Here is a 144,179-nt window from a genome sequence, read left to right as displayed (position 1 = left end):
TATATAGTTTCAGAAACTTCATGCTTAGGATCTACTTCAACATCCTCCACGTCCAGACTTTTATTACCAGTTTCAGGATCTGCTTCGTTGATTTCCTCGGTAGCAGCTACCACGTCACTAGTCTGAATGTCTTTGGAATCTTCTTGCTTTTTGTTGATGACACCAATGTCTTCCTTCTCCACGTGATGGACCGTATTATCTCTTGAATCCATGATCCAGTCTCTTTTGAAATTGAAGGAAGCCAGGGCATCTACTACTCGAGCCTCAGCTATGAAACACCTTCCCCAGTCCTCTTCTTCTTCAGCAACTTTCTCAACTTGAGCCATATTGCTCTCTTTTGTTCGGCAATATATTTTTATGTGTCCTATTTGACCACATCGGTAACATTTGTTAGACTTCTTACCATAATTAGAAGACTCCTCCTTCTGTCTTGGAGAGCTTGAACCCTCTTGGAATTGAGAATACGCCATCTCTCTTGAGTCACTTTGCTTTTGCCTTACTTTAAGATTCCTTCGGTTAGCTGCAAGAGCATTTCTTTCCCCTTCTTTGATCGATACACCAGCCATCTGTTTGGCTAGTAGTTCCTGTGATGACAACAAATTCTCAAACTCCTTCAAGGATGGTTGTTGAGCCCATCCTTGAATTGATGTAACAAAAGGAATATATTCTGACTTCAAACCACGAATGATAGTTCTTCTCATTCGTGCTTCGGAGATAGCCTCGTCGGGGTTTAATAAAGAGATCTCTGAACATAAATTCTTAATCTTCAAAAAGTACTCAGCAATAGATAGATTACCTTAAGTGGTGTTCGCCAATTCATTCTCCAATATCTGTAGTCGGACTTCGTCCTTCTTATTGAACAGCCGATCGAGGGTCCTCCATATCTCATGAGCTGATTTGCACCTAATAATATGATCAAACAAGTTGTGAGGAATGAACCTCTTTAGGATGAACTCTGCTTTTGCATTAATCTGCTTCCACTTCTTGTATGCGTTGCTATTTTCCGGTCCTTCAGAAGGAGGATTTGTGTAACTTCCATTGACAACATCCCACAAATCCTCACCCACAAGGTATGACTCCATACATGTCTTCCATACCTTGTAATTGGACTGGTTCAACATTTCCATCCCCAGTCCATTAACACGACCGCTCAAATCCATTTAGAAACCAGTTGAATCTACCACTAACCCGATCTTGAAATAAAACCCAGAAGTCAATCTACGGCTATGGCTCCGATACCATGTAGAGAAATATAGCAGAAGAAAAGTAAATCGGGGAAACCTTCTACTAGCCCAAGATCGTTAAATAAGATCAGAAGATTCAACTAAAGAAGATGAAGCTTTGGAAAGGAGAACTTTGTAATGGAAGAAGACTCTCTTGAATTGGCTTGAATGACTTACAATTGAGTTGGCTTGGCTTGATTACAAATGTTCAAGGTCACCCCTATTTACACTTGCCTAGGGATGATTCTAGATATTATTCTAGATACATCCATAAGAGAAATCTAGTTCCTCTTATCTCCTACCACTATTCTAGACTATCATGATATTATTCTAGATACAAAAGGATCTAGATAATTCTACCCTCAACTATAAATATCCAAGTGTCTAGAATTTCTAGACATTTCCGAAGTATATATATCAAAGATATTACAATATAACTTTCTAGAAACTCTTCTAAATATCTATGATATTTATTCTTCCAAAAAATTAACTTTAATTTTTCACATTTCCAACTTTGGCAAATTTACAATAAATTTTTCTTTGTAGGCAGCCTTCTAACTTGCTCTAAAATATGGATTTTGAGTGTCTAAGAGAAAGATCATATATGTAAAGTAAATACCAAACCTGCACCGCCATTGATTTATTGTTGATACCAAAAACTAAAATGAAGCAAACAAAAAGAAAACAATGCGTCTTAAAGAAAATGCACCGCCCAATACCCACTTCCATTGGTTTATTGTTGATCATTTTGCTTGGCGAACAAAAGAAAAAAGAAAAAAAAAAAAAAAACTGCTATTGATTTATTGATTAAAGAATAGACCTACGGGCTGAAATTAGTACTCTCTTATTGACTGCATACTAGTAGTCGTAGTATTACTCTTGCATGTCCTTATATTTCGATAGTATTTTGCTATGCCTTTCTACACTGCTTTGGATTGCTTGTTATTACCTCTAGCACTATCTGATTGTTTCTTTTACTACGCCGTCCTATTATATTTCTGCTATTTCGGCTTATTACCACCATCTATTATTACTACTACTTTTTATATCTCGCTTTGAGCCGGGGGTCTGTCGGAAACAACCTGCCTGCCCGTTAAAAAGTAGGGGTAAGGTCTGTACACTCTACCCTCCCCAGATCCACATGATAGGATTATACTGGGTATGTTGTTGTTATTGTTATCGACTTCTTCGTTATAATCATAATATTAATATGAAAAGTCACGGATTTCTATTTCATGGGTTTTAATACCGCAAGCTTGTCTAGGCCCTTAAGAAAGAAAAAAAGGGCAAAAATTTTCACAAAAAATTAGAAATTTAAACTTGCCGCACCTTTTACTTTCAGAAGAAAAAAAAAAGGGAAAATTTTGAAGGGAGTACTAATTGATCTTCATTCTTCTTATTGAAAAGTTGCATATGACTTTTACAATCTTTTTCTCTTCGTGTATTTCACGATCAACCTACTTGGTCAAGTTTGGAATTCCATCCGTGTAGAATTAGACTAGATTGAATTGATGTACTAATTGTTTCCACTTTGAAGTGCATGGAAAATTCACTAAAGTGCTTAGTGCCCGGCTGCTAAGAACTTTCAGTCAACCTTTTACCAAAAGAAAAAAAGTTATGTTGGAATGAAAGTGATAGTACAATATTTCAAAAGAAAGAATCTCTACTGTCTGGTTCGTTAAAAATAATATTTTCCCGTGATGTACAAAGAGTTATTTTTAAGTATTATAGAGTTAATAAAAGAGTTAGGTTCAAGCGCACGGGAATTGAGCCAGAAAAAATATATGGTAGATTTTCCTGCTACTTCTTTTACTAGATTTCATCTCATCAATTTTTTAACGAATAATTATACTAGATGAGATTGGTGAATTACTCTTTAAAAAGAGTGTTCACTTAGCTATTTACATATTCTTTTAAAAAATTCTAACACCTAGATAAAAATAGGTAATTTGATTAAATTGTCTCTAACACAGGCAAATTTGGAAAGATAAGTTTAATTTTTTTTTAATTTAGTAAATGAACACTCTTTTTGAATAAAAAAAATAAAGATTAAGTGCACACTCTTTTGAATCGGTGGGAGAATAACGAATATGTCTTTCACTGTGGCAAAATATCTTTCAAAATAATATTATTAAAATGCCTCGAGCGTGAATGACTACTGTAATTTTCCAACAAATTACACGAGGAGTATTAAAATCTATGAGGAAACTCCAGGGTATCTTCCTTCTTATAATGGTCAACTCAAAGCCTTTATTTTATCTTTTTGGTCATTGAAAGAGGCTAATTTGTGGCACAACCAACCAGAAACTGACAACAACGCCAAAAAAAAAAAACAGTCCAGCCTGCCCCACCATATTTCCAACAAGAGGCAAATGACTCTTCCCATCAAATTAGGAATTGAAGAAAGTTCCCGTGACACTTCCATTGGGTGGAAGACCTAATCTTGATAATTTGAGTCACATTTTCCCACGAACTCCTCAATATGCACCGACTAAGCACCTTCCTCCTCTTAAACCTTCAAACTAATTCAACACCTTAGTTAATTTCCTCTTTGTACACTATATATATTTCCCTTCCCTAGTCCCTTCCACAATTCTCATCAACACCAAAACAACGAACTCTCTTTTCCTCAACCTTTCTGCATGCAAGAATATCAACCGCCTTTTACTACTACAACAACAAAGAGACATTTCTCTTCTTCTCCATCTCAATCAAGAATATTAATTATTTTTAACTTCCAATTATAAACATGGCAGCTCCTAGTTATTTGAATCGCTTTCCATTCAAGAAGTTCCCTGTAACTACTATTCCAGTGCCTCTGCTAATTCATGGCGCGGTGGGGTTCTTCTTTCTGTATATAATATTTGATTTTGCACGAAGACTTTTTAGTTTTTTGTCCTTTGATAAATCCGACGTGTGTTCTCAAGGTGAAAAGGAAAAAACTTACCAAAAGCTGACATCTTTTAGTGAAAAATTAATTGATGGAAGCTTATGCAAGGAAGAGGTAGAAATGGTTATGGCTAATTTGGGTATTTCTGCCAATTCTGAAGGTGTGAAAATTCAGGAGAGGTTGGATTCTAATGACATTTTTGAACTTTTTGGAGAGGAATTAGAAGCTAAAGAGCAAGATGTAAAAGAAGCTTTTGATATATTTGATGAGAACAAAGATGGATTTATTGATGAATTGGATTTGCAGAGAGTTCTTTTTGCTCTGGGATTGAAGCAAGTTGCAGAATTGGATAATTGCAAGAAGATGATCATGGCTTTTGATGAAAATGAAGATGGGAAAATTGATTTCCAAGAATTTGTCAAATTGTTTTAAGATTTTTGGTTGACTATCATTGTAAAAAAAGGAAAAAATTGGATGAACAAAGACATGTAATATTTTTTAATTTGTTGGATTCACCCTTGCTTTTGATGAGCATCAATTTTGCTCAAATTGTTTGCTTTTGTGTAATTTTTTGGATTATAGTTGTGTCATTATTTTCACTGTTTAGAATATATAGGATTGTCTTAGGGACTCTTGTGAACGGGGGCGCATTTAGACGGTGGTAACACCCTCAATAAAAAATTACATTATATATATAGGTTAGATTTTTTTTATTTATGTACATATATTAACTTTTGTATACTCTGAATAAATCTAAAAAGTTAGATGTGTTCAAAATTGCCTCTAGTATCCTAGGTTTGATTCCCAAGGACAATATTATTTTTTATATTTAGGTTGTGTTCGGTATGGAGGAAATGTGTTCTTGGAAAATAAGTGAATTTTTACTTATTTTCTCATGTTCATTTGGGTAGTGAAAAATAAGTGAATTTCTTACTTATTTTCTCATGTTCGTTTGGTTGGTAGAAAACATTTTTCGGAAAATACCCACCCAAGCCCCACCAACTCCACACCAACCCCCACACCCATCCCCCCCCCCCTCCCCTCGGGAATATTTTTTTTGGAAGTTTTTAATTTTTTCTCTGAATTTTCTATACCACCACATATCCCCCCCCCCCCCCCCCCCCCCCCGCGGACCCATACCACCCCCAACCAAAAAAAAAATCTAAAAAAAAAAGTTTTGAAAGTTACCATTTTTGAATTTTTACACCCCCTCTAAAAAATTTAATTTTTTAACCACAAACTTTTAATTTTTATAACTTTTTTATACAGATAAAATTAAATATGAAGTAGAAAATTAAATATGAAGTAGAAAATTTGAGAGGGGGTGGATGTAGAGAATCAAAAAAGAAAACATTTCAAAACTTTTTTAAAAAAATAATTTTTTTGGAGGGGGTGGTGGGGTGTCGGGAGGGGGCGGTCGTTGGGGTGGTGGGGTGAAAAAAAAATAAAAAAATAAACTTTTAAAACTTTTTTTAAGAAAAAATAAAAAAGTATTTTGGGGAGGGAGTAGAAAACTCAGAAGACAAATAAAAAAAAATTAGGGGGGGGGGGGGGATGGGGCGGTGCGGGGAGGGATGTGCTGGTGTAGAAAACCCAAAAGAAAAATTAATTTTTTTTAGGGGGTAGGTTTGGGGGTAGGGGTGGGTGGTGCATGGTGCATGGGTTGTGGGAGTGGTTGGGGTTTGGGGTGGTGCATGGGTTGCGAGTGTCACGATCCAACCCCGTGGGCCACGACTAGCACCCTACTTGGGCACCCAGACAGACTTACATATCCAATTATCAAATCCAAACTCAACTCAAATTTCATATTAGCCATTTAAACATAATTTAAATCAAAACTTGTCTTAAGCGGTCACACATATCAAAATATCATATCAGAACAGGAAGAAGCGGCGGAATACACATCGCCGTACAAATGCACATATACAAATATACAGGCCATTTGGCCGTATCCAAATCTGATAGGTTGGCGGAATATACGTCGCCAATCGTATGTACAGATACAACATAAGGGCCATTTTGGCCACCATAACTGACGGACCGCACTAAGACACAAATCGTGACTAAAGCAAACACACATAGGACCCTCGACCCACATATATGACTACAGGCCTCTACAAATGCAGAACGAAAACATATGACGGGACAGGGCCCCGCCGTACCCCAAAATAGTCAAATATACATATGCATATACATCACAAGGGATATGTACCGACATATGGGCTCCGGATCAAAGGAGCACTCTGTAGTAGCAGAACGTGTGGCCTACACTGGCAGATCACTGATCTTTGTACCTGCGGGCATGAAACGCAGCCCCCGAAGAAAGGGGGTCAGTACGAAAGATGTACTGAGTATGTAAAGCATAGAGTACAGAAATGTAAATCACAACTGAAAAACAAACCGGATACAAAAGGGGAATACTGACCAGTATATCAAAATCTGTACCAAAACATATATATACATAATGCAGATAAAATCATGCGAAGCTCAGGAACGTGGTCACCACTCCGACGCTGGCGCCACACACAGCATAACACCAGAAGGTTCAAATCTCCGTACATCCCCGAACACACATATCATCATAGCATATCGCCAGCCATATCACAGCATAACTCCAAACGGAACCCGGCCCTATGGCGAGGTCTCAGGAACCGTAACACAGCATACGGCCGAATTAATCATAGGGCGCACGAATCATAACCGGCCCGGGAACCGGTGAACGAAGTCATAAATAGGCACGAGCGGAGTCGTGAGCAAACAATGCAATTTATATATCAAAACACCTTTTGAAACTTGATAAAATCATATGCTAACTCATTAGTCAAGTAGTTCGAACAATTAGTCAATACGGGGTTCGTTTTACAAAAGTATTTCCAAAGTAGTATTTATGGTTCAAAATATAATTTAGAATATCGTGGCAGTCAAAACATTATTTTATGATAGCCGAATTCATAAACAACAGTGCTTTGCCAACATTATACAAAAATGAGACTCATAGAGCAAACAAGGGAGTCTCGATGTTAGCGGGCCCACCTCGGGTCAAGTCGAGGTGGCGGACATGAATCATGGACATTTGGGGTCTATGGGATCATACATGGAGGTTTCGAAGCGATTCGATTACATTTGCAAAAGTTCTGGACATTTGATCACTTTTCAACAAAATATGAGTTTTATAGTTTAATTCAATTGAATGAATAGTACTCGATTTCCAATTCGGATTTCCAGGAACAGAATTTGCCTCCGGGACTCAAAAATCGACCTAGAATACTTAGGACATGCCAAAAGAAGGAATGGGGTAGCCTTACATACCTTATATGCGTCTTACGCTCGTCAAAACTCAAATCCCGTTTCGCTCAGAATCTACAAATGGTCAAAGTTACCAATTAGAAATTGCAAGACTTTAAGAATTCACTTAACTTCATATTTGTCTACCGAAATTTCGGCAGCACTTCCCCTATACATATAACATCCCCGAGGCTTAGCTCGGCTCAATATATCATCAACAACAACCCACAATACCAAGGACATCACAAATCACAACAAAATAGGTCTAACGTCAATATTCTTCTTTTCTACATAAAGCGATGACTTTCATTCGAACTTCACAACATCAAACTAACATCAACATTATCGTATTCATTTTCTCATTCAAGGTTATTCAAACACATTCCAATAATGTTCCAAGCAATATACATGAGTTTAAATGATTCGTCACTTTCCATATTCCATCCGAAACGTCAACGACTACGACGAACATACTAACTCGCATTATTTCCTTCCAAATTCATTAACAACAACATAAATTTTCATTCTAGAATCTTACTTTCACCATTATATAAAAATCATATAAAAATCACATAATTTCCTATATCAACATACAACCAACTTCAATGCCAACTCACTTCGTTAAACCTTTATTTACGTCATAAATGCCACAACGACACAACTAACAAGCTAAATAAAATTGCATTTCACCTTCCTTTTCCTACCCTATAGCACACGGCCATACACCCACTTTCACACACACACAACCATGCACATACACAACACAATCCCATAATTCTCATTCAATTCTAATCATTATAACATGTATACTTCTTCCATAACATAAAAGAATAAAATTCTTACCTTTTTCTTCAATTTTCCACTTTCCGCAAACGGAGTTTTCTTGGCAAACTAATTATACCACGTTGTAGAGGGCCTTAAACTTATCAAGAATTCAAGAAGGAAGAGATTTTTGGATCAAAGTTGAAGAACTTGAAAATTTTTCTCCTTTTTTTTGCTTTGGCCGAAAGGCCTCTTGGTCTTGGCTCTCACCTTTCTTTCTTGAAACTTCTTACTTATGAATGAAAAATAAGCCCCTTTTTAAGTCTATTTATCACATGATTTTAATGACATGGGCTTGGGCCTTTTCATCTTGCCATGGCCGGCCACCTTCCTTAATTGGGCCTCTATTTTGTAATTTTTTTTTTAGCCCAATTCATTGTGTATCTTATTTGTAATTCCCGGAACTAATTTTCAAAATTTCAATTTTTGCCCTTGGCCTTCCTCCGCACTTCCGCATCAATATTTTTCATGAATATCACACATATGTTAGATAAAATAAAATCATAGCCTTATTTCCTAGAAGGCAAGATTATTCCAATTTTTTCCAAATGCACAAAAACGCGAGATGTAACAGCGAGAGTGGTTGGGGTTTTGGTTGGGTGGGTGGTGCATGGGTTGCGAAAGTCGTTGGAGTTTGGTAGCTGGGGTTGGGTGGTTGGTGAAATGTCACTTGTGGGCTTGTTTTCCTTACTTTGATTAGGGAAGTCACTTTTCATATTTTTTAGGAACTTGTTTTCCTAAAGAAAATGTTTTTCAAATTTTTTTACCAAACGAACATGAAAAAATTGAAAAACTTCGTACCGAACATACCCTTAGCTTTTGTTATTTTTTCTGAACAACTGAGTTAAAATCCTGAATCTGTTGCTACTTGTGAAGACTTTACTGATAAAGTATAAAAGCTGGCTATTATAACATGGAAGAGGCAACCTTAATCTGCTACTTTAAATCTTTCCTAAATTAATTGGCTTATTTTGCATATCGCGAGACGAGAGTCGTCGATTAAGGTTATTTAATACTTAGACAAATTTATACACAATAACAAAATGTCGGTATTAATCTTAGACAAATTTATCTCGACATTCTAATCTAGAAAACTAAGGGATCGTTTGGTAGGAGGGATAAGTTATCTCATATAGATGAGATTGGGTGGGATTAGATGGGATAACTAATCCCACCTTCTATAAGGGATTACTAATCCTACCTTTTATTCCATATAGATGGGATTGGGTGGGATAATAAAAGAGTTATCCCACCAACCAAACATGGAATAATTTCAATCCCATGGGACTAATAATCCAATCCCATCCTATCCCTCCTACCAAACGACCCCTAACATTGTAACTTAGGTGGCCTTATTTATGCAATTTTCCTAATTTCCTACAAGAGTTATTAAGAATGAATAGTCTACTTAAAAGAAATTATCTTGAAATGATTTCAGTTAGATATCGTTAATTCTATATAATTTAACTCTCATAAAATAATTCTTAGTTCTCATAAACACGTAGTTTCTAAAAAATGATCCAACATTTGCTAAAACGCGAATGTCATATTAAATCTAAAGAGATTATGTTAAAACAAATGTCACATCATTCATCGGAAATTTTATATTGAGATTACTATCAAAATGGGGTGACCCCAAATAAACCCTTAGGAAGACGAGGAAAAAAGATTAAATTGAAGGTGGTACAAACATTCTCACCTTGAAAAGGCAGTTGCTGCTGGACTCATTGAATCACTCATGTAATGCCTATAAATACAAGGGCATGTTTGGCACTCAACGATTCATTATCCTAGAAAATGTGGCCCGCTATGTTTTCTCTAAAAAAATTCTGACAATTCATCATCGATTCCAAACTTATACTAGTATTTTAAAAAGCGTTTTCGGGGCGAGCCTTGGGGTTAGACAATTCATCATCGATCCCAAACTTATACTAATGGGGAGAACACCAGTAATCAGTATCGCATTCCCTGTGAAATTGAAAACCTTGATGGAGGATACATTCCTCGAAAGTCATTGAGCTCTTATTTATATTCGGGTCAATATATAGCTCTCTGGATGAAAGAATACCATGTCAGGGCCATTAATTTGAAAAAGTTGTTTGATTCCAACTTTTCAATTAATATATTTTACATAATTAAAAGTAGATTATTTCAGCATTCCAAGTATATTGGAATTTTCGGAATAGGTCTGATTCGGTTAATTTTGGTTGTAATTAAATGTCAATGATACTAATAAGTTATCTTTTTAATATAAAATGGATGATTATATTAGAGTACATTTTTACAGAAATTACGAACTTTCTAAAACTACATTCTCTAGACGCTCACACTTATCCCTATGTGAACACAATAGTTTCTCCACATCAGTTATTATATATACCGCACCGGTAAGTAGTTGTGACACTACGGTGATGGGAAGGTGCTATAAGAGAACAAAGTAGACCTAATCTCTCATGAAGATGTCTCAAAATACCTGCACCCTCTAAAAATCACAGCCGACTAAGCTTAGTAAAGAAACAAAATCCAAAAAACCATAGAGGTGATACAATTAATTGGAATTAAGGCTTAGTTGTTATGACACTAGCATTAAGTCTAGTGTTTGACACAAGTCCTTTTAAAGTTAAAAGGAAAAGGATTTTAAAATAAAAATTCAAACGAAATTTGGTGCAACCTGAAAACTAGCAATAGAGAACCAAAAATATTAACAGGTCATGGTTCTCAATTTGATATGTCCCCTTACTCTTAGTACGATCCAAAATACTAGCTAGAATCTAATGCTAAAGAAGTATTGCAGTTGAAATTACAAGGACCGGTTATCTTGTAGAAAATCTTGCAGTTAAAGAAGCGTTCCTTTGAACAACACTAAAACTAAGGCAATCATTAGCGTAAACTTAGTGAATTGACTATAATGTCAACTTGGTTATTTTATTGTTAGAATTAAACTATACTCAGTTTGAACTTTACAAATGCTAAGAGAATGTTACGAAACAGGTTGCTTGACATTGGCTAAGATCATATGCAGAGTACTATATCAATTTTGCGTTCTTCATTTTAAAATAGAGGAAACAATTGCGTATAGTAAAAATGAGTGGCGTGTAAGTTCCCACTGTATATTTGAAAGTAATTTTCTGGACAACAATTTCTCATAGTCAAAATAGTAAAAATAAAACAGCTAATGCGAAATAGAAGAAATAGAACTTTGTAGCGGTCGAGACATAAAATGAGCAATGAAATACCATAACCAACAATTTGAGACGCAACTCTACAAGATCAGAAATGTCCACAATCAGTTGAGTGAGCGCTATCAGAATTTGAGAGAAGTCGTACGGTTATATTTCTATCTTATATAAGAAAGCTAAAGATCACGATGAGATATGGAAGAATATGATGCAAAGTTCGAAACTAGGTTTTCTATTTCTGCTAATGGATTGGTATTTATTTGTGTTCATGTGATTGAGAAAGGGGTTATATATCATGGGACGTAGGCTAGAAGAAGATTTCTTTAAACTTAAGTAGCGTGTTTTAAACTTGGATGAGATATTACACTACTGAAAATTCTTGAGATAAAAAGTTGTAATTTGGTCACAACAGATTATTCATTCACTGTTGGTCAAACTGTCTTGCATATAGGGAATCCCAATACCTACATGCATGTGATAATTCTTGACCGGTAAAATTAGATTTTTCTGTATAATTTATAGTGTGCCTTTACTTGAAAGCAATCTTAGTTGCAAAGAGTATGCTCCATCTCCCTTAATGGTCACATAAAAATATCCATCATACTAATAAGTTATCTTTTTTAATATAAAATAATATCATATTTGTCAAAATAATAAATTTTATAAAGTTCTCACTATTAAAATAAGAAAACTGTGATAGTAGACAAAGCTAGGAAAACCATACTATTCGAGCTCCTTTTGGTAAACTTCTTGGAGGTGTGATGTACATTGTTATGCCATCACTAGATACGTTATTTAGAATGTTTTATACATCAATATATTAGATAATTATGATAAAATATATAATATTAGATATATAAATATTAAAATTAGATGCATTATTAAATTAAGAATTAAAAAGTATTAAATATCAGTGTTTTAAAAGGCGGGGCGTTTTACATATGCATCAGCGAGGCATAAGCCCCGAAGCATGGGGCGTAAGCCTCATGGGCATTTAATTTTTAGTATTTCATAAAATAATATAATTATAATAAATACTTTTAAATAGGTATGTGTGTGTGTGTGTGTGTGTGTGTATTGTTTATACTTGTAAAATTATGTTATATATAATTACAAGTTGTAAGTGGCGTATAATGGGTTGCTTTGATTAGTTTTTTTCTGAGGATCAAGCATTATATATATATTGCTATCATACTATTCACTTTATCTCAGTATTATAATTAAAACGTAACTCCTTCATAAATAAATATAAAATTGCTTTGAAATAGCGAAATAATAAAATATGATAATTTTGATACATAGGACAAAAGATCAATGACAAGTAAAAATGTACAATTTGGTTAGGTATTTTTAAAAGAAATATAAAGTGATATTCACCCTTATGATTTTCTCAAATGTATGCAATACTACGACTTGTTATTTGAGTTACACTCAATCTTCCTATTTCTATAGATGAAAAACTATTAAGTATCATTCATTTGTTAAAGAATTATAAGGGTCAACAATTCTGATTAAGGAATTTAACACATAATTTGTGTAAAAATTGTTAGGCGAGCCCCGAGCGTTGGGCGTTAGCCGTGTTTAGGGCGTACAGTCGGGCGCTTGAGGCGTAAGCCCCACAAAAACTAATCCCCGCACATGAGCCCTGGGGCGTTTTGCCAGTGCCCCGTCCCGGGGCGAGCCCTGAAACTGCCTTTTAAAACACTGTTAAATATGTGAAAAGATCTTATACATATTAATTAACTTTATTCATTATTCTTCATTTAGAAAAAGAAGTAAATTGAAATTTTAATATGAAGTAATTTATAACCATAACTAAATTATGATTGTTTTACTTATTACATGTTGTGAATGTTCTATCTTTTTTAGGTTCCTTAACTTCGTCTAAAAGATGTGAAACACTCATTAACATGAATAGAAGAATCAAGAATCAAATTATCAAGCGAAGGTAAGTTCCATGGACTCGATTAGATTGCAACCTTATAAGACATATGATTGGGGCTCTAAATGCATTGACATTGACTCTTCCAAGTTTTTTTTTTTTTTTTTTTTTGTGTATGTATGTGAATTTCTACGTTGAACAATATAATATTGCTGCTCTCACAAAAATATTTTCTTATCTTGTGAATTTATGAATCCAGCTACATCTTTGAACGGTGAATGACTTCAATGAATTAATCCAACTTCCCCTTGTACTAATGTGTATATTCCATTTTAGAAATAAGGTAAAAGAAAGTTCATGGTAGGTGAACTTTTGTTTCATTATTATGACAGGGTAAGAACAATGTTAGGTGTTTTCTTCCATTTCAAATTCCTCCACTTTTCTCACCCTCATCTTCGCTCAAAAAGAAAAAGAAAAAAAAAAGAAAGGGACAGTGAGAATCAATATATGTGGCTTCAGTTTGCTTGAGATTGAGACATAATAAATATTACTATTATTATTAGAACTTGGAGTTTCCTTTTATTATAGTAACATTTCCTTACAAACAAATAGCTAGAGATAATTGGTACATAGTAATTAGTGCTTAGCTCTTTTACAGTAAATTAAAAAGTAGATATTTTTCTTCTATGCACACAATAGTGTAATGCTATTATACTATAAGTTGGGCAGTAAAAGCTCACAACTACCTCTCTCTAAACGTCAATAACCACCCCCAAAAAAAGTAGGCCGAATCAATTCTTTTTTCTTCCACAATTGAATGGCCAATTTTACAATGGACAAAAAGTGCCAAATTGCGCTTTTCCAAGATATTTAATTCTTTCTTAAATTATGGTGAGTAAAGCCCTCAAATTACGGCCAAACTCTTAGAATAATATTTAAATTAAATATTTTAGATTCTGATATTTTTGCAAAATATTTTGGTTTCTAACGGAATTGTCCTCCAGTAAAAGTCTGGCCAAAGGACCAAGAACTAGGAGCTGCATTGTAAGAAACAACAGTGCGACCATCGCCTGTGGTAACCTTAAATGATAAGCTTTGGCCATTAAGGTAAGCGTTGTTTTGCCAATTTTGCCCCCAATTTCTTGACATTGGTTGCCATTGAGTTCTTGAACCCTTGATGTACACTGAGTGTACATCTCCTGCACCACCAACATTTGTGACTAGAACCAAGTTGAAGTAAGAGTGGCCGTTGATTGTAAATCTAATTCCTCCTCTTCTTCTGCAAGGTACCCTGTAAAAAGAGGTACATATTCGACCAAATTAAGTTTAGTTATACTAATTGTTAGTACCACCTATACAATAGACGATCACACTTTTTTAGTCTAAGAGAAAATGGTAAAAGATACTCCATTCATTTTAATTTCAATTTCAATTGATGTGTTTTAGTTTGACTCGGTACGGAGTTTTAAAAAAGTAAAAGAGACTTTTGAATTCTGTAATCTTAACTAAATGTATGTGTGATGTACCAAAATATCCTTTAAATCACGTGTTCTTAAATATGTCGGGTAGGATATTGAGTGTAAAGTGTTAGTATTAAATATAAAAAGTAAAATTCTTATTTAAACAAAGGAAAAAGGAAGTAAGCCACATAAATAAAAAAAGATTACTCTTAAGTATTCGCTTTATGAAATATCTTAATTTTCTCCTTCAATATATTTTGAGGTCATTCATACCCTTGCAATTAGTTAATCGGTAGATACTTGCTCTTGACCTTAAGTATAACAACGAGCAATTTTATTTTACCACAGTAAAAAAAGATGGATAATTTTGGACTTCTTTTAAGGATTGTATTTTGACACGTGAATTATGTTAACAGGCAAATATGAGACAATTTGTCAAAGTATAAAGAAAAGTATAATTTTTTTTATTATTATTATTTGTATAGTCAGAGACGTATCCAACGTATTAGCTATGTTTCATTTGAACCCTTAGATTTTGCCTTAGGATATGGATGTGTTAAAAGAATCACTAGATATGTACAAAAAATAGATTCTCAATCACTAAATTTGGTGAAAGTGGTAGTATTACTAATTTGAACTCATAAAATTCAAATCTTAAATATGCCTTTGTGTACGGTAGAAGGGTAAATTTGGAAATTTGACGCATTCAACAATGATATGTTTGACTGTTTCAGTAGACACTGTTGAATTTACGTACCTTCGGTAGACAACAGGAACGATGCCAGATCTATATTGAGCAATGCGCAAGTAGACAGGTTGAGACAGATCAAAATGGTGGTTTGGAGGGTCACACCAACCCCCTGGTGGGCAGAAATTTGTGGCTGTCACTGTAATACTGCCCCTCAGGCAGTACTGTCGAGCATTCACACACATTATCTGAAAACACTGTCCACAGCTCAACCCATTGTTGAACAGAGCAGTGCTCAACGCAGCCGTGTTCGTCCCATATCCACTGCTGTATAAATTTCCATATCCACAAGCCCCACCTGTGAAAATATAGAGAATATCAGCATAGACACATAATTTTTGACACTCCCTGCCTTTAATTTCCTCTCAAATTACTAGTATTATTTAGTGTTTTAGTGGTTACTACAGTCAAACCTCTCCATAACAGTCATTCTAACCATGTTTCTGTGCAATCATCTTTCACGTTATGTTCTATTATATGTTCTATGTAACGGCATTTCGCTATAGGGGCCAAAAAATATCGGAACAAACTTATGTTGTTATAGTGAGATTTGACTGTTGTACATGACTAAGGATTAAAACAGAAGCTAGGCTCAAGTGAAAAATTATCGTACGTACCCATAGTTCCAGAAGCATCTCCTCCACCATAAAACGTGGCATGGGCATTGATCCAACCACCATAGCCATGGACAGATTGAAACATGAGGGAAATTCCCATTAACAGAAGTCCTAAAAGAGCCATTTTTCTAACCTGCAGGGAGAGAATGGCAGTTTAGTGCTAATGTAATTAGTATTTTACTAACATAATAGAAAAATTGAAGAGAATTAAATAAGAATATGGAAAAAGTACTCTCAAAGAAGTTTCTTACGTTTGCTTGAGTGACAGGGGTAGTTAGGAAGTGAAGGGAAGATATCTGCACTCGTGGAGAATAAATAGAGGGACTAATAGAGTGGGTTAGGGAGTTAAAATCAATGGTACAATATTAAATTAAGCTGACCAACTCACAAAGTTTGTTACTGTTGCTTGGGACCATAAATATTAAAGATGTAAAATTGAGGCTGAGTATCTGGTTAGAGGGTTAGTGGGTTGACGCGCGGATTTTTTTATGTACTATACCGGGAGTATTAGTACCTTTTTACGTTTGTTTATTCTTAGATCTATAGTATAATTGTTTCTTTCACTTCATTTATCTTATTATCTTGTTGTTGTTATTGCCTACTGTTGCTACTTTCTTTTCATTTCTTCTTGAGCCGACGGTCTATCGGAAACAGCCTACCCACCTTCACAATAATGTAGGGGTAAAATCTACATACATTCTACACTCCTCACACCATCACCCGATGAGATTATGTTGGGTATGTTGTTGTTGTTGTTGCGGTAAATTGACCAGTGCTATTCTACTCTCTTTGTTTCAAAATATTTGTTTTACTTTCCTTTTTGGTCCGTTTAAAAAAGAATGTCTCTTTCCTTTTTTGGCAACACTTTAAGTCTAACTTTTCACATGGTATGTCTAAGACCGACAAGACTACAGGACATTTTGATACATTCAATCTTTAGTTTTAGACCACAAAATCTTTTTTATTTTCTTAAATTTCGTGCCAAATTAAAATCAGACAAACATTTTAAAACGAGAGAGTTTGTGGCAGTAAAATTGAAGGAAGATTATAAGCAGAGGTTTTGTTTTCTCTGGGAAGAAGACGCGTGGTACTGAAGTAGTCCATTCAGGAATCCAGTATGTTACGGTCGACAGTAAACTAGTACAATTGTGATTGATGAAATTATGGCTAATTGCTCTCTCTAAAGAGTAGGATTAACTTTTAAAGAATATGGAAAACAACTGGGAATCATACTCATCAGATTTGTTAATAATCTTGCCTCAACAATTACATACAGTATTCTTCCTGTCCAGTTCAGTGTTGTCACATTCTTGCACTCAACGGTGTGGCTTGACGATCAATAAACTTGGTAAAATAACAAGAGATTAAGGTTTAAATTTTAATAGGATACGGAAAGCTACGTAATATCTTTTCATTGGCTTATATTTTTGGTGGGTTGAGTTATTCGATAATTGTGTTCGTAGGAGCTAGTAGATAGTATTCAATAAAACAATTGAAGTAGGCAAAAGTTGATTCAGACACTACTGTTATTTGAAAATAGAAACATGTTACGTACTAGGTTGTTAGATGAGTTGTCGATTTCATAGTAAAAAGCTTACTATGATTCCACTTTCAAGGAAGAAAGAGGAGGAGCTCAAAAAACTACGTCTTGAATTTGTGGATAACAAGATTATTCCCATTTACTTTGATTGAATTTCACATGCGATATAATCGTTTAATATAATTAATATGAAGATACACACGTAACTGAAATCCTCCCACTAATGCAGGAACTGAATACTATCGTTATCTCCAGAATGTTGAGGGCAATTAAAAATATAAGATTGTACCTTACAAAATAATGTATCACATAAATCATAATTCTAAGTGGAAAATTCAACGTAATCAAGTCCGTAAGTTATTGGAGTTCAATCTTTCTGTGAGGTAGTTGGGTTAAGTGAATATTGTTGAGCAAGAAAATATATTTCGTAAAAAAAAAAAAAAAAAAAAAAAAAACAGACATGAGAACCCAGCATATCTAACTCGGAGATTTTGAGGTCTTATCCATCATTTTCCCAAAAATCTTCCACTCATTACGGATTTTCCAGGAAACGAAATTAAAGATAGTCAATCAAATATCTCGTTGTTTTCCAAGACCAATGAGAAACCTAAGACAAGATAGGCTTCATCTGTGTATATTTTTATTTTTTTTCAATAGCGGAGACTTTGATGTAATAATATACTATAAAGTGACTCCACATCGTATCAAAGTCTATAACAGCCGGAAAAGAACTTTGACATTGAGGTGAGGTTTCTACTTTCCATTTACACATTGGCAACCAGCTCAGACCATGTTTTGATTTTATCTAGTCATCTAGTCTTTGCAAATTATGCCACATTAGCCGCAAGAAAATTGCAGCAAGACCAGTCCACAATGTTAGCCTATGTATACTTCCCTGCTGGAAAGCAGAGACGGATTTGAAATTGGATTTCGTGGGTTCAACTGCACAAGCTATAAATACATATGTGAAAAGCTTAAATTTAAATAATATAATTAGGGCACATTTAAACCTATCAACCAGGCCGGTTGAACCGGTCAAAATCGGTAACCAGACTCGGGTTAACCGGTTCCGTAACCGGACTCGGTGGACCAGTTTACAGGTCGCCGGCCTACCGGTGTTCTTTACCAGGCCGGTTTTCAGAATATTGCACCGTTTAACCTGACCCAGCCGGTTAAACCCGGTTAACCAGTTTTTTTTTTAAAAAAAAAATAATAATAAAATGGGCCTTCTCTCATTTTGCAAAAATGGCAATTGATAACGGCTAAAAACGGTCATTTTGGCCTCCCTTTGTTCCCCAAACCCTCCAAAAAAAATTTATACACTTTAACCCATCCCCCACCCATATATAAACCCCTCTCCATTTTATTTTCATCCACACCAATTCACTGTTTTCTTTCTCTCAATTTCTCTAAATTATAGCTACTTTGCAACAATTAGTCACTTTAAATTTCTCTCAATTAAATACTATAAAGTTTTATTCCAGTTTCAATTTTATATTTTGCAATTATAAAAAAAAAATTGTTGGTGGAGTTGGTGATTTTGCAACAATCCGAAGTAGCTCCAAAGCTTTGGTGGATTTGCAATTCTAGCAGCCTTCATTTTGGTGGAAATTAGTCCGGCAATTTGGTACCTTCGTTCCAACTCTATCTTTATTTTCCGCTATTTAATTTATGCAATTTAATTTGTTGCAATTTATTTTCTTATGATTTATTTGCGTGTGATTTAAATTATTGTTATTTAATAATGTCGAAGAGAGTGAGACGTGGTTGCGGTAGTAGTGGCAGGGATGGGTTTATGGAGGAAACATTTGTGAACGAAACACCTAATTTAGGTATTAATATTGGTGGAAATAATCCACTTTTAGATCATGATGTAATGGAACACCATACCGGCACTTTTAATGAAATTGATGATGATGCTGAAACACAAGCCCCCGAAAATCCCATAGGAGATACACATCCTTCACAATCACATACACAAGACAAACCGCCAAAGTCCCGTAAGTCAACCTCTAGAATTTGGAAATTTATGATTAAAGATAAGGAAAGACAATTAGCTATATGTAATATATGTGGAAAAGAATTTACTTTCAAGCAACAAACTAGTGAGGATGGTGGAACGGGTTCACTAACGAATCATATGAGAATTAAACATAAGGATTTTTGGGGAGAGCAAACGGGTTCAAAAATGGGGGTATTTCAACAAACAATAGACCCACGAACCGGTAAAAGTTTTAGTTATGACAAGAAAAAAGATCGTATAGAAATAGCTAAAATGGTTGCTTTTGATGTTCTACCATTTTTCTTTCCTTCGGGTTTGAGTTTTGTTACTTGTATTCAACGTTGTTATAATCTGTTGTTTGAGGGTATTCCTAGAAGAACTTGTAGATCGGATATTATTGATTTATATAAAAAAAATATAGATTTTATTTGCCCTATGTATTTAATTCTTTAAATTGTAGTGTTTCTCTTACCGTCGATATTGGTCTTAGTCTTAACAGGTTAGAATTTTTTGCTATTACATGTCATTGGGTTGATGATAATTGGGTGATGCAGAAAAGAATTATAGCTTATTTATATTATGAAGGGAAAGTTCGTCATGACGGAAAAATTTTAGCGGATTCAATGTCAACTATTATGAAATTTTTTAACATTTATAGAAAAACACTTTGTATTGCTTTAGATAATGCTTCTAATAATACAAAGGCGGTTGGTCTTTTAAAAAGGGAATTAACCCTCCGCTAGAAAATATTTTTCATCTGAGATGTAGTTGTCACATTTTAAACTTGATTGTTAAAGATGGTCTTGACTATTTTGAAGATTCTATTCAAAGGGTTAGAAATGCGGTTGCTTTTCTTTTTTGTAATGCTAATAAGGAAAAAATGAGAGAATTTAAGAATTCTAGTTTGCAAAATAACCTTAGACCTAGAAAAATTCAAGTAGAAGTTGACACTAGGTGGAACTACACTTACATTATGTTACAATAAGCATATGATTATAGGATTGCCATACAACAAGTTCACAACTTTCACAATACGGAAAGTGATGAGTGGATAAATTATAACGATTGGGATAGATGCTAAGGAATGTATTGAACTTTTACAAAAAAATTATAATGCAACTCTTGCTTTTTCTAGACAATTCTATCCACGGTAACAGGAATTTTAGCCTACTTAACGGAAATAGCTAGAGTTTTATATGAGTATAAAGATAAATCCGGTTATCAAGCGGCTATTTTTTCTATGAAAATAAAATTTAAGAAGTATTTTCTTCTCATCCCAACTTTATTTATATTGGGTTCTCTTTAAATCCTTATTTTAAAATGTCTTATACTATAGGATTGGTTAGGCAAATTTATAAATTTTTTGAAATTTCCGAGGGAGTTAAACCATCTTTAATTGACGCCGAGCTCACGGTTGATGCCGGATTTAGAAAAGCTTTTACTCATTATTCTACTTTGGAAGAAAGTGCTACACCCGTTGCTCCATGCCCTAGTACTTCTCAAAGTAGCAAAAAGGGATTGTCGGGTTTGTCGAATTTAAAAGTTTTACATTTACATCCAACTCCTTCTCATAATGCAAACTTTGATGAATTTCACCTTATTTGATGCAGCCAAATGTGGATATCTCCCAAATAGATGATTTGGACGTCTTAGCATGGTGGAAGAAACACAAGGCGAGTCATCTGATACTTTCAAGAATGGCTCGAGATATCCTTACGGTTCACATGTCAACTGTGGCTTCGGAAAGTGCATTTAGCCAAGGAAGACAACAAATTGGAGACCATAGACACTCATTATTCGGATTTAGCTTACAAGTACTAGTTTGCACTCACGATTGGATTAGATCAGAGCGACGCAACCAAAACTTAGGAGCGGTGGAAGGCGAAGAGGAAGAGATTGATGATTTGATAGCAAGTGGAGGAGACCAAATGGAAGACTTTGAAGATATCTCAATGACCGAATTTAATATTGTGGAGATTAGTGAAATGATTCAAACTTTTTGATTTTATTCTTGTACTACTTTTTTGCAACTCATGTATTATTTACAAGTTAAAAAAACTATAACCTGCAAATAAATGTTATCCATTAATGAATAAAATATATGGCTCTTCTATTTACTTGTGTTCATATTCTTACTTGTATTAAGTTAGGAATATACCTAAAATATACTAAGAATATACTTATAATATACATCTACTTAAATTAAAAAATAGAAAGTTATATACTTGGAAAAATAACTTAAGTTATAATATATATATATATATATATATATATATATATATATATATATATATATATATATATATATATATATATATATATATATATATTAAGTAGCTAATCATATAGGTTAAGTTTCTTCTAAGTATAAATTTCTATTTTATAACTTAAGTATATTTATATTATAAGTATATTCTTAGTATATTTTAGGTATATCTAGTATAAATATACTTAAGTTATAAATAGAAAGTTATAAACTTAGGAGAAAAAACTTAGAAAAAACTTAACTTATATGCTTAGCTACTTATAATATACATATACTTGAGTTATAAAATAGAAATTTATAAACTTAGAAAAAAATCCTTAAGTTATATAGTAACTTAACTTATAAACTTAGAAATAACTTAAACATAGTGTATATATATAAGTATATTTATATATAAATAATATACATAACATATATAAATATACTTAAGTATACTTACAATATGCTTAGCTACTTATGTTATATAATATACATATAATTGACCTTGAGTTATAAAATAGAAAGTTATAACTTTAGAAAAAAAAAATCTAGAATTTTATAATAATCATAAGTTTTTAGTTAGTAAATATATAAACTTAATTTATGATACATATAACTTAAGCATATAACTTAACATATATATATATATATATATATATATGTTGTTAGTTAGTAAATATATAAACTTTAGTTATAAACTTATATAACATATTTAAATATACCTACAATTGTTGTGATATTATAAAAAAGATAGTATTTGAAGTTAAGTTTAAAAAAAAAAAAAAAAACGGATTTGAGCATGCATTTCACTTGAAAAAAATGTTTAGTTTTTCAAACTTGTTTTTTTTTTTTTTTTTTTTTTTTTTTTTGCAAGTTGGAGTAAAAAGTTGACTATAATGTTTGTCCAAACAATTACTTGAACCAAAAAAACTTGAAAAATGCAAAAAAATTAATGTCCAAACGGATCCTATTATAGTGAAAGGAAGTAATAATACTATACTTAACTGGAACAACTGTTGCAATTCTCACCTGATTGAACTAGACAAACGCACCCTGTCACACATTTTATTGTTTTGTTTGGTGTTTTCTTTTTACTTGTTCTTTTCAGGAACTCTTCGATGTTAACTGATCTATGAAGATGTTACTATTTACTACTACTAGGAAACACCAGTTTGAGACTCACAGTCTTACCAAATTCAAAAACTGGCATTTCCTAAAAAGTTATAACCATTTTGTTTTTTCTTACTAGAGAGCCCAATTAAAATAAAGCCTGGATAAGGGATTCCCCATTTATTTATTTGTTGATGATTAAAGATACCGGTTTTACCGTAAACAGGTATGTTAATCAAAATAAGTAGCAGTAGAACAAAAGATAATGCATCATTCCTAATCATAAGAATATTATAAGTGGATTAGTTCAAGCAAAAGTAATGGCACATGATTGTGCCCTTTTCATGTGCATGTTCACTGGGGTTTTCCAAAGAAAGTGACATAAAGTCATTCATCACATGATCATTCACCACTAATCCTTAATTTCCATAATAACAATAATAATGACAAAACAGTCGATAATTGTAGGGGATAATTTTATCCCTCACAACTGTCTTTGTTCACTAAAATTAAAAATAAACGTGATTTCAGGGAGTTAAGAGTGTCATATCACGCTTCTTCTTAACTACAAGTAGCGACTAATTCACTATCGTACTTGAGAACTTTCCTGTACATATTTGACATTAGTTTTTAGGCTCCACAACTCAGAGTTGTAGTCCATTATATTACTCTGTATTAATGGTTCCATTTAATATCACGCTGAATTCCAACCCCTATTTACCATTTATGTCAATTCTCTAAAGCTATGCTTAAACCATGTTGAGATATAGTAATACACTTACACAATAAAAATTATGCTCTCTAAACAATATAGAGAGCATATTGATTTTTGTTATAGCAGCCAAAAAATATCTGAACAAACGACTTTGTTATAAAAAGGTTTGACGGTAATAGTCTACTAGCAAGCACGTGTCATGCATCTATTGGTTTAGTGTAAATATTGGTGTGGATACATTTTTACCCTCTGATCGATAAGCTTCTAGATGAGATAATCACATAAGTTAACATTAAAAAGGAAGCCTCACAACAAATAAGAGGTTGTGAATGCAGGTGCGCCCCTAAACATATTCATGTGTTTGACCCATTAAAATGAATTAGACCCGGATATAAGAAGATGCAACGAGACGATCACACAATTCCAATTAAAACACAACAATTCCAACATTACATCACGAACATTTGCAACCTCAGAAAGCATATCTCTCTCACATCTTTCCAGGATCATGTTTTTTATTACCAAGAAAAAAGGTGGAGAATTAATTAGAACAGAGAGCAAAACCATATAAATGAGAAAAAAGTTAAATTAGTTCAAGATATATATGTGAAGATCAAACCAAAAGGGATAATTGTCGGCTGATAAATTGAGAAGAAGTAATTGTGTAACCAGCTATGAGCCTTTGAAACACGGAGAGCAGAGGGACCATAATAGTGAATATGGTCAAGGCACCAACCAGCACGTAGAGACAATAGATGAACCAACGACATGTATAAGTAGTTGCACATTTATATCACAACTTGTACTGCCAAAACAAAATTTAATTTAATTTTTTTAAAAAAAAAGAGCAGTCCTTTCTGGGGAGTGGGTGACAAAGGGGGTGGTCCATTTCACTATTAAAATTGACAGACAGCTGCCTAAAGCGACACCACCACATAGTTACATAAGCACATGAGGATTTATGAGTCTTATGACAGGTGAATGGCTCAAAATCTAAATGTCGATTCACTTGTCCAACAGAAATTAAGAAACTAAAGATGTTAGCATATACTACGCGGGTAATATCGCAACACATATCGCAATGGCACGTACACCTATGATACAGGAACTTGCCCTGTGTTTGATGTTAGTTTATGTAAGCCAATTTGGTACACATATACGCAGTTTCTACTGTATATAGTTTATGTAAGCCGATTTATTAATTGTAAACTCAAAAGAGAAAGGGAGAAACGTAACGTAATGAGCTGGAAAAAGTTTTGATCTGTCTCTTTTGTGAGTCATATCCTAGGTGATTATGGCTAGATTTTCCAACTGAAGATGTAAAATTGAGTAATAAAATAAGACGTGAAAATATGGAATTTGTTCGTTTTTGGGTAGCACGCGTCCAGCTCTTATGCCACTCAGGAAGGTGTCCACTTCAAGAGCCCCGCACTTTTGTAACCCAAAAAAAAAAAATTGGAACCAAACTAGGTTTCATGCACAGAAATCTATGCGTGAAAGGGGTATTTTTTTTTCTTTTTTTAAGCTATCAAAAATCACTTTTTTTTTTCATACTTTGGGTAAAAATTAGTTATGTTTCAAAATCCCGAAATATCAATATTTTATATAGAACTTATATATTTTTTTGCATACAATAACGTCAGCTCATTACATCAAGTATACCTAAACGTTTAGATCGTCGTTTTAGGGGTTGTAGAGTGCCCCGAACTAAGTTTTGTTTGCTTGGGAACTTTGTTCTTTAGATCTAAGTGCCATATTTTATAGGATTTTGATTAAGTGTTTTGAAATAAAAATATTATATTCAAAAATCATTCATCCAATCCAAAGAGGTTCAACCAAGGTATAATATATCTCATTCAATGCTTCCACCAAAGTTTGATCCCATGTTGTTGGCATAAAAAAGAAGTGAGTAAAAAAGAGAGGCTAAACCACCAAGCCAAATTGGTGAATGTTACAAAGTAGACACTTTTCATTTTTTATATTGTTCACCCATGCTATCTAACTCGTTTTCATAAATTGAATTTCGAACCTCGAAATTAACATTCAAAGCGTCATTACCACAGGATTAGCATCTTGAAATAGATTTTTTATCAGTGGATCTTTACTAGAGAAGAATGAAATTCTTGCACAAATTTGGGACAAAATTCAAATTGAATGGGATAACGGGCGTTTTTGAAAAATCGGCTTGGCCAAACCGCCTTATGGCTGTTTGTCCGCGTAGATCTCGAAAAAATACCCTGAATAAAAAAAACAATCGCGTAAATCGGACATCCGAGCGCACAGTTATACCATTTAAAGTTTCAACAATTTACAACTAGTTTTCCACCTATGCTCCGATCCTTATTTTTTATTTACGTGAGTGAAGAGGCATATGTATACTTGATGTAATGAGCCGATATTATTGTATGCTAAAAAAAATATTAAGTTCGATATAAAATATTTATATTCCAACGTTTTGAAACGTGACTAATCTTCAGTCAAAGTATGAAAAAAAAACTTAAAGATAACAAGTTTCCAAACTTACCTCGAGACACTTTACAACCCCTAAAACGACGATTCAAACATATACGTATACTTGATGTAATGAGCCGACATTATTTTACGCTAAAAAAATATGAAGTTCTATATAAAATATTTATATTCCGGTGTTTTGAAACGTGACTAACCTTCGGTCAAAGTATTGAAAAAAGCTTAATTTTGAGTTTGATTTCCAAAGAACAAAGTTTCCAAGCAAACAAAACTTACTTCGGGGCACTCTACAACCCCTAAAACGACGATCCAAACGTTTAGGTATACTTGATGTAATGAGCCGACGTTATTGTACGCAAAAAAATATATTAAGTTCTATATAAAATAGTGATATTTCGGGGTTTTGAAACATAACTAATCTTTGCTCAAAGTATGAAAAAAAAGTGATTTTTGATAGCTTAAAAAAAAAAAAAAAATACCTCTTTCACGCACAGATTCTGTGCGTGAAGCCTAGTTTGGTTTTTTTTTTTTTTAATGGGTTAGTTTGATTTCAAATTTTTTTTTTTTTTAATTACAAAAGTGCGGGGCTCCCACTTTAAAGGTAATATGTCCCGTTTGACATGATGGTAGGGGCTGATGTATCCTGCTCAAGCAGTATTGCAATATACCATTTCGTTAAAAAATTTAAATAGGTAGATATATCCAGATAATAAATAAATAAATAAAATATTTGGCATGAATATAAAGATTGATAGTGTTTATCATTATAATATTTTTCACTTATTTAATTTTTCGAGTCTTCACTCGCTTACGAAAGTTCACGACTCACTCTCCATTTTCTCTTTGAGTTGACATCTTCAACTTTAAGAGTTTCATTGATTCCATACTTTGATTTTCAATGTAAAACTTTGTATAACTAAATCCGAATAATTAATGCGACATTTTGGTTTCATGTATTAAGCTCAACATAATTTGCACATCTTAATACTGAAAACCAAAACATGCACGTATTACCCGAACATGTTTCCCACAAAGGTATCCATTTTGGCCTTTATACCCAGATACGTGAAATAAAAAGTAAACCTCTCGCATCATTCTGAATCAATGCACTTCCATTCTTTCAGACTCTAATTACGACATATGAGCTATTGAATCACTTGAATAAATACTTCAGTGATTCATTACTATTCAATTTCGGAAAAGGGTCAAATTTGCCCTTGTACTCTCACAAATAAGTTATATTTGTCTATCGTTATACTTTTTTGATATATTTATCTTTGTCCTCCAATTTTATGGTCATATTTGCTCTTGTACTCTATTTTCGAGCTATATTTACCCTCTGTCCGTTAAATCCCCTTATCCCCACCTCATATTTTCTTACGTGGAATTTTTTTTTCTCCCAATTTAAATTTGACCACAATTATTTCTCCCCTTTTTTTCAGTCCTAATTCTCATTGTACGAGCTCCAACACTGCCCAACTCAAAACGACCTAGTGAAACGATTCAGGTTCAGTTTACGTATAAAGCATAATCACCATATTTCTCTTCTTCATTATCCATCCATGGCTACCTTAACTGATGCAACTTCCAGAATTGGAATTCTGTGGAACTTCGAAACCCTATAGCACCACTTCTTCAACAGTTCTCACTTTCGATTCCCTCTAGTTCAAGCCCTAATCTCACTCTTCACAAGCTTTCATCACATACAATAGCGGCCAATTCGTTCCGCGCCAACGCTTCCTCTGCTATCGCTATTCTCGCTATCATCGACACAATCACACGCTCTTATCTGCGAAATGTGTGGACTATGCTTTAGATTTATAATTTGGCTTATCAAATTATGTGATTAATTGCTGTAACCAGTTCGATTGTGATTTTTTTGTTTGGTTACTTCTACTTTCTAACCAGTGTTTTAAAAGGCGGGGGCGTAAGGCGGGGCGTTTTACATACGCCTCGACGAGGCGTAAGCCTCGAGACACAGGGCGTAAGCCCCATGGGTATTTAATTTTTAGTATTTCTTAAAATAATATAATTACAATAAATATTTTTAAATAGGTAAAATTACATAAAAAAATAAAAGAAAACTATAAATGAATGAAATATATATATATATGTGTGTGTGTGTGAGCGCGCGCGCGCACTTGAACCTCACAAAAAAATGATCAAAGCAATTCATTATACACCGCTTATAACTTGTAATTATATATAACATAATTTTACAAGTATAAACAATACAATGAAATAAAAGCTATTATGAAATGCAAAACAATTCTAACATTTTAACTTTCAAACATGGAAAAAAACACAGTTTCTTAAAACATTATTACTATCATACTATTCATTTTATCTCCCTATAAGCAAATAATCAATAAAATTTATCAATATTACAATTAAAACATAACTTCTTCATGAACAAAAAATAAAATTATATACAATTCTGATACATAGGACTTATGACCAATGACAAGTGAAAATGTACAATTCCGCTATGTGTTTTTTTAAAAAAAAAATTAAGTGATATTCACCCTCACGACGTTCTCAAATAGTAAATATCCAATACTACGACTTGTTATATGAGTTACACCCAATCTTCTATTTCTATAGATAAAAAACTATTAAGTATTATTATTTTGTTAAACAATTATGAGGGTGAATGATTTTAATTAAGGAATTTAAAATATAATTTGTGTAAGAACTGTTAGGCGAGCCCTGGGCGTTGGGCGTGTTTAGGGCGTACGGTTAGGCGCTTAGGTCGTAAGCCTCATAGGAACTAAGCCCCGCACGTTAGCCCCAGGGCGTTTTGCCACTGCCCTGCCCCGAGGCCCCGAGTCCTGACACTGCCTTTTAAAGCAATGTTTCTAACTTCAAAGTTATTAGTAGAATTTTAGATACATATATGTGCTGGCAGAGACAATCGCCGAAGTCCTGTATCATGCATAGATTGTTGGTTAATTATGCTGAAGTTTTCCGAAACAGCTTATTAAATGGGTGATTCTACTTTCAAATTAGGATTTCCGAGCCTCAACCCGGGTGTGGGGGTGGGGGGCAATTGCGTTTATATTTATTAAATTGGGAGAAAAAAATTCCACGTAGGAAAGCATACAAGGACAAATATATCAAAAAAGTATAACGAAGGGCAAATATAGCTTATTTGTGAGAGTACAAGGGCAAATCTGACGCTTTTCCGATTCAATTTATAAAGACGACAAAATGCTTACAATAGGAAGCATAATAAGAATAAGAATATTAATGCCAATAAGAAAAACCATCATTACTAGACAGCTGATTATACAGATAATTCTTTTCCACTTTCATATCAAACATTTAGTCCAATTCATCAAGAAAGCCAAAAACTTAAATTTAGGAGTAAATTTCGAGAAAAAGAGAATGCGAAGGTATACAGCTGATCACATGCCTACTCCCACAGTGAACAAGAACCTAAGCCAAAGTAAATTAATCACAGCTCCGATGTTCCCAAGAAAGCCTATTAACCATGATATGGAGCATGACCAGGAGGTGGAACACCTCCAGGTGGCATGGTTGATGGATGAAAAGGCTGACTTACACTAAAAGGTCGACCACCAGTAGCAATGTGATTGGTCTGCTGTGACGATCCAGGAGGATTTACTGCAGTTGCATAACCAGGAACTGGTGGAGCATATGATTGACCAGGATATCTGGTAGGAGCCGATGGAAAGGTTGATCCGCCACCCTGCATATTTGGATTCCAAGAGGAAGATTGGGATGTAGGTGCTTGGCCAGGAACACCCGCAGCGGCATAACCAGCTGATGACTGTGCTGGACCAGACTGAGGGTTATGCCAAACAGCTGGTGCGGCATGGACCGCAGATGCTTGTTGCATCGCAAGCAAACTTGATTCTGGAACTGTGTAATCTCTACTTTTGTCACTGTATGCCTGTTTTGATACAATCAAAAAATTAATTCGAACTAAGAAATCTAATGAAAAAAGATGCAGAAAGGAACTAGTGTCAAGAAGCATACTTTCAGTAATCGAATCTTAGAATATGGTGTCCAATCTTTATTTATTTAGTCATCAATTTTTCCCTTTGAAACCAACTCAAAAGCACATATCTATACCTGTACATTCAGATCAGTATGGCGAGAGTATGATAGATGAAGCTTACAATAGCCACCATCATATATGCAGTGTCCCTCTAAAGCGTCCTTTGCAGCAGCGGCAGTTGTTACATCTGCAGTAAAAGTGATCCATCAACTCCTTATGTTCCAATATGTTCAACTTCATTGAAAAGGACGACATGGGAAAAAAAGGAAAACAGATAGCGGAATGTGCACTTGGAGGCTATAAACAGGATGACATGCTTACAAACCCTCTGCTAATGCCTGGTGTAAGAGGCATTCAATTTCTCTTGGGGATTGCACTACACTTTTACATATATATATCTATACTCTCTGACAAAAATTATGGGTTTTGTCCACCATGAATTTCCTTGAAAGATACTTGAAAAAATTTATAGAGACCATTTATTGGCAGTTGTGGCTAATTTTTTAGGCTTTAGAGTATCCTGATGTCCAAAATCATATTCAGTAGAAGTTGTCTGTAGTGCATTCTGCAGGAAACCTGATATACTTCAGCATGAGGTGATTGAAAATAAGTGTGGCATTCACATAAGTGATTGTGATGCAAGATAGATCATGTAGTTAGTCTCACTTATTCCAGAGTTCGCAAAATTTGATCTGCCAAACCTTCTGCATCCTTCATGGATGTACATGTTCGTATATGGGAATGCTAATAAAATCTGTTCCTGAAGCTAGTCAGTTATTCAAGTGTAACCCCTTAGTTCCTCACACACACACTTCTCAAGAGCAAAGCAATAGCCACAACCGCCAAAGAGGGGTGGGAAAGAGGAAAAGAAGAGATGAAGAAAATAAAGAAGTCACCATAAACCTTCAAAGGCTAGACCAAGTAAGCAAAGGTATTTGATTAAACTACTAAAGAACGGCACCCATAATCCATACCTACCAGGATACTGAATTAATGCCTGGGTTTGACCATTCTTCTCAAATATAGCAATCTTTTGAACTGTGCCAAACGCAGAGAATACCTGTTTCGGAGAAAAATAGTAACAGCAGAATATAAATGAATGACAACACAATTACCATAATGGACAAAAATGAAATAACAAGGGAGAAGAATACCGTGTGAAGGACATCAACAGTAACAGCATACTGCATATTTTCTAAAGAGGCAAAAAGCACATTACTCTCAGGTTCCTTTTTCTTTCCATCTGGACCTACAACAGGCTGAACACAGACCATGTAAGGACTTCTCCAATACAAGGGACGATAACAAGTAAGATGATTAAAGGAACATACCTGAAGAAGCCCCTCCATGGCAGTAGGATTTACTGGAAGATAAGGGTTTGTGTAGTCCCTATATGATGAAACCAGGAACTAAATGTGAATCAAACTGATGTAAGCTTCCATGAATATCAGATCAACTAAATTATACATCTCTGAAACAAAACAAACTCTGAAATACATATTTCCAGACACATTAGATATCACGAAAGTTTTGATAAGTGCAAAAGCACTGCTATTAACCAAAGACCACCATTAAGGAATTACCACAACAACAATCTACCACGAAATAACTACAAAAACAAGAACCTCCCCCTAAAGCTCGGTTCATAACCTAACTGTTGACTACTGAGATGAAAAACTCAAAATTGATCAATCAATCAACTATGCATCGATCCCAAACTAGTTGGTGAATCATCTATATTCATTGAGCTCTGTTGACCGGTTTCATTACAATACTAAATAATACTCCCTCCATGCCTTCCTGCACTGTAATAATATCTCGACTAATAGTTACTCTTTTTCTACTTAACAGTTCATTTTCCCAATGAATACATCTTTCTATATCTTGTTATTTATACTATTAATATAAAAGCACGAAACTTCAAAGATATATACACACACACACACACACTCACTTTTGTTGGAACTTCTGATATGTGACGGAAAACTTGAGGGGACATTAATAGTAAGAGAAGAAAAACGCTATAAAAAGATAAATTTGGACAGAAATTTGAATATGGAGATATGAGATATCATCTAGCCTTTTGTGAATGACAATACCAGTTCATTAATCACAATTAATAAAAGGGTGCGTCTGAAAAGCTCAGTATAATTGCTAGGCGAGGTAAATAATTAAGATTATCTTATGTTAGTTGTATTCAAATTAGATTTTAGCTTGTAGTGAACTTTGAATTCAACTAGAGTCATGTCCAATTAAAGTTTTGGTAGATCATTGATAGACTATATCTGTTGGTATTCAAATTGATTATGTCATTCTTGGAGACGCGAAGGAAGAAGCTACGGGTTGAACAGAATCAGGGTTAAATGCATAAGTTATTTGAATTTATGTTATTAATCGATATTTTATTTAAGAATATTGTCCTATCAGTGTATGACAGGATTTCTTCCATTGCAGATCTTGCTAAGTATGATCAACACTAATTAGTTTCAAGAACTTACATTTTACTTTAATTCTTATCTTATAACTTAAACGCATCATTTTGTAATATTTATTATATATTTTAAATTGTATATTTATTAACATAGGTACACGCAAAGCACGTACTCTAAACCTAGTATATAATATTAGTAATAGTGAACAGAGGCGAATTTATGTATAAAATTTGGGTCACGTGAACACATGGTCGCTCGACTAAACTCAATGTATCATGTGTATAATTCTGAAAATATATCTAATATTAACTGAAGGAACACATGGTCAAAACAGGCCGAGTGGAGCACTGGTAAGGAGCTGTGTTTATTTCCTCAATGTCTTAGAATCAGACCTGAGCTCCTGCACGTTTTTATGTTTTTATTTTCTAAAGCAACCTTTTAGCTTTTCTTTTTATATTATTTTAAATCCTTTTTCTTCTACAATTCTAATTACCCAAAAGTAAAAAAACTCGTTTCTTTTTTATATTACATCTAATGACTTTTTTTCGTTTATTTCTAATTACCCAAGTCCCAAAAGGCAAAAGAAATCAAAAAAACCCATAGGCGCTAAGCTGCAACGAACCAAAGGCAACAGAAATTAAAAAAGAAACATAGCTGATGGTGAGCCTATCCTCTTGAAATCCTGGATTCGTCTCTGTAGTGAACTAAACTACTAAAGTAGTGGTTAAAAAGTTAGAGTGATAGACATAATATCACATCAAAGTTTAAAATTTGAATAGTTTATGATTCTTGAAAGTTGTGAGAGTTGCATAGAAAGGAATAGCATCAAACGTTTAAGCCATCAAAGAATGGAATAAATGCCATATAAAATGGACGAATATAGTACATTTTACAGAAATTAGGAGTTTTCTAAAAATATATTCTCTAAACTCTACACTTATTCCTATATCAACATAATAGTTTCTCCACATCAGTTTTCATATATACCTTCAGATGCACTGGTCAGTAGATGTGATGCTACGGTGATTGAAGGTGCTATAAGGGACCAAAGTAGACCTAAAATAACATGGAGATGTCTCAAAGTAGCTACAGCTTCTCAGAAACATAATGAAATCTAAAAGTCCATATATGCGATACACTTAGTTGGAATTAAGGCTTAGTTGTTACTACATTGGCATTAAGTCCAGTGTTTAACACGAGTTTTCTAACATTAAAAGGAAAGGATTAAAAGATAAAAATTCATATGAAATTTGATGCAACCTGAATAGCAACAGAGAACGAAAAATACTAACAGGTTGAAAAGTCACGCTAGGAGCTGTTTGGACATGGTTTGAAACCATGAGATGCAACCATGATTTGAAACCATGTTTGGACATGCAATTTGGATTTCTTAAGTTGTATTTTTTCTTATAGACATAAAAAACCCACAAGTTGTGAAAACTATCAGAATATTCTCAATTCTTATACAATCTTACCAAATGAGCAAGTCATAGTCAAATTTTAGTTCAATAAAAAAGAAAATTTACCATGGCTAGTAATGTAACTACTCTTTAATATAATCCTCCCACAAGGTAGACATAAATAAAGGTTGGTAAATGATTGGTGGGAGTAATTGTTAAAAATATCTACCAATTTATGGGTCTTTTTTTTTTTTACAAAATATAAACTTATGGGTCAAAGTTTTATTTTTAAAAAATTTCAAACCATGAGATGAAATGCATGACAACTCAGCAACAATGTCTAGCTATAAAAAGAAGTAGCAATTAGCAGTAGTTAAAATGAATACACAATTAGTGATCCCTACAACAATAGACAAGCATTCTCCAAACCATGAACTCAGCATAGAAAGAAGGAATTTCGCATGGTCACCTAAAATGAGAAATGAGAAGAATGCAGTTAACCACTATTCTGAGATAAAGAAAATTACTACGAGGCCATGACAAACACATCTGTGTTTTAGCTGCCGAGCTTCACTAAACCCTAGATGACAAGAAGCATAAAAAATTAGAAAACACCTCAACTGAAAATCAAAAGCAGATAATGATAAAATTAGCAAAGAGTAACGCAAGCAAAAATAGCAATACAATAAGAATATAAAGCAACAAAGTCATCCATAAAAAATAAAAAAATAAAAAAGGCTGTCTAGGTGAATCTGTACTACCTGCTCCGATGAGATTGAAACTTGATATTAAGGTCCGTGTGTGCTGAATATGAGATGCGCAAGTGGCAATGATTAACATGTTCTGGAAGCAGGTACCTGTGATAAAATGTGAAGTAAGGATTATACCCCAAAAATTCTTCAGACATAAAGTGAGAGGCAGGTTGAATAAATCCAAGGTATGTTCAGCAATGGACTAGGCATACTTTGGTATACTTCTCCCATCCAATGCCTCTCTAGCAGCAGATGCTGTCCCAACATCACTAAATTGAATCAATGCCTGTCAAGATGTAACAGAAACCCATTAGCACGCTGCCATAATGTCCACCCAAAATTAAGAAAAAAGCCAAAACTCATTGGTCCACAGACATACTGACCTGAAAACCTGCAGCCTTTTCAAAAGTAGCAATCTTTTGCACAAAACCAAAGGCTGAAAATACCTGACATTGGTTGCCCATTGAAAGCAAATCAGTCGGAGAAAGTAATAAAGGAATATCAACAAGTACTATGTTTCCCAAAACACACTGAAGAAGAAACACAAAGGAACTAGATTCTGAGTGCAGAGTAACACCTGTATATGCAAGCCATAGAAAGGTTTATGACCGACATGATTACATATCCACAATGTCTCCAACAAAAGATCTTAAATAATGACCATCTGTGATTCAATCAACTTTAGTTAACACTACCATCATCTAATGTTGTTATATGCGATGAAAGCTAAATAGTAAGTAATATTGAGCTCTTCTACAATCTGAACCACAGTCAAAGTTTCGGGCTAGAGAAAACAGTAAAGGTTTCTAGAAACTGAAAGAATGTGCCAGAACAATCTATGATACTAGAGAAAATATGTTCTACAACTTGAAAAGAAAAGAAATATCATAAATTGCATAACCTAAAGCAACACAAAACAACGTAACAATAATCTTCATAGTAGTCCATAGTTGTGGTTTTTTTGGACTATGTGAAAATGCAATTCTTGGGGGATCATGCCATGTTCAAAATTTTATTAATGACTATTGGATGAATACTTAACTCTTCATAAAGCCCGACTTCTGAACAGTCCATAAAGCCTGACTTAGCTTACTTGGAAATATTTCCTCTATAAGGATGAAAGAAAGCAAAAAGACTCTTACCAAATGAATAACATCGATACTGACATCACCAGCTTCAACACCTTCGATAGTTACCAGCAAAACATTTCCTGGAACATCTCCAGGACTCTTATTATTGACAATCTCATTTCTGTTAGAGTACTGAATGTACACTGTCTTGCCACGAACTTGAGCAGGCTCTGAAGATGAAGCATAATATGAAACCATATTGATTGCCTGATTAAGGTCTGCCTGTAGTTGACAAATATACACATTAGATGCTAATAATAAATGTCATGCAGTGCTACTAAAAGCTAAAGCACAAAAAAGCTTTAAGGTCCGCTGGGGCTTTAAGCGTAAAGCGCAAATAAAGCGCGGACTTTTATGAAAAAAGGCCAAATGGAGAAAAAAATACAAATATATATGTTTAGTCAAAAATTATTATTATTATTAATAATAATAATAATAATAAGCATGAATAACATATATATAGACAGAGAAATTGGAAAAAGAATTACGATAAAATGAAATATCAATTGTTTCTTATCGCCTCTTCAATAGAGGCTAAATGGTAAGGAAAAGTATGTCTTAGAGCCTTGTCCTTGGTGACGACACTGAAGCGCACATTAAGCGAGGTGAAGCGCTCGACATGTTTTGCGCCTTGCTTCAGGGCTTAAGCTCGCCTTTGACAACACTGACGTCACGTTAACACACTCGTAAGGGAAAGCGTATAGACAAAAGAATTGGTTTAGAAAAGAAACCCAGGAGCGTAACTAGCCTATTTTAGCAGCTACTTATTCTACAGTTACAATTTACAAATTCATTAGGGAAGCTCCTAATAATTCTAATATTTACAAATTCATTATGACAGCTCCAAACCATTCCAAAGCCATTATGTGCCAATTGTCCCTCATTTGTTAAAAAGAGAAATGCTAATGGGTTTATAGGCTAAATGGGCTCTCCCCACTATCAGACTAGTCTTTTGGGTTGGGCTCTCCTATTTGGTGTATAGTAGTTTGAGCACACCTCACCTAATCCGCTGGCCAGCCGGCGGTCCTAAAAGCACAAATTCTGGGGAACCTGCCCAACTATAGGCGATCGCTCACACCCAATGTTTGCCGTTTGAATTGATATATCCTAATCTCAACAAACTCAGGCATCTCCTAAATCATTCTTAATGAGTTCAATAGCATGGAACATAGCCTGCCATGAACAGCCAATGGAAACTGACAAAGAGCTTGAACCGTATATGTGTTTAATAATTGAACTCTAAGGGGTCGTTTGGTTGGAGAATAAAATATCCCGAGATTGTTATCCCACATAACACTACAATCATGAGATAACTAATCCTGGATTAGTTACATCGTGATTTTCTCCCAACCAAAAGTGGGATAAACTCATATCAAATTTAATTCCATGATTAATTATCCCTCGTACCAAAACGAGCCCTAATTACTTCACATTTAGCCGCAACTACAAAATCTAAAACGGTTGGGCCAATTTTCCTAACAAAGGAACAGGATAAGACAATCAATCGTGATAATCGAAATCGAAAAAAAAACAACTTACGAATTCAACGAACGCTTGGTTACGATTGGCCCCAACGTTACACTTGGTGTTGACGATTTTACCAAAGGGCTTACAAAGCTCAACTAGCTCTTCATCGCTACAATCCCATGGCAGATTACGGAGGTGAAGAACTTTTGACGGCGTTTGCGTGTAACGGAATTGCTGTTGCCCGGATGTTGACATCACTCAATTAGGGTTACGATTTCCACTGTCAGGGTTTTTTCTTTTAACGGGCTTTGAGAAACTGTGCTTCTTTTCTTTAGGACTCGCAGAAAAATAACCTGGGCTCGACTGCTCTCTATCTCTCTCTCTGTATGATTTTTACGAATGCCTTATCTATAGGGTAAACAGAGAAATTTCGTCGATTAACCCCAATCTTTTATTAAAAGACTCACTTTCACAGTTTCTTTATTTCTTTTCCCAAAAGAAATTGTAACGAATACTCAAACAAAAAGAAATTTCTAATATTGTCCGTATTTGTTGACAAATTTGATAAAAAATTAACTCGAGTAGACGATGCTAAAACAATAAGGTATTGATTAGATATAGATATGAATTAACAGAATCTTACTGTCTTTCTGTCCAGGTGCAAAGTAGTTTGCATTTTCACAGACATGTTTATTTCACCGAGTCTCTCTCTGAGACAGTGTCCAGATTGTTACGTCTTTCATGAACAAAAAAAAATTTAAGAATTTCATTTTACTATCGACCATCAAGAATGACACAATGTAGTGGAAGAATTGAATTTTTTCTACATTTCAAATTAAATATTTGTGCATCAGGTTAAATTGTGTAATTTAATTCTAACATTTTCTTAAAAGAAAACTTAGACATATTATAAATGCTTTAAAAAATAATGAATTAATAGTTCAAAATGAAAATCGGTTATAACTTATCAAATAATCTTATCATTTGAACTAGAAATTCATACTATGCGGACTGAGCAAGAAGTGCAATCTTGATCAAAACAAGCCGCCCTATTTTATTACAAGGCATAATTGGGAGAAGCTTATTAAAAACTAGAGCTAAAAACGCTCTATCTCGTTTCATTTTTTTTTTTTCATTTCCTTATTCTCAAATCCAAAAGATCTTCTCATACTTAGAATTTTTTTGCGGTGTGCTCCTTTTTTGGTACTTTCTTCTTTTTACCACTTAAACACATCACAAATGCTTAAAAAATGAATTAATACTCCTCAATGAAAAACGGTTACAACTCATCAAATAATATTATCAGTTTGAAAGTATGAAAGTTTATTTTTCCCTTATATTATTTAAATACTTATTAGGGATCCTTTTTTTAATATTTTTACAAAAAAAATGCAATGACCTAACCCATTTTTGACTATTGATCAAAGATTTAGGGAGTTTAATATCCAATTCCAAAAGCTTATGGAGGTTGAATGGAATTACCTAAACTTCAAATTATTTATTTTTGGAAAGAAACGAGTACTGCTACAGTTTCTGAACACAGGGGGAAAATAACCGCGACTTCCACACACACACTTGCACGACGTAGTCGGTTAAAAGCCTGGGCTATTAATCAACACACAAGTGCAGCTTACTCTGTGCTGTATTTGACGGATCCGAATCAACTTGTGCAATTACGTAAGCATTTTCCCACAGGTAAGTGAATCTACATTATTCATGATTTGAGTTTAACATATGCTCAGAACACGTATTGAAATTAATGAATCATACATATGTAGGCTATTACGGGAATCTTTAGCATTTATAGTGAATCTCAGATCTGTGCTTCTCCGCGGATCCGATATTATTCCTTCGCGTTGTTAAGATAGTTTACTGGATTAACTTATGAATTTTGCTTTCTTATGCTTCAAGTTTATAGTTCCTTCAATAGACAATATATTATATTGAATCAATAGTGTCCTTGTTGGCTTAAATTTCAGTTTCGGGTCTGTCGCGAGTAGCAGAGGCGGATTCAGGATTTAAATTTTGTGGGTTCAATCTTAAGATTTTTAGCATTGAACCCATTATATTTTTAAAGTTAGGGGTTCATATGTACTATTTATTGCAATTTTAATAATTTTTTACACATAAATTTAAGCTTCGCATCGAACGTTCGGGGTTCAATTGAACCCCTACCTTGTAGGCTAGATACGCCTCTGGTGATTCGAGACCATGTTCTGAGACGATATGTCATCCGTGCATTCATGTTTTCTGTTTGATCATGCAATTGTAGTGATTCATTTGTCGTCAGGATTCTAACAATAAATGTTTCTAATCTAGAATTGATAGATCGAGGTTGCTATTGTTAGCAGCTACATGCTAAGCATGCCACTGATATCGATGTAATCGTAAGATAGTCGAATATATATGTCTTCAGATTCGATGTTGCAATCCAATGTTGCTATCCAATGTTGTATAGTATGACGAAACGACGAGACAAGGAAATAGTTGGGGAAATTATTACTTTTAACTTTGCGCGTGTTCGTAAAGTATACGAAAAGATGATTCTTCCAATTTGTACTTTTTTAGATTTTGGGATATTGCTTTTAAATAAAGTTATTTTAAATTTTATTTAATCATTATTTATTAGAAATATTCACGCGGTAAGTTAAAAAAATTTTTTTTTTTAAATTTCAGTTGATTTATATATTTCCCATATTCTATTTCAAGTAACACCTTTTTCTTATTTAGTTTGTTTAAAAAATATAATAATACTTTTATGTGTTTGAAAAAAAAATTAATTAGATACTCAATTTTACGATAATGATATTTAAATGATCGAGAAATCCTTCTAAAGTTATTCTTTCGGATCGATTGCAAAATTTCGAGACTTCAATTTAATGGGTTCACCCATCTCTCTTTATCCACTTAAACATTAGGATTTAGTTTACTTGGCGTAGGACTCGAACTTGTGACCTAGAAAATATAAGTCCCTCAACCTTTGTCAATTAAGCTACCCTCTTGGAGCTAATGACATCCCATAACTTTCATTCTTAATTTTTGTGGCCTGCCCAATACGACATATTAATTGAAACAGAGAGTAAATTAACTTAAAAATTTAAATTATATACTAATATCAACACTTTTTAAACGCAGCATATTAAGTGATTTCTTCTCATTCGTTCAAGTTTGGATAGACAATGAACTCAATATATGTGAGAATGAAAGGTAGCAGATACTCATGAAATTAGATGTGCATGCATGTCCCGAAGACCACCATTGTAGAAAAAAAAAAGACATCGAATATTATTTTCCTTTTGTATCTAGAACTTTATACTCATGGTTTACTTTTCTCTCGGCTCAAGATTGAATTATTAGCCAGAAAAAGATATTTAATGCGACAAAGACATTCTTAAAGACAACATTAGGACGCCTGGGAGGTATTTAAAAGCTGTGCGGGAGAAAAACACTAGCCATTGATGGCTTCAAAATGGCCACTATTTCACCAATGCTAGAACATGGTCAAGTATTCATAAGTTTCAATACATCTTTGATAGCACTCATCCCAAAGGACATTCAAAACCAGAGACTTTATATTTAGGTCAAGTGGGAAACAACAATAAGATATTTGTTGAGGTGCTTTTGCCAGACTAACAAGGTCGTTGAGGCTAGGTACTAGATGTAATGGATCAACATCTCAAAATGCTTTTACGGAAAGGAGACAAATATTCGATGCATGCTCATCATATTAATACCAGAAGCACTGACTACCGTGATGGACAACAAAGTAGTGAGAGTTGTCTTAAGTGATGCAGATATAGATGTTAACGCAAGGTGGTGTAAAAGTGAACCACCTACAGTTTTTTGATGATCTGCTAGTGCTATGTTTGCCAGGGCGAGTAATTTGAAAGATGTATATTGATTATTAAATGAAGAAAAAATGGCTCAATGTTCAAACTAGATCGGAATGCACTAGCAGTTTGGTCAATATCTCTATGCTAAGTAAGGAGGACAATCATTAATGACATTGCAACCATCAAGGAACCGTCTTTTTCGGGCTCCCCCCACCCAATTGAAAAATGAAAATAAAGGACACGAAAGAACCTAGAGAATCAACTTTACAAGGGTTAGATGTTTGTTAGAGGATGTATGGATACAATACTCACTAGCAGATTGTTAGGATTTAAAAACATAATCTGAAGCAGGGATACAAAATAGGCAAGAATTAATCAATACAGATTGAGCTCTTCTTTTTTCTTTACTACATAGGAAGTCCAGACACGCATCTTTAAAAGCAGCAAAATGAAGAATCATGAATCATATGAAAGTAGAAGAGAAATGACTTAAACCTTTGGATTTGAGACAACAACTCCAAAAGCACTAAAAGTGTCGTATAGAAGCTTCTCATCTACATCCTGCATAGAAAACAGAAATGGTTTTATAAGTCAACAAAACTGCTAGCATGAGCAAGGTGATAATATGCAGATGATGTTATGCACCTAAATAAAAGTTGTTATCCACTGTCTACGTCCAGACGCATTTGAATGAGAATAGCACAAGAGTTTGTAAAATACTGTCAAAGATATCTACTGCTTACAGGATCAAGGTTCCCAACAAACAAGTTGGCACCAACATCAACACTCTTTTTATCTTGAGATGCCTGTACCAGAATAAAGTATTAGATTAAAGAGAATATGAAATATGTGGAAAAATTCATTATAGCAAGGGGAGATGCATCAATTCACAGCATTACCTTATTCACTCGTATTGGTTTCCCATAAAGTTTAATCATATTCAGTACCTTAATTGTTATATCCCGTATTTTTGAACGTCGGATTATTTGTAAGCTGAGGTGGGGCCCACACGTCAAGATTTTTTTTGGAACATGTGACAGGTCATATGAATCACATATGTGAAGTTAAACACAACTCAAGAAGGACCCTTGGGCCAAATCAAAGTGGAAGTCCTCCAAACGAATATTTTTAAGAAAACGTTTTCGGGTGACCTGACTTTGGGGGGAAAAAACGGTATTATAAGTTTGGAATTTGGAAAACTATCAAGAAATAGAAGTTGTAGATAATTGAATTAGATTTCCAACCATAGGTCGCGGGTTCTCAGGTGACGTCGGTGCAAGGAGATATGAACGTTTTAAGGTCGAAAGGTCAGTGGGCTAGGCCCAACTCGGGACCAACCGGGTTAGGCTCAAAAAAAAAGAAGAGAAAATTTAGGCCCAAAAGGAGGGGTGGCCGGCCATGTATGGCCAAGCCCACCAAAATTTTAATTAAATTTCCATGTGCTTAAATTAATATAAGGATCATTATCCTTAGAAACTTCAAGAAAGTAAGACAAGGAGAAAAACAAAAGAAAGAGAGCAAGAGTTGAAGGCCATATACGGCCATGGTGGAGCAAAATTGCCCCCTTAAAATCTTGTCCCAAAAATTATTTTCTTGTGGTATTCCTACTAATTCAAGGGTCCTTTACAACTTGATGTAATTATTTTGGAAGAAAGAACACTTGTTTCTTCAAGTTGACAACTTGGTCAAGTGAAGATGATTGTAGAAAAAGGTAAGAATTAATTCCTTTTTATTATGTTATGAAGGTTGGTTTATGTTGTAGTATGTAGAAATGAGTAGAATTTATGGAAATATTGAAGTTTACAAAGTGGGTTTGCATGTGTGCATGTGTATGTGATGTTGTATAAATAAGATAGAGTTGAATTTTATGTTGTATTCTAGTTGTAGTTGTGGTGGACCTTATATTGGAAATGGAAGAAAATGGTTCAAGTTGGCATGGAAAATTATTGGAAATAGTTATAGGAAATTATGTGATTTTAATGAAGTTTTTATGTAATTATGGAAGTGGAGTTCTAAATGTGAATTATTATGTTAGTTGGTGAATTTGGAAGGATAATAGTCCATATTGGCATGAAAGATTGGTTGTTAAGTGGTTATGAGAAGTTTTGTGATTTTATGGTAGATTTATGTAATTATGAAAATGAAATTGTTAAGGTGCAAATTATGATTATGGTTGATGAAATTGGAAGATGGAAATATGTTATGAATATGTAGAATGAAGATTAGAAGTTTTGGATGGATTGTGGTTTTGGTGGAAAGTTTGTATATTTTGTATATCTTGTGAATATTTTGTAGAAATGTTATGAAATGCTTCCGAATTATATTGTAATGGTCTTGATTAGTAATGAATGTAAAAACATTGAGATTGGTTTGGAATTGTGCAGTTAGAATGGAAGTTGTCGTCTTATGTAGAAAGGAAGACTATTTACGTTATAGTGTGTTTTGTGACGATTATTGATGTTGTTGGTATTGTTGTGTTGTTGTTGTTGATATTCTGAGCCGAGTTAAATTCTCGGGGCGTTGTATTTACAGGGGAGGTGCTGCCGAAATTCCGGTAGACAAGTACTAATTCAAAATTGAATACCAAAAGCCTTATAGTTAACATTTGGGTAAATATGACCATTTGTAGATTTTGGGTGAAATGGGAATTGAATCTGGACGAGCGTAAGGCGCAACTAAGGTATGTAAAGTCTTGCCCTTCATTCTTTGGCATGTTCTAAACATAATAGGCTCGGCCGCGAGCCTCAGATACGACCCTGTTCCTAGAAATCCGAGATTGAAATTGGCTCCATTTCATTCAATGAGATTGAATTGGTTTCTTAACATTTCGTCGGCAAAATGACCTATATGTATACAACTTTCACAAATGAAGTCGGAATGCCCTAAAACTCTCACGGATGACTCCATAAGACCTATGATCCATAATTTACGTACGCCACCTCGGTTCGGCCCAAGGTGGGCCCACAAATCCTGGTACCTTCTGTATGGCTTTAGCTAACTCATTTCTGTCCGGAATGCACGGGTAGCTTTTGGTTATTATTCTGTTTACTATGCGATAAGTGTTATGACTACCTCTATGAGTCCTATAAATTATTTTTGACATCTGGAACGTTTTTGGAAATCTTATTCGGATATTCTGAATAAGCTACTTACCTTCTGTATTTTTCTGATATACGATTTTGGCATACATGAATCTTGTGTGATGCATGATCCTGGCATGTGTGAATTATGTTTGGAAAGTAATAAATTTGGCATTCTGTAATTACCTCTTTTGCCAAGTCCCAGGCCTGTTATATTATTGTGCGCACTATGTGATATTGACCGCTGGACCCCTGACCGCGGTATGTTCGACATTGACCGCTGGACCCCTGACCGCGATATCTGCGACATTGACCGCTGGACCCCTGACCGCGGTATGTCGCGTTTGGGATGTTAACCGTTGGATACTTGACCGCGGTATGTGTGCTAGTGACCGCTGGACTTTTGGCCGCGGCAATTGTGTGTTTGATTTTATATGTGTATGAGATGGAAAGGTTTTTCGAAAGAAAGCAAAGCAGTTTGGCATTCTGATTGCCGTATTTGTCTTCTGGGATCTGATATATATGCTATATGTATCTGTATATGCTTATGACTCTGCATGCATGATGCTGTCTGTTACGCTTCTGTATATCTGATATGGATTATGACTCCGTATGTTACACTCCCGAAAATCTGATTCAGACTATGATTCAGTCTGTTACACTTCTGTACCTCTGACCCTGATTACGATTATGTCAGCCATATTCTGTGCCCTGATCCGTATGGTGATTCTGTCCGCTATATCTTTGTACTTCTGGTTCAGACTATGACTATATTTGTTATATTTCCGCTTTACATACTCAGTACATTCTCCGTACTGACCCCCTCTTCTTCGGGGGATGCGTTTCATGCCGCGCAGGTACTCCCAAGTGAGTTGAAGACAGTATAGAAGATGTTCCAGTGCAGATGGCAAGCTCCCTTTGTTCCCGGAGTGCTGCCGAGTCAGAGTTTGTATATTATGCTTTCTGGATTACATTAGAGACTTTGCAGACAGCGTCGTGGGTATTGGTTATCAGTCTGTAAGCGGTTCCGTCAGTCGATATGTCGGTCTGTCTTATGTACTAAATCTTTTATGATCATAGATTTGTTCGGCTTGGAAGCTACGAGAAAGAATAGTTCTGAAAAATAAATTATGGTGTATTTTATCTTATTTGATCTAAAAGTTTGACGTGATTTTATGTGCAACAAAAGTCAGAGGGTTCGCTCGGCCCTAAGTAAGGGTCGGGTGCCCATCACACCCTAGGGATATTGGGGTGTGACATTAATTGTCTGCAATAATCAAATCCATGCTGAAGCAAGTAAAAATAGTGTAACAAGAAATGAATACCAAAAATCAAATCCATGCTGAAGCAAGTAAAAATAGTGTAACAAGAAATATAACCAACACTTACATAGTCAGCATCTTCTTCACTTCGGAATTCCACAAAACTGTATCCTTGATGAGCATTAGTAACTCTGTCCTTGGGGACATAAACATTGACTGCAACACATATTGATTTGTATAGAGAATAAATGAGATTTAAAAGAATCTAAGTTTCTCAAAAAATCTAATGAGTCCTCAGAGGATGCTGATGAAAAATTTAAAAACAAAGAGGATGTTAAAGGGGCTAGCTGTCCAGTTAAATATTTAGACATACCTACTGGACCTGCTTGAACAAACAACTCCCATAACAACTCTTCAGTAATCTACAAATCAACCAAAAAAAGAAACTTCAGTAATCTGAATCCAGAAAAAAATTCTCAATTTTGTGAGTTACTTCAACCTTGAAAGCAACAAAAGATATAGAAAAAGAAAAAGAGAAAATGAGGGAGGAGCTACTGGAAGGGGACACCAACATCAAATATGGAGTGTTAACTGCCAAAAAAAATAAATTGCAAACTGCAGAGATGTAATGATAGATGATGAGACAAAATTTCTAAAGCTGCTAATATCCAAAATCTTCAAAAATGCGCTGAGACACATGCACATAGACACTTAGGAGTCAAGACATTAACCCTCACCAAACAGCAGAGCAGACACGTAGTTGCATATATAGTAGCGGACATACTAGGAATAACATACATGTGAAACCAATACTTGAACAAGGAATTCCCAAACACTCAGCAGAACAGGCCACATAAAGTCATACTAAGATTACATTTCAATGTCACGGGGACATAGTGTTAGGTATAGACTTCACTAAGAAACATAGTTTTTATCTACAATCATCTGGAGAGTAAGCATTTATAGTGCATATAGATAGGTAAGGATGTATCAGGCCATTCTAGCTTAAGAATAAAAGCATTGTGGTTCCATGAAAATTCATAGCAACTTCGAAAAGACTTCAATAGGAATGTTAAAATTGTTGAAATTGCAACTTTAGAACGGCTTAATAAAGAAAATGGTAAAGGAGGTTGCACGTTGTCTATGAGGAGCTAGTCAAGAGACTTACTAACCAACTTTTATCCAATTACCCTCACTCTTTTCGGTACATTGACACCATTAATTTGGCAGTAACTATTACACAAATGTTTGATTTATAGAAGGAAGCTAGTCACAACCAGACTGATACTGATTATATTGGAACAGGAAATTACCTAATCTATCAGCATAAAAGGAAAGAGAAGCAGGCAACTAACCACAAAAGATGTTTAGGAGTAGTGGTAGCAAATGGACATATTGGGTCAAATTTGGGAACGGGTTTTAAAATGAGTCAAAACCCAAGCAGCTGATATTTCATGTAATCAAATTTGGACAGTTGAAAACGAAATGACCATACTGAGGAACATTCCATTTGACTATGCTCTCTCGTCTAAAGGTCATACCTTACAAACTTGCGAGCAATTAAGAAGCTTTTGTCAATTTAACGGTGCAAAGGGAAAAACTTTTGTCAATTTAGGGAACGATGAGAACAGGTTTGAAACGGAACAAAACCCAAGCTCATATTTCATGTAGTTGAATTTGGGTGAGTTGAAAATGAATTGACCCATAATTTGACTCTGCTCTCTCGTAGGTTCACTGCGAGCAAGACTTTTGAGAAGCTTTTGTCAATTAAAGGGTGCAGATGGAAAAGCCTTTTACATGTTTTCCTAGTAGCGATGAGTCTTTGCGTTGTGTTCAAATTAGTTGCTTTATTCTGTTAGTAAACTGCTTTATTCTTTGCGTCGACAAATTTATAAAAAGGAAAATCGACTAAGAGGAGAAAACCCTAAGAATTTTTGGAATATGGAGATACCTGAACGTCAAGGTTGCCGACATAGGCGGTGGCGTCTTGGTTGCGCTCCGCTGAGTGTTGCCCCAGAAGATTTGCTCCCACACCTGGAGCTATACGGGTCGTCATTCTCGCTTCTTCACTGATTCGCTTAGCACCTCGTTGCTTCTATGTAGAGCTAGCAGGACCGAAAGGAAACAATAGGAATGAGCAGGACACAGTTTTGGTTAAAATCAAAACCAAATGAATAAAAAAATTGACATTTGATTTAATTTATTTTGATTTGGTTTTAAATTTAAAAATCGATAATATTTAGTTTGGTAATATTTTAGCACACTTAGTATATGATTAATTAAAATGGGTCATTTATTTGAAATTAGAAACCCAAATTGGTTCTTTCATCAGCCAAATTATTAGTTCAAATACGAACCCAATTCACTCCCAATATTTTCGGATTAACCCAAAACAATTTTCATAGCCCACTACTCATTTTAATTCACCCCAGCCGACATTTAAAATTGACCCAGTCCATTAAATTATTTGACCCGACCCAATTCTATTTGAACAAAAGGAACCCTTGTTCCTTTCATTTTTTTTCTCCATTGACGGAGGCTGGAGGGCAAGAATACCCTTACAAAAAACGAGTTCTTGAATCGCCTCAATTTCCCCAGAAAATAGCCGTCTTAATCTATTTTTAAATATTTCTTAAGATTCAGTCGAAATACCAAAATCATTTTTTATTTTTTTATTTTTGGCCTTTACTATCGTTTCGGATCTGAGTGAATTCAAGCTCAGATTTTCGTAGCAGTCGAGTGTAGATCGGAGATTCGAAGCCTCACTTTGCTGCACCCGAAGCAGGTAATTCTCCATTCCCTTTTATTTATTTGTTTTTCATTCTTTGGTTGCCCTGCGGTATTTTTGGTTTATTATTCCGTGATTCAAGTATGTTAGTTTAGTTAGGTTATTTTAGTTTGGATAGACAAGTCTGTTTTCTGTGATAATCTGTTTGGGTGTTTTAAGCATGTTTAAGTGGAATGATTTGGTTTGGTCTATTTAAGTATGTGAACAATTCTTCTTTATTTAGCCGATTTCAGTTTTAGCGGTTAAGATGTGTTCTTGTGTTTATATGCTAAGTTCGATTCATGTTTAGTTAGATATGTTTTCTGTGTTAGCATGTTTATGTGGTTAAGCATATAATCATAACCAAACTAAATATTATCGATTTTTAAATTTAAAACCAAATCAAATGTCAATTTTTTTATTCGATTTGGTTTTGATTTTAAGCAAAACCTCAACAGTCCTATTAATGTTTCCTTTCGGTCCTGATCATTCGTATTGTTTCCTTTCGGTCCTGCTAGCTCTACATAGAAGCAACGAGGTGCTAAGCGAATCAGTGAAGAAGCGAGAATGACGACCCGTATAGCTCCAGGTGTGGGAGCAAATCTTCTGGGGCAACACTCAGCGGAGCGCAACCAAGACGCCACTGCCTATGTCGGCAACCTTGACCCTCAGGTATCTCCAGATTCCAAAAATCCTTAGGGTTTTCTCCTCTTAGTCGATTTTCCTTTTTATAAATTTGTCGACGCTTCTGTCCAGTTTACTAACAGAATAAAGCAGCTAATTCGAACACAAGGCAAAGACTCATCGCTACTAGGAAAACATGTAAAAGGCTTTTCCATCTGCACCCTTTAATTGACAAAAGCTTCTCAAAAGTCTTGCTCGCAGTGAACCTACGAGAGAGCAGAGTCAAATTATGGGTCAATTCATTTTCAACTCACCCAAATTCAACTACATGAAATATGAGCTTGGGTTTTGTTCCGTTTCAAACCTGTTCTCATCGTTCCCTAAATTGACAAAAGCTTTTCCCTTTGCACCGTTAAATTGACAAAAGCTTCTTAATTGCTCGCAAGTTTGTAAGGTATGACCTTTAGACGAGAGAGCATAGTCAAATGGAATGTTCCTCAGTATGGTCATTTCGTTTTCAACTGTCCAAATTTGATTACATGAAATATCAGCTGCTTGGGTTTTGACTCATTTTAAAACCCGTTCCCAAATTTGACCCAACATGTCCATTTGCTACCACTACTCCTAAACATCTTTTGTGGTTAGTTGCCTGCTTCTCTTTCCTTTTATGCTGATAGATTAGGTTATTTCCTGTTCCAATATAATCAGTATCAGTCTGGTTGTGACTAACTTCCTTCTATAAATCAAACATTTGTGTAATAGTTACTGCCAAATTAATGGTGTCAATGTACCGAAAAGAGTGAGGGTAATTGGATAAAAGTTGGTTAGTAAGTCTCTTGACTAGCTCCTCATAGACAACATGCAACCTCCTTTACCATTTTCTTTATTAAGCCTTTCTAAAGTTGCAATTTCAACAATTTTAACATTCCTATTGAAGTCTTTTCGAAGTTGCTATGAATTTTCATGGAACCACAATGCTTTTATTCTCAAGCTAGAATGGCCTGATACATCCTTACCTATCTATATGCACTATAAATGCTTACTCTCCAGATGACTGTAGATAAAAACTATGTTTCTTGGTGAAGTCTATACCTAACACTATGTCCCCATGACATTGAAATGTAATCTTAGTATGACTTTATGTGGCCTGTTCTGCTGAGTGTTTGGGAATTCCTTGTTCAAGTATTGGTTTCACATGTATGTTATTCCTAGTATGTCCGCTACTATATATGCAACTACGTGTCTGCTCTGCTGTTTGGTGAGGGTTAATGTCTTGACTCCTAAGTGTCTATGTGCATGTGTCTCAGCGCATTTTTGAAGATTTTGGATATTAGCAGCTTTAGAAATTTTGTCTCATCATCTATCATTACATCTCTGCAGTTTGCAATTTATTTTTTTTGGCAGTTAACACTCCATATTTGATGTTGGTGTCCCCTTCCAGTAGCTCCTCCCTCATTTTCTCCTTTTCTTTTTCTATATCTTTTGTTGCTTTTAAGGTTGAAGTAACTCACAAAATTGAGAATTTTTTTCTGGATTCAGATTACTGAAGTTTCTCTTTTTGGTTGATTTGTAGATTACTGAAGAGTTGTTATGGGAGTTGTTTGTTCAAGCAGGTCCAGTAGGTATGTCTAAATATTTAACTGGACAGCTAGCCCCTTTAACATCCTCTTTGTTTTTAAAATTTTCATCAGCATCCTCTGAGGACTCATTAGATTTTTTGAGAAACTTAGATTCTTTTAAATCTCATTTATTCTCTATACAAATCAATATGTGTTGCAGTCAATGTTTATGTCCCCAAGGACAGAGTTACTAATGCTCATCAAGGATACGGTTTTGTGGAATTCCGAAGTGAAGAAGATGCTGACTATGTAAGTGTTGGTTATATTTCTTGTTACATTATTTTTACTTGCTTCAGCATGGATTTGATTTTTGGTATTCATTTCTTGTTACACTATTTTTACTTGCTTCAGCATGGATTTGATTATTGCAGGCAATTAAGGTACTGAATATGATTAAACTTTATGGGAAACCAATACGAGTGAATAAGGTAATGCTGTGCATTGATGCATCTCCCCTTGCTATAATGAATTTTTCCACATATTTCGTATTCTCTTTAATCTAATACTTTATTCTGGTACAGGCATCTCAAGATAAAAAGAGTGTTGATGTTGGTGCCAACTTGTTTGTTGGGAACCTTGATCCTGTAAGCAGTAGATATCTTTGACAGTATTTTACAAACTCTTGTGCTATTCTCATTCAAATGCGTCTGGACGTAGACAGTGGATAACAGCTTTTATTTAGGTGCATAACATCATCTGCATATTATCACCTTGCTCATGCTAGCAGTTTTGTTGACTTATAAAACCATTTCTGTTTTCTATGCAGGATGTAGATGAGAAGCTTCTATACGACACTTTTAGTGCTTTTGGAGTTGTTGTCTCAAATCCAAAGGTTTAAGTCATTTCTCTTCTACTTTCATATGATTCATGATTCTTCATTTTGCTGCTTTTAAAGATGCGTGTCTGGACTTCCTATGTAGTAAAGAAAAAAGAAGAGTTCAATCTGTATTGATTAATTCTTGCCTATTTTGTATCCCTGCTTCAGATTATGTTTTTAAATCCTAACAATCTGCTAGTGAGTATTGTATCCATACATCCTCTAACAAACATCTAACCCTTGTAAAGTTGATTCTCTAGGTTCTTTCTTGTCCTTTATTTTCATTTTTCAATTGGGTGGGGGGAGCCCAAAAAAGACGGTTCCTTGATGGTTGCAATGTCATTAATGATTGTCCTCCTGACTTAGCATAGAGATATTGACCAAACTGCTAGTGCATTCCGATTTAGTTTGAACATTGAGCCATTTTTTCTTCATTTAATAATCAATATACATCTTTCAAATTACTCGCCCTGGCAAACATAGCACTAGCAGATCATCAAAAAACTGTAGGTGGTTCACTTTTACACCACCTTGCGTTAACATCTATATCTGCATCACTAAAGACAACTCTCACTACTTTGTTGTCCATCACGGTAGTCAGTGCTTCTGGTATTAAGATGATGAGCATGCATCGAATACTTGTCTCCTTTCCGTAAAAGCATTTTGTGATGTTGATCCATTACATCTAGTACCTAGCCTCAACGACCTTGTTAGTCTGGCAAAAGCACCTCAACAAATATCTTATTGCTGTTTCCCACTTGACATAAATATAAAGTCTCTGGTTTTGAATGTCCTTTGGGATGAGTGCTATCAAAGATGTATTGAAACTTCTGAATACTTGACCATGTTCTAGCATTGGTGAAATAGTGGCCATTTTGAAGCCATCAATGGCTAGTGTTTTTCTCCCGCACAGCTTTTAAATACCTCCCAGACGTGCTAATTAACCCGGTCTCTAGTTCATTGCCAGTACTTCTTCTTTCCCTTTTCTTCTTGCTCCTCAAACTTTCCCGAATGCTTGGTGAAATCAGGAAGAACTTCATCCTCCTTCTGAATGGCTGGCAGCTCATTTTATCCTACCCCACCATCACAACTCTTATCTTTTTTGTATGAGAATTCATTTAGCCAACCCCAACAATTAGGACTGAGGTGTAGTTGATTTGTCCATTGCTTGTGTCTTCTTCCCCACGACGACGACAGATCTGACCAGCCGTCAGACTAAGCAACTCTGCACTTGTTGAATTTTCGACAGGATTAAATGAATCTCTATGAATACTGGAAATGTACGTTAGGGGAAAGGGGACGAGTGGTACATAGCCAGTGATTCATGTTAACATGCTAGAACAGCTTGAATGACAAACTGTGCATGTATAGGTTTTCTTATAACTAACGATGCACACATTTTACTAGGACCACATAGTTTAATTGTCATTTATAGGTGGTCTTTGTTGTCATATTTTGATGTATCATGTTTTCTTCCAGATAATGAGAGACCCTGAGACAGGGAATTCCCGTGGTTTTGGTTTCATTAGTTACGATTCATTTGACGCCTCTGATGCAGCAATTGAGGTAACTGCCCTTTTACCTTTTTGCTTACCAACCATAACTTGTACAAGTACATGAAATGTTGAGACTTACAAGTCCAAAAAGTTCAAATCTATGTGTTAGCTACTCCCTCTGTCCCAATTTATGTGATCCACTTTCCTTTTTAGTCTCGCCCCAAATAGAATGGTACATTTCCTTATTTGACAACAATTTAACTTTAAACTTTACCTTTTACGCTTAACGAGATGATTTATAACCACACATATATCTTTTGCTTGTTTTAGGCTTCAACAAAAAAAAAAAATCTTTTGCTTGTTTTAGGCCACAAGATTCAGAAATCTTCCTTTATTTCTTAAACTCTGTGCCCAGCCAAACTATATTACATAAATTGGATGGAGGGAGTATTGTTTTACTTGGAGCCCGTGCTGTGTGTGGAGTTCAGATTTTGCATCTTCATCTGATATTACTTGTTTTATACATGTCTGGAGAACTCTCCAGATTTTGATGTGCTTACTTGTTTTATACATTTCTGGAGAACTCTCCGGATTTTAATGTGCTGTTGCTTTTGAGGTTTCAAATCCTGCCCATAGCAGATTCTTTCTAGCTGATGAATCTGCATTTTGACTTCCAACTTGGCGTTTCTGCAGGCAATGAATGGTCAATATCTTTGCAACCGTCAAATTACTGTGTCATATGCCTACAAGAAAGATACAAAGGGGGAACGTCATGGCACTCCTGCTGGTAAGAATTTGTGTTTCAGAAAAATGAAGTCAATGTGGTTGTCTCCGATCAAGACTGTTGAACTGTGTTTTGCTTGTGCGATCACAATTTGGATATGTCAATTGAACTTAAAGTGGTGATTTGGAACCATAAGTTTGTAGAAGACTGAGCTAGTATTTTGGAATTCTTCAAAGTGGGTAATAAGGGGAATGGGTGAGGTGGTTTATTAAAATAAACAAGTTGCTCTTCTGCATCTTCTCTGCATTTTGAATTTCAGAAACTTCATTATCTTTTTTAATTATGTAGCCATTACTTTTCCAACACACTTTGGGGCAATTCTGATTTGTTGTGGATGATGATATGCAGAGAGGGTTTTAGCTGCTAGTAATCCGGGTACCCAGAAAAACAGGCCTCACACAATGTTTGCAAGTGGACCCCCAACACTTCCCGGTGTTCCACAAGCTAATGGTGCGGTTGCTACTCCCGTTCCCCCACGGCCTTTTGCAAATGGTCCTATGCCTCCAGCTCCTGTTCCAGCAATCCGGCCACCACCTATGCAGCCTAATATGTACCCACCAATGCAAATGCCTCCACCACAAGCTTGGCAGGGACAGCCTATGCAACCAGGTTCAGCTGGCATGCCTCAGCAGCAAATGCAATTCAGAGGAATGCCACCTCCACCGCCCCCACAGGTACCTCCACCCTTAAATAGGCCCCCTCCACCACCAGCTGCAATGGGTGGTAATGTTTGGCGACCACCACCACCACCTCAGCACTTTAATGGTGGTCACCATCCAATGCAACATGTGTCGATGCCGCCACCCCCTCCACCTGCACAAGGTTGAAAACTTGAGATGCCAAATTTTGTAGTAGCTTGAATGTATCTTTACTTTCTGGGATACATATTGTTAAACTAGTGCATACGCTGTAAAAAAGTGGACGGTATTTCAACCTTTTAGTCGAGGATTGTTCCATGTGGAAGTAACTTTTGCTTTTGACCTCTATGGGAGGTAGAGCAAGATGATTGTTGATTTAGTGGAAACGCCATATGCAATCTCTGAGACGTCTGATTGTAACAATCTACACGTCACAAAATTAGATAGTTATGACTTATGTGATTGCTAGTTGTCTGTTCCTCCAACCGTACAAGGATCTGCTAAACATTCTTTGTGTTGGAAGAAGTTTAACATTTCAAAATTTACATGAGGACAGTTAAAAGTTTGTTGTGGCCCTTTATTCAGCAGCTCCTTCATGCTTCTGTTCACTACTTAAAGGTCAATATTTCAGTTTCAGGGTATTCAAAGATTGCATGGCAATGGTGATGATTTTTTTTTTTTTTTTTTTTTTTTTTTGTCTTTTTTCAATGCCGCACTCTTGTTGATGTTAACATTGCGGTGAGAGGCAAAAGTATGTTTGATTTCCAAGTACTTTGAATCGATAATTGAATGAATAATAACTAAACGCAAAATGACTAATAAGTTCTATCATCTATGCACTTGCGTGTAGAAGTATTACAATATGGGTTGGTAAGCATGTAACTATTATGCCTCTTTGTGGCTACCAACGAAAAAGGAGTTACAAGGCATTATTGCCATTAACCGATGTGATTTAAAGGGAAACTTAAGGCCACAAGCTGCCTTATGAACGTGGGAGAAGAATTGGATAATCTGGCACTTTAAAGGTTGCACTTTAACATATTGACTTGTTATATTAAAATGCTCAAAATATTTACAATTTATATAACTGACTCTAACTCGCTTGTATTTAAAGCTAAATTGCTGCCGTAAATAATTTTTATACTAAAAATGCACTATAATCGGTTATAACAAGTTGATTCTTTTTTCCATATGACTAGTCATTTTGTTAACTAGTTAACTAACCCGCGCAAACGTCGTCATACATCTTTTTCTAAATTTAGTAGATATAAAAGAAATAATAAATTTATAATATAGAAAATAAAAATATATATGTAACGTAAAATGTGCATATGAAAAAATAAAATTTAAAATATGACGAAAATGTATATATAAGAAATCAAACAAAAACGGAAAATTAACAAAATAAAGAATTGACTACTTTCTTACTTCATGATTATAGATTTCTCAAAAACACTTCCATCAATTTTAAAGGTGAAGTTAAACACTCAAATTTATGAAGAAAACTTTATCATATAGTAAGGATCAATATTTTTTTTTTTTTCACACAATGATATATAGAGTTGTTAACAGTTCTACTTATTAATATTATTGAAAGTTGATATAGGTTGTTTAGTTGATTGTAGTTAAACTCTTCTGTTAAATCAAGAGGCAGCGTGTAGTTCGTTGAATGCCAAGTGCAACAACTATTTAGGCAACAAATTTGATAAAATTGATTCAAACAATATACTTCTAAAAAATATAGTGATTATATATAATATTTTCGATCTTTCTGAAACTTTACTTTAGATTTTGGACACTAACTATTGAAATATTATAAGCGAAAACAAATATACCAAATACCATAATGGTTATGCCTACTAAAAGACATCAAGACCCTTGTCAAACGGGACAAATACAATGCCCCTTTGAAGAAAAAAAATGACTTCTCAAAATCAATATTTCTCTTGTTAATTCATGGCATTTAAAAAATACAGATAAAATTGCTTATTAACATTCCAAAATACCATTAGAATTGTTCCATGTATGCCTACTAAAAAACATGAACTTCTAGAATTCCTATTAACATATACATTCGCGATTCGTGAAAACAAAAAATTGAAATAAAAAAAAAAAATATCAACTATAAAATCAATTGTTTTCAGGAAAGAGAATTTAAAAGAAGACCATTAGCCCTGCGCCAATACCGAGACATATTTATTTATGAGCCAATGTTACATATGATGCCATTTCAATTGGGGTGTTCCAAATTATTTGACATTATTTTACTAATAACTTTTTTATGTAAGTTCAATTACGTTCAAAAATAAATTTATTTAAATATTTAAAATTTAAAGATTTGATGTAATTTATCTTTATTTATAATTTAATTTTTTCACAATTTACTTTAATATCAGCTTCATTACTACAACTAATAGAATTGATCAGTCAAATTATATTCACACAAAACTTCATATGAATACATAACATGTGTAATTCTAAATCCAACGAAGGAAATGGAAGTTCTATTCGATCGCTACGCATTTCATATGAAGTCATGCGCGAATGTGTGTGTGTGTCTATATATATATAAATAAAATAAACTTCATATGAAATGTATAACAGGTGTAATTCTAAATTCAACGAAGGAAATGAAAATTATATTCGATCCGCATCTACCAAATTAACTTCTTATACAAAAATCAAATTAATTCTTCTTTCGTGAACAAAAAATTGAACAGAGAAGGGACCAACATAACTGAAAATGAATATTCTCCTAACGAAAAGCAATGAATACATGTGTAGATCTGAAATACCAATTTAGTATAGAAGATGACTACATGATGTAATCCCAACGCTGCAGAAATATAAAGGGGTCACGTAGAAAATATTCATATAGCAGCAGCCTTCATCTCTTTTCTTCACAAAGGTTATTAGAGAGAATATTGGAAGCCTTCACAATTCATGAGTCATTTGAACATAAGAAGATTGTCCTTTATATATTTTTAGGGTCACTTACACTTTCTTGACCCTTTGTTTTTTGTAACTAATGTGAAATTTAAGGGACCATTAATAGGGAATACCAACAGAATTAGAAATCAGTACGTGCTTATGAGTTTTGGTTCTCAATAAATTAGAAGATGAAAAGTTGGGATGATAAATGACAATAATTGTGACTTTTATTCTTAATGAATAAGATAAGATAAATGATTAAAAAAATAGGAAAAAAGTCCAAAAAAAGGAGAAAAAAAATAAATGTCAATGAAGGTCATTGAAAGGTGACACATAAGATTGCCTATTCCTAACTTTATATTATATATAGATTACCAAGAAGTTATTACAATTCCATAGCTTAACTTACTCAGCTAGCTGTCTAAAAACTACTAGAAATAACTACAAGCTGATATTACAAGTGGAGTATTTGATATATTTTCTAAATTGATAAATCGAAACTACTATGAATAGTTCTCATTTAATTAATCTTTGATGAGAAGACTTACCTTATTTTTATGTTTAATGCATATGCAGCCTCCTAAATTTATCATTTTTTTTCATCTTGACACCTCAATTAAGTGTTATTCCTATTGAATCTTGAACTCGTTCTCAAGTGTGTCTATCAAACCCTCTAAATCTAATTTTTATTAAAAGCAAAAACTAAATTGTGGTAATGAAGGTGAAGTAATATTTTAGATGTGGGGTAAACTATTCTTTAGGTCATAGATGTGTCGGTTTCTGCTGGTTCTGCTCTTCCACTGCCAACTTAATTATGAGCTTACTCTTTTTTCCCTCTCAATTGTTATTAATCTTAGCTAAAAGATGACATAATTAAAATAGAATATATATTAGCATGTTTCTATATTAAAGATAGCATACTATGTAAGTCAAATTGTGTCTGCTAGACACATTTGAGGACGAGTTCAGGAGTTTAACAGGAACAACACTTAGTTAAGATGCCAAAATAAAATTAAAAAAAGGACAAGTTCGTGGGGCTGCGTATGCATTAAGCCTGATTTTTATACTCTCTCTGTTTCAATTTATATGAACCTATTTTCTTTTTAATCCGTGCCAAAATGAAAGGCCTCTTTCCTAATTTGAAAAAAAAATACACTTTATGAAATGATTTACAGCCATACAAATATTCAAGACTTATTTTGAATCAAAATTTTCAAAACTCTTCACTTTTTTTTAAATGTCGTACCCAGTCAAATAGATTCACATCAATTGTAACGGAGGGAGTATTATAAGTAGTATATCCCCCATAAAAAAGTCGTCTCGTGTTTGTGTTAATATAGATAGTAACTACTCCGTAAAATAGTCAGAAAAGACAGGTAATTGATGTAGACACCACAATCACAAAAAGAAATATTTTGAACAATTAATTTTATTCTACAACAACCTATCGCTGTATATTAAGTTAATTTGACATTTTTAGTAATGTTCACAAAAGTTTAACTCTACAAGGTGAGATGTTGTCACATTCTTAGAACCGAAACTAAAGCGTCGAAGAATAATTGCACCGATCACAACTAACTTTGATATAACGTGAAATAATTACTGCCACCAATTAACCAAAGAGTTCACCACCAGTGATACTAATGATACTAGTGATGATTATGTAGTGCTCACAAAAGTTTAACTCTATAAGGTGAGATGTCAATTTTTTAGAACCGAAACTAAAGCATCGAAGAATAATTGCACCGATCACAACTTTGACATAACTTGAAATAATTACTGCTACCAATTAACCAAAGAGTTCACCACCAGTGATACTAATAATACTAATGATGATGATAATACAATATACTAGTAGTAAGATAGACGTAGCAAGAAATCTAAACCTAGAGAGAAAAGGTGAAGACTAAAATGACGATCATATATGTGATACTGATATAATAATAAGACCGGAAAAAACAAGAGACTAGTGGTGAGGACAGAAAGTGAGCAAGTAGCATGTAGCTGAAGACATATATATTCGACTATCTCGTTTCATTTTTGTTTTTCATTTCCTTATTCTCAAATCCAAAAGATCTTCTCATACTTAGAATTTTTTTGCGATGTGCTCCTTTTTTGGTACTTTCTTCTTTTTACCACTTAAACACATCACAAATGCTTAAAAAATGAATTAATACTCCTCAATGAAAAACGGTTACAACTCATCAAATAATATTATCAGTTTGAAAGTATGAAAGTTTACTTTTCCCTTATGTTATTTAAATACTTATTAGGGATCCTTTTTTTAATATTTTTACAAAAAAATGCAATGACCTAACCCATTTTTGACTATTGATCAAAGATTTAGGGAGTTTAATATCCAATTCCAAAAGCCTATGGAGGTTGAATGGAATTACCTAAACTTCAAATTATTTATTTTTGGAAAGAAACGAGTACTGCTACAGATTCTGAACACGGGGGGAAAATAACCGCGACTTCCACACACACACACACTTGCACGACGTAGTCGGTTAAAACCCTGGGCTATTAATCAACACACAAGTGCAGCTTACTCTGTGCTGTATTTGACGGATCCGAATCAATTTGTGCAATTACGTTTGCATTTTCCCACAGGTAAGTGAATCTACATTATTCATGATTTGAATTTAACATATGCTTAGAACTTGTATTGGAATTAATGAATCATACAGATGTAGGCTATTACGGGAATCTTTAGCATTTATAGTGAATCTCAGATCTGTGCTTCTCCGCGGATCCGATATATTATTCCTTCGCGTTGTTAAGATAGTTTACTGGATTAACTTATGAATTTTGCTTTCTTATGCTTCAAGTTTATAGTTCCTTCAATAGACAATATATCATATTGACTCAATAGTGTCCTTGTTGGCTTAAATTTCAGTTTCGGGTCTGTCGCGAGTAGCAGAGGCGGATTCAGGATTTAAATTTTATGGGTTCAATCTTAAGATTTTTAGCATTGAACCCATTATATTTTTAAAGTTAGGGGTTCATATGTACTATTTATTGCAATTTTAATAATTTTTTACACATAAATTTAAGCTTCGCATCGAACGTTCGGGGTTCAGTTGAACCCCTACCTTGTAGGCTAGATACGCCTCTGGTGATTCGAGACCATGTTCTGAGACGATATGTCATCCGTGCATTCATGTTTTCTGTTTGATCATGCAATTGTAGTGATTCATTTGTCGTCAGGATTCTAACAATAATGCTTCTAATCTAGAATTGATAGATTGAGGTTGCTATTGTTAGCAGCTACATGCTAAGCATGCCACTGATATCGATGTAATCGTAAGATAGTCGAATAGATATGTCTTCAGATTCGTCTCTAGCAATAAATTCTTTGGTTTGTTGAGAAGATCCAATGTTGTATAGTAATTTTTTTGGGACAAAACGATTTTTTTTATCATAGTCTTTTAACTTTGTTGCATAATTTGAATGATAAGCAGAGTATTGTGTGATGGCTGGTCAACGAAATAGCTATGGGAAGCGCTCCCATTCTCGGTCTGATTATGCTGACAATGGGGGAAATAAAAGGAGAAATACTGGCTTTGATAAGGACTCTTTCTCTATTGGTCCTGATGACACAGTTTATCGGTACTTATGCCCTGGGAAGAAAATTGGAAGTATTATTGGCAGGGGAGGTGAGATTATTAAGCAATTAAGGGTGGACACTAAATCTAAAATCAGGATTGGTGAGACGGTGCCTGGCTGTGAGGAACGTGTTGTCACCATCTACAGCTCAAGTGAGGAAACAAACGACTTTGATGGATCTGAAGATTGTGTTTGTCCTTCCCAGGATGCGCTTTTTACAGTCCATGAGAAAATTGTTAGCGAGACAGTTGATGAGGATTCTGAGGATGCTCCCCAGGTTACCATCAGGCTTCTAGTGCCTTCAGATCAGATTGGATGTATTATTGGGAAAGGGGGTCAGATAGTACAGAATATACGTAGTGAAAGTGGTGCCGAGATTCGTATATTGAAAGATAATCATTTGTCTGCATGTGCATTGAGCTCGGATGAACTTCTGCAGGTAATGGAGGATCATATCCTATTTGATCTTCCCTTTCTTTGACTGTATCACACTGTTGTTTTCCGTGTTAGGTACCTTTAACGTTAAATTTCATTAGGTTGTTTCAGTTAATTGTCTTGCTAAAAATTTGATCGAGTCCCTCTGCTCGTTGTTCATTTACGAAGTTGCATGTTTTTCTTCTTTAACAGTAAGTAAAATAAAGTTGCATGCTTTCTTATTTCAGCCTATTTATTTTAGTGTTCTTTTTGGTAGTCCCTTTTCTGATTTGTTATGTGAAGACTTGGACCACTTCACCCGTAATTGTTGTTTGTTCACACTAAGGTTTCAGTTTCAATCTGACTGCATTAGTATTGGGGACTTGATATTTTTTCTCCCGGTTGACTTCAGTACTCGTTGATTCAATTGGGTTTCAGATATCTGGTGAAGCCACTGTAGTTAAGAAGGCTCTTTATGAAATAGCAACTCGTCTTCATAAGAATCCATCCCGTTCTCAACACTTGCTTGCTTCTGCTGCACCAAATATCTACTCTTCGAATTCACATGTTGGTCCTACTGGTGGTGCTCCAATCGTAGGAATAGCCCCATCGATGGGGTCTTATGGGGGCTACAAAGGAGAGAGTACGGACTTGTCAAGGTCTTTTTACTCAGCTCCAAGGAATGAGTCTTCTTCAAAAGAATTTTATATCCGTTTGCTGTGTCCTACTGCAAATATTGGTGGTGTTATTGGTAAAGGTGGTGTCATAATCAATCAAATTAGACAAGAATCTGGCGCAGCAATCAAAGTTGATAGTTCTGCTGCTGAAGGTGATGATTGTGTGATTTCAATTTCTAAACAAGAGGTATTTTCTGTTTCTTTTGATGTTTTGCATTTGAGTGTACAAGTTGAGAGTATTTGTCCAAGGTAAGGATTTATTTTCATGCTTGTTTTTTCTAGTTTTTCGAGGACCCATATTCTCCAACTGTTGAAGCAGCATTGCGCCTGCAACCGAGGTGCAGTGAGAAAGTTGAAAGAGATTCTGGTCTTGTATCATTCACCACAAGATTGCTGGTCCCAAAATCTCAAATAGGCTGTCTTATTGGGAAAGGAGGAGGCATAATCAATGAGATGAGGAAAATTACGAAAGCTAATATTCGTATACTGAAGGAAGGCCTCCCCAAGGTTGCAGCTGAAGATGATGAGATGGTGCAGGTAACTATACTGATAAGACTTTTAAAGCTCATATGCACCAAAAGTATCTCCTACTCTCTCTCTCTGGAAGAAAAAAGAAGTTGCTGGTCTCTCCCTGCACTCATCTTTTGGATTGTGATGGCATAGGAATGAGGGGTCTTTGATTTTGGATGTAGACATCTTGAGGAGCCATATATATCTATTTTCTTTAGGTCAATATTAATTGAACTAAGATATCTTTGATTAAGTTTTTAGGAAGAGTCCACAGGCTGCATCATTCAATTATTCTTTCATAATTATTTTGTGTTTGTATTCTTCTGCTGTACTCTGTTTGCAAAAGAAACTTCCCATGGGAAGGAGAAAAGAAAAGAAAAAGGGAAAGATCAATCACACAATATGAAGAGATGGGGTTGCCAATGCAAAACTCTCTTAGGCTAGTATTTATTTCTCATCGTAGGTCTTATTAGCATTTTCTTATGCTTAGAATTCTTATACTTCTTGGTTTCTTAGTTCTGCAGGAGTATCTTGTTATATTATCTGGTTACTTATAATTATGCTTGTTATTTGCTCAACTGACCTCATCTATATTCTTCCAAACATTTATCAGATCTCAGGAGAACTTGATGTTGTTAAGGATGCACTCATGCAAGTAACTTCACGTTTGAGGGCAAACCTTTTTGAAAGAGAGGGTGCCACATCTGCCTTTTTGCCAGTTCTTCCCTACCTCCCCATGACAACAGATTCAGATACGTTGATACACGAAAGTAGGGACACTAGAAGACATGGACACTCTTACTCAGCTGGGTATGGTGGTATGAGGGATCTTCCACGTGCTGATGGATATAGAAGTTACAGTGGTATCCAGGTAACATAGGGTTTCATTGCTTGAGGAGCAGAATTTATGCAAAATTTGTGTGAATTCTTTAACTTCCTTTGTTATGTATATTTCCTCGATTATATGTGCATCCTTTGTTGTTAATTTCTAATTCCATCAGCAGAGTAGCAGCATAGGATATGGAGCTTATGAAGGATATTCCCTTGGGCGCTCTGGTGGTTCTAGGTAAGTTGTTCTGATTTCCATCTTGTACCACCAGTCTGTTGTCTCGTAGATATACAACTACTATGCCTCAGTCCAAGCAAGTTGGGTAACTATAGGAATCCTCATTGTCCATGTCGCTCCATTTTAATTCATTCCAGTCCAATATTACATAAAACAATATAAAAAAGAAAACGTTCTTTAAAGAAAAACCAGTATGACCTGTTCGAGTAAATTTTTGTTTGCTTTTAATTCCTTTTTAGCTGCTAACTGTTTTGATCACGTGTTTGTTTCTTGGATGTTTATGTCTGACCTTCAAACACTAATTAGCACTTGTGGCTTTGTAACTCTCCATCTGCTGCGGATGGCTTTTGTGTAGCTTATATAATTATAGTTGCTCCAAGTTTAGAAAATGAGAGTTACAGTTTCTTCTTATTATTATTCACTTTTTAAGCTCCTGCTTCCAGGTCATCGGGGCAAGACCCTGCTTCCCGGATAAAAAGTTATGGTTACTAGAGTGCGTAACTGGACCTGCAGGTAGCTCGTGGATCCCCCTCTTTGCATTGCATTGCATTGCATTGCTTCTTTCATTTGATTAGCCAAAATTTCATAGCTAGCTCAGCTCGTACTAAAGTTGACATTTTGGTATGATGACCTTGCCTCTCTCCCTGTTGAAACTAATGCTGTTGTTTTCCCTTTGCTTCCTTCCCTCACAACAAAACAGCTGAGATATATGAAGCCTGAAGCCAGCCTATTGCCTCCTTTGCGCCTAAACCAGAAGACCATAAATGAGGATTTGGGAACTTTGGTCTACCTTGATGCTTTTCTTTAGGAGGACCATAACTGAAGATTTTACCTACTATTCAAATTTGCCATGTCCTGACACCATGCACTTACAAGCTCAAATCATGTGGTCCCAAGAATCTGTGTAGCCAACACACCTTATCCTTCTTCCCTTTGTGTGATTGTAACCCTTTGTGTGGTTGTATTACAGATGAATTAACACTTGAATCTCAGCCATGTCTTGATGTCCCCTTTTTCAGTTATTATTGTCGGATTTTTTAATTTGATGAGGTTAGATGTTAGACCTGTTGGCCTCGTGCAGTTCTGTCTAGTTTTTCTGGTTCTTTAGAATGGACAATTTAATGTATCCTGACATTGGAACATAAGTCATTGTACCATATCTTAAATTTTAAATTTCATTTCATCTTCTCTTATTTGCTTCTGATAGCCCTGAATGTTTGCTCAAGATGTGATCATATTCGATCATAATTTTCTTGCCTGATCAATTCATTGGCAAATCATCTTCCAAACTTTTCGCTGATTGTTTTGAAGAGGATGTCATGGATACCAAACGGACATGCAGCATGAGCTAAAGGTCTGCCTGCAGTTCTCTGTAGACACAGATTTTGAATGTAATTGAATAATGCATAATATACCAGTAAGTAAATTTATCTGATCTGATCTGCAGATTTTGAATGTAATTGAATAATGCATAATATACCAGTAAGTAAATTTATCTGATCTGATCTGCATTGCCAGTCACTGTAGACCTGACAGACTCTGGGGAGGAATAAGTTACCTCAAAGCGGTAAATCTGGCTGTAAGTTCTTAGTAGCTTACAATCATGTACTTATGGTTATGATTTAGTTTGTGTGCAAGCTAAGATAATTTCCTTAATCATCAGGTTTAACAGATCTTGCTCATATATGCACCTTATAGGTATGTCGCGTTCTCTGTCTTTATTTGACAAGAATGTTTTTTTTTTCAACTTCAAAAAGCGTGAGCTTTCATTTTCCTTCCCCCCCACCCCCCCGAACTCCCAACCCTCTTTTTGGGGGGTTGATCGTCAATTTCAAAAAGTGTGCTTTCATTATGGATCTTGAGCTTGCACTTCTTTGTGTTCATCTTGCCTACTATTCTAAAATGCGGTTGGTGATTTTTCTTCTGTTGTCTTCGCTATTGCAACTCTTTTGGGAAATAATGCTCCATTTAAAGAATCATGTGAAGAAACAGTGATCGTTATAAGGTTTGAGAGAATTACAGTTGACAAACACAATCAATGGTGTAGAAGAATCAGAAGCTAAGGCAAGATGTTGCTCTCTTACAAGTACTTGCACCACTTGAGGCTAAGTAGGAGATGATGCTTTCCTACAACTAGCCAACTACGGAACCCAACTAAGAATTGCTTTTTGTGGCCATGTATACCGTGTACTGTGCATATTGTGATTGACTTGAACAACTTTTTCTCTCAGGTCTGGAGGCAGTGGGATCTGTAAATTGTATAGGCAGCTGGTGGGATTTGGTGAAGAGCTGATGTTAAGCTCACTCAGCTCTTATGGTTCTATTGTCAAAAGATATCTTCAATTGCTTTAGATTACATTCTCTAATTTATTAATGCAATCATCTGGCATGGTGGTTCATTGGAACTAAGATGAGGTTCTTGTCGTCCTTGGTGACCAAACAATAGCATGCCGCGTTGTCTGGTAAATTAACATGGATATTGTAGTGTGGTATGTTCACGTCTTTATGCTAAATTAACTTGTTCGCTGGGAGATGAATGTGTATTTTAAACACAGGTGCATTATTTTTAAGCGTTACAAATAAATCTGAAATAACTTCGCCTTTAGTTTGATTATGGCATGGCATAATTAAATAGCTCCCTACACCTGTCTATCCGAATTAAGTAGAACAGAACTTTGAGTAATGCTGTACTAAAGTGAAGTTCTTGATGCATTAGTTACAGCCGTGCTTCTAGAATACTGTATGAAATGCTAGAGTCGTGAACATGTTCATTTTTATGATGTGACGAAAAATTAGAAGGTTCAAGTCGGCACTACTAATTTAATTTCTATGGTGTGATCAAAACTGTAAATAATCTTAAGAGGGTTTGGGTTTAATTTGTGACTGTAATTGTATAGCATAGGTTAAAGTCATCTAAATAATTAGGGAGCCGTTTGGACATGGTTTCACATGGTTTGAAATTATATTTAGACATGCAATTTAGATTTCTTAAGTTGTATTTTTTCTTTTAAACATAAAAACCCCATAAGTTGTGAAAACTATCAAATATTCTCAACTCTTATACAATCTTATCAAATGAGCAAGTCATATTCATAATAAAAGAAGGTCTTTTTAAAAAATACAACATCAATTAATTAGATTTTAGTTTAACAATAAATAAAATTTAACTTAAGTAGTAATGTAACTACTGTTTAATATCCTCCCCCACATGGTAGATATAAATAAAGGTTGGTAAATGATTGGTCGGAGTAATTGTTAAAAATATCTATCAATGTATGAGTCTTTTTTTATAAAATATAAACTTATGTGTTAAATTTTATATTTAAATTTTTTGAAATCATGATTTGAAACTATGAGATAAAATACATGCTCAAACATGGATTTCATCTCATGATTTCAAATTATAATTTCAAATCGTATGTTCAAACAAATTATGGTTTCAAATGGTATGTCCAAACGCCTACTAAGACTATGTTGCAGTTTCATCGCTGGGTCAAACAGACAAAAAAAAACTGCAAAAGCTGAATAAACGAATTTCCATGAGAGAGAGGTAGGCTAATTGATATTCCTCCGACCCAGCTTGGTAGAAGTAAATTCGAGTACCTAACTCCCCGCCGAAAGGTCACCAAAGGACAATTAAAGAGCCTGATTGACAGAGTGTGTTTATTGCCTCTGTTAACACCTTAGACCAAAGTGTTCGTACAACAATTTTTTTTTGGGTAGGTGCTTTTGGATTCACCGTCTTTTTTCCAAGTTCTGCGGTGATAGGGACAGTGGCTAGTCACATCTAAACCCTAATAACCCCTACAAACAAACTTGCTTTTTTCCCTTTTCTCCAATGGGCATTACATAGAAATTGACTGATCCATACCTTTCTTTATGAAAAGAACCTAAGAGAGTCTTCGTAGATTTCCTTTCCTACATAAGAATCCATTTTTTATCTACAACTCCTAGAGGCTGCCTTCTTTGCTTCAACCCTTGTTCGTTTCATGCACTGTCAAAGTTAGTTTTTCTTTCTCTTCCATCCAATGAGCTTCCCCCAACTTGTTTTTCTTAGATGAAATAGGAAACCTCTCTCTCTTTGCAACAGGGAATGTTGGATTTCTCCTTCGGGAAACTTCACTTCCCAAAATTCAATGATTGTTAGTCTATATATTTCCATTTTATTCATCATAAAGTCTTGCATGAGGGAATAAGGTTATTGAATTGCAGCCAAGGATGACTTGCCGGCAAGCTCGATCATTTCTGCTTCTTTGAGTACTTTTGTACAACTAAAAAGTGGAGATTAATGATTCGACTGGCAAGTCATTTTTGGCTACATCTCTGCCTCATTTTCTCATGTCAGATGTTTGATGATAGAGCTATTGTCATTGATGGTGAAATCAGATTCTGGACAACCGAAGATTATGAGACCACAGGTTGAATATTCCTTAATTTCGTTACATTTTGATTTGTTAGGTTCATGGATTCACGTCTGTAATTAAGTATAAATAAGTTAGCGTTAGGTTTCCTAGTGTATGACCGGAGATATGGTGCGTGTTGTTGGAACTTAATATGCAAGGCAGTAAGACTCTCATTTGCAGATTTGTGAAGGTTTTGAAAGCAACGGTAGGGACAGGTGACATGTTTTGGAATCATAAACCAAATATTGAACGTCCTAATGTGAGGGAATATAGGCTAAGAGTTCGTATGACGGGTAAATGTTCTAGCGGATAAGTGCTGTCACGGTCCTACGGCTTGTGACAAATTTGCTCTAGTACCAAATTTGTCAAGCCTTAAAACAGTAAACCATGTGTGGCTGGTATCTGGAAATAGGAAGGTCACGGACCTTGAAACGTTTGGTGATTAAGAAATGTGACGTGAGATGAAACAAATGACATCTGCAACAGTACTATGAAGTAACAAAACTAACCACTTGTATATTGTGAAAATGATGGTGTCGAGAACTGATTTTACATTAGTCAGTAGTGCCCAATAATATTGTGATGTCAACAGCTCCCTAACCTGTATATGCCAAAACAAGCTAGCCTTGGTTTATTTAGGGAGTGTTCAGCAAGTATGGTAATAACGTGTATATTCCATTAATTAGCAATAATTTCATATTGATTCCTTTTTCAAATTGGCACCAGTGTTTTACAGGTTATAAATTGGTATTGAGTTAGAAAAAGGGAAAATACCGGTACGGCTTATAAGATGGTGGACCATTCTTCCCAAGTTCCATTTAGCATTTCACTTTCATTTCCTCGGTGTTGTTCACTTGTTTGGTTGAGCTTCGAAGGCGAAAACTATTTGAAAGTGGAAGTTGTGTTTGGCCATGAAAACACAATTGATCTTTTGTAAGTAAAATTTTTAAAAACTCTTAAAACATGTTTCTTCAAACTTCGAATTCTATATTTCAAGTTTGAAGTTGAAATAAAGAATCATTGATAAATAAGCACTTATTTGTAATAATCTCCGAATATGTATCATTTCAAATCTTTAAGCCAAATTCCACGGCCGAATGGGTTTGAATCATATTTGATAAGTTACAATCTGAATAAAAAAAGATGAATCTACAAAAAAATCTTGTATTCAACTTACTGATGTTATATTTTACCGATCTTCTGTGAAAAGGACCACGTAACTAAAATAACATTTCTACTGAGCTATAAAATAGATCTCCATAAGTTTTTCACAAGTAATTTATCACAACCGGCAACGACGGCAAGCAACAAAATTAGTAATCGATCAACCAAATATAATATTTTATAACAACAACAACAACAATAACAAAAAATAAAGTACAAGCTCAGAATTAGAAAAAGACGATCTCAGAGAATCCCAGTAAGCTAATACAGGAAAATTTAAATAAAGAGATCATATTGTTTATAATAGTGAAGGATTCTAAAGGGAGATGAAACCTTCCTTGACAAGGAGACCAAACATGAGGGTAACAAGACCAGTAGCTATGCTTTGTGTTGGAGTCATCCATGGTTGTGAATATGCACCCAACGTGAACGCTGTTCCCACTATTCCGATCAAGAAAGCACTCATGTTTTGATTCATTTTTTCTTTATCTAATTTACCTCTCTCTGTGTTTCTTCTGCTATTTCTAATTATGAAACGATTAGCGTTGAATAAAAAGGAGACAACTAATAACCACCCAAGTCTCTCAAAGGCCAAAGTCAACTCTCTACCTTGGGGAGATGAATACGCTTTTGTTTATTACTCGATATTGATCACTATCTGCTTTCGTCATTCCACTTGTAGCCCAATTTCTTCTTTTCTTCCTTTTTAGTTTAATTCAATTTGTTAAAACATATAATTTACTTTATTTTTTGAGTTATCTAATCATGTTTGTTATCGGAATTACCTATTATTATTACACGGAGTTCAACTTATATACACTGATAATGTTAAGAATTTACACTATCACATCATTTAAAAGGTAACTATGGGAAACATTACATAATAATAAGGGAAGTTAGAAACTTGTAAAATAAGTATTGCTACCTGCTATAACATGTTAAATATTCTAAAAAATGTAAAAAGAAATTTACAGTAATCATAATATATAAGTTAGGTATTGCAATTAACCTAATCCTTTTGACAACTTAAGCACCTTTTCATTTTTATTTCTAAAATTTTGACTTTTGACTTTATGTTTCAATATTTTGAGGTTACTGGTAAGCAATAAACAAAAGCAACGGCATTTTCTTTCTGATTAACGTAGACGATTATGAAATTAAGGCCCAACAGACTGGCCCGGTGCTCAAACAAAGTTGGACAACTTACATAAATAGCTACCTTTTATTGGCTTCTAACTAGATATAACTATAAAATGCAAAATTACCAAGTGTAGCTACTTTTTTTTAAAAACGCGTGTATTTTTTTTTTTTTTTGAAATATAGAGAAATACAGTGAACAATAAACATGCTCCAGTGAAATCAGGAGCTCTTTATGGAATAGATTTTTTGAAATACAGGGAAATACAAAATCGGGTTGAGTAAAAATTGGCTATATTTTTTGAACAAATTCTTCTTTTTCTTTTTAAATGGCAAGTTCAATTAAATCAATCATATTTCACTCATTCCATAACAGCTCACGAATCTCTCTCAACTTTTATCACAATCAAAACTTTTTGAATTCAAAAACCACTAAAGATCTGAAAACTTCCAAATATAGAAAAATATACGCTGCAATGCAATGAAATATGGTTGATTGTTTAAGAAATATAAACTTGTAGTATGCGTATATATAATGGAATACAATGAAATATATCAAAAACTATTTCATAAATTAGAAATACAAAATGCAGAATTACATTGAGATACAGTAAAATACAAAAATCGTGAAAACAAAGTGGAGCAAAAATAGGTTCTACACAAAAAAAAAGATAAATACAGTGAAAAATATACTGAAATACACTGAAACATTTCATCAAACACTTGGTGGGCGTGAAGCTCTACAACTCTTATCAATGGTGTTTTTACAACTTCCACACTAACCACAGATTCACCAAAAATCCAAGAAGAAGAAAAAGTTAACAACTTTGAGAACAATTCTCCTTTATCATGTCCAAAATTTTCTCTACCCTACAGGTGCCAACTTGAGTTTCGACTCTTTTAGTGTCTTCTCTGTAGATTGCAATAGGTTGGGCTTTTAAAGCAAAATTGACATGGAGCACTTGAGCAATCCGTCTAGTTTAATGGGACTTTGTCATCCGAATTGGCTCCCTCAGCTCCCAATTCCCTTACCCAACCGGTTTTCGAATTTTGTAAACTTTCCTGTTGATCAAGACATCCATTTTCTTCATTTTACCTGTTGTCCTCCTTTATTCGTTACCTACACTGTGTGGGTATCGATTAAGGAAGATGGAATCGTGCTAATAATAATGATAGATAATGGGCGTATAATACGGTTGAAAATATTAAAGATGAGAGAGAAATTAATTTGAAAAGAGAAGAGATTGGGAGTTATTGGGGAACATGAGCCGTAAGTTTAGGGGAAATACAGAGACGCTTGTAGATCAGTTACAACTGGTAATTTTGAAATTAATTTAAGCTACTAAAAATAATAAAATAAAAGGTAGCTATTATTAATAAATAAGTCTTAGGAGTAGTTATGTCTAGTAAATTTTCCAACAAAGTTATCAACGGACATGTAACAAAAAATTAGGCCCCCAAACCAACTTCTTTACGCAGGTATAGCAAAACATCGGGAAAAAATCATAAGAATTGTTTGAATATCGATAAATTACCATTTACGGTTTTCAGAATTACTTTAAATTTCTAGGATATAAGCATAAGGACAATTCCAGGATGTAAACATTAGTAGGAAAAATGCATGTGGATTTGTGACCTGGGCTTCGTCACGGACTCACAGCCCACTAAAGATTTTGTGAGGTAAGCCCATGAATAACGCTATTGGCATGGAGAGGACCAAAACTATGGATAAAGGTGGAAATTCTGTTTCAACTAAATTCATTACTTTCAGCTTGATTACGTTTACATGTATGGGAAAAAAATCAAGACATATACACATGTAATTAAGGGTCACACTTATTCTTAACCTATTATATTCAGAATCCGTTTCTCTCATGACTATGCACCTCTCCTAATTCATTTTTTTGCACGGATTGCCCTTCTTTTGGGGTGGTCTTTAAATTTTGCCCCTCATATTTGTGGTCTTTAAATTTTGCCCTTCGCTTGGATATCTGAGGTTCTGGGTTCGAATCCCCGCTCAGGCATAAAATAAAAAAATAATTTCGCAAGGCAGAGCTGGGGGGAGTGTATGCCGGATCCGGCATAAAGTCGTTAAGGAAAAACTAAAGTTATGCCGGAGGGGCATAACTTTTCCTCAAGGCATAGTTTAGTTATGCCTTATGGGGCAAAAATTTTCCTTAAGGAACTATGCCGTATGGGGCAGATTTTTAATTAAGGCATAACCAAAAGTATGCCCCATAAGGCAGAACTTTTTCTTAAGGTATAGACTTTGTCTTATAAGGAAAACTTTTAGTTATGCGTTAAGGAAATATTTCGCCTTATGTGACATACTATAAAAGTTTGCCCATTAAAAGTATGCCCCCACCGGCATAAACTTGTGAAGAAATTACCAAAGTTATGTCGGACCCGACATACTTATGCCAAGTTTGCCCATAAGGCATAAGTATGCCGGGTCCGGCATAAGTTTGGTAATTCCTTAACAAGTTTATGCCGGTGGGGGCATACTTTTAATGGGCAAACTTTTATGCCGGACCCGACATAAACTTGTGAAGGAATTACCAAAGTTATGCCGGACCCGCCATACTTATGCCAAGTCTGCCCATAAGGCATAAGTATGCCGGGTCCGGCATAACTTTGGTAATTCCTTCACAAGTGTATGCCGATGGGGGCATAGCGAAATTTAAACTCTGCCTTGCGAATTTTTTTTAAAATTTTGACTGTGTGGGAGTTCGAACCTGGAACCCATGGGGTTTAGTCGAAGGGCAAAATTTAAATACCACCCAAAAGAAGGGCAATTCTGCAAATTGCCCCTAATTCAATTGTTAGTTTCACCAGCCCATCCTTTTAAAGGGATAATGTCTCAAAACAAATTGGATTAGTTTTGCGCGTTCCTAATTATGGGAAAAGAACGTCGTGGAGTTGGAAGATCTTAAATTTATATCCATTGATGGTAAAGCAAGTACAAAGCAGGTAAGCATTATTGCATTGAAATCTAGTCTAAAATGGCCAAGCGTGGGGGCACATATAATAGTTTATGTATTTTTCGACACATATAAATTGGCATGTCAGCCCTCTTAACCAATCACCAAGAGCTAATAATTATCTTCTTCTTCCGCTTGATACCTTTATCTTTATCCTACAACATTTGTAAACTATTCAGGAACAAATGAAAATAGGCGCTGTTGAACTTGGTCATTCTTCAGCCAAGGATGCAGCTGGTTCAATTCCACAAAGTGGAATGCATAGAGGAATGTCGATATTGGACTTGTTCATAAGGATAATTGCACTTTGTTTAACCTTAAAACGGAGAACAATTAAATTTATGCGTGATGCCAAAGATATGTGGCTAAATTCAATTCAAGATTAAATAATGAGATATGTCAATAAGTGAACAGAGAAGCAGATCTAACCAACTGTTAAGTACGTCTGGCCTCGGGTATAGAAACCGAGGTCGATACCTTTTGTTACGACTTTCACGAGGTATAATAAAAATGAACTTAAGAACAGATGGGAACGGATATAATAAGATTCTTATGATTGTTGATGTAAACTATTTCTCTCCTTGCTATTGCCAACCCCCTTCATGAATGATAACCTCCTCTTTATATAGTAGAGGAGTTTCAACCCTAGTACAATTCTAAATAAAACAAGTAAATCTGGTGACAACTGTATTGCTGAGATCGACACCGAAATATCCGGTTAAGGGCGGATATTTCGGTCTCCCGCTGATGGCAATCAATCGCCCTTCCTTTATCGCCTCATCCCGGCCCCAACTCGAAACCTCGTTCTTGGGGAGACGATCACATCGTGACCGAGCATAACCATAACAACGGGAAACCGAGCGTGCCTGTATCCTTGGTTTTACCCGTATACAGATAGTCCCCCCATTTCCCGAGGTACAATTATTAATGGCGGGGAATGGACCCAAATAAACTGAGCAACCGCCTCCAATTACCTAGGACGGGACCTTTAAGTCAAATCTCACTCTGCCCGATGCTAGGTCAGTATCACCCAACCGCCAAATCTTTTTGGAGAATTCTCCTTGTATCAGAATCCTTGATACGCTACAAGATCTCTTCAATTTCTTTCTATATAAAGCCCATGTCTTCTTTCTTTTTCATGCATCTGCACTTCTTCAAATCTCACTTTGTTCCACCTCAAAACCTACTGATATTCCTGCATTGAGCCCATAATACTCCTCGGATCTTTAATCTTCTTGTTCCAGGGTGAGAATACCTTGTGTTTAGGAGGACCTTCCACGATCATGGCTTACGTACTGTTATTGACTTAGGGTGAAGATCAGCATTCGTTCGTGCCATCGACTAGAGCCGCTGGCTCTGATACGGAGTTAGAATCTATTGCTGCTGGTATTGTTCCGTCGGGTTTTATTTATATGAACGACTGTAAAGTCCTTCACCATCTTGACCCGGTGAAAGATTTCGAATCTTGTATCGGTGATAGCGCCATTACTACGGTCAGGGAAGATTGCCATCTAAGCGCAGATGTCGACCTTCTCCCCGTTGGGGAGGGTGTGAAAATAAATCATCACGTTGCCGGTTACTCGTTATCATACACTTATCCCTTTGCCATAGGGTTCACCCTCCCTGTTTATAGAATAATCGAGGACTTCTGCCATCGATATCGAATATGTATCGGGCAGATCGCCTTGCAAATTTGGAGGCTCGTGTTCTATATTGAGAAGTTGGCCAATGCGGCCGGAGTCACTTTTATCCTCGATCATTTGCTTCATTTATATATACCTCGGGTGATCCGAGGGGGAATTGTTTAGTTGCTTCCCAGGGGAAGCCGAAGCCTAATCGACCCCGAAGACGATTATGATCGAGGATGGCTTCACCGGTTCGTGATGATACGCACGGTTCAACTTCACCATCCGTCGTCTGTCGATTTTCCCGAAGTATGGAACCCTTCACCGGATCCAGTTGAGCCCACGCTCGAAAATACTATTTTTGAATGGGTGATTGCCTTTCTCCAGGCTTCTCGTAGCTTAGGCCGTTCTTGGAGAAGAATGGCACCTGAAGGGTGGAAAGGCAAAGACCATGGTAACTTCTTAATCTGATCGTTTCAACCCCTATTACCCTGTATTATATCTTAACTCAATACCTTTGGTTTCCAGGACTTCAGACGAGGAGGGATTCCAAAGAACAATCAGTAGCCGAGGACGTAGTTCGGGGAAGAAGAACACCCACTCCATCGAGGCCACCTAGACGCAGAGAGGCTGGAAGTTTTCCCGTTGTGCATTCGGGGGTTGGATCTCGAGTTCAAACTCACCATATTATGGGGACCCATCGGGAAATGCCTTCGAGTGAAGCTACACCAGTGATTGTGCTCGATGAGGAAGATTTACCGGGATTGGATAGCCCCGGGTCGTCCACCTCTGGTGCAAGTCACGGGGACATCTAATCAGTATCACCCGTCATTGCCACATCCCGTGGATAGATTCGGAGGTCTCATCCTCCGACTTGTTAGGTTGAGTAAGGGTGTGGCTGCCTTACTTTTGTTTTCCAATTACTGGTGGTAGAGTAAGGTTTGTTCTGCTTTTTCTGATATATTGATGTATCCGGCATAGTCGGAATTTTATGAAATGGAAAAAAATCTTTAATGGAATTTTGCAAATTGGTTGTTATTGGACTTTATTGAGCATTCCATGTGTATTGTTTGTACCCAAAACTTCGTATATGCCCTTGTTATGTTCGATCAGTAATCACTTATTCCATAATCCAAAAAAACTCGACATGTTTGCTACCGGCCACTGTAATCGTGCATCTTGTTATTAAGCTCGGCCACGACTGGTTCGAAACAACATCTTTTGTGAAATATTCGGAAGCTTTACTCGATCATGGAGGTGTTCGTACGAGGTCCCGATCTAGGTCTCTTCGGAAGGTCGACCCGTTTAAGTACGATCTGTTGGTTGAGTGGACGCCCCAGTTCCTTCTCACGTACGCTTCCCATGATTAGATAGGATCAAGGTCACATCCATCACATCCATCTGACATCGACACGTGTCGAAGCCCCGTTGGCTCTGAAGACGGTTGCGGAAGGTAAAGTGTCTCGGTCCTACTCTATAAAAGCAAGTTTTCCCCTTCTTTTTTTTCACTTTCCGACTTTTACCAAAGGGAACTTTTACCTTCGTGTGTTCTGAATACGTTGATCTTCATATCTTCTTCTTAATTTCCTGTTCAATCTTCAAACCTTCATTTAGAACCTTCTTATCTTTATACTTTCAAAATGACGAGCAAATCTTCAGAGGCAAAGGCCGGTGAAACGTCTTCAGCTTCTAAACCAGAGCCACTGCTGACTGACTTCGTTCCTCAAGACTGTTCGACCATTCGGGACTTCAAAGTCGAGACACCTTCTCAACAGGGGGATCGAGGTGTCGAAATATCAGCCTATCTGTGCACGATACCCCCGAATAAATTCGAACAAGTCAAGGAAGATTGTGGGTGGAAAGGTAAGGAGGTCGTTATTCCCGACTAGGATGAAGCCATATCGACCTACGTGGAAGTGTACTTAAGTGTTTATACTTACCCTTTCACATTCACTATACTCGACCTTGTGGTGGTCGATTTCTGCAAACGGTACGAGATTACCCTCGGCTAAATTCACCTGTCATTTTGGAGGATCATTGTGATCCTCTGTTATTTTGCTACAAACGTGAACATTCTGTTCACGGTGCACCACCTACTTTGACTATATAGCCCCCGTGTCTTCAGAGGGGGAATGATAAACCTCTCAAAACGAGCTGGAAAAGCGCCCTTCTCAGGTCTGGACGAAGATAGAGACCGAGGCTGGCAGGGTAGGTTTGTCCGAATCAGGACAGCGGATCTGATTCCCGCTGACAAATTGCCGTTTCCCGAGAAATGGAACCCAAACCGTAAATAACTTTATGTTGATGCGATTCGGCCGTGTGCCTGCACCTATACTGAACTTTTGTATTTGTTCGTGTGTATACAACGCTTATCTGAACCCTTGGTGCGGTTCCTAACCTCGACCAATGGATTGGGAAAATATGTTCCCAACTTACTTATGCCAAACGTACATGGAGGCGTTTGTCCCGGTCCCGTTGGGAGGCCGGGACCCTTGGTAAGTCTTTCCCTTATAGCGTAGTCCTTTCTACTCTGTGCAATACGCCACGTTAGTTAGGTAATGACTGTTCTTCTTTTTACTTCACAGGTTTGTCAAAGGCCACCAGAATTCGGGGCCAGGAAACTGCTGAGACCTCAGCTGACGAGCAGGATATCGAAGCTCCCGATCAGGGAGACCTAGTTGAAAGGAGGAAAAGAAAATCCTCCGAATCATCTCGAGATCCTTCCCAGGCTAGGAAAAGATCGAGGGTCGTTATTCGAGAGACCTCATCGGAAGATATTCTGGCCCGTGCTTTGGATACTGAGGTTGTTGGTCAATTATTGGACCATTCTGACGACGATGTTCAGGCGTTGGGTGGGCATCGTCTTATTGACGAGCTCTTCGAGCATGATTTGACCGATTCTATTGCAATTACTCCACCGTTGGTGTAAAGCTCAAGTCGAATTCCGACTGAGTCGAGTGGTATATCGAGGTCGACAGACACAGGGATCATCAGGTTGAAGGTCGGGGCCTTCGCTCATACTTCTACTCGAAGTACTGAAAAACTGCCAGCCGCAACCGCTGGATCGAAGGCAACTTCATCGGTAGCAGACTCTAAGGTACCTGCTACTCTGATTTTGTACGGTATTGGTTCCGTACTTCCAATACAAGCTTTGGCCTCATCCGAATAGATAATTTGCATACAGGATTCTCCGCAGCCATTGGTGGATATTCCTACCGATGACGAAAAAGCCAAAGACAAGGTGACAGAGAAGAGGGTAGCCGGTCATGAGGGTTACGAAATACCCGCTCCGGGCATGTCGGGTTTTGAGCATTTGTCCATCCCCGTCGCCGATCATTTCGGGGTTAATTCCGGCCCAAGGTTGGAGAAGCGATTTCCTGCCCCTAGTTCTGACCCGAATCGAAAGAGGCTAATAACCTTCAAGGTGCCAGCCAACATGAACATGCTGTCGGAGCCGGTCGGGGTGGCCAGCTATTTATATCCTCTGGTGTCCCAGGAGGACCGTTGAAAAATGGACGAAGTCAGCGAATCATGCCTTTTTAACGAGGCCCAACAAGCATTGAACCGGGTAAGTTTTGTTCTTGTGTTCCTTTCATCTAGTTTTAACTTCACGTCTCATTTTAAAATCGTTCCTCTTTCTCTCTTAGGCCTCCGTGCTTAATGATGCCTGCTTTCACCGGCTTAGGCATGAAGTGGGTCGACTCAAAGAGGAACTTAAAAGCAAAAGTCAGGAGGTGGATGAGCTCATGAATCTATACGAGCAAAAATCGCAATACATCTCGTCTCTCCCTGACCTTTCTGTCCTGAAGTCGGACTTAGCGATGGCTCGAAACGAGGCTGCTGAGGCTAAGCGGGAGCACGATCAGCTGGCAGAGAAGGTAAGGGCTTTCGAAGCTTTCAATAAATCTTTAACGGCTGATGCTAACGCCTTTCCTTCTCAGGCCCGGGCTTATGTTAGCCTGATCGATCAACTTCGGGCAGAGCTGGATGGGATCAAGTCCGAGTTTAATGCTCTCCATGAAACGACCATCGGTGCTGTGGCCGAACGTGATGTTCTCCGGGAGCAACTTCGGGCGTCGGTGGAACAAATGAATGGCCTTAGCTCATCACTTGCTGCAGCCGAAGCGGAACGGGATCGATTGAACCGGGTCATCACCGATCTGCAAACTGAGTATGGAAAGGCTCTTGACTAGATCTCGGGTTACGACGATATGTTAGAGCAGTACAAGGCCGATGTGACTGCTGCCGAAAAGGACAGTAATCTTCGAGCTGAGTACGAGCGGTGCTTATCCCGAAGGAAAACCCTCGAAGAAGTTCAAGCCTCTGGTGTGGACTTATCATATCTGATCAAGGAAGCCAAAAAGCTTAAAGCGGAAGCAAAGGCTGCGTTTGACCCCGAGAATTCGGATATCGATCTCGAGTCAGCTGATGAAGAGGCCGAGGGGTCGGATGAAGATTAGGTTCGGGGCCTTGTGTCCCTTCTTTTGTTTTTACACCTTTGTTTTGAGGCCACTATTCCGAGCCTTTGTAAATCTTCTTTATATATGAATGAATCAAAATTTGTATTTTATATTTACAGAGTACTCCACGTTTCAATGTTTTCTCGGTTTATGCATTCATTATAATTTGCCATATTATTTCGGCCAGGATGAACTTCAAATGGTAACAGCTCGTGATTGGGTTTTAGTTCGTGTTGACGTTAGTCGTTGCTTTATTCATAATTTGCAAGACAACCCAATCACGACATTTTTGTCGTTTTTAGGACGTGGTCTTTAACCGTTTTAGGTCGCAGCTTTCGAGCTTGCATATGTTTTTTAGACCGTAGTCTTTGACTGTTTACGCCATAGTTTAGACCGTAGTCTTTAACTGTTATGACATAGTTTTTCGGTATTTGGCAACATTGGATCCTTTTGGTCGAAGTAAGTTTTTTTTTTAATTGAAAAACCAGCCAGAGATGCATTCCCAATTGTTGCCACGGCGAGAACAAACTAAGTGGACACGATTCAATCGATCGTTTGGTCCTTACATCTGATCCTATCGTTCAGGCCTTGGCTCTTACAAAGTTATCACTTAACTCATGGTAACTCGTGGTCTAATAGTTCCCTAGTATTCGAGTCCAAAGTATGAGGGCTCGGGTACTATTAACCCGGTATGTGCAGTCCCCAATCTACGGTCTTTGATCGGTATGCTCTACATGTGTAAAACGCTGTTCGGCGCTGCCTCATTAAAAACCTTGCCGAAAATCCACTTCGGGACAAAACGATCGAATGGAAAAAGAGTACAGCACGTGCTTTCAGTCCTAAGTCCATGACTTTCGAGTATCCGCTGTGCTGTTTCGTTGTCCTTCGGGCTGTATCCCTGCATGATTAGATCGAGAGAGAAGAAAGCAAAAGAAAAGTTATTCGTACCTTTAACAGTAATATCATTTTAGGTGTGCCATATTCTAGTTGTTTTTCAGCTATTGTCCGTCTTCATTCTCGAGCTGATAAGAACCTTTTTCGGTTATTTCAGTGACTCGATACGGTTCTCCCTAATTCGGGGCTAGTTTCCTTTCGTGAGGGTTCTTCGTATGAAGTGTCACCTTCCTCAGTACCAAGTCCCCAATCTGAAAATGTCTAAGGTTGGTCCTTCGATTATAATACCTTTGCATCCTCTGTTTTTGTGCGGCTATCCGGATATGAGCAGCTTCCCTTCTCTGGTCCACGAGATCCAGATTGACGGACATTGCTTCATGGTTCGAGTTCTCAGCGGTATAATGGAATCTTAAGCTTGGCTCACCAACCTCGACGGGTATCAGGGCCTCGGCTCCGTATACAAGGGAAAATGGAGTCTCCCCGGTGCTTGATCTTACCGTGGTGCGGTAGGCCCATAAAACCTCGGGAAGAACCGGCCAGTCTCTTCTTTAAATTCTGCAATATGGTTTTATTGGTAGACTCGGCTTGACCATTCGCGCTCAGATGATACGGGGTTGATAAGATTTTCTTGATTTTGTATTCTTCGAAAAACTTGCTGACCTTGCTGCCTATGATCTGTTTCCCGTTATCACACGCGATCTCCGCCGGTACCCCGAATCGACAGATTATATGGTCGTAAATGAAATTAATGACCTCTTTTTCCCTGTCTTTCTCGAGTGCCTGTGCTTCGACCCATTTAGATAAATAATCGGTCATAAGTAAAATAAATTGCGTCTTACCTGGGACCCATGTCAAAGGTCCCACTATATCCATGCCCCATTTCATGAATGGCCATGGGGAGAGGACCGGATGGAGCTCTTCCCCAGGTTGATGTATTGACGGGGCGTGCCTTTGGCATTCGTTATATTTTCGAACGAAGGTTTTGACGTCCTCCTCCATCTCGTTCCAGTAGTATGCTGCTCTGATCAGCTTGCAGACCAATGAATCGGCTCCCGAACGGTTTCCACAAGTGCCCTCGTGAACTTCCCTCAGAACATAGTTGGTTTCTCCTGGTCCTAGGCACCTCGCCAGGGGGCCGTGGAATGACCTTCGGTATAACTGGCCATCGACCAAATAAAATCTAGCCGCCTTGGTTCGGAGGGCCCTTGATTGCTTGGCATCGAATGGTTGCTTTCCTGTTTGGAGATAGTCTATATATTTGTTCCTCCAATCCCAAGTGAGGCTGGTCGAGTTTATCTCGGCGTGACCGGTCTCTATGACTGATTTTGTCAACTCTACCACAGCTCCGGAGGAGAACCCTCCTGATTCGACCGAGGATCCCAGATTTGCCAAGGCATCCGCTTCATTATTTTGATCCCGGGGTACGTGTTCCAAAGTCCACTCCTTGAACCGGCGAAGGACAACCTGCAATTTTTCGTGATATCTCCGCATTATGTCATTCTTGATTTCGAAGGTTCCGTTCGTTTGGTTGACCACCAAGAGAGAATCTCACTTGGCCTCTATGATTTCGGCTCCCAAGCTTTTAGCCAGTTTTAAGAACGATCCCTAACCCGAACCCTTTTACATTAGACACACCATCCGTGTGAAGGGTCCAGACTCCCGTGCTAGTCCCCGAGACAAGAAACATCTCTTTGTCGACCTCGGGGATCATGGCCGGTGCAAAATCGACCACGAAATCCGCCAATATTTGGGATTTGATTGCAGTTCGGGATTTTTATTCAATATCATACCCGCTAATCTCCCCAGCCCACTTTGTTAGTCGGCCTGAGATTTCGAGTTTATGCATGAAGTTCCTTAGGGGGTACGACGTTACGACGCATATGGTATGACACTGAAAGTAAGGTTTTAATTTTCTAGATGCACTTAATAAAGCCAAAGCGATTTTTTCCAGATGTGGGTACCTGGTTTCGGCGTCACCGAGGGTTCTACTTATATAGTAAACCGGGTGTTGCGTACCTTTCTCCTCTCGAACCAGGACACCGCTATCTCGGACACCGCCATGTATAGATACAGCTGCTCATTCGCTTTTGGTGTGTGGAGTAGAGGTGGACTTGATTAGTATCTTTTGAGTTCTGCCAAGGCCGTCTGACATTCGGGGGTCCATGCAAAGTCAGTCTTTTTCTTGAGCAACGAGAAGAAATGGTGACTCTTATCCGTGCATCTGGAGATGAATCGGCTCAGGGCAGCTATCCGTCCCGTTAATCTCTGTACTCCTTTAATGTCGTTTATCACGGTGAATCTTCGATTACCTTTATCTTATCCGGGTTGATTTCGATTCCCCGATTTGATACCATGAATCCGAGAAACTTGCCCGATCCGACTCCGAAGGCACATTTTTCTGGGTTCAACTTCATGTTGTACCTTCTTAATATGCTGAAAGTTTCCCGCAAAAATTTCAAATGTTCCTCTGCTCGCAGGGACTTAACGACCATGTCATCTATATAGGCTTCCATAGATCTCCCTATTTGGTGCTCAAACATTCGGTTGACTAAACGCTGATAGGTGGCACCGACATTTTTTAAGCCGAAAGGAATTACATTATAACAATATGTGTCAAACCTAGTTATAAAGGAGGTTTTTTCTCGATCCTCTGGGTCCGTTTGTATTTGGTTGTACCCGGAATATGCATCGAGGAAACTCAGCGTGTCGTGACCCGTGGTAGCGTCGACCATGCGATCGATGCTGGGCAAAGGAAATGAATCCTTCGGGCAAGCTTTGTTTAAATCTTTATAATCTACGCACATTCTAAACTTATTCCTCTTTTTAGGCACTACTACAACGTTAGCTAACCAATCTGGGTACTTTACCTCTCGAATGGACCCTATATTAAGGAGCTTGGTTACCTCGTCCTTGACGAATACATGTTTCACCTCGGGTTGTCGCTTTCGCTTTTGTTTGACCGATGGAAAACTTGGATCCAAGCTCAACTTGTGTGTCGTCACGTCCGGTGGAATACCTGTCATGTCTAAATGGGACCAAGCAAAGCAATTTGAGTTAATTTTAAGAAACTCAATAAATTCTTTCCTGAGCTTGGGGGTTAACCCCCTGCCCAGGTATACCTTCTTTTCCGGTAGATGGACGAACAGTGTGACTTGCTCGAGTTCCTCAACGGTGGACTTAGTGGCATCAGAATCATAGGGCACCACAAAGGTTCTCGGTATTCTGAATTTTAACTCTTCGTCTAGTGTGTCTCCGTTCCGGTCTTCCGAAGATTCCGGGATCGGGATCTGTGATTGCTATTTGGCATTCTTCCCTTTACTCCGATCTGGCGCCTTTATAGTCTTAACAGAGTTTTCAACCACGAACATTTCTTTTGCGGCCTGCTGTTCACCACAGACGGTTGTTAAACCTTCTGGAGTCGGGAATTTCAATACCTGATGCATAGTCGAGGGAACCGCTCTTACGAGGTGAATCCACGGTCTGCCCAACAATGCATTCTATCCCATATCTTCCTCTGTCACATAAAATTTCGTTTGCTGCGTAGTTCCTGCCATACTGATCGGTATAGTGATCTCACCCTTCGTCGTTTCGCATGCCATGTTGAATCCATTGAGGACCCGTTGTTATACCCCACTTTAACTGGAGTCAAAATGGTTTATAACATCCCGGTAATTCCGGAGTTATTTATGGTTAAGGAGTCGCCACCTAATTACTTATGGTGAATTAGGACACCTAAAATTTGTTAAAGTTATTTATCTAAAGTTAACTCCATTTTACTGTCTACGAAACTTAAGATTCTAGGTAAGGGTTCAGTTAATCTAAATTGAAGGTATTAGGCACCCTTTAAGATCCATTTATAAATGGTTAACCGACCGAACTTAATTAATTAGACTTTTCAAAATAAATTTAAAGTGTAAAACAGCTAAGACACTACTAAAAGAAACTTTAGAGAGTTGGTTTCAAATTGTAAAAAGTCAAATCCTTTGAGTTTGCAAAAGTTGATTTGTAGACAATAGTAACTAAACGACCAAAACCTGAAGGAAAATGATTTGTTTATTTTCTTTTTATAGAGTATATGACGAGACGATGCAACTGTTTCAAATTCCAAAGACCAAATTAATAACTAGAACAATTTGAAGCGGACCTAAATAGAAAAGAACTGGAAAAGTTTTAGACTCCTGTTTTTGTCCAGATCTCGAAAATATGATTTACCTATAGTCCGAATATTGTTAGGTAGACGTAAACTGATTACGGGTTTCAAGTGCCTTACACCTAATGACGTATCACATGTACGAATTAATTAGTCTATTATTAACTAAAGTGAAACCTTAAAGGAAACTTAATTATAAATTATAAATTAGCGTAGATCTTAACAGTCAATCACAAAAACAAAATGAAGGATTAGTCACAGAGGAAATTTTGATCACTATAAGGAGTAGGCCAAAGTGACGTAAATGATAAATGCCATTTTTGGCTTTCGCAAGATGATAATGTTCAGCAATTTTCCACTCAAGAGAGTAAGAGAGAAGATAGTGAATGATGTGTGGGCTTCCGTAAGTGGTGTCGTTGAGTCTCAAATGAAACTCTTCGGCTCCGGTGTACATGCGAAACAAAATGAAAAAAAAGAAGGAAAAGATTAGAACGAGAAGCAGATCCGGATATGGAAAATAAATAGACGAGATGAAATCATTAGAATGCGACCCGCAAAATATCTAACAAGATTCAAAGAGAAACAGGAAATAAGAGATTAAAAAAAAAACTTTGGCTTCAATGAATACTTTTTTCCCTTTGGCAGTGAATGCTCAAGCAATAGGATCACAACAAGTTAGATTCGAACACAGCTGGAGGGCAAACTTTTAAATTATATCTCTTGATAACATCAATGATACATGGCTGATACAATTTGCCAACCTCTCGGGCTCTGGTACATATTGTGCATTCGACTTACCAGACTTAAAAGGAAATTCTACACTTAGATGTTTATACTAGTTGAGAAAAAACATTTCCTCATATGATCTTGGAAGCATTTTTTTTGTTACTAAAAGAAAACATTTCACCTACATATGGCATGTATCTCATGGAAAATGGGCAAAGTGAAGTGTCAAAAAAAAGATGTGAACCGAGGTAGACGCACAGTGTACTATTATGTGAATAACAGATAATTTCCCCAATACATGGCTTAGGCACATAGTGGTATCTAACTTCTTTTATCAAGAAAGCATGAACATAATACATTTTAATCCTCTTACAACCTGACTTAGCTCATTTAATATTTCGATATAAACATAAAGAGATACATAACAACGACCTCAGTGAAAACGAAACATTTCAGCGTGTATGAAATTAATCTAACCAGGATAGAATGCGAACAAAGAAAACCACCCAGTACGAAACTACAAAAGATGTAACACTAACACAATTCTTGGTTATAGGATTTCTGTAAACAGATTCATTTACATATGAAAACAGATCCTACACATGATTTTAACTCCACTATATATAGTAGAGCATATATTCGCATAGCATGAGTGATGGAACTGCAGGGGCCTGATTTCTGGGTATTTCGACATAAGAAATAATTTCACCTCTGAACAATTAAATCACCGGTTATGGTTTAATCTTAGACCAGCAAAGAAGAACAGTAAATATTTGATTTTTATGACATCTAAATGAGAAAAACCAGAACAGCTAAAATGATGACAGGGAACTTTGAAGCATCGAAAATCAACAAAATGTATGCAGCTAACGATATCCTCGCAATGTACATAGAACAAAACGTATTTGGCTGACTACCTAATAATTACATATTGACACTATATAACTGGAAACGAATTCGTCGCAACACATTATTCTTTAAAGGGAACAGGACAGGGGTTACCAATACATTGATACATGATTTTAAAAAAAAGATGAAATAAATCCAAACGACACAGGTATCGACAAGAGGGGTGTTCGACGTCTATTATCACGACACATCGATATAATAGGTGTCAAAATAACGACACATCGATATAACAGGTGTCAAAATATCAACACACCTTAACATATTCCAGAGGCATGATTTTACACGAAAAAAAATTCTGACCAAATACACGACCTTAACATATTCCAGAGGCATGATTTTACACAAAAAAAAACTCTGATTCATGATTTTATTTGAAACGGCAGATTCATTACACTAACAATACCAGAAAATAGAGAAAATATTGAAGCTTCAGGTTTACCGACCTTTTATGAGTGCAGTGAACAGGGTCGTCGGCGTCGAATCTACTCTCTTAACTCACGAATGATTTCGAAATTCAGATTGAAACAACCCAGAAGCTCTTCTCTATCAGAAGTGTTCAAGAGTAAACTAAATTGACTTATCATATGAAATTTTGGAGTAAGCTGTGGACCAAAAAAAATCTTTCCCTCGGCTGAGGACATAAGATAGTATTTATAAGAGACAAAGGCTAGGGTTTTGTTTTGAACTTGAGATTTTGGCTCCAAACAAAAGTTCAAGGAGCCGTTTGAAGTCAAGAGTCGAATCTCTAAAGTTGATTTTTTTTCCAGAAAATTCGGAAAGTACTTTGGCCATTTGTGTTGACTAGCTCGTTGAAGATGAGAGAAGAGAGCATTTGCACGAAAATGGGGTGTTACAGTCTGTGATGTTGAAAGAGGGCATAACAGCCGTCTGAAAATGGAAGGGAAAGAGGAGAAGATGACGAAGTGTGCGGCTGCTCTGTGTTCTTTTGTGAAGAATAGATTTAGGGATTTAATTATAGTGGGCCGAGTCGGTTACGAATGGTGGGCTGGCGGATTGGGCCGGATGGTGAGCTGATTTGCTGGTTGAATATTTCGGTTAGTGGGCTTGATTATTTGGGCCATTTATTTGGCTAAAATTTCTCTTCCATATAAACTCATTGGGTTTCTAATTTAATGGCAAGTGCAACATATTATTATGTGATGGCAATCGACGATCAATACGTAGAAAATAAAGTACTAATATTATAACCCCACCATGCATATAGATACTAATAAAATATGGATTTATAATTAATTTAACAAGTCGAATCTTGATATGAAATAACCACAATCTATTAAAATGGTGATAAAATAATGCTATTGTCGTTGATAATAAAATAGTCAAGATGACAATAAAAAGAATAATAGTATTAATAGTAGTAGCGTTAAAATAGTGATGAAAATAAAGTATTTAGCTCGTTAATAAATTTAGAAACCCAAGGGAATAAATAGGAATAAAGGAGGGACAAAATTGGGTGTCAACACCCGTATGGCCGACACGATCCGATCTAGTAGTCCCAGCTGTTCGATGACTCTCCATCGGATGATATTAGCCGAACTACTTGGATCAATCAGCACACGTTTAATTCTAAACTTATTGACAAGGACAGCTATTACCAGTGCGTCATTATGCCGCTGGGCGATGCCTTCCATGTCCTTGTCATCGAACGTGATGAGGCCATCGGGGTCATCGTTTCGGAAACCCTTTTCCCTCACTATGAAAATTTTTGTGCGCTTCATAATCGGCCCAATGGGAACGTCAGTTCCTCCCATGATCATGCGTATCACCTGCTGAGGCTCTTCCGGCCTATCCTGCTTGTTGGAATCTAGGTTTTTAAAATGGGTTTTTGCTCGTTCACTTAGGAATTCTCGAAGATGCCCCAAATTGAACAAACGGGCGACCTCCTCTCTCAGCTGTCGACAATCCTGGGTTCGATAGCCGTGAGTATGATGATACTTACAAATAAGACTTTTATCCCGCTTCTCCTGGTCAGATTGGATTGGCCTCGGATGCCTTGTTTCTTTGTTTCGGGTAACGGCTGCCGCTATGGTTACTACATCAATGCAAAATTTATACTCGGATAACCTTGGAGTTTCTCTGTTTCCCGGAGCTCTATCGACAACATTTCTGTTTACCAAACCACGATTATTTCGGCCTCGATCATTCCTTCGATCGTTTCTCCTATCATTCTTGCCCGATTCGCTGTTACGCTCATTCCACCTTCGATCGAGCGGGTAAGGCTGGTATCTGTCATATGATGATCTGGAATCTCGATCTGCCACTCTCCTTGAGTGATCACCTCCTTTACCGAAATGCCATGATACCGAAGCGGCCCTCAGAATCTAATCATCTTCGACCCTGATCTTCGACTGATACCTGTTGTGCACATCAGCCCAAGCGATTGTCGGGTATTCTATCAAGTTTTGTTTTAGTTCCATAGATGTGATCGAGCTCCTCGAGTTGAGCCCTTGGGTGAAAGCCTGAATGGCCCAATCATCAGTAACTGGAGGTAAGTCCATGCGCTCCATTTGAAATCGAGCCACAAACTCGCGAAGGGTCTCGTCATCTCGTTGCTTAACATTGAATAAGTCCGATTTTCGAGTTTCGGCCTTGATGGCCCCAACATGGGCCTTAACGAAAGCATCAGCTAGCATGGAAAATGAATCAATCGAGTGCTCGGGCAAGTTATGATACCAAATCATAGCCCCCTTTGATAGAGTTTCCCCGAATTTCTTAAGTAGCACTGATTCCCTTTCGTCATCGGTTAGATCATTGCCCTTAATAGCGCACGTATACGCAGTCACATGCTCATTTGGGTCCGTTGTCCCATTGTATTTCGGGATATCGGGCATGCGAAATCACTTGGAGATTTTCATCGGTGCCGCACTCGGCGAAAATGGCATTTGAACAAACTTTTTCGAATCCGGTCCCTTCAACACTAGCGGAGCCCCCGGAATCTGATCGACCCTCGAATTGTAGTTCTCCACCTTCTTATCGTTCGCCTCTATCTTCTTTTCACCGGACTCGACCCGCTTGGTCAATTCTTCGAGCATTCTTATCAATTCAGTACTTTGTCCGGGGTGGTTCTCGATACCCCGTGAGGCATGTCTTTCCTCCGTATCCTGGGTCTGTTCTGATGGGGCAATATCGGGTGCCTGACCTCGATTTTGCAATTGTGCTATGATCTCTTGTTGGGTCTGCAACTGAGCCATGGCCATGTCTAACTGGTTTTGGAGCTGTTGCAGCATGACCCCGTTATTCTCGCCGGCCGGCACGTTGCCCACCGATGATCCGACTTGAACAGAATTAACGGGGGGCGCGTTGTTGTTTGGTACGTCCCCGTCGTCATGCTTATGATGGCTTGGTTCCACTTGGAAGTTGACAGAATAGGAATCCGATATTTCCGGTATACCTGAAATCAAACCTTAAAAAATAAGTGTAAAATATCGAGTGTGACCAGAATGTTGTATTGAACCGCCACTACTATCTAAGGCCCCACGGTGGGTGCCAAACTGTTTAACCTTAAAACAGAGAACAATTAAATTTATGCGTGATGCCAAAGATATGTGGCTAAATTCAATTCAAGATTAAATAACGAGATATATCAATAAGTGAACAGAGAAGCAGATCTAACCAACTGTTAAGTACATCTGGCCTCGGGTATAGAAACCGAGGTCGATACCTTTTGTTACGACTTTCACGAGGTATAACAAAAATGAACTTAAGAACAGATGGGAACGGATTTAATAAGATTCTTATGATTGTTGATGTAAACTATTTCTCTCCTTGCTATTGCCAACCCCCTTCATGAATGATAACCTCCTCTTTATATAGTAGAGGAGTTTCAACCTTAGTACAATTCTAAATAAAGCAAGTAAATATGGTGACAGCTGTATTGTCGAGATCGACGCCGAAATATCCGGTTGAGGGCGGATATTTCGGTCTCCCGCTAATGGCAATCAATCGCCATTCCTTTATCGCCTCATCCTGGCCCGAACTCGAAACCTCGTTCTCGGGGAGACAGTCGCACCGTGACCGAGCATAACCATAACAACGGGAAACCGAGCGTGCCTGTATCCTCGGTTTTACCCGTATACACACTTATTGCAACCTTAGGAAGTGGCATTGCCATGGGGACAACTATCGAGACGCTTCCCTTTTTCACTCAGTTCGTTCGTTTGAGGGCCAAATTTAATGACCTTCCCACATTCACGCACGCAAGCATATATGATTTTATTAACATACATTATTTGTATTTGTAATTTTAAAATTTTGTCGCGTAAACCTTTCCCCTCACAAATTTGTGACAGATTCACCATTCCGGCCTTCACAAATTTGTTACACATGGATATTCTGTCACATTTTTTTTAAACCTACTCTTGTTAAAGATGCGTGACAAAATCCCATGTCCATCACAAATTTGTGAGTATATCCCTATGCCTGTCATAACTTTGTGACAAACCCTCTTCTGCCACATAATTGTAATTAAATTGTGACGGATATACATGTTCGTTCACATTGAAGAATTCTATCATAAACCCTCACAATTTTGTGGCAGACTTGTCAATCATTAATAATTTGTCAACATATGTAATTTTCTTGTAGAATGATGCGCATGTTGATTTGAATAATGCAGGTTTTTCGTCGTGGCAAATTCAATACTAAGTGCGTATCTAGTACTTTCTCTGGGGCTTTCTATTTACCACATCATGAGGAGTCGAGCACAAGCTAGCAGGATGGCCTTAATTTTCTTTGACACATCAATGTTGGCCCTGTTAACAGTGGGTGCATCAGCATCAGCAGCAATTGTGTATTTGGCACACAAGGGCAATACAAAGGCTAATTGATTTGCTATATGTCAACAATATGACTCATTTTGTCGTAGAACTTCTGGATCCTTAATTGGGCCTTTTGGAGGAATAGTACTTTTCATACTCTTAATCTTGCTCTCTGCTGTAGTGCTGTTGCCCTTTCTCGTAGCTGATCATTTAATTTCTTCTTGGTTGAAGCTTTTCAGAAGCATTATGTCATTTGTAATTGTGTTTATTAATCCTAATTAATGTTTTGGGCTGCTCTTTCATCATGTGTAATTGAGGTTTTTCTGTGCATCAATGAAAGTGAACCGTAATTGTTCTTAAATATTGATTTCTATTCACAGAGACATACTGAAATTAAAAATATACACAACCATATGATTCCACTGCCTTTACATCATTACGTATATCCTCTTTTCGATTCGGTCCATGACGATTTTTATGTTATTACTTAATTATACTATTTCATAACATTTTTTGAAGAAAATTGAGATTTAATTTAATTAAATCTTGAACTCAAGAATAAGTTGTGAAGCCTTCCATCGAAAATTCAACACCTAGTAGGCTAGTATCCACTGGTTGGTGTTTATACCAAATCAATGTATTTTACCGTGGTTAAGTAATAAATTAAATGAACATTAACTAACTATAGAAAGGTAATAAAAGAGTATGCATGCAGATGATACATGTCATGTTATCATTAATTTGGTGTGTGCGGATAAGTTTTTACCATCAATTTATTGCATATATTGGAGTTTTTAGTTAAATGTTGGTGTCTTGTTATACGAATTTGAGCTTTTTCAGTGAAACTACTAAGAAGATAACATTATATAAATTCAACTCTATAGTTATTTGCAAATTAAGGAAGAAGAAAAGAAGTGGAAGTTTGTATCTATTCTAGCAGTTCATGGACTTGGAAGGCGTCAAACTTTTGTAGCCAATGAAGCTCTGACATGATAAAAGTTTCAGGTTATATACACTAATAAAAGTCATTCAAAACCTAAAAATTAATCGATGTGTTTGATTTGAAGTTTATTGACATTGGTGCTTAAATAGGAGTACGTACTTAATTTGCTTTCCAAATTAGATGCAGGTAAGATCTCACTTACGAATTAATCAAGTCATTTGCAAGTTTAGCACCTACCGTATTTTGACTATTAAGAAAGATTTTCAGAAGCCCTATTGACTTATTAGGTTATCCTTTTAAAAATATAAATTCGATGCTACATTTGTCCCACGGAAATTGACTGTTATCTTGGTGCTTATTCATCTGCTAATATGCCCAATGCGTTTCTTCCTAATTATTCAAAGTACGCTCCTAAAGTTGCATCAGCCAACTATTTCTCATGCTTCCTAAATTGGGCATATTAATGCTTAATTTCTGAGATGCCAAAACAGCGGACAAATTAAATCCAACTACCATGAAGCTTCAACTGGCCTGGTAATACTTATTAGAAACGATTAAAAATTAGTAATAAATCTACTAGATTGGCTTTAATTTTATTTATAATAGTAATGTGTACTTGCCAACCAATGGGATGAAATAGATATTTAGGATTTTCAAGACCAACCATTCCACTTATGACTTACGTCCTCTTTGAGTGTGCTTTATAGTGGATTCTTGATTGTACAATTTGAAAATTAACAGGATCTTTTCCTAGTATAAATAACATGCTAGTATTTGCTCTAAGAGTACCATAACAAAGGTTGATAATTAAGCTATCGAAATTATTTGAAGCCTTTGCTAGTGTTATAACTTATTACTTCTACTAGATAGAGAGAAGATGTCAGATGCTAGTGAAGCAGGAGATGACTCAAAAGATTCAATGCCAAAGCCCAAGGGGAATAGAGGAATTTCTTTTCTTGATTTTATTATGAGAATAGTTGCCATTTTAGGTACCTTAGGAAGTGCAATTGCCATGGGAACATCTAATGAAGACCTTCCCTCCTTCAAGCAGTTCATCAGGTTTAAGGCTGAGTACAAGGACCTTCCTACTTTCACGTAAGATAATACACGATTACTATATCTTTTTTGTGGATTTAACTTATATACACCGACAATGATTTTTATACTATTAGTGTAATTTAACATGTTATAGCAAGCTGTCTGTCTTATTTTCAAGTTACTAGTTTAACACTTATTAGGGTTAGTTACTTATAGTTATCTCAGTGTAAAGATTTTTACATTATTAGTGTAATTTAACCTATGATAGTAGGTTTATTACCATTTTTACCAAGTTACTGGTTATTGCTTATTATAGAGATTTACCAGTAATTACCCCATAGTCACGAACTTGATTGAGTAAAATTTACGAAAATTCACAGGTTCTTTGTGGTTGCGAATAGCATCGTTAGCGCGTACCTTGCTGTATCTCTTGTCCTATCCATCTTACACATTGTCATGAGTGGTGCAAGAATAACTAGGGTGGTCTTGATCTTCTTTGATACGGTAAATTCTTTAATTAATTAGCTTAATTTACATCATCTTTAATACCCTTTTCATACAATAATTTCTGAGCTGATAATTAAACTTAATTCTCAGTTGATGATGGGATTTTTGACATCTGGAGCATCAGCAGCAGCAGCCATAGTGTATTTGGCACACAAGGGAAATGCTCGTGCAAATTGGATTGCTATTTGCCAGCAGTACAACTCTTTCTGCAATCGTGCCTCTGGTTCCTTGGTTGGATCCTTCATCGGAGTTCTTGTGTTTTTGCTGCTGATCATATTGTCAGCTCTGGCCCTTTCAAGAAACTGATTTCGTCGCATAATGATCACTTCCTGATGGAAGAAAGAGCGTTGTTTCATCTTTTAATTTCATTTGATAGTGTGTTCCATTCAAAGAGAATTTTGAGTGATTCATACAAGCTGTTATTACATCTGTTTGTCTTAGTGATTCTTCCTCTCAATTAATAAAATTGATGTTTATATTAGCATTCGTTCCGATAAACATAGATGACCATGTTGTTTATAATGTTAATGTCGCTCCAGTTCTTATTAAGAACTTCATTACCCGGGATGTCTGGAGTCTTTTTTAGCACTCCAAAACGAAAATTAATAGTAGTAATCATTTATTAGCAATTGGAAAAATCGTGGATTAGTAATCTTTTACCAATACAATTCGTGGATTACAAACTTTGTAGACAAGAAATCGTAAATCAATAGTATCAGCTAAGACTGTCAACCGTCTTCCCAGCTGAAAACCAACAAGTCCGCCAAATTTATGTATCGCTTAAACTAGGACCATATCAGGCAATAAATTTATTTCAGAGTAGCAAGTCCTAAACTACCTGACACGGCCCTACCTATCCCCAAAATATAGAAGGAACCATAAAGTAATGGTTGTCTGCACCATTCGAAGAACTACAACAAAATGTCTAAAACTCTAAATGAGACATACAATGACCTCAATGGACTACAATATAAGAAAACTATGAAATTAGCGACGGACAAAATTTCATAGCTAAACGGCAAAATCCCATGCTAATATCATTTAGCTATGGATTAGAGACGGATTATAAGAAAATCTAATTAGCGAGGAGCTATTTAGCGACGGATTAGCTAAGGATTACCGACAAATGCCGTAGCTAATTCCATGTTCTCTTGTACTGAAAGAAACAGGAGAAATGCAATTTGGATCACAAGTATAGTCTTTGTACACCCTTCCACAGAGGATGGACCTTCATGCGTATAAAGTTTAAGAAAAAGGTGTTAAGCTTACTCCATGCTCAGGCATGGGGTCTTTCTCAGCTTCTGCCTGCTAATTTTATTCTCAAGAATGCTTAAGCTTTGGAATCAAAACAAAAATTCCTGAGAGCATAATCATCAGCCTCAATTAAAGTACAACCAGGTTCTTTCCAAACCCCATTGTCATCCATCAACTTCCTCACCCTTTCAACACCATCCCATTCATCCCTCGAAGCATAGATATTAGACAGCAAGACATAGTCCCCACTGTCTTCCTTTCCCAATTTAAGTACCTGCTCATTAGCATACCTTCCCAGCTCAACATTGGAATGAACTTTACAGGCTCCTAGCAATGTTCTCCATATAATAGCATTAGGTTCAATCTCCATGGTGTTTATGAACTCAAACGCTTCATTCAATTGTCCGGCACGTGCTAGCATATCAACCATACACCCATAATGCCTTATGTTCGGCTCAATATTGTACTCAGCTCTCATCATGTTGAAATATCCTCGGCCCTCATCAACTTTTCCAGCATGACTACAAGCAACTAACACACCAACAAAAGTAATTTCATTAGGGATATACTTCATTCTCCTCATATCTTCAAAAAGAGAAATACATTCTTCAGAATAACCATGGAAAGCTAATCCTAAGATAATTATGTTCCACGACGACACATCCTTTTCTCTCATGCCATGAAACACTTCAAGTGCCTTCCTAATACTTCCACACCTAGCATACATATCTACAAGTGCATTACCAAGAAACAACTTTAACTCCCCAGCACCTATCTCGATAATAGATCGATGTATTTGCTCGCCAACATCCAAGAACGCTGAATCCGTGCACGCGGATAAAAGGTGCAACATGGTGACTTCATCAGGGTATTCCCCTGCACCTCTCATCTCTTCGTACATTGTCAACGCCTTCTCATTTTCTCCACAAAGAACATACCCTGAAATCATCGCGTTCCAAGTCACAACATCTCTCTTTGGCAACACATCAAACAACTCCCTTGCATTCTCCATCTTCCCTTGTTTCACATACCCAGTGATCATCACATTCCAAGAAACCAAATCTTTCACAGGCATTTCATCGAACAGCTTCCGTGCAACATCCAATTCGCCTCGTCTCGCATATCCAGCAGTCAAAGCAGACCAAGCAACAACATCCCTCTTAGCTGAACTATCAAAGAGTTGGCCTGCAATTCTTATATCTCCAACATTTGCATGAAAATAAATAAGGGTATTCCTAGCAAATTTATTAGATTCAAACCCATGTTTCACAATTTTCCCATGTATAGTAAGCCCAGAAACAATCCAAGAAAGCTTAGTACATGCTTTAAGTACAAATGGGAAAGTATAACTATCTGGACGTATATTAAGTTTTTCCATATGGGTATAAAGGGAAACAGCTAAAGATGGTCTGAGACTTTGAGCTGAGCCTCTAAGCATAGTGTTCCACATGAAGAGATCTGGTTGAGTAATTTGAGCAAACACCTTGTGTGCATAGTGAATTGAGGTCGAAAAAGTAACAGCTGAAGCGTAAATGAGTTCCCTTAGAGCAATGCGATTGGAGTTGAAACCAGTGATGATCATGAAAGCGTGAATTTGCTTTAGGGATTGAAGATCTTTGCATTTGCTCCATAGTGATGATTGACGGTGAAGATTTGAACTCCTGCTTGTTATAGTCTTTTTGATCATTTACCTCTTAATTCTTCTTCTGTGACTGCAGATTCAACAAAACTAATATTGGGCCTGGCCTGATGTCTCTCCTGGGCTTTATTTTTATTTTAGGCTCGGGTCATTAGCACTAATGCAAGCAAGACACTCAGGCCAAATACATGTGACGAAATACACTCAAATACAAGGAGAAGAAACTAAGAAAAATATGTAAGAAAAGAAATGTTGTTGGCCGGGTTCGAACCTGGGCGGGCAAGGTGAGAGCCTCGCCCAATAACCACTTCAGAACCACTTCAGCCACTCCAACTTTATGTATTTTGGTGTAGCTACAAATGGTAATTTACAAAATCACTACAACAATAACAACAACATACCCAGTGAAATCCCACAATGTGGGGTATAGGGAGGGTAAAGTGTACGCAGACCATACCCCTATCTCGGAAGATAGGGAGGTTGTTTCTGAAAGACCCTTGGCTCAAGAGAAAACACAACCAGAAAGGTTAGATAGGCACAAGCAGTTCAAAGCAAAATGCAAATAAAACTAAAGAAAACGAATAAGTCAAAAAAAAAAAAAGGAGCAGTAACTACCACAGATAAATAAGATAATCGAAGTACAAGAAACAACATATAGTAGCAAGAAACAAAGGACAATAGACTATAGATCGAAACAACGACTACTTACTAGCCTTCTACCCTAATCTGAGTCCTCCAAAACCTCCTATCTAAGGTCATGTCGCCATGTCCTGTCTCAGCACCTCTCCCCAATACTTTTTTGGCCTACCCCTACCTCTTTTGAAACCATCCATAGCTAACCTCTCACACCTCCTCACTGGGGCATCTGTGCCTCTCCTTCTCACATGCTCAAACCATCTCAGCCTCGCTTCCCTCATCTTGTCATTCACTGATGCTACTCCAACCTTATCCCGGATATCTTCATTCCTAATCTTATCTCGCCTAGTGTGCCCACACATCCATCGTAACATTCTCATTTCTGCAACTTTCATCTTTTGAACGTGAGAGCTCTTGACTGCCCAACACTCTGCCCCGTACAACAAGATCGGTCTCACAACCACTTTGTAGAACCTGCCTTTAAGTTTTGGTGGCACCTTCTTATCACACAGCACTCCTGAAGCAAGCCTCCATTTCATCCACCGTACGCCAATACGATGTGAGACATCATCGTCAATATCCCCATTTTCTTGTATAATAGACCCAAGATATTTAAAACTTATTTTCTTTGGGATGACCTGGGTACCAAGCCTCACTTCCACGCCAGGCTCATGTGTCACGTCACTGAACTTGCACTCCATGTAATCTGTCTTGGTCCTACTCAACTTGAATCCTTTAGACTCCAGAGTTTATCTCTAAACCTCCAGCTTAGTGTTCACTCCGCTGCATGTCTCGTCGATCAAGACTATGTCATCCGCAAATAACATACACCATGGCACCTCACCTTGAATTCGCCGCGTCAGACAATCCATCACTAGAGCAAATAAAAATGGACTAAGAGCTGATCCCTGGTGCAACCCTATCTCCACTGGGAAGTGCTCCGAGTCTCCTCCCACTGTCCTTACCCTGGTCTTGGCTCCCTCATACATGTCCTTGATCGCCCTAAAGTACGCTACAGGTACACCTCTGGCCTCCAAGCATCTCCATAAAACCTCTCTTGGCACTTTGTCGTAAGCCTTTTCTAGTTGATGAAAACCATGTGCAGGTCCTTCTTCCTCTCCCTATACTGCTCCACCAGTCTCCTCACAAGATGGATGGCTTCTGTAGTCGAGCGCCCCGACATGAATCCGAACTGGTTCTTTGAAATGGACACGCCTCTTCTCACCCTTATCTCCACCACCCTTTCCCACACTTTCATAGTGTGGCTTAGCAGCTTGATCCCTCTATAGTTGTTACAACTTTGAATATCACCCTTATTCTTATACAAAGGAACCATCATACTCCACCTCCATTCCTCAGGCATCTTCGCCGTCTTAAAAATAACATTAAACAATCTAGTCAACCACTCCAAACCTGCCCTGCCCGCACTGTCACGACCCAACTAGGGGCCGCGACGGGTACCCGGGGCTAACCACCGAGTACCGCCCATTCTATTACTCATCTTACCCATTTAATGCTCTTTTATCAATTTTATATTCAAATCATAAGAAAACCGTCTTTCATTTAAAAACATAAATACTTTTATATGCATGAGCCTTTCGGCCATCAAAAATAATACATATACGTAGTAGCAATCTCATGAGACCATCTAACCCACACTGTGTATCTACGAGCCTCTACTAGAGTGCTAGACATAGGGACGGGACAGGACCGCGTCATGCCCAAAATATATATACATGAGTATACACAAAAGATTAATCATAAGCACCTCCGGAACAAAGGAGTGCTCTCTAATCAGCTACTGGCTCCTATGAATCTGGAGCAACATCTCCTCTCTATCTACCTGTGGGCATGAACACAACGTCCAAAGAAAACGGACGTCAGTACGAACATTGTACTGAGTATGTAAGGCATAGAACAACAATAAAGTATCAATGAAAATAGGAGGCATCGAATGAGGAGCAATCTGTATCTGACTGTGAATCATAAAAGAAGTAATGCATGCTGGCTTACTTTCATAATCATCATCATATCATATGTACATAGATATATAAGCTGCCCGACTATATAGGCACGGTGTGATAATCATTAGCATTAGCATTAGCCTGTGTCTAGGCCTCCCGCGTCCGAGGTACTATCTCATGCCGCCCACTAATGGTGTCTGCCCATGCCATTTGGCCATGGTGTATAGCTGCCCACCTTAGCGGTGACTGCCCGGCCATATAGGCGCTGTGTAATATCATCATCATAGTATGCTCATCATCATATGCTCATCATAGTACATGCATGAAGACTCAAGGACAACTATACTTTATCGGGGTGACTGGTGTGGCGTGGTTTTTCAGGAAACGGAACAGTTTTGGAATGAAAATAGTTGAAAGTGCAATAGTGGTCGTAAACCTAGTTTACGATCCATATTCTGAAATACGGGTCGTATTATGTGGACGTATTAAAGAATAACAGAACCAGAAAGGCAGGCTAAGGACATGGTGATTTACGAGCTCAGTTTACGGTCCGTATTTTAGTTTACGGTCCGTATTTCAAGTCGTATTTAACCATTTGAGAATCTGGCAGAAAGTCGAAGTTTTAGAATTTGAAATATGACAGGGCAGTTTATGGCCCGTAAACTACTTTACGGTCCGTATTTTATTTTACGATCGACTGGGCCAAAGTGCAAATCTGCAACTTTCACGTTTTCAGAACCTATAAATAGTCATTATGGAGCATTCACAAGTATTCTGCCTCACCTTGAAGGAAGTAGTATATAAGGTGAGTATGTACAATACATAACATCATCGTCATTCTTGAACTCATAACACATCTCTTATCTCATAAGCTGTTCATGATCAATGACTCTTGACTTTTCGAGGTATAGAGAATTCATGAAAAGGAAAGAAGAATCATACCATTAGACTCATGCCATAGAAAGAAAGGACTAGCCTTACATAGCTTTGTCGTTTAACTATTCTATTGCTTGCTCGTTCCCCTTTTAATGTACACGTTCTACCTTCAAGAGAATTTGTATTGACATTAACTAAACAATTACAAGAACGTGCTTACTATTTCTATGAAAAATCGGGCAGCATTTCCTTTGGTTATACTACTTTTCCCACCTCATATATCAGCTCCCAAACAACCATAACAACATTCACAATATAGCACAACAATCATCATTTATCTACATTTATCACAATTCACCATTTCCTTCCAATTTCTCCACAATTATGGTCATAGCTCATTATCCCGTTTTCTCATATATAATACTTATTCCATGTTCTAAATGTCATTTATAACATATTTACAATCTCAACATATCCATTTTCATGATTCCTCCCAACCACTATTTAACCATGATACTATTCACACATTTATGACCCATTTTCTATACTCCTCTACAATCCAAGTGTTTCAACTTATCAATACTTCAAATATCATGAAACTTACCTTAGATAGTGTAGAATTAAGCCTTGAACGGAAATACTCTTCTAACACCAAAACCCTATTTCACTTCTCTTAGGATTTCTTGGCTTAGATGACTTTGATGAGTTTCTTACTCTTGATTCTTGTTGGTTTGATGAAGTTGATCATCAATTTCCTTTGAATTCTTGTGGATGAAACATATGGAGCCTTCTAGAGGTCTTGAGAGATGAAGAAGTGTGAAATGAAATGAAAATGAAGTGAAATGAGAAGGGTCCCTTATATTAAATCATAAAAGCTGTCCCGACCAACTTATACGGACCAATCTAAGGGACGCCATTACTCGTCTCTAAGACGTCATTAGAACGTCATTAACTTAATGCTCGTAATTCTTGTCCGACACACCACATATGCTTTGCTTTGCTTTCCTTAACAACTTTCTTTCCTTGCCTTATATGCCTTTGAAATCTCGTTTAGTGTCATCAAATACTATCTCTTACTCATCAAAACATCGTATACGCTATGCCCTTCGTTATCCTATCCACTGTACGTTCACGGGGAAATTTTCCAAGGTGTAACACGCACTCTTCCAAAACTCCCCAGGGATCTCGTCAGGACCGGTAGCTCTTCCCCTGCGCATCCTACGAACAGCGCCCTTAACCTCCTTCACCTTTATACTCCTACAATACCCAAAGTCGCGACGCCTCTCAGAGTACTCCAAATCTCCCAACACAATGTCTCTATTACCTTCCTCGTTCAAGAGTTTATGGAAGTATGACTGCCATCTCCGTCTAATGAGAGCTTCCTCTATCAATACTTTTCCATCCTCGTCCTTGACGCACTTTACTCGATCCAGGTCCCGTGCCTTTCTCTCCCTCACCTTGGCTAGCCTGAACAACTTCTTATCCCCGCCTTTGTCCTCTAGTTCTCCATATAAACGTTCAAAAGCTGCCTTTTTTGCCGCCGAAACTGTCAACTTCTCTTCCTTTCTCGCAATCTTATACCTTTCCCAATTCGTCCGCTTCTTCTCATCATCTTTGCTGTCTACTAACCTCGCGTACGCCACTTTCTTTGCTTCCACCTTTCCCTGGACTTCTCCATTCCACCACCAGTCCCCTCGTCGCCTACCACGGTGACCTCTCGACACTCCCAGGACATCTCTAGCTGCTTTCCTAATGTAGCTCGCCGTCCTATCCCACATACTGCTCGTGTCCCCCCTACTCTCCCAAGCCCCATAGCCATCAACTTCTCCCCCATCTCCTGGGCACTCGACAAAGTCGTCTTCGCCGGTCATCCGCGACCCTCTTCTTCTCCTTCCTCGTAATTCCCAAATCCATCACCAAAAGCTTAAGTTGGGCCGTAAGGTTCTCACTCGGAATGACCTTGCAGTCTTTACAAAGACCTTTATCCTTTTTTCTAAGAAGCAGAAAGTCTATTTGCGTCACAGCCGTCGAACTACGAAAGGTTTCCAACACTACTAAAAAAAGGGGCATTTTTGACCAAAAAATTTCGACCACAATTTTGGTCGGAAAAAAATCAACCACAGGTGGTCGAAATTTGCAGAATTTAATTTTTATTAAACTTTTTATAGGATTTCGACCACACTGGGTCGATTTTTTAACTGGAAAAGTGAATTTCGACCACGTGTGGTCGATATTAATTTTTGTAAAAATAATAAATAGGAAAAAAATATTTTATACATAATTAAATTATATAATTATAAAACAATTATTTAAAAAAAAAACTAATTTCGACTACAAGTGGTCGAAATAATTAAGTCAAATTTGGTCAAATATGACTTAATTATTTTTGACCACATTCAAACAGATTTGACTTAATTATTTTCGACCAAATGTGGTCGAAAATTCAAACAGATTTAGACCCCATCGGGTCACTTTCTTTTTATTTTTATCCTTCTCTTTCTCTCTCCTTAATTCCTCCTCCCTCTCCTCTCTACGCAGCCCACCACCCCACCTCCTTATACGCTCAACGCCGCACGCTACCGCCGTTTCCGACCAGCAGTCGAAAATCCCAACCAGACGCCACCGCCGTTTTCGACAAGCTCAGGTATTTTTTTTCCTTTTTCAATCTTATGAACACAAGCCCCAAATTGAACTAGTTCTCAAGCATGTATTTCCATACCATGTTGTTAGTTGCATTACCTTCTATATTTAGTAGATTTGATAACCTTTTTTTAAATCCCAGTAGTTGTTCTAGGGTTTATATCATGTTATTTTTTTAGGGTTTTGAATTGAAATTGAATGAAATATTAAAATTGATTTGGTGGTGGAGTTATGAGAGTTGTGAGGGGTGGATTTGGTGGTGGTGTTTCTATGTTTCAAAGTCCAATGCATATTGGTTTTATTACTATGGAACCTAATAGTCTTTTCATTCCTCAGTATCTTGATTCTCATCTTACACTCTTCGTTCGTAGAGGTAAAGTTTTTAACGTTTTTTTGGTTTTTCTTGTCATGGTTCTTGTATAAAAAAAATAGTGCAATCTTGTGCACTGATCGCTGTTTAAAATAGAGGCGAATACAAGATTTAAGCTAGGAGATTGCATCCGAATTTCCTTCGCCAGAAAATTATACTATTAATATTAAAATTATTTTTTATAGGAGTTTTTTTTTTATGTATATATATACTAGTAGATGTTGAATTTCTCTCTTTTTGTGAATTTAATTTTTATGTTTTGAATGTTTTTAGTGAAAATTTTGCTCGGTTCTGCATTTGATCTCCTTAATATTTCCCGTTCCCTCTCCTATGTATAATTAAAAGAAATTCTTTAAAAATTACGTGAGATCAAAATTTACAACTTTCACCAATTTTCAGGATTTCCACACACATAAATGGTCTAAATAAAAAGAAATTATTGTAAAACTATGCCTTAAACATGAGATTAAAATTAATAATTTTAACTAAATTTCAGGTTTTTACATATATATGGTCTAGATAAAAAAACATTATGGGTTCAATTGAACCAGTCCTTCAAAACATACCCGCATTTGTGTGGGAAGGATCGGACCTCATTGGGTTTATTGTAATCTCTATTTTGTAATTTATTGTATTTGTACCTCACTAAGGCCCCTTTTCTCTCTTTTTCAAAATTAAGGTGCACTTTGAATCTGAAATGCATATGATATATAGTGTACTATCTTTTTTGTTTCAATTTGCGTTTTTTTTTTTTAATTTTATAAAGTTATATATTTAGTAATTCTTTAATTCCACTATTTTACATTGTTTCACATGACATCCTTAAGGCCACAAGATTTACAAGGCTCAACAATATTCTAGTTTAAGGCCACAACATTAAAAAGATTTACAAGGCATTAAGAGACTTCAAATTAGACGCCTTCTTCTGAAAGTGGTACTGTTTTCATAGCTTCCTTTTAAACATGCCTGTGCGCTTCTTATTCCCCCCCTTTCCTTTTTTTGTGTGTGTTGTGGAAATATGAAAGCTTTGTCACATGTGTTCAATTTTCTTAACTTCATTGTGGGAGAAACTCTGTCTACAAGACGTATAAAAAATGTCGAAAGCTTACACCCATATGATTCCCTACAAAAGACACCCAGTCAATATATACTGATAGGATTGTCATAAATGTTCATCTCATAATTTACTCAAATTTTCTGTAGACTGTTCTGAAATTAATTCACTCAAGAGAAAATTTCTAGTATATTTCGGCATAATTTGATCGTAAAAGCTTGATGACTTCTTTTTCCACGCTTAATGTTGATGGTCTGATGAACCCTTTGCCGATTTTGGAGAGTTTGATTTAAGTATATTGATGTTGAATATTGAAAAATAAGAATCTTATAACCTTTGCAAATAATTTTTTGTTGAAATGATTTGATTATGAGCTGCAAAGGCTTACTACAGTTGTTGTGTTATGACAAGACTTCTAAAATGACACTTAGTATCAGAATCATGTATGCTTCGAATATATTCCTTTGCTTAGCATATATAAGTTGCTTTCTGGAATTGTTATTGGCTGCTAACATAGTTACATGCAGCTTTTTGGCTTTGCCTATCTTGGACCATGCGGGCATTTTTTTCACTTATTGCTGGACAAACTTTTCAAGGGGAAGAAAGACACAACAGCGGTTGCAAAAAAGGTAAACAGAAATCCTTCTTCTTTGGATAATGTATAATAAGTATCTGGAAAAGAAGTTTCATATTCATCTTGTAGTCACTTATCACATCCTTTCTTTTTTCCTGTTAATAGATTATTTTCATTCTTGATCAATGATAAAACTCTGCTATATTATTTTCATTCTTGATCAAAATTAAATTGGTTTGAATGCCACCTTTATACCCGTCGGCCCTTGAAAGCATAGATGCTGCTGATGATGGCGCAGTTGATCCTAAGGAGTATGAAGCTATGAAGCATCAAGTTGCTCAACTAACAAGAACACTTAATTCCTTGGAGGCTATGATGTTGGGTATGCAAGCCCAAATTAATAGTTTATGATGGATATGTTTAAATGGATATGTATATTATCTTTAAGGTTTTGAATGTAGTTTTAGTTCGAATTAGAAGTACTTTTAAGTTTATAATGTTTAAGTGTTTGAATGATGTTTATGATGTTTAAGTGTTTGAATGTAGTTTATGATGTTTAAGTGTTTGAACGTAGTTTTAATTTTAAGTACTTTGAGGTTGAATTTGATTGTGTATAAGTGTTTGAATGGACAATGTTTAAGTGCTCAAGTGTTTGAACATTGTTTATGGTTATTGTGTTGCATTGTTGATGAATTGGATGGATGTTTTGGTTGATGAATTTGACTATTTGGAAATTGGCAGGTGGGCTGCCAAAAGCAGGCAAATGCTGGAAAAAATATTCCAGATTTTCGACCACAGGTGGTCGAAAATCTGCCCAGATATTTCACAATTTCGACCACATGAGGTCGAAATTGTACCCAGAAAACACGTAGTCGAAAAAGTTAAATATAATTTAATATAAAAATAATTTTTTCGGCCACATGTGGTCGAAAACAATTTTTCCCTTAATTTCGGTAGAATGTGATTTCGACCAAGCTGTTATCGACCTATGCATGTGGTCGAAAAATTGGTCGAAATAAAGGCTTTTTCGACCTCGTGTGGTCGAAAATCCCTATTTTTTTAGTAGTGCAAGTGCTGCTCCCTCTTCTAGAAACTCGAGTTGGCTACCACCAATCCAAAAGCTTTAGCGAAATCCAGAAGTGAGACTCCTCCTCCATTCCTGACTCCGAAGCCGAAACCTCCATGCTCATCATCATAACCCCCGAGGTTGAGCCGATGTGTCCATTGAAATCTCCTCCTATGAATAACTTCTCGGTGGGCGGTATATCTCCCACCACTTCATCCAAATCCTCCCAAAAGCGCCTTTTCTCCTCCTCGTCCAAGCCTGCTTGTGGCGCTTAAGCACTAATAATGTTCAAGGTAAACCCTTCCACAACTAACTTAACCGCCATCATCCGGTCATTGACCCTTCTAACCTCTACGGCCTGGTCCCTTAGCTCAATATCTACTAAAATGCCTACCCCATTCCCATTCAATTTGGACGAAAAATGTTATGCCAACTTCATATCTGGATGTCTAAAGCTAGATTTCGCTTACACTAAAGTTCAAAGTCTGACATACAAGTGGAAACTTCAGACCTGAAATTTTCAACTTCAGTCCAACAGGTTGAAGTTGATTCTATGGTGGCTAAATATTCAGTTTAGTAATTTTCGGCTATAACTTAAATATTGGTCTTCCAAGCGGTTATTTGTGCATTGCCTCTAAATTTTACCATATGTCAATATTTTCTGCAAAACTTACGTACTGATGAAAATTTATGTATTAGAGATTTCTAATAACGTCTATCTAGTAACGTCTATGCGGTAACATGGAGTAATAAGTAAAGATTTTTATAAGGAAAAGTCTTTAGTTTTGGTTGATAAAAGGTGTATTTTCTTGGAATGTTTTCTAATAACTAAAACCAAAAATTGACGTCACCGTGAAGAATATTTTCCAAAAAATGTTTTATGCCACACCAAACACGTATGATAAGTCTTACTTTTTGTGATTATTTACCTTTTCTTATAGTCCATACGCGCTATATTTTATCCACAATATTTGTAAAAACGAAACTAAATTAGTCATTTCAAAATATATATTCCCTCTGTCCTAAAAAGATATTGTTATCCTTTCCTCTTTAGTCTGTCCAAAAAAATTGTTCCCTTTCTATATTTATAAACAATTTAACTTTATATGATAATTTACAACCACACAAATATCTAAGACTTGTTTTAGACCACACATTTCAAAAGTTCTCCTTTATTTCTTAAACTTTGTGTCAAGTTAAAAGAGGACAATCTTTTTGGGACGTAGGGAGTAATATTTTTTTTTTCAGCGAAGAAAAAGTGAAGACGCGGATATAGTTCTTTTATTAATCTTTGAACAAGAAGTTGCACGAGTAGCATCTTTTCCGTGAGGTCAAAGGAAGTTGTTTAAAAATGTATCATTTTTTGGCTTTTTGGATTAGAAAAGAAAAGACTCTTCAGAACTAGTGCATATGTAAAACGAAAAAAGTTCATTTGATTTTATCACTGCAATAATATCTAAAGTGCAGCGTTTTTTAGGTGTTCCTTGAGAATAAAGTCGGAAACAAAAGCCCTTAATTCTATTGTTATACATAACAAATGAAAGATCACGGAAAATTCATCATAATTTCAACAATAGGCTATTAATATTAAGGTTATCAGTAAGTCTTTTGCATAGTAAGTGTTTGTTGGTTCTCACTATTTATTCTCCCTCCCTTTTCTCATTCCCTATACCCTATGTAATTAAAAATATATTTTAAGGAGAAAATTAAAATAAAAAATCACAAAAGGATAATTAGGATGTCATTGCGGGGCCAAGACGCGAGGATCAGAAGTAAAATACTTCAATTTCGTCTTACTTAGAGCCCGTTTGGAATGTCTTATAAGTTGCTGAAAACAGCTTATAAGTCGTTTTCAGTTTTTTTGAGTGTTTGGCTGACCAGTTTAAAGTCATTTTGTGCTTAAAATAAGCCTAAAAAAATAATTGGGTCCGTTTGACTTAGCTTATCTAAAGCAACTTATAAGCCAAAAAAAAATAAGTTGAGCTACCCCAATTTTTTTTTTTTTTTTTGGCTTATAAACTGTTTTTTTTAAGCCCATCCAAACAGGCTCTTAGAGCCTGTTTGGATGGGCTTATGCCTATAAGTTGTTAGCAGCTTATAAGCTAAAAAAAAAATAAGTTGGGGTAGTCTAACTTATTTATTTTTTTGGCTTATAAGCTGCTTTAAATAAACTAAGTCAAATGTGCCCAATTATTTTTTGAGCTTATTTTAAGCACAAAATGACTTTAAGTTGGTCAGCCAAACACTCAAAAAAGCTGAAAACAGCTTATAAGCAACTTATAAGTCAATCCAAACGTTCTCTTAATCCATTTTGCGGTGAACTTTTACCATATCGACCATGTTATATAACTCAAGCTCTTTTCTCTAAATAATATTGTCATGAAGCTCCTTCCCTCTCTTGTCATAATCGATATCCTAGTCCTAGGTGATGAAAGAAGGGAGTACTGTTGGAGGATAGCATAATCTAACATTGGATAAATAGACAATTTGGTAAAGTAAGTAATTTTTTTTTCTTGAAGGAAAGGACATTAATTTAAAGCAGTGAATTAAGAGTTACGTTATTACATATAGGTGTCGATCTAGTAAATTTAGCCCTTAATAAGTATTTGAGGGAAAATAAAAGAAAAAATACAGGAGGCTCGTTCCAAAAAACGTCTTTATCAGTAGTTAATCCATGTTACGTAGTCTGTGTGCTACCACATATAGGCCTCACGGTAAATGTGATTATGGGAGCATGATTAATTACTGTGAGAAGGATTAACAAGGAACGCGCATAATATAGAGTATCATTGAGGAAAATCCTTGGAATACATAACAAGCTATTATATTCAATCCAAGCTTCATCTATTCAATGTGAAATGCGAGTTGCACTTTGATTTTGTCAGAACAATTAAGTCGATGTTACCATATTTAGTCAAATTATTATTACTATCTGCAAGCCACCATTTTTAAATACTCCCACGAATATTCAACACTATTATTAATCAAACGTTGGTACTAATTAAACACTTTGGCATTAGGGACCAACCTAGCTAGTATAGGGACCAACCTCGTTACTAAACAAATTAGTCAAACGCAATTATCCTTTCTTTTCTTCTTTTCTTTTTTCCCCTCTCTTGTAGTTGATCTCTCAAACTACTTTATATTTCCTTTTCAGTTTTTCTTTTTCTTTAATGTTCCTTTTTTCTTATGAGAAAGTAGCTGAGGTTTCTTCTTATTATAGGAAACTGCTAATTAGTGAGGCTGTGCTTAATCCAACAGCTAATGAGTGAAATTGACTTGAGTGTTCAAGTTCATGCATGCATTGTTTGGACATTAAAAGCGCAGCTTGTCGTGCTTATGATGCTCATTCTTACTTAAATAAGCTAACATTAGTCCCAATAATATTGGAACCTCTATAAACCCTTACTTCTGAATTAATCCTTAATTTTCCCGATATATTTTAATATGTTTAAATTTCAGATAATTAATCAACTCAAAGGCCAAAAATCTGTTTGCCGCATACATGAAGTGGAAGTGTGCGCTTGCGATAACTGATGAGGTACATCAAATTGAAATAATCCAATTTTAGCCCGTTTGGCCATAAAAATTATTCACTTTTTCCGGAATTTTTTTTTCACTTTTTTCCAGAATCAGCGTTTGGCCATAAGAATTCCAAATACAGCTTGAAGTTGTATTCCGGAATTCCAAAAACAAGAAAAACTTGTTTTTCAAAATTTTCACTTTTTTCACAACCAAAACAACTACTTTCAACCAAAAACTACAATTTCAAAATCTATGGCCAAACACAACTCCAACTCCAACTCCAAAATTCCAAAAATAGTGAATTTTGTTTGGTTTCTATGGCCAAACGCCTACTTAGTATATAATCCAAAAACTTGAAAAGAACGAATTGGGTAGTTTTGAATAATTAGTAAAAAAAAAAAAAAAATTAACACCCTTTATGCTAGTACTGGCTTTTAATATATACCGGAGTTAAAAAAATAATCCAATGGTATAAAAATTCGTATTATTTTTTATCTTTCCTTTGGCTGTGTCTTGATTTGACGTATAAGTGATACCAATATATTTTATACTAAAAGGTTGGCATAATATTGAATCACGGTCAATGTGGAATAACGATCTAAGAATTAGCCTCCTTGGATAAAACAAGTAGAAGGCTAAATTGTCCTTTCTGCCAAAGACATTTTATCAAGATTATTAAGAAGGTTCAACGTTAAAATTGAAATAAAAAGTTTATTACATTTAAAATCAAATAGATGTGCTCGATTATAAATCACATATCACAATTTTAATGTAAAGAACCAAACAAATGATAAATAATAAATAATTCAGAAATAATGATTAGTGCCAACATTATAATATGGCATAAATTTGTCTGCAAACCGTTTGATATCGTTTAGGATCATTAATAAGCCCTATGATATATCCTTGATTATAAATATAAATATTCACCAAATTTACTATATTTTCTGATTTGTTCTTTTGTTGATGGGGCCTCATAATTTATAGTTAAATTTCAATTTGTTCTTTCGTCGATAAGTTCTTTTTATTTCTGCATCTTCACGTACGTGTTTCAAAAGAAAAGATTGACCTATTTCATGCAACTAATGTTTGAAAGTATACATTTAAAAAAAGTAGTACTAGAAAACAAGCAAATTAAAAAATGAAAGAAGAACTAGAGTTTGGTACTATTTAATAGATTAGGAATAGCTTTCCATTTTGGTTGGTGTTAGGATTAACCAACCACAATCTACCATCTCTTTTACATGTAACAACATACATATAGTTGACTCTATCAGCTCCTCTTGTTTTAGTTCTCAAAATAATTTTGTAGCCTTTTCTTTTTTAATTTTCCTTGAGCAAAAGTCTTGTCATATTAGTGATTAAAATATCATCAGAAGAAATGAAAAAATGTGGCTCTGATGAACATATTAACTATATTATCCTTTTAATCTTTGCCAAATCAGCTCATTGACTTTCAAAATCTCTAACTATCAATTAGATCAACCTTTTTTATTTGTTTAATCAAATTATGCTAGCTAGAAGATTTCCTACACTTTAGTTTTCTTAACTTTCTCGTCCATGGATGTGAGTATATGACTATAGGCGTCATTGTTTGGGTCTAAGTAGGGAAATATATGGAGAATGGAACGAAGTCTGAGGTGTGTCAAGGCACTGTCCTTAAGGATATTTCATCCACATAACAGATAAATTAATTAGACGTATGCCTTAAAATTCACAGGGAAATATATGGAGAATGGAATGAAGTTTGAGGTGTGTCGTCAAGGACACTGTCTTTAAGGATATTTCATCCACATAACTGATAAACTAATTAGACGTATCCCTTTAAATTCAACAAGTTCTTCTAATATAAACTAATAACAGAATTAACAAAATTTTAATAAAGAAAACGCAACTTAGAAGAGATAGAAGAAAGAGCAAGGACTTAGAATTAAAGTTTTGATTAGCTAATAATAAAATTAATAAGTATATGCAAAAATAATTTTTTAAAAGGTGATTTGGATCAGAAATTGCATTTATATCATACACAAGGCCAATTCCCTTTCTTGCTCTTTACTACAAGTTCATTAGCAGGAAATTCTTTATAAAGTGAAAAAAGAGCTCTTCCTAATTTTCATCCATATTCTCCTTTTTTTTTCTTTTTCCAGAAGAGTAAGATTAAGTATCTAAAGGATTGTATATGTGCCATGTCCACTTCATTCAGCTCAACTTTCAGAAGATATGACATGCCGAAGACTAAAAAAGAAAGTTTCTAATTGTGGTTAGACATTTCATTCTTAGCTTTGCCTATTTTTCGTTTGCTTCTCTTAGTTTGGACGACCTAATTTATACCGATTCTTTGAATTAACGATCCTTTCTTAATATCTCAACCTCGTGATTCATTTCTATACAATGAACCTCAAAAGATAATCTCTTTCAATCTTTATCCATTACCTAATGTTCTAGGACTTGATTCCTTAGTATTAATTACATCTTAATCCAGCCTCAAAATTGAGATTAATTTATCACAAAACATAAATGACAAATATCTTTGACAGATTTTAATTATAAATTAAGTTAACACAGCTTGTGCCACAACTTATAAATATATATGGATGAGAATCGACCAGTTAATTAACTAATATTCAATCCTAAATTAGCTGAATAGTTATGATCAGAATACGATAAAAAAAAGAGCTCACCTTCAATTTTTGCTGCTTAATCTTATCTAATCTAATTAAATACTCAATTAGTCGTCTGAACCTAATCTTGACGTTATTTTTTTCCTCGATAATATTGTTGTTAGTATCAACCTCAATAATTTGGACATTCTACCGAACCAACAGAAGCCACGTGAGTGTTTCCCGTAGTGGCTACTTGTCGGGGTGGACGAAACATGGCCCACATTGTCCATCTCAGCAGAAAGTCTACAGTCAAATGTGTGTATTATTAATTTAGCAAAAAGTTAGGCTTTATTTTACGTTTTGGAGAAGGCGCCCAATTACAACTCCTAAAGTGGAAGGTTTGGTTACTTCTTCATCGGTAATGGCTACATAGTCTTATTTCATCTCTTTCTCGGAGACAACTAAGCAAATAATATCGGACGTTGACAGTGTGCTCAAATCATATGCACAATAACATCACATTAAAGTATGCAGAAGCTTTAGGTTGGACTTTCATCGCTGTTCATTGGCTAAAAATATTTCGCGTATTTGGCTCATAAAAAGAATCAAATCCCGTATGACGAGCGTATGGAAGACATTAAGTAAATAAAAGTTTGCTTCAAATTGGACATAATTATTGTTCTTTTAGCTTTTATCAGACTACTTTCCAATGAAATTCGTGTCTTTTGTTACTAGTACTTACTATATATCAAGAAGCTCTCTAATTATTCTCTTATAGTTAATGATTAATAATTGAAAGAGATTTGGTTAAGTGAGTAATTAAGCTTTTTCACCTTCAATCTTTAATCTTTAAGTCAGAAGTTCAAGTCATGTAGTTAAAAGAAAACAAGGGGAAAAAAGTTTCAGTAGCAATGATTAAAGACGGATCTAAGATTTCAAATTTATGATTTTTATAAAAATTCAAATTAATAATATACTAAGAGTTTGGAATTACGGCCAAATATTATAGATATTAATAGATTTTCAATAGTATATATTATTATTTACTAGTACTAGATAAACTTTTGTTCATGTGAACACGTAGCCGGGGCGGAGGGAGGAAGGGCGAAGGGGTTTGGCGGAAAATTACGTTGTAATCCTTTTAATTCTTTCGTGTTTTTACTTTTTCATATTTTGAACTCCCTTAGTGAATATTCTGGCGCCGTCACCGCACGTAGCTAACCCCCAATTGTGCCCTTGAGGTACTTACACGCCATAAATGACAATTATTGATTTATTGTCCTCATTGAAGATGACCTCACTAGACGAAGAAAGGGACGATTAAGTCCACACGAACAAAATTTTCACTCTAAAGCGCAAGCGCATAAGTGCAATTTTCTAATAGGTTCGTACGACTTAGGTTTCTAGAATGTGAACCATCCCTATGTGGCATTCAAGGCGGTGGGTCATCAATGAGCACACTTTGGCGGTGACGTGGGAAGGATTAGACACTAATTCAGGGGTAATTATCTGTTAAGAACTGCTAATTAAGAAACAGTAATGGATAACAAGGAATCTTGAATATACTGCACCATATAATACTCCACCACTACAAATGAAACGTGATTCCATGTGAATGAATATAATTGACGGCTCTCTCCTACTATTGCTCCATTATTTTTGGCTACCTCAAAGTTGCTTTTTACGATTTCGAGAACCACTATGATTTACATATTTTATAGCAACTATTCTGACAAAAGTTCTTGTTCGCCAAACCTCACACAAAAAGGAAGAGACATAGGTGAAAAAAAGGGGGGAAAAAATCAAAGGGCTGACTTGAAAATAAAACTTAAGGGGATAGATTTTTGAAGGCTTTTATTCAAATACGACACCGCCCACAAAGACTTCATTTAAAAAAAAAAATTATCAAGTGTAAAGAGAAAAGAACCAATGGAAACTGGTAAGAGTATACGTGAGTAATATGAACTATAGGTGTGTATGTGGCCATAAAGTAAGTAAAAGAGTACAAGAGTGAGAGACAGATGTAAGCCATGTGCATGGTGCAGCATGACATGATTGAATTTAGTTTCTTGGTCTTAAAGATGAATAATGAATAGCGCAAGAAGCTAATTGCGGATTATTTTTTTTAACCGGGTTAAGGACCAAACAATGCTTTTTTACTACTATGATTATTGATTGGTCTTGCAAGATTTATACGCTGTACCTAAATATCAAGTATAATTTATTGCACCTTTTATGCGACTGTGTCAGCAGTAATATCGCAGTTGACATTGATGAACTTTCTTCACAATTTCGTAAAATATGTTTAGGTCGTGTACCATAACTCCATAAGTCATTTTGTATAATATTCTAATTATTCCATCAAGAAACTAAATTATGAATTATAGTGTCACGTCGAATTTCTACTCCCTTTCAAATTTCACATTCATTTTTCTTCCTCTTTAAAAGGTGACAGAGTTACATCGCAAAATTATCAAGTAGTAGATTATATTGGTTAAACAAATGACAACTAACAGAGCTATTTTCCAGCCCGTTTGAATTTCCAAGCTTACCTAATGGCATACACATATGATTATGCCAATTATCATTTAATTAATCATTAAAAATGGAGTTGAAAAATGAAAGCTGAGTATGGAGATAAGGAGGTGCTTTTTGTCAACTTCAACACGAAAGCGACGATTTTTTTGCTATTAAAAATAAAGCCAAAAACTGCCCAACTCAAGCTGATTTTAGAAATTATTAAGTTACATTTGTGTGTTAACAAACTACTATAAGACCTGGTGTTTCTCCCTAGCCACACTTTCCTCTGAATACCAATAATCTTTCTCCTACAAGCTTTCTTTCTCTGCTTATTTTCTTCCCTTAACCCCACTTCCTTTTATTGCATATTATTTCACTTCTTCATATAATTGTCCTCTTCTCTCGCTTTCAATCATCTAAGTATAATAATTGTAGCTTGTTTCTATAAATATCCAATTTTTTTATGTTACACCTTAAAATAATTTGATTACAATTTGGAGAAAATTAAACTAGAAAGTATGGAAACTGTGTGTGGATATGGTGATCATGAAGAAGAAATGGATTTGCCTCCTGGTTTTCGTTTTCATCCAACGGATGAAGAGCTAATCACACAATATTTAGCCCCAAAGGTTCTTGATAGTAGCTTTTGTGCAAGAGCTATTGGTGAGGTGGATTTGAACAAAGTTGAACCATGGGATTTGCCATGTAAGTTTTCTGCACCATCTTTGTTAGATGAATCCTAATAAATGGTTAATTTCTTCAATTAATTGTCTAATTATATGTTTCATGATTATGTTGCAGGGAAGGCAAAAATGGGAGAAAAAGAATGGTACTTCTTCTGTATCAGGGACAAGAAATATCCAACCGGGCAGAGGACAAACAGAGCCACAGAAGCAGGGTATTGGAAGGCAACAGGCAAAGATAAAGAGATATTCAGGTCAAAAACACTTGTTGGTATGAAGAAAACTCTTGTTTTCTACAAAGGAAGAGCACCTAAAGGTGAAAAAACCAATTGGGTCATGCATGAATATAGATTAGACGGCAAATATTCAGTCCACAATCTCCCAAAAACTGCAAAGGTAAATAACCATCAAAAACCTCCCTAATGTAGTTTTTCTGTCAGTCAGTTGATTCAGGATTTAATCTCTATAGTCTAAGGTTTTACGTTATTTGAAAATATCCTATGAATTATTGACAATATTGTTCTATTTTCCAATTTCCTGCAGAATGAATGTGTGATTTGCAGAGTTTTCAAGAAGAGTTCAGGAGGGAAAAAGATACCAATCTCAAATCTCATGAGAAGCAACAGTTTGACCGATAATTCGAGGTCTTCAAATTTGCCACCATTAATGGACATGTCACCATACAACAAGATTACAACAACAGCCAGAAGTAGTGGAGAGACATCTAATAATTCTCATGTGACCTGCTTCTCCGATTCAGTGGAGGAACAAAAACCTCAAACACATCATCATCATAATCCTCTGTCTTATTCCCCTGTTTCTGTTGATTTCCCAAAAAACCCTTCAAATGTACCAAACAATACCATGCCCTACATGGAAAATTTCCAGTATGGTGATTCTGGATTGATGCAAGATAACTCTATAATGAGGTTTTTGCTAGACAACAATTATGGGTCAGAATCGAAACAGACGTTCAGGGGTGGTTACGAGGATCATGACTTCAGTATCAATTCAACTGGGCCAGTGGACATCGATTGTCTCTGGAATTATTGAACATTTAGTAGGGACTTTAGCTTTAGCGAGTGAAGGCGTGAAAATGCAATAGATATAGAAAAAAAAAATAGATTGAATGTGGGACAGAGCACAGAGGGTTAGTGTTGATTATTCCCAGAAAAAAATGTTGTTATTGTTAGATTCAGTGCAGTAGTAGTATTCTGTTGTTTATAGATTTGTCTCTGCTCGGAATAATACAAAAGTTAATTGGTTTGTTAATATTACAATGAAGTTCAATTTTTAAGCAATATAAGCGTAGTTAACTGGATCTCTCTCTTAGAGAAGTTTTATGTAAAACATTTTGTACTTGAATGATTGATATTTCATAATTCATAGAAATATTTGTCTGTCCAATGTGTCTTTTTATATTTTTTCTAGATCCAAAATCCACTTGTCTGACTAATCCTAATTACCCTTAGATTGATTCATAATGGATGAAGCGTTCCTATCAACAGTTCTTCATTTTTATAGCTCAAATTCGAGATATGTATTTTGTTTAAATTCCAGAAATAATTCGTTGTTAAAATAGAACTAAATAAACATAATTATGAAAGGGAAAAACTTTTCACTCCAAGCAGCCTCTTTATTTCTTGATGTTGTCTTTTAAGTACATGGTATTAGAAAATATGATTGAGGTATTAGAAAATATGATTGGCATGCTTTCAAAATCTCAGTTAGGAGGATTCATATTTTTTAACGTATTAGTTAGATTAGTTGGTATGTGATTGCATCATTTGTTGAAGTTTGTGGGCTGCACCATAGCGCAGCATCGCATCACTCACTCCACAGGAGGATTCGTATATGAATTCTTTGCGATTCCTACTGTTAGGCTACCAACCCAGCTTTACGGCTCATCTACAAATTACAACTTGATAACCCGTAGTTCTAAGCTAAATGAAAATAATATTTGAACAAAATATCCCTCCTAATCTTGTATTTTTCTGGAGTTACACAAAAGCCATATTCCATATTTGACATTCATTTGTTTTTACCATATCATTTTACTCCACATTTACTAGGAAAAGGAGATTTACTAATAGAATTTCAATTTTTGTGCACTTATAGTATATAATTTTTTATATATAATTAAATTGAGAGACCTATAAAAAGATGTAAACCGTCCCTAATAAGTCTAATTGTTAACCTAAAGAAACTTAAAGTAAATAACCTACTATAGTGTGAAAAACACCTATAAAAATTCAAACTAAAAAGCTTATAGTACTTCTCATTTATTGAGTCCTGAATATCCATATTTCAGTTTTTTTCCACTAAAGAAAATTCAATAGGGACCAATGGACCATATTAGCTCTAACAGATTAGCCGACCTGTTAAGCAAAAAAATACAAATAAATTAGGAGGATAGGATCAAGTTTTGAACTCGTGATAGCAACATGGCTGCTTTCAGTTAATTCCCAAACTAGTCATTCGTTTATGCTTTCTTGGTTAATTACCTCTCTCAGCAGAGATTCAGTATTTAAACTTAATCGATTTAGTCTTTAAAATTCTTGATATTGAATTCAATAAACTTTTTGAAATTATGATTTTCTAATACTCTCTCTGTTTCAATTTATATGAACTCATTTGACTGGCCACGGAGTTTAAAAAAGAAGAGAAGACTTTTAAACTTGTGGTCCTAAATGAGTCAAATATATTTTGTGTGGCTATAAATCATTGCATAAAGGTAAAATGTTTCCAAATATAGAAAGAGGTCATTCTTTTTAGCACGGACTAATAAGGAAATAAGTTCACATAAATTAAAACAGAATGAGTATTATACTTTTTGAATTTTTATTATTTTTTACATATATCCTTATCTTTCTATTAAATGTTAAATTCGATTGAACCCGTAGCACTAAGGCATATCCGCCAGGGTATACAAACACGTAACTCTAAAGAGTCTTGCTATATTCTCTTTCAAGCTGTAAGTCCTTTGATCACATTGATTAACTAGGATAGGTATAAAATTAGGAGTCTAGGACCCTATGCTTGAAAGTTCAACTATTCAGTGCTCAAAGGGCAATAAAAAATTCGAATTCAGATAGGTTTTTTAAAAAAACAAATTATTGTTCTAGTCAGTTGGAGGAATATTTATTGCGATCCCGATGCAAATGGTCTTCTGCAGTTGTTTTATTCTTAATCTTTGATTTTCTTTTTAATTTCAAAATTTTGAACAATTGATTGGAATGATAATTTGACTCCATAAATTTTAGTCCTGCTGCTGGACTTTCTATGACACAAAATTAACAACTGGGCTTGGAAAAGAAAATATACAACTGGGGCATTTGAATTTAGAGTAACACCTTCGGTATTAATTCTAGAAATTTTACCGGGTATCCTTTCTAAGCGCTGGCATTTAATTTTTATTTATGTTTAAAAAGTCTAGCAAATATAGATATTCGCTTTTGCTTATCTGTGATCAATTTGGTTGAAAACTTTCAAAACATCATTATTGAGTTTTATGAGCTTGATTATTAAAGAAGAAAAAGTGAGTCAATGAATTTCGAAAGTTTTGGATTGAAGCGGATCATTGGGAATTTTTGGGATCATATTAGACTGTTCAATTTTTTGATCATTTTGAAGTAATATGGGTAGGTGAAATCTCTGTGAGCTGGGATTTATGAACAATTAGTATTACGATATGATTTGTACTAAATTCTTGGTGATCTATCTTGACTGATAGCAAGCTCATCTATCATTAATTTTAGGTCATCCACCAGAACAATTTGTACTAAACTTCTAACAATCGCTCGGACTCGTGGCAAATTCATTTGATAGAAATTTCTGGTGATTTTTCAGGGCAATCTGTAGTAAACTCCTGATGATTCGTCAGAACATTCTGAACTAAACTCCTCGTAATCGCCATAAGTTGCGTTCATCGAAACTTCTAGCAATCTTCCAAGTATTTGTAGCCAAGTTCTAACCCAGAAATGATCATATGTAGAGAATTATACCATAACGAAAACTCTGGGCTCCTTACAAGGTTTAGGCAATCCTCCTCCCTTTGAGTTAGCTTTTGAGGTGTGAGTTAGGCTCAATGCCTAATTTGACATGGTATCAGAGCAGGACATATCCCAATTATTGTTTCCCGATAGTGGGCCCCATATTAAAACTTCCCACTCACCAGATGTTCAGCCTTAGGCGTGAGGTTGAGTGTTAAAATATCCCACATCGATGGTTTAAGGGATGGATGGACTCTTTATATGAACTTGGGTAATCCTCCCCTCATAAGCTAGCTTTTGGTGTCTAATTAGGCTCAAGATTCATTCCTTACATGGTATCAGAGCCCATGCATGCTCGTTCCAATGTGGCCCCCAGAAAAAGAGGAGGTAGAATGCCCTCCGACCAATTGACCAGTCCCTGACCGATGGGGGTGAAACGCTCCCGGTCCAAGAATGTGCACACTCCAGACCGAACAGTAAAACCTGATAAAAATAATGTCTGGATCTGGGCCTGAGGGGGGGTATACAGAAATATACCACATTGGTGACGGACGAGATCTCCTTGTAAGACTTGGACAATCCTCCTCCATTTGAGCTAGTTTTTGGGTGCGTGCTAGGCCCAATGCCTAATTTGACAGCATAACCAATTTAAACAAAGTTAAAATTTAAATATGTACATATGTAATTATGAATGAATCTCGAGGTTAATTCAAGTATTGGCTCGACGTTTCCTTTCTACTTTTCTTTTTGTGTCATTATCCGCTTAGCGAAAATTTGGAGAATGTTGGAGCTGATCCAACATAGATTGAATAATGTTTAGAAAATAATTAGAAATTACTTGTAGAATACTATATGTTAAAATATTTCACATAACAAGTTGCAAAAGAATCGACTAAATTCTAGCCAAATGATATTTTGTTTGGCCTTTTGAAATGTGTGGCAATTATGTTGGGGCAAAAGAAGTACTTAATTAATTTGAATATTCACTGCTGAAAAAAGGAAAAAATCAACGTCCAGAACCGACGGACTGCGTCGGGTTTTCAGTAAAATCTCTTTTCGGAGACCGACGGAGTCCATCGGTTATGTTAAAAAAAAAAAAAAAAAGTCCGTCGGTTTTTTCTTTTTTAAAATAAAATAATAAAATGTAGCAACTTGAAATCGAACCCGGGTATGTTCCTTGGCATTGAAGGGCTCTACCACTAGACCACTCATGTTCTTTGTTCAAATACTTACATTGATTTAATTTATACTGTTTTTTAGCTTTAAAAACCGACGAACTCCGTCAATTTTTTTATAAAATTTTTTTAAAAAAAAAACAAAAATAAAAAAGCGACGGAGTCGGTCGGTTTATTTTAAAAAACAATATAAAAACAATATTATTTTTCACGCATTTTCGTGCGAAAAATAACCGACGCAGCCATCGGTTTTCTTTAAAAAAAGATTTTAAAAAATTATCAAAAAACCAACCGACGGAATTCGTCTATTTTTGCCCTTTTTTAGCAGTGATTGGTGAAATAGTATGTCACCGAGAGCTTTTGGAAATAGCTTGTAAAAGTCTTGATTAGTACTCGATCGAGTTGAATGGTCAAGTTTTTTATATTTTTAACGTAATTGTATGCAGTCTTTGTATGAAATAATTACAGTAACAGATTATGAAGATATCCAAATTCCAAAGGGTTTATTTTTGTTCTGGATTATACCAAAAATATTGCCTAAATATTTTTGTTTAAATGGTCAGAGTCTTTCATAATATATATCCTTTAATCTCTATGAGAGAGTTGAAAGTCTACCGTCCTTTCAAAATTAATATTTCTACAAGGCCAATTAGAATGATAACATATAAAATATCTTTTAATAATGAATTGTCCCGGAAAGAAGCAGAAGTTTCAATTTTCAGTATTTATTAATTACTTGGAAGAATAGTACGTACTTGGTATATTTAATTTTTTGTTTCGGACTTAGTATATTTTATTTATAATATTCAAAATTATTACTTAGGTCAAATGATCTATTTATTTTCTAATTAACATACGCGCCTCAAGAATAATCTTGTTTTTGGATAGATTTATCATACATCATTTAGTCGTGGATTATGTGGCATTAAGTTGAGAATTTACCCAAATGTACTACGTATATTCTTTATTTAATTTTTTAATTATCTATCAATGATTTGGTCCAACTCCTACTTTATGATTGATATCCCCCATTTTTATATTTCTTTGTTTCTCCATTATCAACATAATGAATCTCCGTCCCCTTAGGAAAAGAAAAATATACTTTATACACAAAGAAAGAAAAGCTGGCCATTGCTGATGTATAGGTGAGTTGAATATACTTGATCTATTATGTGATAATGTTTGAGTTAAGAAAAGTTAAAACTAAAGTTGAAAATCTCACACTTGGTTTGATATACAGTCAAATCTCTCTATAATTGTCATTCGTTATAACAGCATTTCACTATTACAGCCTGATTTTCTCCGGAACCGATTTTTCATGTTATATTTTGCTTATCTATAACAACATTCTGCCTATAACAGCAATGACATCCATTATAGCGGTACACTCTTTGTAAAATTATATCTCTATAAAAACTATACTCAAATAGCGTGTAATAATATTTTGTAAGAAATATATTATGTGACAACAAAAGTGTCGATGAAGACCCTCAACCTATTGCTACTTGGAGATAGAAGAGTCAACTGTTAAGCACTTAGACAACCTTCAAGGGAAAGTTATTGAATTTCCTTTTGTTGAAAGTTTGGACAAAATTCTTCATCAGTTCAAGCGTTATATTATTACTGGGAGACTAGAATTTACGAAACAACCTACAATTGTAGAGTTCTTACATCAAACTTGAAATATTTAGATTCTCAATTAATTTAAAATGCATATGTTCCATAGATTTTAATTTTTTATATGTGTGGTACAACTAGTTATGGATTTAGTAGTCATTTATTAGTCTTTTCAATTTTTAGTTTATGGGTTATGAAAATCAATTGAGATTTTAAAATTTACAAGTATATTTTTATCATTTATAACATAAAAAGTACAAAAAGTTAATCGTTTGCGTACTTTTATTTATAACAGCTAAATGAGATCTAAATATCGAATCCCAGTATACATGCATAACAGCACTTCACTATAGCAACCATGAAATTTTCGGACAAATGCTGCCACTGTAGAGAGATTTAACTGTATTCAATTCTAAAACATTGGTTGCTTTCTTGCTCCAATATGACTTTAAGTGTAAACATTTTTTATTTTCTTTAGATTTTTTGGGGGGATTTTTTTTAAAAAATAATAATTTTCTATTAAAAAAAAAAAGTCAGAGAAGGAATGGAACGTGAAAGTGTGAATACATGGGTTTCCATAATACTATATGATTTTGCTCGATTTTAAACGGAAGGAAAAGACAGAAGAATAGAGACAAAGCATCATTATATTCTGCGAATTTACGTCATTTGTCTTTGGTCTTTTTTTTTTTTTTGCGGGGTTTTCATTTGTCTTCTGTTCCAGCAACTCACAATAATGTCGACTACTGTCATGGTTTCACTCATTCATCTTCCTACATTAAACCAAAAGCTAATCAAGAATTTGAAGTTTATGAATTTTAAATACGATCTTAAGTTAATATACAATAATAATTAGGTTCACTGTGTCTAAACAAAAGTTATAAGTTTCATGTGAACCCATTTGTTGTCAGAAAAGTATTACAATATTCATATCGAATAAACAGATTCTTAAATTAAGATTAGATAGGAGATAAACCTTCCTACAGTGAAGTGAAAGGCTATAGATTGCCCGACAAAACATGTACAAGAGTAACTGAAAACAGAGTAGGAGCCCGTTTGGATTGGCTTATAAGTTGTCTATAAGTTGTTTTCAATTTTTTTGAGTGTTTGACTGACCAGCTTAAAGCCATTTTGTGCTTAAAATAAGCCCAAAAAATAATTGGGTCAGTTTGGCTCAGCTTATCTAAAGTAGCTTATAAGCTGAAAACAGCTTATAAACCAAAAAATATAAGTTGGGGTACTTATTATCTAAAGTAGCTAATAAGTTAGATCAATTTTTTTTTTTTAACTTATAAGCTGTTTTCAACTTATAAGCTACTTTAGATAAACTAAGTCAAACTGACCGTAGGAAATGTGGAGAAGACACATTTTGGGGAAGAAAAAGAAGATGGAAAAATTGAGAAGGCATGACGAAAGTGCCCTTATAATCTTCACTAACAAACCCTGAGACGACAGCGTTGGGCTAGTCTGCAGGCCCACAGAACAATGAGCCCACCTTCCTTCTTTGTTGGGTTCTTTAACAGCTCAACGGAAAAATGCCACATGTAGCCCCTCAGTTAGTAATAAACTGACACTTTCATGACTATTCCATATTATGTCGGCCGCGTTGTCTTTTCACTACAGGTCATCTCAGTTTTCACCCAATTATTGAGCCGTAGTTGTTTGGGCCACGTGCCCCAATTCACATTTTTAGTAGAAGAAGAACTCACAAGATATCAACTTCTAGTTGAAGTTTAATAAGTACTATTTCTTTCGTCACAAAACGATTGTCCTCTTTTATTTTGATACAAATTTTAAAAAATAAAGATTTTTTTTAAAAACGTATGGTCCAAAATAAGCCTTAGATATTGTATAACTGTAAATCATCTCATAAAGTTACATTATTTCTAAATATGGAAAAAATCTTTTTGGGATAGATTAAAAAGGAAAAGAGGACAATCTTTTTGGGACAGGGGGAGTAGTTACTCTTTTTATTTTAGTTTATGTGAACCTATTTTCTTTTTAGTATGTGTCAAAATGAATGACCTCTTTCCTAATTTGAAAACAAATTCACTTTATGAAATGATTTACAGCCACATAAATATTCAAGACTTATTTTGAACCACAAATTTTAAAAGTCTTCACTCTTTCTCAAATGTCTTACCCAGTCAAATAAGTTTACATAAATTGAAACGGATGGAGCATAAGTCTACATGTGCATGATTTCAATACCATCGTTTCAAAGGTCCCGACTGATTTACACAAACGTCTTTTTCAAATAGTCTTTCTTTTTCTCCTTATTTTTTAAAATTATGCAAATATAATCATTAAGGCTGACAAAATATTAGATTATCGTCTAATGTCTACAAAATTTTAAAACGTCATCTTATGTTTTCTCATAATATTTTCAATTTGCTCACGCTAAATTTTTACGATGTGGAGTAAAGATCCATAAATTGCAAGAGAAATAAAAAGATGATCATTTACTAAATAGATGTCTTGCTCACATGCTTCTAGAGCTACTCAATTAGCTACGACACCTACTGTATTTAGCGACGGAGCCAGAATTTTTACTAAAGGCGTTCAAAAATATAAAGAAATAATCGTACGAAGAAGTCAAGAGGATTCAACATCTACTATATATATTATAAATAATTTTGACCTTATATATACAATGTAATATTTCACCTAGGCCTAACCTAGCTCCGCCGCTAACCGTAAGATCACAAGGATGTCCTAAAGTTCCTCTTTACTTCGCCTTCTAAATATCTTTGGAAAAAATGCACAATATTCGCAAACAATTCAAGAAAAAAGTAGTTGAAACTTAGAGCCTGTTTGGATGAGCTTATGCTTATAAGCTGCAAATAGCTTATAAGCTAAAAAAAATAAGTTGGGGTAGTCTAACTTATTTTTTTGGCTTATAAGCTGTTTTCAGCTTATAAGCTGCTTTAGATAAGTTAAGTCAAATGAACTCAATTATTTTTTTGAGCTTATTTTAAGCACAAAATGACTTTAAGCTAGCCAGCCAAACATTCAAAAAAGCTGAAAACAGCTTATAAGCAACTTATAAGTCAATCCAAACAGGCTTAAGCGAGTTCTGAACTTGTAGTTATCTTACGACTAATAATTCATGCTGGACTCACCTTTATTGAGTTAACAAAGTTTACGCCGTTTTTACAACCAAATTAATAATTCACTTTAACTAGCACACATTATGTCAGACTCATCCAGAGAAAAAAAAAATCATGGATGTTCATAAGATTATAATACATGAATGATGAAAAGTAATGGCCGACTCTCCATCTTGTTGCATCCGATGAGGCCGACGTATTAAATGGTCCCACATGCTTGGAATTACATTTTGTGGCCCATAATGCACCCAATTGGCTACCTAAGCAAAGAAGAAATAGACAATCAAATGCTTTTCATTTGCTTGTTGGGAACCCTCTGCTTGTTTCTTGTTTAATATTTTTGACCTTTTTAATCTACTTAAAACAAGTACGCATGTTTCATCTACCTTTTCATAAAGTTCGAATATTCACTTTGCAAAATGACAAGGAACCCTTAGCAGCCACATTCTTCCTTACTATACACGTCTTTCCGGTTCCCACCTTACTTTTTTATTGTTATTCCAAGCTCCTTATTTCATACCGGAATTAAATAATTCAACCCAACGACATAGAATAAGTTAACTGCATATTTTATCTCAAAATTATTATCTTTATCCCTATACCAAAGGACACCTTAAGGTTTTGAAGTTCAGTAATGACTCTTCACATGCAACGTCAAATGGTTGAAGTAATGGTACCAAATCTGTGGGTGATGGACTAATGGTACCAAGATTGTCCCAACATGGATTGATCTCCATTTTTTTCCGCGGATTATCCTTCATGTGGGGTGGTCTTTAAGTTTTGTCCTCCAAATTGGTAGTCTTTAAGTTTTGCCTTTCGTCTAATATTCTGAGGTGGTGGGTTTCAACCCCAACTCAGTAAAAAGAAAAAAAAAATCGCAAGGCCGAATTTTGCAAAATATTGTCCATAAGGCAGAATTTTGCAAATTCTTCTTTAAGGCCAAAATTCTGCCTTAAGATAGAATTTGCAAAACTCTGCCTTGCAAATATTTTTAAACTTTTTGACTGAGCGGGGGTTCAAACCAGAAACCAAGAGATTTTTAGTGAAGAATAAAAGTTAAAGACCACCAATTTGAGGGCCAAAAATTAAAGACCACCCCCAGTGAAGGCCAATCCTGCAAATTGCCCCTTGATCTCCACCGACTTTAAAAGCCCAATATGGAATACAACCCGCGCTCACGATGTTCAAAACTCCAAATGTTGGGCTGCAATACATGACTCGGAAGTCGGAACACAAAACACGCGATGAAGGAACACAATTTGTGAGCCCATGACTTATTACCTGTCTGGTCCTGGATTTGGTCCAATGCCTCCCTCAATAGTATGTTAAGAACTTATTGCTTTTCTAGTAGTATTTTGTCTTCATCATAAATTTATATGCAAGTAAAAACATAAGAATTTCATGAAGAAACATGATCAGTGATGATTTATATAGCCAAGCGCAACTTATTTGGGACTGGTGTCTTGTTGCTGATAAAGATATCACCCCCCCCCCACCACCACAACACACCCAACCCCAAACTGCATGACTAATGGTCGCTTTTTTATTTTTTTAAAATAATGGCTGCATTAAGTTTTTATTAGTTTGAAGGACAACAATAGCCAATTTATATAAATTGAAAGTAAAATATATTCAGTCAAATTAAATGACACAGAGATTGAAACTGGAATGGAGAGATAACCCTCCGGCCAAAGTCTATTTTGATGATAATATTACAATTTGCTGATGATTGTGATATATAAATGATTAGCGATTAATAACTTCACCACAGCAAGAGCTAGTTAATGCATATACAAGAAAGAAAAAATCCTGCATCAAGTAAGTCGTTGATTGACAAGGACATGCATGCAGTAGTGGATCATGATTCATGACTACATTTCAGAAGTTTAAGTCAATACATAGTTACGCAATAACATTTTGTCCACCACACCTTTGTGACAATAACAAAAGTATTTTGTTTATTTTAATTTTAAGTATTTTACACTGTATAGCTTCCATCCAAGGTATTTGCTTAGCGGATGTAATTGTTTAATCTTGGCCGACCGACTAAATGCGTAACTTGTCTTTTATTTCAACGATCTGATATCCGGAACTCACTATCTAACTAATTCAGATTCATGTCATGTAGGACTCATTTAAGAGAGAATCACACCTTACCAAGAATTTCTCCATTTTCAGTGCTCGAACCGAGATCTCTAATTTAGGGTAAATGAATCTCATTCATCCACCACATAATTTCTTTAATTCAATAATAAATGCGATACTCTAAGAATATACAGGACATGGCGCAGTTACAGCTTACCGAGGACATGATCTTAGATAGAAGGTTGTGGAGGAGACGAATTAGGGTAGAAAACTAGTAGGTAGTTGAGCGTTGTCTCACTTATCCTTCCTTACAAGTAGTCGTAGTATTTCTCCTGTAGTTTCTTGTCCTTCGATTTCTGTGATTATTTGTTGTATTTGACCTGCTTTGTTATGGCCTATTTGACCTGCTTTGTTATTGCCTTTTTCTGAGTCGAGAGTCTATCGGAAACAACCTCTCTACCTTCCAAGGTAGGGGTAAGGTCGGCGTGCACTATATCCTCTCCAGACCCCACTTGTGAAATTACATTGGGTGGTATGTAGTTGTTATCATAAGAATATAATGAATGAGTTTAAGTTTGGTGCACCGTCATTGTATAAGATTTTGTACACACTAGGTAATCTCAATGATAAACATGGTAACTTTATCAATTAATTAATTCTACCATTTTACTAATATAATCATAATTTACAGGGAAAAAAACATTAAAGGTAAGTCGAGTCCTATTTATTCTCTAACTAAAATTAATTCATGGTTGTACTAGCAGTAGATTTATTTCATCCTAATTCTTCTAACGTTGTTCTTAATTTTTATCAACTTAATGTCAAAACCAAAAGTTCTTCAACGCCTCAAACATCAATTTGTATGAAGTTATTCTTCAAGCCTCAAACAACATGGTTTAGTGAATGTTTAAACTACTCCATCCAGTGACCTTGGTCCAGCATATTACTTTTGAATAAGTAAATTACATAACTTTAGTTCTGATTCAACTTTGAGAACATATCAGATAAATTTTCTATGTAAATTGTAAAGAAGAAATCTGAAGCTTAAGATTTTGTATACTTGCAAGCTTTTATCAATGTTCCTCAAATCCCCGAACCATTTTCTCTCTTTTGCTTCTTCTCCCCCAATCTGAGCAGAGTGTTCGGACTTGAATGAAGGCTATAGGAGTTTTGTGTACTTGCAAGCTTTTATCAATTGTGCAGAAAGTTAAACTAACAGAGCAATTTGACATTCAACAGAAGAGAGAAAAAGGTTGGGTGATTGAGAGACCACAATAGACGGAAGTTTTGAAGAGGAGAGAGACAATGGAACAATAAAGATTAGCGTATAAATTTTAGAAAAGGAAAATTAATAAGAAAAAATTCGGTGACGTCACTTGATAGTGTAGAAAAAAAAATATATGCACCAAATTTAAACTCATAATGAATATTGTCCATACCTACTAGCCTCTAAATATATATAGGACCATGCATGCTATCCACAATCCCGTTGCTGGACTTCTCTCATTCCAAATTTACAGGAATAGAGTACCTAATGAACTAGAGAGCAGACTAAGAGCTAGTCATTTTCGCTTGTGAACATGTTTTTAAAATGTCATTTTACTGACAGTGGAAATCTTACCACAAACATAAAGGACTCCAACCAAGAAGAATAACTGGAAAGTTTATTTTTGGGTTACCACAAAAAGTGGTAAGATATAAGTATATGTTTGACACTAAATTCTTGAAGGAAAAAAAAAAAACACTAGCAGCCATTTAATGATTTTTTTTTCTTCACAAAGCCATTTAATGATCAAGGTTGTGGATTTGTTTCTACTGTATGCCTTTTCCCCCAATGTGGCTTTGTGGGCCTTAAATCTACGTCTAGAAAAAAACTGTTCCTTCCTTATTCATGGAGAGTGGTCACAATAAGTGGTGTTTTTATATTAAGCACACTCTCATAAAACTAATCACTTCAAGAAAGTACTAATTTATCCTTAATCAAATGTTTTGAAAAAAAATACTAGCTCTTTAATTATTTTTTGGTTATGTAAAACTTTATTTATTTAAATAGGGGAAAATTGGAAGAATAAATTAATATTTTTATTTTATTTTGTGAACCATCACTTATTTTATAACAAAATGAAAAGGTAAAAATACGGGAGTATTACATTGGAAATGCAAAGTTTGCTAAGATTAAATTGAACAATAATGACAATTAATTTTTTTTATATAGGAAACTGAATATGATGACAAAAAATAGAATAATTAACCTGTTGTAAAAAGTTGTTACATGGTAAATTCTTATCACCTTAAGTAATTCACTCATGGACCAATAAGTAGGGTTGTGGTGAAGTGATAATTAAGTATTGAAGTGTGTAATCATCTTATTTAAAAGCTTAGTTGTTGGAGAGAGGCAGAGAGCACACATTTCTTTACTTTTTCAATAGTAAGTACACCTTCTTCATTTTTAACGAGAAGTCTCGGATTCGAGCCCTGATTATGGAGTCGTATTGTTAGAAAGCGTTTTATCCTCCCTAATGTGGAATTTTTCGGTGTGAATCCGTATTTTATCTGGTCAATACTGATACAGGACACCGGGTGGAAAAAAAGGTATCTTTGTGGACTACAAGTTTCAAGTGTATCGGAAGCTCTTTAGTAACCTTCCCCTACCCCATGTGGAAGTTAAACGGCACCACAATTAAAAGGAGACACTGTTTAGGTCGTCGATATGAAAGAAGCAAAGCTCATAGACATTTCTATGTACTCCAATTAATTTTAACTCCAAGAATTAAATTGTATTTATCCGTATATATTAAGTGCATGTCTTTCACAAGTTGATGCAGACCAGTCGATCGACCACCCCACGACTTGTCTTGTCCACCGTCAACGTTTTTCTGCAGGTTTACCCTTTACCGTTCACTAGCATGCATAACGTTGGGCAAACAAAAATATTTCTTCTTCCCTTTTTGGTAGAAAAAAAAAATGCCAAGTTAAAAGACAGCAAATCATATGTAACTCTTGTTATATTTATATATGTCCTTACTTTTCTAATTAAGGCACATAACTATAAGAATAGAGGCAGACAACATTATTGAACTCATCGTATTTTTAAAATAATTCAAAATTTTAACATTATTAAAATTTTAAAGTATATTATGTCCATTGATCCCATAACCAATACATGACTACCTCCGCCACTATATAAGAACACACTTAACCCATTTCCTGTGTCTTATTTAAAATATGATATGAAGAGTAGAAAATTGACAATATATTTCTCTGACTTCATTATTAAACATATATTTTTTCCCACTAATTTCGATGTTTTTTTTTTTTTTTTTGAGCCGAGGATTTTTCGGAAACAGCCTCTCTATCTTTTGAGATGGGGGTAAGGTCTGCGTACACATTACCCTGCTCAGACCCTACACCGTGAGATTTCCTTAAATATGTTATTGTTATTGTAATTTCGATGTATTTTTTATCAACGGATAGGGATGCATGTGGAGTTAATAAAATGCATAAAATCTTGAAAGTGACACATGCAAATCACTAGACGGTTTTGCACGATATCATTCCTTGGAAGAGAATTGCATTCATTTTCTCTTGGTTCGGAGTTCAACTTATTTTCACCTCATAAAAATAAAAACTAAATTATAAAAGAAAAAATATAAAAAATACATCAAATCAATGAGGAGTTTTGTTGGACCACGGTGCAACACAAAAGGCTGGGCCGGGCAGAAGTAAAGGAGAATTAAAAGCATATGACCCACAGCCACAGGTCACAGTGAGCCACACTGCGGATACCCTTTGGGTCCGGAAAAGTTTTATTATGTGTGAGATATGCCATGTAATATTTGTGTGAGGGGTTCATTAAGTGACAAGTGGACTGTGGGTCTCTTTTCTACTTTAAGGCTAAGAAGAGAGAGATATAAAAGTGACATGGTCCCAGCAGATTTGTGTTAAATAAAAATATATTAAGTTGGGGGTCCATTTACTCTTTAATGCTGGTTCATTCCAAAGAGAAAAGGAAATGACTTTTCTTCTTCAGCTCAATGTTCCATCTTCTTCCTTCTCAACTAAATAATGGAAATTTTGATCCAACTAATTTTTTCAAAAATTAAAACTACACATCTAGCCATGGTAAATTAAACATGCAATTTCTTTGAAGATTGGTGTTCAATTTTGGTTGTCATCCTTGCTGATACTAAAAGAAAAAGTTGACATCTAATGCTAAAAAAGAATAAAAAATTAGTTCCAGATCTTGATTTTTCTGTCTAAATCTAGCTCAATTACTTGGATCTTCTCCTGCCACTTCCATTTTATCCTGGTGGTATATATGTACCAAAATAAGGTTTAGCTCTTCATTTTCTTTTTTGAAAATTTGGCAACAGAATGTGATTGTACAAATACAATTTATTTGAAGAGAAAAAAAAAATAATAAGTTCATAGATTTATACATTTAGAAGAGAGTTTCTTGTAACTTTACTTGACTTTTAGGTATCTCTTTGAGAGTGCACTGATTAGCAATGGAGTATTTTTCTTTGGGTGAAATTTACTTTACTTGATTTAGATGTGATCTGCAAAGATCCAAATAACAACAACAACAAGCTCAGTATAATCCCACCATGTGGGGTCTGGGGAGAGTAGAATGTACGCAGACCTAACCCCCACCTTGAAAGGTAGGGCGGCTGTTTCCGAAAGACTCTCGGCTCAAGAGAGGAAAACAAGAGAGGAAAAACAAGACAAAGATCCAAATAAAAGGATGGAAAATGGTGAAAAGTTCCCACCATTTCTATTGTACGTATTATGCAGTGTTTTCTTTTCATTTGGTTTCATTTGTGATTTGTAAAAGTAGAGAAGGGGCCCACAAATAGCACCAATAATGTTTCATGACCACAAGAAAAAAAGAAAAAAATAGCACCAAGGAGTAAGGATGAAAGGGTTAATAGAAATGAGACCCACAGATTATTATTTTTCAATAAAAAATCACCCTCACATGGCAAGTCATATTTGTGTCTTACCCACGATAAAACTTTTCTTGGGTCTGGGCTACTAGATCTCCGCTAGCCTAAGATCGTTGTGGGCCCCATTTTTGTCTTTTCTTGCGTTAATATGGCTTTTGATCTTTGAACAAGTGTCCAGGCCCATCATTACCATAAATGGTTTGCGACCTTCTCCTTCAAATCAAGCTATATTTTGTGCTCAAATTTCAACCCTGTCCTTTAAAACTGTTTATCAACCTACATTTTGTGCTCAAACATTTTTTCGAACTTACCCGTGTTTATATCATAAACTTTTAGAACTTAACCATTCTTAATTACCATACATTCTTACCTTATTACTTAACTATTAAATTTATATAGTTTAGTGTAAATATCAGGTACTAATAAGTATTTACCCAACCAAAATATAAGAGTAATCGAATTCAACATGATCAACTTTCAAATACTATCTTTCCATTTTAGATTGAATTACTTTTTTTTTCGAGTTCCAAACAAATCTATGTCCAAACGCCTACTTAGAACTCTTGAAATTGAAAAAAATAATCTTAAGATTTTTCTTGGTAACTGTGTAAATATTACCTTTAACACAAAAAATAATCACATCTAATGAGCACTTAATCCCCCTACCCTCTTTTAGGAAGGGTGCAGGGAAGATGAGGCCTCCAGTTGAGTACTAATTACACAAAGAACCTCTGTAACTAAGTCCTACACCTTTAGTCTTTTTTGACATCCTACCTGAGTCTTAATCTAATTACAAAATCATGCTTAATATGAGTAACAGTTACATCAATATTGACATTAATGCCTCTAAAGATTTTCCAGTTCCTATTCTTCCACATATAGTAGATAACTAATCCCCATGAAACTGCAATAACTTCCTTCTGGAATTGTTTACAGTGCTTTCTTCTGATACTCTCTATCACATGTTTAAGTTCTCCTACTGGAATAACTCCAGCCCATTGTGTCATCTCTGCTCTAACCCCTTTAGTCCATGCACAATCAGAAAATAGATGTTGATGAGTTTTCATAGTTTGACTATCACATAAACAACATTTTGTATCATCCACCGGAATGTGTAGCCTCAGAAGTCTATCCTTGGTCAGCAACCTCCTCTGTACAGCCAACCAAACAATAAACTTGTGCTTTGGTTGTGCAGATGCACCCCATAATAATATTTGATTGTACACTTATTAAAATTACAACTGTTACTTTTATAGCATTAGTGATATATAAGAAAATATTAATATTGATTTCAGAAAGAGAACAAATATCTTATATCAAATTTAAAGTCCGGGTAGTTAAACTTAAGTTGTTATAAATGTGAAAGTTGTATAGAAATAGAAGGGCGTTTGTATAGAAATAGAAGGGCGTAAAAACTTTAGAGACGTTCAAAAATGGAAAAAAAGTATCGTCTGCATTGACACGAATAGTCTACTTCCTTTCTTAGCGGAAGAACAGATGAAATTGAAGTAACTTCTCTTTTGTGGACTTTCCTGTAACCAAAACTAATTTGAAATACTCATTCGCTAAAGTGAGAAAACTGTTGGACTAACATATAAGCTAAGATTAAAATTTATCTAAATATAATGTTACCAAATGAATTAATCTGCCAAGAGGATACTCCAGATCGCTACTTTGACAGGAAAAAGAAAGTACCCAAAAGCCTTTTGATTTATCTACAATTGAACTTCTTGTTTTTTCCCCTTTTTGGAGTTAGCATAGGACATACATTTGGGATCATCTCTAGCGGGTGCAAATAAAATCACTACTTATCAAAAGTTCAATACTTTAAACCCCTCAGCATTGCAGTTTTCCAATCCACCAATTTTAAAATAGAACAAGGGTGATATATCATCATAAATTTATTTTCCCCTTTCGGTTTCATTATTGATTACATATTTAATGAGACATTGCGAAAATAAAAAAAATTGCAGCGATTGGCGGCACAAAGGCCTGCACTGTCAGTCGATTATGCTGCTCTTTCTATTATTTTCCAAAAACATATAATTACTCGCCTTCAATTTTTTGTAGGTAGTAAATACGAGTAGTCCTATATACTTCACATAATTGAATTTCTTTTATTAAAGCTTCCAAAATTAGTAGTTTAAGGTATTCCTGTATTACTTGTTTTTAAATTTTCTTGCATAAATGATAGATTTAACAGTACTAAATCATAAACATATTTATGTACACGGTAAAAATCGAATATATGCTAGACCGGTGAGACCGGTGACCGAGGGAAGAAAGAAACAAGTACGAGCATGAAGATTCTTTTGGGACTGGAGGAGTGCTTGAACCGAAGAAAGGGAATAACATTATTTGGTCGGTTTCTCCATAGCCGAGTTGATCGTGGCCGTTGATCCGTTTGATCGTGGCCGTTGGTCCGGTTGATCCGTTACACAATTGCCACGCGTCAATACCGTTCTGCCACATTGTACTGCCAATCGTACGGGTGTCAGACCGTACGACCAACCTTATCCATTTTAGGGTTTTTCTTTATTCTTTAGGGTCTTATGTTGTATGAAGCCTATGGGGCAAAACTATAAATAGGGGTCATTACCCTACTTTTAGGGGTTGGCTTCTCAGATCTAGAACATTTTGTAATAACAAAATATACAAAACTCTCCTACTTATTATCTGATTTTGGTCCGGATTTATTGTGTTCTTCTTAGATTTGTCCAATAAGGCAATACCATATATTATTTAATAAACGCATTATTACAAGCCATCAATCACAATTCAGATTACTCATAGCTCATCTTAAATCATTTTCTCTCAATCAAGAATAGATTAAAGTTCAACCACATATCCTATACCTCACTCATAAATTTAATTGATTATCCAAATTTGGGGTAAACAGTTTGGCGCCCACCGTGGGGCTAGGATAATAGTGGGCTACGAGGATTACCAAACCCCGCTGATCCGAACCCCGTTAATTCGAGGGAGGGCCTCAACCGGCAAAACACCGTGAACTAGGAGAATGCCGCCCAGCGGGCCACTGATCCTTTAAATACTCACAATTCAATTACTTTGTCCCGAACACAGGGCCGGAAAGAACCGGATACCCCGAATGGTAATATTGACTTATGTTTAATTTTTGAAATGTTGCAGGAACAGAGAGCAGCGATTGCCGAACAAGGAATCGCAATAGCCCAGTTGTAGAACAGAAGTGATAAAACGACCCCGGAGAATACGAAGGGTGTTGCTGAACCCAGAATGGAGGAGGCACGGATGGTTGAGAGCAATGGGTCCGGAGCTAGTTCATCCACCGAGGTACTGAGAATGCTCGAAACGTTGGCAAAGCGGGTAGACTCGACCGAAAAGAGGGTGGAAACATACAACTCTCGGGTGGACCAAATACCGAGGGCTCCACCTATTCTGAAAGGATCGGATTCGAAGAGGTACATCCAAAGGCCTTTTCCTCCGAGTGCAGCTCCGAAATTGATCCTGAAGAGATTCAAAATGCCGGGTATCCAGAAATATGACAGCACAACGGACCCTCATGAACACGTGACCTCACACACCTGCGCTATAAAAGGCAATGATATGGAAGAAGATGAAATTGAATCCGTGTTGCCGAAAAAGTTCGGGAAAACTCTGTCAAAAGGAGCGTTGACTTGGTACGACCATCTTCCCGAGCATTCGATCACTTATTTCGAAATGCTCGCCGATGCTTTCATAAAGGCTCACGCCGGTGCCAAAAAGGTGCAGGCCCGTAAGGCAGAGCTTTTCCGTATAGCTCAAAGAGACGACGAGTTACTGCGTGAATTTGTCAACCGATCCCAAAGGGAACGAATGGAGCTCCCTCCGGTTCCGGAGGAATGAGCTGCACAAGCTTTCACAAAGGGGCTCAATCCTCAGAGCTCGACGGCTTCATTCAAATTAAAGGAGAACTTGCTGGAATACGAGGCCGTGACCTGGGCGGATGTCCATAACCGATACGAGTCAAAGATTCGGGTGGAGGATGACCAACTCGAGCTTCCCCCGGGGCCCGTAAATATGAACAAAAGTTCGGAGAGATCAAGTAAGAATTACGAATCGGAGGCCAGATCATCGAGGGAAAGGTATCGGCCATACTCTCATTCGGAGAAACCAAGCTTCAGATCGAAAAAATCAAGGGTTAGCCCGAGTCATTTCTCCGGTCGGGTTGATAAACGGGTTAAGCGCCCGTCGAACAGTCGAGGTCTCTCATTCAGGAGCGATGCCGGAAGCTCGGCCGGCAACAAAGACTTGCCGAGGATATCGGAGTACAACTTCAATGTCAATAATTCGGGCCTCGTCTCGGCCATTTGCCGCGTCGCAGATGTAAGATTGCCGAGACCATTAAGGTCAGACTCGGGCTAATAGGACCCGAACGTGATGTGTGAATATCATGGAACCCATGGGCAAAGAACTGAGGACTGTCGCCAGCTAAGAGAGGAAGTGGCTCGGTTACTAAAGAATGGCCATCTCCGAGAATATTTAAGTGAACGAGCTAAAGGTCACTACAAAGAAAGGGAGACTCATAAACGGGCCGAACCAGTAGAGCCTCAGCACGTAATCAACATGATAATCGGGGGTACCGATACCCCACGAGGGCCGGTGATGAAGCGGGTCAAGGTTTCCGTTGTGCGCGAGAAGCGCGGTCGGGATTGTTTACCCGAGGGTTCTATCTCTTTCAGCAACGAGGATGCGGAAGGCATCATTCAACCGCACAATGATGCATTAGTAATCTCTATTCTTATTTTTAAAACTCAAATTAAGCGTATTTTGATTGACACAGGTAGCTCGGCCAACATCATCCGGTGGAGAGTGGTCGAACAGCTAATGCTACTCGATCAGATTGTACAGATAGCCCGGGTACTCAGCGGGTTCAACATGGCGAGCGAAACCATAAAGGGGGAGATCTCATTGCCGATAAACATCGATGGCACTATCCAGCAAACGGTGTTCTATGTAATCGAAGGAGATATGAAGTATACTGCATTACTGGGTAGACCCTGGATACATAGCATGAGGGCCGTGTCGTCGACGTTGCATCAGCTTCTAAAGTTCCCGACCCCGGAGGAGATAAAGACCATCCGAGGTGAACAACCCGCTGCAAGGGAGATGTTCGCGGTCGAGAAAGCGACACCTCGGCCCAAAAAATCGAATTAACAGAAAGAAGATTCAATCGAGGGAAAGGACACCAAATAGCAATCAAAGCACTTGGGGTCGGATCCGGGAGATGAAGAGGATGATTTCGGTGTACCCAGATCATTCGTCATACCCGATGACTCGGATGCAACCAAGTCAACAGTAGAGGAGCTGGAGCAGATCATCTTGTTCGAATATCTACCGGATAGAAAGGTATACCTGGGCACGGGGTTAACCTCGGAGCTCAGGAACAAGTTAATTGAATTTCTTCGAGCTAAAGTCGATTGCTTCGCATGGTCCCATATAGATATGACAGGTGTGCCACCGGAGGTAACAACTCAGAAGTTCGGCTTAGACGAGAGGTTTCCCCCGGCGAAGCAGAAGAAAAGGCCCATGGCAGAGGCAAAACATGCATTCGTAAAGGATGGGGTAACAAAGCTTTTAAAAATAGGCTCTATCCAGGAGGTAAAATACCCGGATTGGCTAGATAACGTAGTAGTGGTGCCGAAAAAAGGTAATAAAATTTCGAATGTGCATTGATTACAAGGATCTAAACAAAGCATGCCCGAAGGATTCATTTTCGTTGCCTCACATCGATAGAATGATCGATGCCACGGCCGGGCATGAGATGTTAAGTTTTCTCGATGCCTACTCCGGGTATAACCAAATCCGGATGCACCCGGAGGATCAAGAGAAAACATCATTTATTACCGATATGGGACTTACTGTTATAATGTCATGCCTTTTGGATTAAAAAATACCGGTGCAACTTACCAACGCCTAGTTAATGGGATGTTTGAAGAACAAATAGGGAAAACAATAGAAGTTTATATTGACGACATGGTGGTCAAGTCCCTGGAAATAGAGGACCATTTAAAGCATTTGCAGGAAACCTTGGATGTACTCCGCAAGTATAACATGAAGCTCAACCCGGAAAAATGCGCCTTCGGTGTCAGGTCTGGCAAATTTTTGGGTTTCATGGTGTCAAACCGGGGGACTGAAATCAACCCGGACAAGATCAAGGCCATCGAGGATATTGAGGTGGTGAATAACGTCAAAGGAGTGCAGAGGCTCACCGGAAGGATAGCGGCGCTGAGTCGTTTCATATCGAGGTCCTCGGACAAAAGTCACCGCTTATTTTCCTTACTGAGGAAGAAGAACGACTTCGTTTGGACGGAGAAAATACTCAAAGTACCCCCAACGTTTGACCAAAATCCCAACTAAACACCTAACCTTTGCGGGGGTCCTATTACCCCCCTGGACAAATTTTTCCAGTATCACATTGCCGTTTTTTTGCTGATGTGGACAAGAGCGTGAATGCACCGCCCAGTGGCGCGTGACAGCCTTTAAAAAACAGCATCTAACGTGTTTTGGAGCGCCAACTCAACTACCACATAGATGCCACATAGATTAATTTTGAACTCCCTCCATTCTTAGGCTACTTCATCTTCTTCTTCACCCTATTTAATACCCATCTTCATTTTTTTTTGTCAAAATAATACCCATTATAAATTCATAAAACATAAAAAATAATACCCCCCACGAAAATCTAATCTTGTTAAACGAAAAACGAAAATCTGAAGAAAAAAAAAACGAAAAATCTGAAGAAAAAAAAACGAAAAATCTGGAAAAAAAAAACAAGGTTGAAAATCTAATCTAGTTAAAGAAAATCTGATTGGAAGTTGCTTGTTTGGAGTTATTTAAGCACTAATTCTTTGAGTTGATTTCGGGAGAAAATTAAACTCCATTGCTAGGAATTTAGAGAAAGCTATGAAGAACATCAAATGGGTTTATTTAAATTCTTGATTGTTTGATCAAATTAATGGATGAACTTTGTTCTATTTGGTGTTAGGAAGCTTCCTTTCACATTTGGGTTTGTTTGGATCAGATTTGTGGAAGTTGGTGTGATTTTTTTTTTCAACTCCTAATGAAGATGATGATGATGATAATGTTGATGAAGATGAAGGAGAATTGGGTATGGGTTTTCGGATCCTTACTAAAAATGGAGTATGGAAAATTGAGAGATTTTTTTTTTAAGAAGAAGAAGAGTAGATGGATGAAGGAAGGAAGGGGGGAAATTAATAAAAAAAATGAGGGGAAATTAAAGATGTGGCACGTGGGCCAGGCGCGTGTGGACAAGCGCCTGCCACATCAGCAAAAAAGGGGCATTTTGATACTGAAAAAATTTGTCCAGGGGGGTAATAGGACCAACGCAAAGGTTAGGTGTGTAATTGGGATTTTGGTCAAACGTTGGGGGGTATTTTGAGTATTTTCTCTCGTTTGGACACCGGAGTGTCAAAGAGCTTTACAAGAATTAAAAAGGTATTTGTCCAGCCCACCGCTATTGCATACACCAAAAGCGGACGAGCAACGTTTTCTCTACCTTGTTGTCTTCGAGGTGGCGGTAAGTGGTGTTTTGGTCCGAGAAGAATCAGGTACGCAATTCCCTATTTATTATGTAAGTAGAACTTTGGGGGATGCGGAGACCCGTTATCCCCACTTGGAAAAATTGGCATTGGTAAGTGCTTCTAGAAAACTCAAACCCTACGTTCAATGCCATCCGATATGTGTAGTGACTACTTACCCCCTAAAAAACATCATGCATAAACCGAAATTATCGGGTAGACTAACTAAATGGGCCGTAGAAATTAACGGATATGATATCGAATACAGGCCTCGGACGGCCATCAAGTCCCAGATCTTGGCCGATTTTGTGGCGGACTTTACCCCGGTTGTGGTCCTCTAGGTTGAGAAAGAACTTCTGCTAACCTCGGGGAAAGCTTCAGGTATTTGGTCGCGGTACACGGACGGAGCCTCGAACCTCAAAGGTTCCGGACTAGGAATCGTCCTTAGAACGCCGGCCGGGGATGCCGTTCGACAATCCATTAGAACTGTTAAATTGACTAACAATGAAGCCGAGTATGAGGCTATGATTGCAGGTTTGGAATTATCCCGGAGCATGGGGGCCGAAATAATCGAAGCAAAGTGCGATTCGCTTTTGGTCGTTAACCAGGTGAATGGCGTCTTCGAGGTCAAAGACGAACGGATGCTAAGGTATTTGGAGAAGATCCAAGTGATACTAAACCGGTTTAAAGAATGGACCATGCAGCATATACCGAGGGAGCAGAACAACGAAGCCGATGCATTGGCCAATTTGGGATCTTCGGTCGAAGGGGAAGAAATTAACCCCAGTACTACGGTGCACTTAATGAATACGGCGATAGAGAACGGATATGCCGAAATAAACACAATGGGTTTTAACTTGGGATTAGCGCAACAAGTACGTCGATTACTTAAGAGATGGAAAGCTCCCGAGTGACCCAAAAGAATCCCGAGCGCTAAGGACAAAAGCTGCGCGTTTCTGCTTGGTAGATGGCCAATTATATCGACGATCTTTCTTCGGACCCCTGGCAAAGTGTTTGGGTCCCGGAGAAACGGAGCATGTTTTAAGAGAAGTCCACGAGGGGACTTGCGGCAACCACTCCGGTGTAGAAGCCTTGGTACGAAAAATTATCAGAGCTGGTTACTACTGGAACCGGATGGAGTAGGATTCGAAGAATTTTGTCCGGAAGTGCGATGGGTGTCAGATACATGCTCCGATGATTCATCAACCCGGGTAGTTGCTGCATTCGGTGGTGTCACCATGGCCTTTCATGAAGTGGGGAATGGACATTGTTGGTCCATTACCATGGGCACCAGGCAAAGCTCGTTTTATTCTGTTTATGACTGACTATTTCTCTAAATGGGTTGAAGCGCAGGCCTTCGAAAAAATTCAAGAAAAGGAAGTCATTGACATCATATGGGACCACATCATCTGTCGTTTCGGCATCCCAGCCGAGATAACTTATGATAATGGACCTCAGTTCGTGGGCGGCAAAGTCAATGATTTTCTCGAAGGGTTGAAGATCAAGAAAATCGTATCAACCCCATACCACCCGTGTGCGAACGGACAAGCTGAATCCACGAATAAAACAATAATTCAAAATCTGAGGAAAAGACTTGAAGCGGCGAAGCATCACTGGAGGGAAGTATTACTGGAGGTATTGTGGGCTTACAGAACCACATCGAAATCAAGCACGGGAGAAACTCCTTTCTCGTTGGTCTACGGGGCCGAAGCCCTCATTCCCGTAGAAGTTGGTGAGCTGAGTCTCCGGTTAAGCTATACCACCGAGGAGTCAAACGAGGAGGCCATGGCCGTAAAACTCGACTTCACAGATGAATTTCGCGAAAATGCGTTGGTCCATATTGCAGCCCAGAAACAAAGAATGGAAAGGTACTATAATCGGAGAGCCAATTTTTGGCATTTCCAAGTTGGGGACTTTGTGCTTCGGAAAGTTACCTGAACGCCAAGAATCCCAACGAAGGAAAACTGGGTCCGAACTGGGAAGAACCGTACAAGATAACCGAGGTAACGGGCAAAGGATCGTATCAGTTGGAATCCATGGATGGACAACGGTTGCGCAATAACTGGAATGTGGCTCATTTGAAAAGATACTACTGCTAAGGTATGGACTCCTCGTGTTTTTATATTAAACTTTCTTTTTTGCAGGAAGTCAAGTACCGGATAAATTTAGAAACTAAGTCTGAAAACACGTGTCGCACTCTTTTCCTTAGTACGATTTTGTCCCAAAATTGGTTTTCCGACAAGGTTTTTAATGAGGCAACAAGTACAACGTGTTACTCGACGAAGATATGGACAAACGCTCGGAAACTCGGGGTCGCACCCTACGAGTGGGGACTTAATAGCACTTACCAGACCCTGCAGCTCGGATAAGTGCTAGGGGTCTACTATGCCCACATCGATGTTTATCCCGGTTAGCGGAAAACGAAGGAGCTCAACAAATCAAAACCGGACCTTTTATATTAGGTTTCGATGTAAGGACCAAACGATCAGAATGAATCATGTCCACTCAGTATTTGCTACGGCAAAACCAAGACCGGACCTTCTTCATTAGGTTTCGATGTAAGGACCAAAGGATCAGAATGAATCGTGTCCATTTAGTATTTGCTACGGCAAAAGCAGAAGGAAACAAAATTCTCATATCATGTATGTACAAATACTTGCATTACTTCTTGTTAAAACACCTTACCCCGGATGTCTTCTTGTTAAAACACCTTACCCCGGTGATTATCGCCGTATTTTAGCATTACTTCATTCATATACCCTATTCCGGGCACTACGGTTGAAATTCGACAAAGGCAACAAGGTCACAGCAAACCGAGCCAAAATCTTTAAACCCTCGAATGGGGACTGCTATATCATATTTTGATAAGGCTGGATCCAGGTGTCCGAAAAACACCGGCCCTAAAAAATAGCCGAATAACACCGGCCTTAAAAAATAGCCGAAAAATACCGGCCCTAAAAATGCCTATCGTGATTTGGAGACGTCTGAATTCACAAAGCATAAGATAAGTCCCACGGGCGAAAACTCGGTCAAATTCCCGGACAAAACGTACCGGATGAAGAGAAAAAGCCATAATTCAGGCACAGTGCGGAATAATGACTCTGAGTCTGCTTGTCCTTAAAATGGACCAACAAATCGGGTAAAGTCATAACCAACATTCAAAGAAGAATAAATAAAATCAAGAAAAATGCATGTTTCATTCATACAAAGGTTTTTACATCGAAAACCCTACGAAGGCAAAAAATAAAAAGCTAAGTGCAGGCTCTGGTCTATCCGGTATGGCTGGACCCGGAGTGTTCGGACACTGTCCGCTCGGAGCCGTCAGAGTCAGCCCCGAGGGCTCCCTTAGCCTCTTCCTCGACCCTTCTAACTTCAAGTATCAGGGCCAAAAGATCCACAAAGCCATGCCCGACTTGCTCAAGGGTGATTCTCCGAGACTTCCACTTTTCATACTCCACAGCAATAGTAGTATGAGCCTCGGCGGCCTCCACGCTTTTAAGGGCTTCTTCCAAATCGGCCTCGGCCTGGGCTAACTTAGCCACCAGCACGTCCCGATCTTTTTCGAGGACCTTTTGCATTTCAGTGCCGACTCGAGCTCGGCCTTCAGAAGGTCATTAGCATCAACCGTCTCTTCGAGCTCGGTTTTTAGCTGATCACATATCTGGGCCCTCTTCTCCGCTTTCTCTTCAAAGACCCTCATACGCTCTTTGTACCGGGCACTCTCTGATTCGAGCAGCCGATGCCTCTCGGCCATGCTCGTAGCATCGGACTTGACAGAGTCCAGCTCCTCCTAGAGTTTAGAGATGGTGGTTTCGAACTCACCAAGCCTTGTGAAAAAACCAGTGTTGTCTCGGCTAAGGCCGATCTTGTCCACTTCGAGACTCCAGTTATATCCGACCATCTCGGCCAGCTCACCCTTTAATCGACGGTTTTCGGCCTTTGTTGCATCGAGCTCGGGTTGGAGGTTGGAAAGAGTAACTGCTCGGTTCAACTCATCCGCCTTCACCTGCAGAAGGTGCTGAAATTTCTCCGTTTCTCGACCTTGGGCATCCAATTGGCCCTTAAGATCGTCCACCTCTTGCTGAGCACCGACGAAGGCTTCGTTGACAAGCACCACACTCTGCAAATGAAGTTAAAAACTTGAATAAACGAGATTAAAATTCTCAATGAAATTATGCAAGGATGGATGATAAAATTACTCGATTTCCCGCGTGCATACCCTCGTTAATGAGGCACTGCCAAGGGACTCTGTTCATCTTTCGTTTGTCCGAGTCCGAGACAAGGGGCCTCAGGTAGCTTGCCACACCCACCGGGCTAGAAAGAAAGCTGCAATCCTCAGGAACGGTGATCACAGCCGATCTTGTCCTCCTCGGTTCCACACTTGGGGCCGGAAAGGTGCGCACCAAGCTATCCCTAGCACCGGACTCGGTGGTCCGACTAGCCGCCCTCTTGGCTCGAGGGATCGGGAGATGTCCGAAACCAGCAGCTTCGCCGGTAGCAGGAGGAGTGTCCGAAAACAAGTCATCAAACTCATCCTGTCTTGAGGCCGGATTTTGAGAACTCGGAGGGACCTCAGCAGCTTCGGCAAAGACAGGGATCTCCGAAGTTGTGGCAGTCTCATAGTGAGGCAGCGAACCAACATCCGTGGGGACTTCGGTCTCGGGGACCGGCTCCGGCAGCAGGTGCCTTCCCGGATCTTCTTGTCCTTTGCAGAGGGGTTTCTTCGGAAGAAGCATCACCTAAAATATCAACGAATTCAATCGACCTTAAAGGAATCGGGTAATGAATTTCTTCCCCACCTATGTATAATGCCGAAGCTGAAGGTCTTTCCCCGGCTGAAGGAAGTGATGAAACGGTGATACCCTCCTCCCGAATGGAAGCCACGGAAGGGGCCACATGGATCCTCCGAACGAGGAGCTCGGGCTCTATTTTATCCCTTAGAGTCCTAACGAAACTCCTAGCCCTTTTCTTCGGTCTCTGCCCTTTGTTCGATGGCTTTTTTCTTTTGTTGGCGACAGCAAGGATACGGGATGTACCCGCTGAGTCGAACTCGGGTG

The 144,179-nt window shown here is 36.5% G+C and overlaps 11 protein-coding genes, 1 long non-coding RNA gene and 1 pseudogene across 23 annotated transcripts; 6 read left to right on the top strand and 7 right to left on the bottom strand.

Annotated features, from left to right (window-relative positions):
* Positions 1–797: 797 nt before the first annotated feature.
* On the bottom strand, positions 798–1,160 carry LOC132624744 (uncharacterized). Its single transcript, XM_060339473.1, has one exon. The coding sequence runs from the start codon at positions 1,158–1,160 to the stop codon at positions 798–800; it is 363 nt and encodes a 120-aa protein (XP_060195456.1).
* Positions 1,161–3,702: 2,542 nt separating this feature from the next.
* Positions 3,703–4,628, top strand: LOC132623331 (probable calcium-binding protein CML46). The gene has a single exon (XM_060338075.1). The coding sequence runs from the start codon at positions 3,973–3,975 to the stop codon at positions 4,543–4,545; it is 573 nt and encodes a 190-aa protein (XP_060194058.1). The 5' UTR covers positions 3,703–3,972; the 3' UTR covers positions 4,546–4,628.
* A 9,191-nt stretch (positions 4,629–13,819) lies between these two features.
* On the bottom strand, positions 13,820–16,494 carry LOC132622937 (expansin-A10). The gene is made up of 4 exons (XM_060337629.1): positions 16,358–16,494; positions 16,107–16,239; positions 15,499–15,787; positions 13,820–14,572 (listed from the first exon to the last, which is right to left on the bottom strand). The coding sequence occupies exons 2-4, from the start codon at positions 16,228–16,230 to the stop codon at positions 14,266–14,268; spliced, it is 720 nt and encodes a 239-aa protein (XP_060193612.1). The 5' UTR covers positions 16,231–16,239; positions 16,358–16,494; the 3' UTR covers positions 13,820–14,265.
* A 12,939-nt stretch (positions 16,495–29,433) lies between these two features.
* LOC132624980 (polypyrimidine tract-binding protein homolog 1) lies at positions 29,434–37,929 on the bottom strand. Of its 2 annotated transcripts, none has more exons than XM_060339746.1 (10): positions 37,465–37,919; positions 35,938–36,147; positions 35,179–35,241; positions 35,008–35,081; positions 34,805–34,900; positions 31,543–31,600; positions 31,366–31,470; positions 31,190–31,271; positions 30,286–30,398; positions 29,434–30,103 (listed from the first exon to the last, which is right to left on the bottom strand). In XM_060339746.1, exons 1-10 carry the CDS (start codon positions 37,645–37,647, stop codon positions 29,675–29,677), a joined length of 1,413 nt encoding a protein of 470 aa, XP_060195729.1. In that variant the 5' UTR covers positions 37,648–37,919; the 3' UTR covers positions 29,434–29,674. The 2 variants fall into 2 exon arrangements, with proteins under 2 accessions (XP_060195729.1, XP_060195730.1); XM_060339747.1 differs by having other exon boundaries at positions 29,862–30,103; positions 30,333–30,398; positions 37,465–37,929.
* Positions 37,930–38,849: 920 nt separating this feature from the next.
* Positions 38,850–66,050, top strand: LOC132624979 (KH domain-containing protein HEN4-like). 11 transcript variants are annotated; one of them, XR_009576595.1, is made up of 10 exons: positions 38,850–39,087; positions 60,708–61,291; positions 61,705–62,130; positions 62,226–62,480; positions 63,067–63,324; positions 63,455–63,519; positions 63,963–64,032; positions 64,831–64,873; positions 65,038–65,098; positions 65,183–66,050. XR_009576595.1 is itself a non-coding variant. In XM_060339742.1 (8 exons), the coding sequence occupies exons 1-7, from the start codon at positions 38,865–38,867 to the stop codon at positions 64,009–64,011; spliced, it is 1,857 nt and encodes a 618-aa protein (XP_060195725.1). In that variant the 5' UTR covers positions 38,850–38,864; the 3' UTR covers positions 64,012–64,032; positions 64,220–66,050. The 11 variants fall into 11 exon arrangements, 7 of the variants coding, with proteins under 7 accessions (XP_060195725.1, XP_060195724.1, XP_060195723.1 ...); XR_009576592.1 differs by having other exon boundaries at positions 64,831–64,936; XR_009576593.1 differs by having other exon boundaries at positions 65,038–66,050.
* On the bottom strand, positions 40,812–42,180 carry LOC132622233 (uncharacterized). The gene is made up of 3 exons (XR_009575850.1): positions 42,125–42,180; positions 41,969–42,031; positions 40,812–41,786 (listed from the first exon to the last, which is right to left on the bottom strand). It is a non-coding gene; the product is annotated as an uncharacterized LOC132622233 (long non-coding RNA).
* On the bottom strand, positions 45,358–47,682 carry LOC132621896 (uncharacterized). Its single transcript, XM_060336368.1, has 4 exons — positions 47,519–47,682; positions 45,941–45,989; positions 45,564–45,783; positions 45,358–45,421 (listed from the first exon to the last, which is right to left on the bottom strand). The coding sequence occupies exons 1-4, from the start codon at positions 47,621–47,623 to the stop codon at positions 45,358–45,360; spliced, it is 438 nt and encodes a 145-aa protein (XP_060192351.1). The 5' UTR covers positions 47,624–47,682.
* Positions 48,074–54,719, top strand: LOC132621532 (uncharacterized). Its single transcript, XM_060335842.1, has 10 exons — positions 48,074–48,352; positions 48,853–49,006; positions 50,532–50,580; positions 50,738–50,826; positions 50,949–51,005; positions 51,099–51,161; positions 51,344–51,409; positions 52,874–52,960; positions 53,584–53,677; positions 54,023–54,719. Exons 2-10 carry the CDS (start codon positions 48,902–48,904, stop codon positions 54,499–54,501), a joined length of 1,089 nt encoding a protein of 362 aa, XP_060191825.1. The 5' UTR covers positions 48,074–48,352; positions 48,853–48,901; the 3' UTR covers positions 54,502–54,719.
* A 3,189-nt stretch (positions 66,051–69,239) lies between the features above and the next one.
* On the bottom strand, positions 69,240–69,731 carry LOC132622021 (uncharacterized). The gene has a single exon (XM_060336529.1). It carries the CDS (start codon positions 69,562–69,564, stop codon positions 69,403–69,405), a length of 162 nt encoding a protein of 53 aa, XP_060192512.1. The 5' UTR covers positions 69,565–69,731; the 3' UTR covers positions 69,240–69,402.
* Positions 69,732–73,389: 3,658 nt separating this feature from the next.
* LOC132624743 (casparian strip membrane protein 1-like) lies at positions 73,390–91,028 on the top strand (annotated as a pseudogene).
* A 1,454-nt stretch (positions 91,029–92,482) lies between these two features.
* Positions 92,483–93,715, top strand: LOC132623109 (casparian strip membrane protein 3-like). The gene is made up of 3 exons (XM_060337818.1): positions 92,483–92,784; positions 93,108–93,231; positions 93,325–93,715. The coding sequence occupies exons 1-3, from the start codon at positions 92,567–92,569 to the stop codon at positions 93,538–93,540; spliced, it is 558 nt and encodes a 185-aa protein (XP_060193801.1). The 5' UTR covers positions 92,483–92,566; the 3' UTR covers positions 93,541–93,715.
* Positions 93,716–94,158: 443 nt separating this feature from the next.
* Positions 94,159–96,310, bottom strand: LOC132623484 (pentatricopeptide repeat-containing protein At5g15300). The gene has a single exon (XM_060338240.1). The coding sequence runs from the start codon at positions 96,173–96,175 to the stop codon at positions 94,565–94,567; it is 1,611 nt and encodes a 536-aa protein (XP_060194223.1). The 5' UTR covers positions 96,176–96,310; the 3' UTR covers positions 94,159–94,564.
* Positions 96,311–114,188: 17,878 nt separating this feature from the next.
* LOC132623908 (NAC domain-containing protein 92-like) lies at positions 114,189–115,912 on the top strand. Its single transcript, XM_060338718.1, has 3 exons — positions 114,189–114,660; positions 114,757–115,034; positions 115,182–115,912. The coding sequence occupies exons 1-3, from the start codon at positions 114,474–114,476 to the stop codon at positions 115,689–115,691; spliced, it is 975 nt and encodes a 324-aa protein (XP_060194701.1). The 5' UTR covers positions 114,189–114,473; the 3' UTR covers positions 115,692–115,912.
* The last annotated feature ends 28,267 nt before the right edge of the window (positions 115,913–144,179 follow it).

This window comes from Lycium barbarum, chromosome 12 (assembly GCF_019175385.1).
Source record: "Lycium barbarum isolate Lr01 chromosome 12, ASM1917538v2, whole genome shotgun sequence".
Lineage (NCBI taxonomy): Eukaryota > Viridiplantae > Streptophyta > Magnoliopsida > Solanales > Solanaceae > Lycium > Lycium barbarum.
The sequence above is the reverse complement of the archived record's forward strand: the minus strand, read 5'-3'. Positions and strand labels throughout refer to the sequence as shown.

Bases quoted from the DNA above. Each gene is read 5' to 3' on its own strand.
- LOC132624744 (XM_060339473.1), bottom strand. From the start codon at position 1,160: ATGGATTTGAGCGGTCGTGTTAATGGACTGGGGATGGAAATGTTGAAC.
- LOC132623331 (XM_060338075.1), top strand. From the start codon at position 3,973: ATGGCAGCTCCTAGTTATTTGAATCGCTTTCCATTCAAGAAGTTCCCT.
- LOC132622937 (XM_060337629.1), bottom strand. From the start codon at position 16,230: ATGGCTCTTTTAGGACTTCTGTTAATGGGAATTTCCCTCATGTTTCAA. The intron at 15,788-16,106 runs GTACGTACGATA...ATATTTTCACAG, and splicing joins AGATGCTTCTGGAACTATGG to GTGGGGCTTGTGGATATGGA. The intron at 14,573-15,498 runs GTACGTAAATTC...CTCTTTTTACAG, and splicing joins GTTCCTGTTGTCTACCGAAG to GGTACCTTGCAGAAGAAGAG.
- LOC132624980 (XM_060339746.1), bottom strand. From the start codon at position 37,647: ATGTCAACATCCGGGCAACAGCAATTCCGTTACACGCAAACGCCGTCA. The intron at 36,148-37,464 runs GTAAGTTGTTTT...TGTCAACTACAG, and splicing joins ACCAAGCGTTCGTTGAATTC to GCAGACCTTAATCAGGCAAT. The intron at 35,082-35,178 runs GTCAGTATGTCT...ACATCTTGACAG, and splicing joins AAAAGGCTGCAGGTTTTCAG to GCATTGATTCAATTTAGTGA.
- LOC132624979 (XM_060339741.1), top strand. From the start codon at position 38,865: ATGGAATTACCTAAACTTCAAATTATTTATTTTTGGAAAGAAACGAGT. The intron at 39,088-60,707 runs GTAAGTGAATCT...AATGATAAGCAG, and splicing joins ACGTAAGCATTTTCCCACAG to AGTATTGTGTGATGGCTGGT. The intron at 62,481-63,066 runs GTAACTATACTG...AACATTTATCAG, and splicing joins AAGATGATGAGATGGTGCAG to ATCTCAGGAGAACTTGATGT.
- LOC132621896 (XM_060336368.1), bottom strand. From the start codon at position 47,623: ATGACGACCCGTATAGCTCCAGGTGTGGGAGCAAATCTTCTGGGGCAA. The intron at 45,784-45,940 runs GTATGTCTAAAT...TATGTGTTGCAG, and splicing joins TGTTCAAGCAGGTCCAGTAG to TCAATGTTTATGTCCCCAAG. The intron at 45,422-45,563 runs GTCACACCCCAA...TTTATTTTTCAG, and splicing joins GATTATTGCAGACAATTAAT to AACTATTCTTTCTCGTAGCT.
- LOC132621532 (XM_060335842.1), top strand. From the start codon at position 48,902: ATGACGACCCGTATAGCTCCAGGTGTGGGAGCAAATCTTCTGGGGCAA. The intron at 50,581-50,737 runs GTATGTCTAAAT...TATGTGTTGCAG, and splicing joins TGTTCAAGCAGGTCCAGTAG to TCAATGTTTATGTCCCCAAG. The intron at 52,961-53,583 runs GTAACTGCCCTT...GCGTTTCTGCAG, and splicing joins CCTCTGATGCAGCAATTGAG to GCAATGAATGGTCAATATCT.
- LOC132622021 (XM_060336529.1), bottom strand. From the start codon at position 69,564: ATGAATCAAAACATGAGTGCTTTCTTGATCGGAATAGTGGGAACAGCG.
- LOC132623109 (XM_060337818.1), top strand. From the start codon at position 92,567: ATGTCAGATGCTAGTGAAGCAGGAGATGACTCAAAAGATTCAATGCCA. The intron at 92,785-93,107 runs GTAAGATAATAC...GAAAATTCACAG, and splicing joins AAGGACCTTCCTACTTTCAC to GTTCTTTGTGGTTGCGAATA. The intron at 93,232-93,324 runs GTAAATTCTTTA...CTTAATTCTCAG, and splicing joins TCTTGATCTTCTTTGATACG to TTGATGATGGGATTTTTGAC.
- LOC132623484 (XM_060338240.1), bottom strand. From the start codon at position 96,175: ATGATCAAAAAGACTATAACAAGCAGGAGTTCAAATCTTCACCGTCAA.
- LOC132623908 (XM_060338718.1), top strand. From the start codon at position 114,474: ATGGAAACTGTGTGTGGATATGGTGATCATGAAGAAGAAATGGATTTG. The intron at 114,661-114,756 runs GTAAGTTTTCTG...ATTATGTTGCAG, and splicing joins TGAACCATGGGATTTGCCAT to GGAAGGCAAAAATGGGAGAA. The intron at 115,035-115,181 runs GTAAATAACCAT...AATTTCCTGCAG, and splicing joins ATCTCCCAAAAACTGCAAAG to AATGAATGTGTGATTTGCAG.